Below are 128,043 nucleotides of genomic sequence, written 5' to 3'. Positions count from 1 at the left end.
GTTAAAAATGCTTAACCTGAATCTAAACAAGATTTAGACATAAATTCTGGTTTCCAGGACATAGAAAGGGCAGAGAAAAAAGCTAAAAAATATCAATAGGAAAAATTGAGCAAATCTAGAAGTGGGATATCCTACAAGTGTCTTCAGTGTTTTAATGACATGAAAAAAGTTATAGGAGGGATTAATTAAAATTAAAGGGACTGAAGAGACAAAAGAACCAAATGAAATGCAATGTGTGGTCTTTGATTAGATCTTGGTTTGAACAAGACGGCTGTAAAAGACATGCTGGAGACAAGTGGGAAAATTTTAATATTAAAAAGATATTATATGGCATTAAGGGAGTTGCTGTTAATTTTATTAAGGATAATAATTGCATTGTAATTATATAGGAAAACTATTTGGGGTGAAACATTATGATGTTTCCATTTTACTTTAAAATACCTGTACATCCCACTCTCCTCCTTGGAAAGAAAAAAAATTGTTCAGATTTATTTCCTACAGGATAAAATCCAAACTCCTTCCTGTGGCATAAAAAAATGCTTCAAACCTGGTCTAATTTACATCTCTAGTCACTTGCTCTCCTATAGCTTATGCTCTGGCCTCACTAAATTTCTCACTGGTTTTTGGCCTATACCATAAGCTATGTTTTTTCCTACTCAAAATGCCCTTTTCTACCTGATCCATATAACTGTTAAAATTGACGCCCATGTGTATGCATACACTTGCACATGCATACTCACCCAAACCAATATTACACATATTTTTGTCCCTTTTTTCTGGCTGAGGAAGATTTCCCTGAGCTAACACCCGCTGCCAATCTTCCTCTTTTTGTATGTAAGCCTCCGCCACACCATGGCCACTAACAGACTAGTAGTAGATGTCGGCAATGAGGAACTGAACGTGGGCTTCTGAAGCGGAGTGCACCGAACTTAACCACTAGGCCATTAGGGCTGGTCCCAATATTATCCATTTTAATGGTGGCAAGTATAGCCATTATAAATGTATAAAATATACACTGGAAGGATACATATCTATCATGGAGAGAAGGTGTTGGAATCAAACTGTGAGTGATTGATAAAGAGGACGTAACTCTAAGTTTTCAATTTCTTTCAGACATAAGGAAAAGACTAGAAGAAATATGACCAAATAGCAAAACTGATTAATTCAGGGTGTTGAGAATGTGTGCCTGTGTGTATCTTTTAAATTTTTCTCTCTAAGAAAAGAAAAGTGCCTGTCTGTAGACTGCAATCGTTTGAACCCCTGGTTTCAAAGCCCGGGGAATTTTCTTAATTTCTTTTAGCCTGAGCTTCCTCATCTTTAAGACAGGGATAATAATAGTAACTGCTTGAGTAGGGTTGTTGTGAGGATTCAACAGGTTGATACATGTGAAGCGTGAAAGCATTTAGTCAGAGCTTGGCACAAAGTAAGCACCTAATAAATATAAGCTATTACATGTTTAGACCTGCCTTGTGGCCTAGTTCATTGTCAGTTTTGATAAACTGTGTGCCCCAAAAGAATGATTCTTCCATAATTATTGGGTGCAAGGTTCTTTCTCTTTCTGTGTATACGTACATTTAATCAAGCTTGTTAACTGTGTTCAAATCTTCCACATTCTTAGTAATTTTTCATTTGCTTAATCTCTCAACAGAAAGATGTGCTACGACCTAAGCAATTGTGGATTTGTCAATGTATCCTTATAATTCTGTTAATTTTTGATATATATATTTGAGGCTATATTACTAGGTGCATAAATTTTTTTTTTTTTTGAGGAAGATTAACCCTGAGCTAACATCTGCTGCCAATCCTCCTCTAACATCTGTGCCCATCTTCCTGTACTCTATACGTGAGATGCCTACTACAGCATGGCTTGACAAGCAGTGCCATGTCCGCACCCAGGATCCGAACTGGCGAACCTCGGGCCGCTGAAGTGGAACATGTGAACTTAACCACTGCACCACCTGGCCGGCCCTAAAAATTTTAATTATTATATTTTCCTGGTTATTTGTTCCCTTAATTACTGGATAGCTACTTTCTTTTAAATTTTATAGCATTCTTTTAGGGACTTATTTTAATATGGCTTCTCCAGTTTTCTTTTGGTAGATATTTGCATAATATATCTTTTTTTCATTCTTTTACTTTCAAATTTTTTAAGTCCTTAGTTTTAATGTCTTATAGTCTGGTAAAAAATATGGCTGGATTTTTTTTCTTTTTGTCCGATCTGATTCTTTCTGTATTTTAATAAGTAGGTTCAGTTACAGTTACTATGCTTTCTGGTATATTTGCATAAATTTCTATAATCTTTGTGTGTGTGTGTGTATGATTTCTATTTATTCTGATTTTCTCTGGTTCTCTTTTCTCCTTTTATTTTTTTAAACTTCCTAGTGCCTTTAGCAAGTATTTGCTCTTCTATTTTATTTCCCTTGACTGATTTGGATGGTAAAAATTCCATTTCTATTGCTTTAGAGGTTTACTTTGAAATTTTGATGTGCGTTACTCAAATTAACAAAAACTGAAGTGAGTCATAATCTCTACTCTCCTTTTGAAAATAACAAAGTCTTTAGTATGCCTTAACTCCAGTTCTTCTCTACCAATTTGTTGTTATTTTCCAGTATTTTACTTCTCCTTAATTAGCAATTATTATTATTGTTGGTTTTTAAACTCCCGTTTCTCATCATTATTATTATTTTATATTTATATAGTCAGTACTTTTTAAAGTATATCCACTTCCTTCCAAATTTCTTTGCTCACTGTTCTTTCTTGTATCTTTCTCCTACTAGAAGATCATCTAGAAATTCTTTCAGCTGGACTCTGTTAGTGGTAACATATTCGTCTTAAAATGTCTTTATTTTAGTCTTATTCTTGAATAGTAGCATAGTGGTACATAGAATCCCAGTAAGTTATTTTCTCTTAGGAGTTTGATGTTATTATTGTCTTATCTTCTGGATTTTATTGTTGCTATTAAGAAATCTGTTAACACTTTAATTGTAGGTAATTGTCCTTTGTAGGTAACCCCTATTTTCTCTTTTCTATCTGGTTTTATATAAGATTATTTATATTTTTTTGCACTTCTTCTTCAGAATGCTTACCAGTATGTGTTTGAATTTCTCTTGGTACAGCTTTATTTTTATTTGTCCTATACCATTCTCATTTTACCTCCTGAATATGACCATTCATATCTTCTATCAATTCTAGAAAGTTTTCAGCCATTATCACTTCGAATATTGCCTCTCCATTCTTCTCTTTGTCCTGAAATTCCTGAATAACTATTAGCTGTATGTTGGACCTTATTATTCTATTCTCTAAGTCTCTTATTTGCTCCTATATCTCTGTATGTCTTTGTATTGCATTCTAATTTCCTCAGATCTATCTTTTACTTTGCTAATTCTCTCTGCAGCTGTGTCCAATTTGCTAATGAATCTACTCCTTGTGGGTTTTAAAACTGAATCACTTAATAAAATGAAAAACTGCTCAGGTGGCAGTTCACTTGTTCCTAACTGAAAGAAGACAATGCTAACAGAATAAGAACAATGATCAGATAAGTCTCTCCCATGTTAGTGGTTAGAACAAGACAGAAAGAAGGACACTCTGCAGCCACAAAAATGACTAAACATTAGTGACTAACATGAGTGACTACTGCTTCTCTGTCAGTGATAAAGTCTAGCCCTACTTTAACATTCCTGCTTCTTAGATAAAAATTATCAAGATACTCAATCCCAAATTTCTCCACTTCTTGACAACTTCTAATCCAGAACTGACCCCTGCTTTCTTAAACCGTGCTTAGATTCAAGCACAAAACTTAGGATAAATCCCTCCCACAACTCCTCTGGGGTGCATTCTCCTTTGTTGCAGCAAGCTAAATAAAACTAGCTTTTTTGACTTTAGTGTGTTCCTGGTCTCTGGTTAATAGGCTTCAGCCTACTATATTTTTAAGCTCTAGATGTTCTATTTGTGTTTTGGTTTGTTTTTTTTTTTGTAATTCTGTCTTCAATTCTGACTGTGTTTTTCTCTCTTATGCTTTCTAGTCCTACTTTTATGGCTCTAGCTATTTCAAACATACTTCATTTTATCCAATCCAACTCTATCCAACACTTGTCCTAACGGAAGTTGTAGGGTTACCATCCTGCTCTAAATTGTCTTCTAATTTTCATTCGAAATGGATTATTTCTTTGTGTGTTTTATAAATTTCAATTGTTACCTCATCTTCATTTTGAGACTGCTTCCGGAGTGAATTTGTGCTTGCTTCTACCAGGGGCACTAGGGATATTTCCATGCCCGCATCCACTATTTTGTGTTAGTTTATTGTTTTGGTTGGATTTTACATAGAGTACAATGACCCTTTTTAAGTATGTTTGATGAGATTTGACAAATGTATACATGTGTATAACCATACCTACAGTCAAGACATAGAACATTTCTATCGCCCAAAGAGTTCCCATGCCAGCCCAAGTTTGTTTGTTTTTTTTCTTCTTCTCCCCAAAGCCCCCCAGTACATTGTTGTTATTCTAGTTGCTGGTCCTTCTGGTTATTCTATGTGGGACGTGGCCCCAGCATGGCCTGACGAGCAGTGCCATGTCCGCGCCCAGGATCTGAACCAGCAAAACCCCAGGCCACTGCAGTGGAGCACACAAACTTAACCATTTGGCTATGGGGCTGGCCCCCAGCCCAAGTTTTAAGATATGATGTCATTTTGGGGTTTCTGGATCCTATAGGTAGTATGATGTATATATGTGAAGCTCTTAGCTCCGTGAAGCTTAGGTCTAGGTTACAACTTTTCCAAAGAAACTGTTTAAAAAAAAATTTGGAATAAAGTTTAAGGCAAACAAGCTTCCCTGTTGTTTTTCTGTTTGCTGGTAGAGAGACTTTTCCCACTAGTCCAGCCTTTCAGTGTGCATGTAACTCTTTGATGGTTTGTAGGTGTCTTAGTCACACATTCCTGCCTTGTATGGCCCCTAGGCCTCAACTCTTGTCCCTGATGGGTGTTAAACTCAAACGTCATGGTTAACAAGACCCATAGTGCTACTGCCCCAGTTTCAGCTGCCAGATTACTACTTTGGTTTACAGTGCCCCACCCCTCCTATTTTTTGATTCATACCTTTTATTGAAGCATAATATACATATAGAAAAGCACACTGATCATAAACATATAGGTCAATACCTTTTCACAAGTGAACATACCTATGTAACAAGTACCCAGATAAAGAGAAAGAACACTGCTAGAAATCTCCTAGAGTCCTTTCCAAACACCATCTCCTCCCAAGCAGAATCATTCTGACTTTTAACATAATAGATTAATTTTGCCTATTTTTAAACTTTATAGAAATACAATCATGCAACATATAGTCTTTTGTATCTGGCTTCCTTTGTTTATCACTATGTTTGTGAGGCTCACTCCTTTTGCTTTCTGTAGTTGTGGTTTGTTCATTCTCATTCCTGTGTAGTATTCCATTGCATGAATATGACAGGATTATATTGTAGGTGGATATTTAGGTTGTTTCTAGTTTTCCTCTTAGCTTTTGGAGTCTGGGATTTCCTTTTACTCTTTCAAGCTCTGCTGTGTATTTAGTAGGATTTAAAAAAGCACTTCCTGGCCAGCAATTCTGTATGATCTGTGTCAAGACAAGTTTTAGGTTTTGTAGGCCGCCAAATTTCCAGACCTATAAGTCACATGTTTCATTTTTTCTTCAAATTCTGACTTGATTCTCATCTGATTTACTTTAGCTGGTGACTTGTTTCTTTAGACTGCCATTTGTGAAAATGGTTTTGATTCTGGTGAACCAATAATGAGTGAACGCAAACAGGAGGGTAGAGATGAGACACATAATCCATCTTGTAATCATGGTCTCTTGCTTGGGTGGGACATTGCATATGCAAGGCTACTTTAATGTTAAGTATACAATATTGAAAAAGCATGTTAAAGAAATGGAGTCATTGAAGAAAAGCAATAGTAGGAAGTGTGGATATGGTTGTTTGGGTTCAGGATCTCCTGGCTAGTTGACACATGGAATGTGAAATGAGAAGGAGACTCTCTTGATGGTTTAGGGGTATGTATGTAATCAATGTGTTGCCAGAAAAGCCACTCCAAAGTACACCTGCTTTCGCCCTGCAAAAGTAATTGTTCTAGGAGACCAGTAGCTCTCAACTGGGGGTAATTTTGCCCTAAGGGAATATTTGGCAATATCTGGAGACATTTTTAGTTGGCATGCTCTTGGCATTTCGAGGGAGAGGCTAGAGATGCTGCCTAATATCTCACCAAGCGCAGGACAGTCCCCTCCCCACCAGGCCAATGAGGAATTTTCCAGCTCCAAGTGTCAATAATGTCAAGGTTGAGAAACCCTGTACTTCCTAGGACTAGTCATAGCTTCTAAATAAAAAGTGTATTTAAGTAAACACCATCAAGTACCTTTCAAGAAATGATAGCACCATCGTGCACATTCTTCTATGATTCTATCCAAATGCTGACATTTTATGATAGCCAGCTCATACTTGGCTCACTCCAATCTTTTTCAAAACTGTAACGGTAGCTCCTGTAACCACCAAATCCACTCAGAGTTTGAATAACATCACTCATATCTGACATTAAAGTAACTAGATATGTACAGCAATTTATTTATAGCCATTAAAAATTAAACAACAAATTTTCTCTATGATTTATGCTATTATTTTAATTTTACTATTGAAAGTTCTAAGGCCATAGAGTAAATCAGCTGCACAAAGGGCATTAGACAAAGATTTTGGTGCTGTGCCTTGCAATTAGACTGAAGATATGTTTTTCCTTTACTGTTACGTTTTCGAATCTGGAATAGGGCAAGGGTAAATTTCATTATTTCTCCAATGGAAGTGATTATCTAAATTTGTCTCTTCTTCCTCCAGGCAGCACACACTGCCATTTATTCTTCTGATTCATTTCCCCTAGAAAGCTGAGAAGGAGTTTTATAATGATATTATTGGTTTTGTAACTAGTGTTTCCATTGTAATGCTATTACTGAACCAATGTTGTGATAAATGGTCTGTTTACAAGGGGAATCACTTTTACAAGAAGTAGAAAATTAGACACGCTTCTGCTTTGCAATAACAATAAAAACCACAGCGAACAAATATTCTCCAGTTTATTCCCATCTGTATCAGCAGGGAAGCTTTAGAAGATGGCTTTCCCCCTAAAGTCTCCTAAACACGATTACTGCCTACAAGTGCCATGGCAAAATGCAGTTTCCCTTCAAATCCTATTCAAGACCAATACATTCTTAAGCTTGCCACAACATGGGTCCTTTAAGAAAGCCAGGCGCTGTAAACCCCACCCCTCTGCTAACTTGAAGCAGAAAGTCGGCCTTTCTGAGGCAGGCAGTTGGTGATAAAGCTGAGAGTGAGCCAGCTTGCCCCCTGCTTTGCCTGGAAGGAATGTTTCTGTTGCAATAAGCTCTAAAAGTGGAATCTTTAAGATACTATGGCATAGGGAACAATAGAAACTTGTGAAGTATGGAAGCCAGACTCTCTTAAGATTTTATCACGGTGCTGAATAAAGTGGAAAGAATGCTGTTAAATGTGAGTTTCCTCCTGTGGTGCTACTCCCTGCTAATGTTCCTCTTCCATTTCACCCAGCAAGTGAGTTTTCCAGAAGCCGTTTCCAATTAAATGAGCTGCTTGTCTCATGTACCCGATCCCCGAAAGGAAAAGTCAGGGAGAGACATAAATTTTAGTGAAAATTAAACTGGATCACTTATAATAGAGCTATTTACATTGGCTATATGTTTCTGAAGAGCAAAGCCAATTCTTTCTTTGTTTTTTCCTGCCACACCAACAATGACTAAGTTCAGAATTCCTCTAGCACTAAACTAAAAAATAACCAAGAGAAATTAGTTTAGCTGCAGCTGGCATTTCTGAGCTGTCTGCTAAAAGCAGCCATCTTGGTAAAAGATGATGTCATTTGGAACACTTGGAGTTTTAGTTTATTCTGTTACCAGTTTCCATTAGCCATTGAATAACAGTTTAATCATTAGATCAAATTTAGCTTTAAAGACAATGGAGGAGCGGGAATAAAAATTGTTCCTTTCCCCACCTCTTTATCCTGCCTAACATCTTATAAAATTTTCTAAAAGTTCAAAGCGATCGAAACATTTTTACACTTATTTTTTCCAATTTCTGTTTCCATATGTTTGCTCTTCCCTTAATTAACCCTGGATAATAAAACTAGTCTGGTCACTTTCACTTTCCAATTTTTATACGTAAGTGAAAGCTGTTTTGTGTCAACAGTGTAAAGTGTTTAGAATCATCTCACCTGCTGGGCCAATTTCCTGCAAGCCTTTCTTTTGGAGGGGAGAGGGGTATACACGTTTTGATTTTGAATTTCTTGTTTCAAAACTAGAACCCTGCATTAGACTACATTAGAGTAATTAATTTGTTTTATTTTTGACCCGTTAAAGTTTTCTAGGAGCGGGCAAGACGACAGTAAGGAAAGACGATGGTTATGTTGTAGTCTCACTTATTTGTATAGCGTAATACTATGTCTGCAGATACTTTGGAAAATTGGCGCTTAAAGAGATGTTTCAATCCACAAAAAGTGTTTATCATTTTTTCTTTTTGGATTAGATAAATGTTAGTGTCTTAATCCTACTGCGTGACATGTCCCGGCACTGTTTGCAAGATGCAAAGAGAAAAAGGAAAAAAAAGTTGCACCTTGTTTAAACAATTGAACGCTGTGTGCTTTGTGAGATTATGAGGAGTACAGAGGGCGGTGTGTCTCTTTGCAAATTCTTTCTTAACGAGGTTAACCTGTGGCTGTTGTTTCAGGCCCCCCTCCCCCACCTCCCCTTCCTTGCAGGGGAACTTTCTGTTCTCTTAGCCCTATCCAAAGCTTCCCAGTCAAACTCACTGAGAAGATAAAACTGAAAGGGCTGCGTGTATGTTTGAAACAGACAGAGGGAGACACGAGCACACACAGTCTGCGGAAGATGGGGCCACGACTCGGCCGGGGCTAGATGCCGGAGCCGGGCTGACCTTTCCACGTGTGCCTAGCACCTGCGAGGCCAGGGGGCCATTGGGTTCCTTTTTCCAAGAGCGGGCGCGAGCCCGGAAGAGGCTGGGCGGCCGTGGGTTTAGGACAGGGGGCTCGGAGGCCCTCCCTCGGAACACGTGCGGCCGGAGAGCGGCGGGTGCTGAGACCGGCCTGGTTTTCCCGCACCGGCAGTGCCCGGGCGTCCCTGGCCCGCCGGCCGACGCCGGGAGGCGGGCCGCGGCGGCCGCGGGCGGGTCCCGGAGCTTTCGGCAAGCTTTGCAGGATGGCCTAGTGAGCGCGCCAGGCCCGGCTGGAGCTAGCCCCAGTGCAATACTGCCCGAGCCCGGGCGGGGTCTCTGTTCTCTGGCAGAGGAGGTCCCTTGGCAGCGGGAAGCTCCCTCTCTTTCTCTCGCCGCCGCTTCGAGTCTGCGCCCTGGTGCCAGTCGCCCAGCTCGGCGCTCCCCTGTGCTCGGCCGGCGCCCACTCATTCGCAGCCCAGCCTTCGCCGCCGCCGCCTCCCTGCTCCTCCTCCTCCTCCTTTCCCTAGCCCGCCGCGGCCATGGCGGACAGCGCCAGCGAGAGCGACACGGACGGGGCGGGGGGCAACAGCAGCAGCTCGGCCGCCATGCAGTCGTCCTGCTCGTCGACCTCGGGCGGCGGCGGCGGCGGTGGCGGCGGGGGAAGCGGCGGCGGTGGGAAGTCGGGGGGCATTGTCATCTCGCCGTTCCGCCTGGAGGAGCTCACCAACCGCCTGGCCTCGCTGCAGCAGGAGAACAAGGTGCTGAAGATCGAGCTGGAGACCTACAAACTCAAGTGCAAGGCTCTGCAGGAGGAGAACCGCGACCTGCGCAAAGCCAGCGTGACCATCGTGAGTGCCCCCGGGGGGCGCGCCGCAGCGCCGACCTCCGCCCGCCCCCGGGAGAGGCTGCACCCCGACCCAGGCAGCCCCCGGGCTCCCCGAGGCTCCCGAGGAGCCGCAGCGAGCACAATCCCAGTCGAGACCTGCGGGCTCCCGGAGGGTGGGGGAGAGGGAGGCGCCCCTTCGGGGCCATGCGGGTCTGTCCTCCCCGGGGGTCTCGGCCCCTCATGGGGTGCGGGAGAAGGCTGCTGGGACAACCAGGCACGGAACGCCTCTGGGGAGGAGGCCGCTCCCGGGCAGAACTAGAGGCTGGCGGTGTGACTGGGGGGCGGGGTGGGACTTTTTTCAGCCCTAGTACGCCTGAGGGGTGCGCCCAGAATCTGGGGAGCCGTAGGCTCAGGGAGAGTGAGGAAGCTGGGGCCAGTTCCGGGGGCACGGCTTGGGTGCGGGGGGTGCGCAGCTGGGCTGGGCACTTCGCTGGCATCAGGACAGCGCTAGCTGGATCACTCGGGGAGGGGGCGGGAGAGAGTGGCCGGGAATCCGGGAAGTGGAGTTTTCTGGCCAGGATCGAGAGGGAAGGGCGGGTACCGTAGCTGATGCTCCCACCTCCGTTGGAAGTCCTTTCCTTGGTTGGGGATGGGGGGTGTTGGCGGCGACGGCGACGGTGTACAGCCAGGAGAATGCAGCATCCTATACTGGCCTGGACAGAGTGAAGGGTGTGCTGAAACCAGGGTGAAGGGTAGCGACTGACTCCCTTGCTAAGCCAGATGTACGTGTGTTTGCTTCATTGGTGGTGGAATGTCTAGGGGTATTTTGCCTCTGAGCCCAGAGACTTGACGGGAGAGGAGGCTGGCTGTTCTGTTTCCACCTGGCCCCTGGAGGCTTTCCCGAAGCGGGTAAGATTAGATGCATAGGTCTCCTTCCTAGTGTAGCAGGCATTTAGAAAGGCCACTATAGCCGTGATGAGGCTAAACTAACTGGAAAAAGTACACTGTGTGCTCTCACCTAACTTCCCTGCCAGCTAGCCACATCATTAACATGCAGAATCCCCATACAGACAACTCTATTCAGATCAAAACGGTTTCCGAGCCAGGAGCAGAGAAGAAAATGTCCAGAAGTCAAGGGGATAAATTCCCATAGCTGCCGCACAATAACTGATTAGACTGAACCTTCAGATGGAGAAAAAGACATAAATTTGGGGACGGATCAAAGATCCCACTCTGGAAGTGGAATGGGGCAGGTTTAGGATGCACCTGTCCCAAGAAAAAATCTTTAGTGGAGGAGTGAGTGTGTAGGTGTGAGTTGATGTGGATGCTCCCTCAGTGCTAGCGCATACGTGGGAACTGGATGACATTGTGAATTTGCTTAAAAAGCAGGTTTCCGCCCAAGTGTCAGTGTGATTGGCACCCTAAACAAATTGATTATAGACAGACAGTTTGCTCGAATTTAGTCCTGGTGAATCGAATTGGAGCAACATTCACGTATGTCCAGACTGTAAAGTTCTTGAAATGTCCTTTTGGTAGGAAGGGGGAGGAATTTGCAGAGGCAGTCACTTCCAAGCCTCCTCTATTGCTTTCTTGGCTGAGAGAGATCTCTCTGCTGAGTCCGGGTTTGAGAAGAGGGGGAAGCTGGTGGAAGCAGTTTATTTAAGGTTTGAGTTAGTAAATGAGAGGGTTAGTTTCTTGGAGAATGTGAACCATGGAAAGCAGTAAAACTGAGATGAAACAATCTCTAGCCTCTTGGGTACAGTGAGCACTTCAGGCTGTTTTTGTTTGTTTGGGAGGGAGGATAAGGGGGTGGAGATACTAAGAAAGGGTTATCTGTTTGACACTTTAACCATAATAAAAGTAGGTCTGTAAATTGTACACAAACATATTGGCTTTGCACAGACACATTCATTCCTGGTGTAGAAGATCAGAGGCCTTCTGAATACTTGGTTTGAAGAGTGTGTAAAGTGGTGGCTTTATTTCTTAGCACTTAACTCTCACCTGAAACTGACATCCAATCAAATATACTTTGTAAATATTCTGTCGCCCTCCTGAGTAGTTTTAAAATTGTTTTGGATGACAGTTTACAAGTACTAGGAACTTCTCAGTTCGGCTTTAATCTCTGATTAATGTATGCAAGGAGCCAAATAAAAGTGCTTGTGGTTTACCTGGTTCCTTAGTACTTGGCAGGTGTTATTAAGGAGCCGTATGACAAATGCAGAGAAGAGATGCCTTTAAGGTTTTGAGAGTTTTAACTGACCAAGGACCCAGATTGTGTTGGGGTGGGTTCGACTTTAGGTATGTAATTTGGGAGGAGAAATGTGTATGACTCCATGAAATGGGTCTGTGAATGTAAGGAGTCCATTGAATAACACTGTGTGGTAGTTTATGTTAAGGTTAAGCTGCACAGCCCCTGACAACTCTAAGTTAAACATAGCCCTTGCTGGTAGCTGCCTAGGAAGTTTGTGACAAGTCCTAGATACTCAGTTAAGTGAAGGCCTTCCTAGATTTTTCACTATTTTAGTTAATTTGAAGGGAAGATGGTACCATAATCCTATTACTTGCCTTCCTGGCTCTTATTAGTTCCTCTGTTACAATGTTAACTTTGATGTTCTTGACCACTAAAGGTGATTATGGCTGTCTTTTGTTTTCTCTGAACATATTCAGGAAGGTATACTGCTAATCAGCCACACTCTGAAGAAGAGAGAGGTGCCAGTGTTGTTTGCTTTTGTTTAAACAGACTTTATTTTTTAGAGCAGTTTTAGGTTTGCAGCGAAATTGATCAGAAGGTACAGAGATTTCCTATACTCCCCGCTCTCCCCCATAACAACCTCCCCCACCAGAGAGGTACGTTTGTTACAACTGGTGAACTGACACTGACACATCATGATCATGCAAGGTCCATAGTTTACATTAGGGTTCACTCTTGGTTTTGTACAATCTATGGGTCTGGATAAATGTATAATGACACGTATCCACCATTATAGTATCATACAGAATAGATCCAGTGCCCTAAAAATCCTCTGTGCTCTGCCTTTTCATCCCTCCCTAACCCTTGGCTCTTTTTACTGTCTCTATAGTTTCGCTTTTTGCAGAATGTCATGTAGTTGGAATCATACAGTATGTAGCCTTTTCAGATTGTCTTCTTTCACTCAGTAATATGCATTTAAGGCTCCTCCATGTCTTTACATGGCTTCATAGATCATTTCTTTTTAGGGCTGAATAATATTCCATTGTCTGGGTGTTTATCTGTTTACCTGCTGAATGACTCGGTTGCTTCCAAGTTTTGGCAATTATGAATAAAGCTGCAATAAACATCCATGTGCAGGCTTTTGTGTGTACAGAAGATTGAGCTCATTTGGGTAAATACCAAGGAGCGCAATTGCTGGGTTCTATGGTAAGAATATTTTTAGTTTTGTTGAGAAACTGCCAAGCTGTCTTCCAGAGTGGCTGTGCCATTTTGCATTCCCACCAGCAGTGAATGAGAGTTCCCGTTGCTCCACATACTTATCAGCATTTGGTGTTGTCAGTATTCTGGATGTTGGCCGTTCTAATAGGTGTGTAGTGGGATCTCATTGTTGTGCCCTCTTTTTTTAAGCCGAGTCCAAAAGCCGATAGAAGCTCTTAACCAGTGATCATTTTGCTCTCTTTTGGTTTATAAGTGTTTTTTCATGGTCTGTGTTCTCAGCATCTGCATGGTAGAGGTAAACATCATCGATGGGGAAGCATCAACTGGACAAGGCCCTTCATCCATGTCTGCAGGTGTCCAGAGCATCTGGGGGTCATGGCTTGTCCCTAGTGTATTTTACTTGGGGCTTAGAGGTAGAATGGAATGTTTTGAGCGATTATCCAGTTTCTCCTAGTAAATCAGCAGTTGATCCAGGCTGATGATTACAGATCATAATTTCTACTTTGGAGTGGAGAAAAACAAAAAACAAATGTTCACTCACCCTATTTGAGTAGCTTTTAGGTGTTAGCCTAGATTTTAGCTTAGATCTATCTGGCTTGCACTATCTCTCTGGCTTTTGGGTGAAAATGTAATTGGAGATTATCTGTTTCAGTGTATTGAGAGGTGTCCAGAGCTGCTGGTCTCTGAGAAGGTGAGGAAATGCAATTGTGGGCAGTAACTGGATGGCTTCAACGTTCTGCACTAGTTTCTGGTGTTCTCAGAGCATAAGCAGGGCTTCACCCCGGTGTGGCTACTTCTCTAAGGTGGATGCCTTTTCTAGACCAGTTCAGACCTTCAGCATGTATTTAGTTTGAAAATAAAGGCCTGTAATAAACTTCTAGTATTTAAGTGTCTTTTTCTAACTACAAAATTAGTCCTTCATTATAGAAGTTTAGGGAAGTAAAGAAGTACCAAGGCATTTTGAAGTTCTAGTAGAAAAACATGTTGCTATAGCATGATCAGAAAACCTGGCTATTTTAAACATCAACAGGGTAATGGTTTCATTAACCGATAAAAGCTACTATATAGTTAATGTTGTGGATTTTGGATTATTTACTCTGGAAGCGTAATACACTATTTTCCATTTTTAAGACTTCGTTTTGGCAGACTCTCTGAAGCTATCAGATCAACATTGCCCTTGTAAAGAGGTACAGTGTGTCTTTTTTTTTTCCTGGTTAAAAAAAAAAAAATCCTAGATTCTTATGGAAACACCCAGCTGTAGACACAACTTTGAGAAAAGTATGACCTCACTGTTAGGACTAACTGTACATAGGTCCAGTCTTAAAGACGCTATTCTTAGATTTCTTTTGCAGTTCAAATCTTCACATTTGTTCCTTCTGTGTGTTTCATGTAATTTATTTGTATTGGTTAAAAAAACACAAAACCATACAGAAGGTTGTGAGAGGCTTTTACAGTGTTCTCCTTATTTATTTTGCTGGGTTTGGGGAAGAGTTCAGAGAATGACCAGTATCTGGTTTGTGGTGACTCTTGTTCAAGGCCAGAGAGACTGGTCTAAAGCAAAAAGCTAAAGTAGTCATTGCTTGCTTAAAAACTTTCAGTGGCTCCCCATTGCCCTCTGGGTCCAGGTAAACTTTCTAGTGGTTTACCAGGCTTTGCATGATTTGGCTCCTGCTTGCTTCAGAGACACAACCCTTACATTCTTGAAGCTCTCTGCTGAATTGCTAGTTCTTGGAATTTCGGTAGGTTTCTCTGGCTCCTTTAGCATGTACCTCCTGCCCTTAAATGTTTTTCCCTACTCCTCCTCTCCCTTCTGCCTTGTAAATCCAAGTAGACTGTACTGCCTCCACCACCCCCACCCCAGTGTGCACTGGCACGGCCTCGTTGCCAGCCACATACTGGGTTATGTGCCCATTCATGTCCCACAGGACCCATCTATCACTCTCCTGCCCCCTTCATATAGGTCTCCCCCAGTAGATGTGTAAATTCCTTTGGGGACAGAATTTGCCTTGTTCATTCCCATTCGTCAGTGCTGGCATGCGGTAGACTCTCAGGGGAATGTTGGGTTGACTCCAGAGGCATTGGATGATGAGGTATTTTTGGTTTTTTACTGGGTTGAGGGTGCTCATCCTGTCTCCTGACCTTGTGCTCATAGAGCCACTCTCCTGCCTGTGTCCTGAACCACAGCAAACACCATCTTTGCCAGAGTTGGTTTAACAGGCTGGATGGATGAATGGATACACTGTATATTTGGGGGTCCACTGCACTCAGGGTGTGCCCCAAGCCCTTGCCTTCTAACCATGGGTGATGTTGAAGGCTACCTTGTAGCATATACCTAGACCATTGTGATACATTTCACCTCTGGAAGGGGACGAAGTGTCCTCAGGTTCACCTTTTTGAGAGTTTTTGTGCAAGGCTTAGGGGAAAAAGTGACTGTGTTGGAAGTTTTCTGATTGCCACTTCGGGTTTGGTGATGGTGACAGATCACTTCAGGCGTTGCTTCTGACTTTCTTTATTGTTAAAATGCCCCACAGCCACCTCTGGGAAACAGCAAGTACCAGAGGCCTGAAGCTCTGACTAGGGAAATACCTGCAGAAAGACTCATGACACTCACTGAATCCTCGTACATGTCCACGTGTGGCCTGCAGAGTGGAGTGTGGGGGGTTGATACAGTGTCACACATGGTGTACTTGTGTTGTTTTTTTTTTCTTCCTTAAATCACGCCTTGCAGAGATAATTGTGTTGACACACAAAAATGCTAATCTGAGCTTTTAAACTACAGCCAGGCTGAGCAAGGGTAACAGTTTTCTTCCTTGTTCCCTCTGCATGCTTTTCCCCTCTGTGGGTAGGTGTTGCTTTTTGTTTTCAATCACAATGCAGTTGCTTTTAGATAGGTTGAATTATTGTCAAAGCTGGTGAAGTAAATGTTCACAGGTTCAGTGTGTTCCCGCTTGGTGGTGGTTGAAATTTTCTTGACAGGGAAACTAATGCTCTGGAAAACATTTCTAATCGTCAGGATCTTGGAGTGGTGTTAACTTGCAGACTCTTCCTACTTCTCTAAGACTGTCAGATTTTCTTGTCTTTTATGGCTGTCAAGCCCACAGCTGTGAATTTTATCCCACTGTTCAAACCAGTAAATGGCAAACGTCACTGTTTTGTAGGCGTTCTCTTTTAGGGAGAAGAATGTTAAAGGAAGAGTTAATAGTTGGATTGATGGTTGTTTAGGATTAACTCACCCCCTTACTTATTATTAGTTTCGAGATCTGATGTATGAGGTGCAGTTCAGTGATTAAAATTCATCGTAATACTCATTTGTTTAATGCTGGGAAATTTTCTGTGATTCCCCCCGCCCCCTTTGCTTCCTCAGTAAAGCACAAAATGGCATGTGATAAATACAGCCTGAAATGGGCAGGATTCATCCTACAAGTGCTTATGAACAGCCTACTGTGTGCCAGATAGTCTGAAATATCTGGAAGGAATGTAAGGGCTTCTCCAGCAGCCTACCAGGGGTTGCACTTGACTTTCATTCAGCTTGGCCCTGGCTGCGTGCTGGAGGGAATTCAGAGCAGAGGGACGGGCTTTCCCTCTCCAGTACTTTCCAGCCCAGAGAGTTGTGAAGCCCAGAAATAACCAACGTGCAAGTGGAAGCAAGAAAGGCAGTTCAGGCCAGCTCCTGTAGGGGTTCCCAGGGAGGGCCACATTACCTTTCAGGATCTGAAATGAAGTCCATCTATCTCAGAGAATACCTCGAGGGGAAACAGTGTGTCATATTCGCTCAGTTTAATTAGCCTGTAGTTGATTTTGTAAGGCAGAGATGGGGAGAGCTGTTGTTCAATTTGTCTATGTCAAGGTGGCACAGGGAGGCCTTTGTTTGTTTTTAATTTTCTTGTTTATGTGGTGATGATTGAAAAGAAATGTCATTGATGTTTTAATTTCATAATTTGCGTCTGTCAGTAGATGGAAATCATCTAGGTGGTTTTTCCTCTATTCCTGTTACACTCTGGGGCCCACCCACATTCCCTTCATGGAATATTGTTGGGTCGACCAAATTTCCTAAGTTTTTCATCCCAAACTGTGTGAAAGCAAAGAGTTCTTGCTTTAAAATTCGTTAGAGATACTATTTTACGGGCAATTTCAAATTCCAGTTTGTTAAAAAAACAGCGTTGATTGACGGGATAATCTTGCTCGCATCTGTTCCAGATCAGCCCAGCCTGTGTGGGTGCCAGGTGTGTGTCCAAAGTGATCTGGTTAATACCCTCCGGGGCATCTCAGGGCGCTGAGGATCAAGTGAGGCCGCCCGTCGCTCAGGAGCAGCGTCGGGGCTACTCAGCCAGACGTAGGCCATAATTCAAACGAGTTTTCCATAGAAGGAAAGAAGAAAGTGAAAGAATGAAAACAACATGGAGTATGGGTGGGCTAAAGAAAGTTCTTAGAAATCTAGTACCTGCGTGAAACCCTTTGTGTGTTACTTTCATGAGTGAATAGTTTGAGTCTTTTGTGCTGTCAGCTTTTTGAAATTGAATTAGAAGGACTGATGTAGACCTGAGAGAAAAATAATTCTATTTAGTGTTTAATTATAGAAAGAGTTTCTCAACGGATGAAATTATTTGCATGTAAGCGGTGATTTTTTTCCCCCGCTTAGCCTAATATACCAACTCAAATAATAACTTTTATTCTATTTAGATTTTGGTGGGTTTTTTTTGGTTCTTCACCAGACAAGCCTTAATTTATCTAAACAAACACATTTGCTAAGAGTCAAAACGTTGTGTCTCTGCTTCATTTAGTAGCTCCTGATTATAGGAACACTAAAATTTGAGGAAAAAAATCTACTAGATGATTTTAATGTCTTTGTTAACCAAAGAGTACAATTTTAAGTATATACACCATCAAGTAGAGGTTTAGACTTCCTCAGGTCCAGATCACTGGCTGATCCATGTCTTTTGGAAAGTGTGTTAACTACTGCACGTCATTTTGAACCTTGAATGCATGTAGTTTATTACTGAGAAATAGCTTAGGTGCCCAGAGAAGAGGGCCACTGACTTTTTTGATTTTCTTTTTATTGTGGTAAAATATACACAACATGAAAGTAACCATTTTAACCATTTTTAAGTGTACAATTCAGTGGCATTAAGTGCATTCACAATGTTATGCAACCATCACCACTATCCGTTTCCAGAAGTTTTTAGTCATCTCAAACCAAAACTCTGTCTCCACTAAACAATAATGCTCCATTTCCCCCCTACCACCAGCCCCTGGTAACTTCTATTCTTAGTGACTTAAATTTTTTATTTTTAAAAGAAATACTTAGCTCTGTAATAGCAGATAGCTGCTTTTTATTGTCCTGGCATTGAAGTTCTGAATTTGGACCTAAAACATTTTAATTAAAATGCTGTGGATGTTTTTCTCCAACTTAAATTTTTATTGCCTATTGGCTAATCCACATCTGGTTCTTTTCCGTCATTCAACAGACACGTAGGGCACCCCAGCCCTATGCCCTGCCCTGCGCTTGGCACCATTTGTCCTAATTTGTGCTTAGAGTAAACATTCGGATGTGGAGAACCTTGGGAGGGAATGACCCACAGTGAGGGCTTGTCCTCCAGGAAAGAGAAACGACTTTGCTCTAACACCTCATAAATGATGATGATGATGGCTTTTTTTTCTTTTTTGTGAGGAAGACTGGCCCTGAGCTAACATCTGTTGCTAATCTTCCTCTTTTTTGCTTGAGGGAGATTGTCACTGAGCTAACGTCTGTCTCAATCTTCCTCTATTTTATGTGGGATGCTGCCACAGGATGGCTTGACAAGCAGTGCCATGTCTGTGCCCGGGATCCGAACCTGTGAACCCCAGGCTGCCAAAGCAGTGTTCGAACTTAACTGCTACACCCACCGGGATGGCCCCAATTGCTTTTTTTTTCAGTCAAATCTCTTGTAAGCATTCAATTTTCTTGACAACATTTTGAAGAAACCATAGTTTAAGAAAGTTTGAAGAAAAAAAAGCTTGAAGAAATGAATAACAATTCTTATTTGCCAGCATTGCCCCACTTCCAAATCATTTGTGTTTCTGTGGTAACAACTAACGTTCACCCAGTGATTACTATGGGATAGGTACTATGGGTGGATTTGCATATATCCTCTTCTTTAATCCTCACCCCCACCCTGTGTGATCTATACTACTGTTATCCATAGATACAGACTTGCAAATTTAGGCCCAGAGAGGTTATGTAACTTGTCTGAGGTCCCGGGGCTGTCAGGTGGGGCCGGAATTTGAACCCAGGTCTGGCCTCCCAGCTTAAGCAGAAGGCTACACAGCCTGTGGGAGGATGGAATATAAATTAATTCATGAACAGTTTCATCGTCATCCTGTTGTGGGCATTTTCCGCTGGGTTGTTCCTGCGTTGTTCTATTCGTTCAGTTAGAGCAGTGAGGGCTGCCCCATTACCACAGCAAATTCCCAGGATGCCAGGCCGCAGGGAGTGTTTCCAGGGTAGCAAACTCCCTACCTTGGAAGAGAAACAACGATGGAGAGGGGGCCTTTGGTGCATGGGGGGCATTCTGTGCATCCCTTTCTGGCTCTGTCGCCCTCCGGCCATAGTCTATTCCACCCTGGTACCCTGTCCCAGATACCTGAGTAAGTGGCCACCTGTGCTTACATCACAGCCATCTGGGCTCCCTGCCGCTGCCCCTCGCCCCATCCCAGTCTGGAATCAGTCTCTTTGTACTTATGTTATAACCTCGACTTAAAAATAGTCTGACTAGCACAGTCATGATGGAGTTTTTTCAACAAATGCATTGATCGCCTGCTGTATGCCAGGCAGTGTGCCATGCATAAGGACCGGGATGAGACTGCACGTGGGGTGTTGGTGGAGGGCCCCTCATGCCATCTGGGAGTGGGGACCGGAGTCAAGGAGGGCTCTCCCTCTCTGGAGGTTATCTTTAAGCTAAGACCTGAAGGATAAGGTGAAGTTAATCTAGAGAAAGGTGGGGGTGGGGTGGTGGCAGGAGGCAGCATTCCTCACAACCAGGACAGAACCTGAATGTCAAGATGGAATGAAAACTGAGGCGGAGAGCTGAGCCCAGGTGAGCAAGTCTGGTGGGCTCTCTTCCTGGTTCCATCCGGGGGGGGGGCTACTGCAGAAGAGGGGAGGGAGGGGCGGGAGACAACAGGAGCCTTTCTGCCTGGTAATAATCTGCTCTGGCTGCTTAGTGCAGGCATTTATTTGTGTTTTCCTTCTGTACTATTTGAGGACAGGTACTTTGTCACTTATCACCTATAAGATGATCTGTCTTATTCCATGATAATAGTAAATACGTATCACAGTCTTACTGTGTGCCTGGGACAGTTCTGTTTCATTCTCACAGCAGCCGTTTGCTTTCTCCACGTCACGGATGCAGAAATGAGGCAGGGGAGTCTCTGCAGCCTCTCCAAGGTCACAGTAATGGGTAGAACAGGGATTGAACCAGGCAGTGGCATGGGACCTTGCGTGGTGACTGGCACCTAAAAGCCCTGCCATTTGAAGGCTCACTTGCATTTTCCCACAGCCTTCACCCAGTAGCTGCTCAATAGAGTCTGTGGCATTTATTTTGGGAGGTGCCCAGGTTTACTTTTTATAAACTCTCTAATGGAGTACAGTGTACAGTAAAATGTACAAGCTTTGAGTGCACAAATTTATTGAAAAGTGCTTAGTGAATTTACAAATGAATTCACCAGTGTAATCACATCGTCCCTCTCAAGGTCCATGCTACTATCAGCACACCCCCCCCCCCCCCCCCGCCCCACCTCAAGCTCCCTTGCACTCTGTTCCAGTCATTCCCCCCCAAAATAGCTTTGTTGTGACTTCTATCACTATAGATTTGGTTATTTTTTAACTTCATATAAGGGGCTTTATACAGAATGTACTTTTTGTGTCTAGATTCTTTCACTTATTGTCTTAGTTCATACCTTTACTAGTGTGTAGTAAACAGCATCCATGCTGTTGCTGGGTAGCCCCACCCCTTCCCTCAGTGTTGAACACTGGGCATTGGGACAGTGTGAAAGGAATGTGGCACAGCAGAGGACACAAGGCCCTGTAGAATGTGGGCTCCAGTTAATTGAGGTTCTAGCTACCTCACTAGCTAGTCACATTGCATTCAGAGCCTTTGAGCCTCGGTGGACTTGCCCATTGAACACTGTAGTCTAAAGGGTTAATACCGGTGTTGCTTCCATCCCACTGTTCTTATGAGGATTAAATGAGACAATACAGATCAAAGTGTTTGGGTAATTTGTAAATTATTATTCCTCTAGAAAATGATGTTAAAGATTATTAGTAAGCCACCCCTCCCCCACTTTCTATTCTCCAAACTGTATTTCAAAATCAGAACTGTTCTTAATAGTCCTCTGAGATGATGTTAGCAAAATAGTGTCTGGAAACCTGAGAGGGGCAGCTGAGGCAGCAAGCACCAGACTCTGTGGAGACCTCAGGCTGGGGAGCTCTGCAGCCCGGCTTCTCAGAGCCTGTGTTTCTTTGGCATTTGGGGATGCCTGGGAGCTTGGCCAATTTCCTAGGGTTTGGTGAGTCAGGATTAAACCAGCCTGGGTGGCCATGTAAAAGTAACAGGACAGCAGAAGGCAAACACATTTCCTAAAAGATCCGTTTTTCCCTTGTAGGTCAGTTGTAGGGCTCTTTCCATTATTTCTTGAAAACAGCCAGCGAGAGTCTTTTCCCAGTTTTCTGTCTTTAGTACTGTGGACAGCAGACAGTTAAAGCCGTGTGACTTTTGACCCTGTTTCGTGGGGGTATGGATTCCAGAGGGTGGACTTTGATGGCCCGAATGTGAGCGCCACTCCTACTGAGCTGCTGGTCTAAAGAACAGAAACCAAAACATGGATATCTTTCAAATTGACCGACTTTGCAGGCTCGCAGTACCCAAAGGATGGAAGGACAGCCCTGCTCATGAGCCAGGGGCAGGTCTGTGGGAGGCCAGAAGTGTTCTCTTTTTGCAGGGGACTCCGCAAGTGACCTGTTTTCTCTGTGTTGCCTCTGGATCTTCTCTGGCGATAGAAATGGTAGCCTGGGGACTTTTTGAAGGTTGAAGGAACATGCTTTTCACTAGGGCACTGTCATGGTTTTATTGTCCTGGTGTGAAGGCTTTTGGTGTGAAGAGGGGGCAAGGAAGACAGTTTGTGTAATTCAGTGACTCAGTTGGCATTGTAAATAAACAAGTTAAGGTAAGCTATCTTGAACTCTCTTTTTTTTTTTTTTAAAGATTGGCACCTGAGCTAACATCTGTTGCCAGTCTTTTAATTTTTTAAAATTTCTTCTTCTCCTCAAAGCCCCCCAGGACACAGCTGTATATTCTAGCTGTGAGTGCCTCTGGTTGTGCTATGTCATGTGGGACGCTGCCTCAGCATGGCCTGATGAGTGGTGCCATGTCCGCACCCAGGATCCAAACCGGCGAAACCCTGGGCCTCCGAAGCAGAGTACGCGAACCCAACCGCTCAGCCACGGGGCCGGCCCCTTGAACTTTTACCTCTTTTGCTGTCATCTGTCCACCGGGAGGTGGGGCTCTAGCCACGACTATTGGAATCTTTTAGGTTTTTCTCTGCCTCCCTCCCATGCCTCTTTAATGCCTTCCCATTGAACTCTGTCAGGTAAGGGAGATTAGCACTAATGACTTTAATCCCTTATTTGATTGGTTCTTATTTGGCCCAGAGCCTTGCAGCTGTGGGTCACTGGTACCTCATGGATGGTGTCAAAAGGCAGTGGGAGTTCACTTTTAGCCCCCAAATGGAAACCAGTAGGCTCTGCTGCTTTTCTTAAGCACAGTGTATTCTTCTCTAGTTCTCAAGTTCCTCTAGGTTCCACTGCTCACTTTTTTTTGTTTTTATCCTTTGAATGTATGTGTTGCTGATTAGCATTCTCCGTTACGCCATCTGTGTGAATTATCCCTCCTTCCAGTTTTATTCATTAACTCCTTTCTGTTTTCCACCCCAGGGTTCTTGAGAGAAGTTGGTATAATCGAGAGAGACTTGGAAACCAGATAGGGTTGCCAGATTTAGCAAATAAAAACACAGAATGAGGAGCGTATTTGAATTTCAGATAAACAATGAATAATTTTTGAGTATACGAATGTCCCCATTGTTGCATGGAACATACGTCTACTAAAAAATTATTCGCTGTTTATTGCAAGTGCAGATTTAACTGTGCATTCTGTATTTTATCTGGCAATCCTAAAACCCATAGGACTTTTTACAAAAATCTCAGTTCTGCTGCTTCCTAGCTCTGTGATCATATGACAACTCACCTTGACCCCTAAGCCACCGTGCCTTCTTCTCTAAAAGGAAATCAATGATATCTTAGCTCTCAGGTTTGGGGGATAAAAGATGTGACTTATGCAAGCCCTCTGGACTCATTCAGTACACATTTTCTTTTTCTCCGTTTATCCAAGGATTAAGGATTTACTTCTTGTCTGTCTTCCTTTTCCTTTTCTCCTTTGTGAAGCCCACCCACTGTCCTCTATTTACTGTGGCTCTTTGGGGTCTTCTCAGGACGTCACCTCCTCTCCTTCCTCAAGCTGCTCTCAGTTTGCTTTCCCTTTTTCTGTCCTTCCACCACCAACTTCCTTATTTCTTCCTCGCTGGAGGCCATCTTGTCTGTATGTCTCAGGTGTCTCCCTTTATTTGGCCACACGTTACCAACCCTTTTGTTTCGTTTCTCCTTTCCTTGAGCCTGAAATGGCACAGGGAGAACAAGGCCTCTTGGCCTCTCACTGTTTGTAGGGCCAGGCAACCATCACACAGCCTTTCGGGGCCTCCATTTTCTCCTCAGTTCACTGAGGAAGCTTGTTTAGAATTGAGGGATTGCAAACTGGCAGCCTGCGTTTGGCCTACGGGCGAGTGATTGGGCTTCAGAGTTTTGAAAGACCTTTGAAAGAAAATGTCTCAGGAAAGGCACGGTCGCTCCCGTCTGTCTGGGGCATTGCCTCTCTGTTGCTTCTCACCCCCGCAGCTTCCCGTGCTTATTACTTCCCGCTCTAATGGCAGTTGATTTGAGACCCCTGGAGCTAGGCTGCAGATAATGACTAATGCAGCCAATGTGCACTGTTTGGTTTAGCTCTTGAAACAAAACCGCAGGGCACCATTATTGCAACTTTACAGATTGAGAGAGCCGAGGTATAGAGAAGTGAACTGGCCAGGGTCATTCAGCTGTGAGGTGGTGGGGCCAGGATTTGGGAGCCTGGCTCTGTAGGCCCGGTTCTTAACCCGTGTTGTATTTCTGTGACAATTTGCAGCTGTGAGGTTCTATGAAATCCCTTGTAGGAATTCAGAATATAGCATAGTTTTGTTTTTTAAATTCATAATCTAAGTCCTTGCCCTGTCTTCTGAGCACTTGCTCTAATTCTTGAGTAGTGAATCCTTATAATCAGTTTCCCCTGGAAAGGCTCTGTCTTCTGTCCCTTAAAGGTGTTTCCGAGAGTTTTTTCTCCTTTGGCCTTTCTCTAACTTTTATAGGTTATGAGGTATCCTTGGCGTTCATTTAACTCAACAGTTTGGACAACTACTAAGTGCCAGCTGTATGCTTGAGCTGTCCTTTTCAGGAGCAAGGTGGGGTATAAATAACAGCCGAGTGCCCTGCCCTGGGCTAAAGCCATCTGAAGCCCAAGAAGACCCTGGGCCTGCCGTGAAGGAGCTCAGAGGCTGGTAGGAGAGGCAGGTGAGAAAGCAGTGACCACACTGTGGTTGAAGGAAGATGGTAAGTTGACCATTCAGGGTTCACACAGGAAAACAGAACCATGAGGAGTGACAGGAAGAAAATTTAACCCAGGAAATTGGTTATCCCTGTGGTAGAGTTGCCAAGAATACAACTCACTGGGAGGTGCAGTGAGACAGCCCAGGAGTGTGAAACAGCAGGATGTCACTCCCACACCTCCTCTGGAGGACAGAGGGAGGAGGTGGTCTTATCAGAGCCCAGGGGCAGGGGGTACCCAGAGAAAGCTGGAACCACATGGGCCTTGAGACATGAATGCTGCCCCAAGGTGGGGAAGAAAGAGGAGAAACACCCTGATTCTCCCTTCTTCCCACCCTCCAGTCTCTTGCCAGTGCCTCTCATTGGCTGAATCCAGTTGAAAGTTAGTTGACAGGGACCTGGGAGATGCAGGCTGCAGAGGTCACCCCTACCTTTGCAGAGCAAGAGAAGGGCAAAGGAGGGCTCTTGGGCCAGAAAGACCCAGGACTGGCGCAGGAGGAAATGAAGATGAAATGACTCTCATGGCCTGGTCAGTCGTTGAACACTTCACAAATGACAGACAGACTGTTGGAGGACTTGAGGTTTTTGTTCCCCCAAAAGGATGTGAGTGAAGGGCGTTCCAGGAAGAAGGAAGTGCATGGACAAAGGCATGGCAGCTTGAAACAGCAGGCTCCTCTTCTGGCATCACATGCAGCTCCGAATGCTGAATGGACGCTTGAGCTCTTTCCCGTCCCTCTTTCTTCTGCCTCAGAAGCCCCTTTGATAGAATGTGTCCATGTTGTCATTTTATGGTTGATAGGAATTTTCTCACAGGGGAAAGCCAGGTGGGGAGCTCTGTACCCCGAATAGCCTCAAGACCAGCTGCTTCTCACACACAGCGTGTGTCAGTTAACAGTGGTGAACAGCTTGGGAAGCCTCGCCAGCACCAGAAAGGAGTTCACGGCCAGTGCCAGTTATAGTTGGGGCCTGCGTCCCATCATGCCCCAGGGCTCTGCTGAGGATGCTGATGCCTTGAGAGGAGAAATAGCTGCTCAAGTTAGTGGCTTACTGGCCCTGTCTCCTAGCCCCGAACGTCTGGCTCTCGATCATGCTGTTAGAATACATTTCTCACATTCCCCTGCTGTGAAATTTGTTTTTATGATGATGGAGGATTTTGTTTAAACTTTTTTTTTATTACGGAAATTTTCGAGCATACACAAAAGTACCGTGAATGTACAAACCACCCAGCTTCACCAACTCTCAACACACGGTCAGTCTTGAAATGGTTTCACCCATAAATAGTTCAGTTTGCATCTCTAAGGAGTTTATAACCACCATGCCATTCTCTCATCTAAAGAAAATAGTAATATTACCCCTAGTAAATTCATATTTGAAAGGTGAACAGCAGAGGCGTTTCTGGAGTCAAATGTGTTATCCTTGCTTCCCCACTGCTGTAAGCCTGTGCCCTGAGGCTGCTGGCCCTGGATCTAAATCGCCTCTTTCCCCCTAGTGTGCTGACAGCAGGCTGGGCGACCTTTTACCCGCTGCCCTGTTTCTTGGTCCTAGTCCCCCAAGCATCCCAGTCATGCTGGTTCTGCCCTTAGGAAGGTATGCAGACTGGCTTCCCAGCCCCCGTGGCACACAGCCGGATGACTCTCAGGTCACCACCCCGTGCACGTGGGGCAAGAACCTTGGCTTGTGCAGGCTCTGCTGCAAGGAACTCTGAAGTTCCTTTGCAGTCTTCCCCGGAAGCTTTTAGCTGCGAAATGTCTGATGAACATCCTGGAGGAATCATGCCGTAGGAAGATGGGCTGGCATCTGGGGCTTCTAGAAAGTCTGGTACGGTGTTGTGTGTGAAGCCACACAGGCCTGGAGAGCACCAGACAGGAAGCTGTGGGCAGGGTGTGCAGACAGATGTCTTCTGGACAGGTAGAAAAATGAGCCTTTTTGCCCAGAATCTTCAGCTCTGAAATCTGCAGCTTGTGCAGCATCTATAGAATGGTTTCAACTCAGTTATTTTATCTGAGTCGTGCAGCAAGTGTATGGGGTAGGTAGTGGGAGCCTCACCTTGAAAACAAAGGATCTGGGGCACAGGTGAAATGTTAGTAAGTTATTGGCCAGGGAACAGTGCTGGTAAATGGGATAGGTGGGACTGCAAGGCAGATGACCTGACTCCCAGGTGGGGATTCTTTCCTCTCTGTCAGCTCCTTGGCAGAGGAAAAAAAAGGGATCTGGTAGTTCAACACTTAGAAACAAAGGGGACTGAACGGAGCTTTAATGTTAATGCATGAACGAGAATGAGGTGAAGGGTAGCAAGTCTCCTTTTACCAGAAGTTATCCAAATACTTGCTGAACCTCTGTGAAATGGGGCCAGTACACGTGGGTAATGAGGCCTCAGTGGGGGCTGGGGCAGGAAGGCCAAGCCCTTCACTTACATGAGTCTAGGAAAAGAAACGTGGACAGTCCTAGCTGTTGGAATTACCTCCTAGGGACAGTCCAGATTATTTTACTTTGCTCTCATTTGCCTCTGTCAACTGGTGTTTAAAGTGGGCCACTGACATGGGGGTTTGGGACTTTGGTTATTTTCAGAGCCGTTGTTCTTTGTAGGAATAATTTGACCTCTGTAGCCAATAGCCTTTCACCTTTCAGCATATGGTTCCCAGGCTTTGCTGTCCCTCAAAATAACCTGGAGAACTTAAAAAGTCATGATACCTGGGGTCACATCCTTCAGTGTCTGGGGATAGGAGCCAGGCATTAGTATTTTTTAAAGATTCCCAGGTAATTCCAAAATTGCTTTTGACCCAGCAGCAAACTTTGGGAATCACTGGTCTATACGTTTGTGAGTATGTATTAATTTCACCTGAAGCTTGAAAAAAATGCTGCTCTTTTAAAATATTTTTTCCCCACTAATTTTTCCAGCTTTCTTGAGATATTTGTGTAAGTTTAAGGTGTACAGTGTGTTGATTTGATGGATGTATATTTCAAAATGATTACCATCATAGCTTTAGCTAACACCTGCATCACGTCACATAATTACTTAAAATGTTCTTTTATTTTTTAATTGCATTTCTTGAATAGGAAAGTCATCTCATGACATGCTATTCCCTTCCTTTTTACACAAAAGGTGGTATAGATGATTCTTTGTTCTGTGCCCTTTTTCTCTCCTACTTAATTATACTTTGGAGATTTTTCCATAATAGTATATTGATTACTTCCTCATTTTTTTTTACAGTTGTGTAGTAATCCATTGTGTGGCTGTCTCTTACCCTTGGGCATCTGATTTGTTTTCAGTCTTTGGTCTCACAAACAATGTAACAGTAACCTTGAACAGGGATGATTTTGTATGTGGACGAGTATATCTAAGGGGATGTAATATCCGCTAATGCTTACCTAGTGCGTATTATGTACCGGCCACTCTCTTTAATTTTTTTTATTGAGCTCATAGTAGTTTACATCAATGTGAGATTTCAGTTGTACATTATTTCTGGACTGTCACCACATAAGTGCTCCCCTTCACCCCTGTGCCCACTCCCCACCCCCCTTCCCCTGGTAACCATTGAACTGTTTTCTTTGTCCATGTGTTTGTTTATATTCCACGTATGAGTGAAATTATCTGGTGTTTGTCTTTCTCAGACTGCCTTATTTCTCTTAGCATAATTCCCTCCAGGTCCTTCCATGTTATTGCAAATGGGATGAATTTGTCTTTTTTTCTGGCTGAGTAGTATTCCATGTATACACACACACACACACACACACCACATCTTCTTTATCCAATTTTCAGTCCATGGGCACTTGGATTGTTTCTATGTCTTGGCTACCGTGAATAGTGCTGCAGTGAACATAGGGGTGCATACGTTACTTTGGATTGTTGATTTCAAATTGTTTGGGTAGATACCCAGTAGTGGGGTAGCTGGGTCATATGGTAGGTCTATTTTTAGGTTTTTTTTTTTTTTTTTTAAAGATTTTATTTTTTCCTTTTTCTCCCCAAAGCCCCCCAGTACATAGTTGTATATTCTTCATGGTGGGTCCTTCTAGTTGTGGCATGTGGGACGCCGCCTCAGCATGGTTTCGATGAGCAGTGACATGTCCGCGCCCAGGATTCGAACCAACGAAACACTGGGCCAGCTGCAGCGGAGCACGCAAACTTAACCACTCGGCCACGGGGCCAGCCCCTATTTTTAGTTTTTTGAGGACTCTCCGTGCTGTTTTTCTTATTGGCTGCACCAGTTTGCATTCCCACCAGCACTGTATGAGGGTTCCCTTCTTTCCACAACCTCTCCAACATTTGTTATTTTTAGTCTTAGTGATTATAGCCATTATAACAGGCGTAAGGTGGTATCTTAGTGTAGTTTTGATTTGCATTTTCCTGATGATTAGTGATGTTGAACAACTTTTCATGTGTTTATTGGCCATCTGTATATCTTCTTTGGAAAAATGTCTGTTCATCTCCTCTGCCTCTTTTTTGATCGAATTGTTTGCTTTTTTTATTGTTCAGTTCTGTGAGTTCCCTATAAATTCTGGAGATTAATCCCTTGTCAGGTATATGATTTGCAAATATTTTCTCCCAATTGGTGGATTGTCTCTTTGTTTGATTCTAGTTTCTTTTGCTTTGCAGAAGCTCTTTAGTCTGATGAATTCCCATTTGTTTGTTTTTTCTTTTGTTTTGGACATGTGTACTGGCCTCTCTCTTAAACCATTTCCTTATATTGGCTCAATCCTCACATCAGTCCTGTGAGGTAGACAATATTATCATCTCCATTTTACACATGGGGAAAGTGAGGCTCAGAGAGGATTGGGTGATTTGCCCAAAGTCTCACCTCAGAGAGTGGCAGAGCCAGAATTCACACCCAGGCAAGTTGACTCCAGAGGAATTCCTTCACTTGGAGATACTGCCTTTCTGGGTAAATTCCCAGAAGTGACATTGCTGGGTGGGATGCAGTACATATGTGTAATTTGAATAGATATTGCCAAATTTCTCTCAACAGGACTTGTTCTAATTTGCACTTCCATTAGCAGGGTATGAGAGAGAGTACGTGTGGCCCCTTACCACACTTTTATCCAACTTGCATTTTGCCAATCTGGTAGGTGAAAAATGGCATCTTAGTGTAGACTGCATTTCTCTCAAGGGGATGGGTAGGCATCTCTTCATATGTCTGTGAGAGCGTTTGTATTTCCTTTTCTGTACATGGCTAATTCATAGTCTTTGTCATTTGTCTGTTGGGACATTGGTCCTAATCTTAGCCATTTTTCTCAGTAATTTTATATATTACAGAGACTTGCCCTTTTTTCTAATTTTGAGTTGCAAAAAAATTTCCCGCTTGTCATTTATCTTTTGACTTGGCTTTTGGAGTTTTTTTTTTTTAGCCACACGAAATTTCTTTATGCTTTCTTAATGTCATTTATGATCTACAGGAAATATTGTTACCATGTTATGGTAAAACCTTACTGTGTATATACTCTTTTGAAAAAAATATATGACAGAAGAGAGATTCAGAAGAAATAATAAAAGTAATGATGCTAGATATCCTTTTAAATTGTCTTAAACTACTTGAATTCATAGCTGCATGTTAGAAGCACATCTCCTGGTGTCTTTTTCCCCCTCATCTCTCTCTGCAGTATCACTGTATATTTCATATAAGATCCTGAATTAGGATAAATCTCCTGTGATGAATTGATCAGTTACAGAATTGTTTGCATTTTGGATACTATGATGGTAGCCTTTTCCTCTCTCTAGAACCTTCTTAAATGGACTTAAGTTTAATTGGCATTATTTCTCTCTCTGTTCAGTTTCAGACTCTGTTTATCTGGTGGTTTTATTTTACTCTGCAGTATTTTCCATTTCCCCTGCTTAAAGATAAGTTTAAAGCTCTGGACCTTAAATTTAATCTTTTTTCCGTACTGACCAATTAGCCAGTCATCTTTGTTCATCTCACAAATATTTCTGAGGGTATTCTGTGTGCCAGGGACTGTGCTAGGGTCTGGGGGACAGTGTCTGCCTCTTGGAGCTTATATTCTAGTGGGGGGAAGTAGACATCAGACAACTAATTTCAAGTTACAGAATTAAAATTGTGGTAGACGCTTCAGAAGATATGCATATGGTTCTCAGAGGATGTGATAAAAGGGGAACTGAACTAGTTTGGGGCAGCCAAGGAGAACTTCCCTGAGGTGACGTGTAGGCTGCTCTTGTCTGAATGATGAATAAAAGTTAACCATGCAGAAGACTGGTAAAAGCGTGTTCTGGGCCAAGGGAACAGGCCATGCAAAAACCCTGAAAGCAGCAGAAGCACAGCAGGTTTGAGGAACTGAAAGACAGTGTGGTCAGAGTAGATCTGGATGTGGCCTGAGGAAGGATCTGGAAGTAGGTGGGGTCTGTTTATAGTCTATCCTCTGATGCTACTGAGTTTAACTGTGAATAGACCTTGAACCATTAGTAAAATATATGACATCCATTTGAAGGGAAGAGAACTACTCTTTAGCTTTCTCCCTTGCTGTCTTCATATTTCTGAGCTGAGAATACCTTAACTGTCACTTATTGCTAGTCTAATGCTCGTTTTCACAAATGACAGACCAGGGAAATCAAATGACTTACCGAAGTCCGTGATAGTAGTCAGTAATAGTGTCAGAACTTGAACCCAGGTCTCCTGGCTTGTAGACTATATTCTTTGTACTCTGCACGTGCTCTTCCCTCAGAAAACATGTGTTCTGACTAAAAATTGAAATGTGTTGTGATGCGTGTTTTGTCCTGATTTACGTGAGAAATCTTACGAAAGTATTAAAGTTAAAATTTTTAAGAATTCTGTTGAGTAACATTTATTAAAAAATATCACACTAAAGTGGAGACTGTCTTCTCGAATGTGGGGTCTGCTGAGACCACCGTCCATGCTGCTAATCCTGCAGCTTCTGCACACCCTGTAGTATCTAGGGCAAGGAGCGGTGCTGGCAAATGTGCCTTTTAAATTAGGAATAGGTTTTTATTCTAGTGACTATGCCAATCTAGAACTTTCTTCAGATGAATAAATTTGGCCTGCAAAAATGGCATTTTAATCCTTTCTTTTTTAGTTTTTCACTAGGATGTGTTTTTGCCAATAGTCTTCATGTTTTAAAATCCAAATGTGACAAAAAGATTTACCACTTGTTAAGCAAACTTCCTGACTTGGCTCGGGAATTGAAGGAGTGAAGATAGAAGGACTGTAGATATATAGTAAATGTATCCGAAATAGCTTTCTCCCTTCCTTCCCTGGGTCGCATTTTATTCTGTGCCCATTCTAAGTTGAAAGGTAAGCAGCCCATTCTGTGCTTTCTTTGTACAAGGGAATTAAAAAGGGGGAGATGGTAAAGGGTATGTTCTTCTCACATCTGTTGGAGTCTTAGTACCTTACCTGGTAGACTGTTACTGTCCTCAGTGGGATTTCTTGGCCTCTTACTAATGTGTCGAGGAGTCCTTTAACCTGTACCTTGAGTGAGTCAGAGACTCCAGACCTTTCCTTACTGGAGCCTGTGCGTTTTTCTGTCGTAGTTGTCTCTGACATGTCTTACGTGCACATTTCAGATCTTAGCTACTTCTATCAGGGATGGAAAAGGAGCCTGGAATAAAAGGTGGATTCACTGGTACTGCCAGTAAGGTGGGCCAGAGGGGAGGTTAAGATGAGCGGGGAGGAAAAATTAATTAGTGTCTTACAGGGGGCAGCCCCGTGGCTGAGTGGTTAAGTCCACGCGTTCCACTTTGGCCGCCCGGGTTTCTTTGGTTTGGATCCTGGGCGCGGACATGGCACTGCTCATCAAGCCATGCTGAGGCAGCATCCCACATAGCACAACCAGAAGGACTCACAACTAGAATATACAACTATGTACTGGGAGGGCTTTGGAGAGAAGTAGAAGGAAAAAAAAAGAAGATTGGCCACAGATGTTAGCTCAGGTGCCAATCTTTAAAAAAAAAATTAGAGTCTTATAGGCAGGGGTCAGATGTAGGAAAGCTCCCTCATGCATAGATCAACTACCTGGAGAGGTGAATGGGGAAAGATCAGGTTGTCCAGGGTGTGGTCTTGATCTGCAGAGGGCAGCAGGAGCCCCAAGTAGGGCTTGCTTACTTAGCAAGTTTGTAAAGTAGAGCGCTCTTCTGTGTTTCCTGCCCAAGGCTCTTACATCTTTTTGAACGTTGGTGGATTTAAGTCTGTAGTTGAAGACCAGGAGGAATATCCAACTGACATTTCCCCCAAAATGTATCCTGTGTTCTTTCTTTATCCCATTCCATCATTTTTTTTTTTTTTTTTGAGGAAGATTAGCCCTGAGCTAACTACTGCCAATCCTCCTCTTTTTTGCTGAGGAAGACTGGCCCTGAGCTAACATCCATGCCTATCTTCCTCTACTTTATACGTGGGACGCTTACCACAGGATGGCTTTTCAAGCGGTGCCATAGTCCGCACCCGGGATCTGAACTGGTGAACCCTGGGCCGCTGAGAAGCAGAACGTGTGAACTTAACCACTGCGCCGCTGGGCTGGCCCCTGTCGTTATGTATTATTAACTGCACGTCTCTTGTCCCCAGCACTGGGGCCCCTACTGTTATCCTCTTTGCGAAGACTTATATTTCGTGAATACAAAATGCACAGTTCAAACTGAGAAACATAAATAGTTTTATATTTTTAGGAAATGTAGGTTTTAAAAATTATGTAATTGGTGCATTTGGAGTTCAAGCCATATACAGGTGAAGTTCAGTCTCCCTTATCCTTGACCCTGGCTTGTCTTCGTAGACATTAACTGCTGTTATTAGTTTCTCAGACATTTTCATAAACGTTTTTCTGAGTACATTTTATGCAGATACAAATGTGGGCTATATTGTCCTCCTTAAAAATACACAGAAATGGGAGCACATTGTACATGCTGTTCTGTATGTTGCTTTTTTCACTTAACAACATATCTCATAAATTTGTCCCTATCAATGGGTATAGAACTGCCTCATTCTTTTTGAAGGGCTCCCTATAAAGTATCCCATGAAATGGGAGCACTCTCTTTACTTAACTCTTCCCCTTTGATTGTTTCCAGTATTGTTCTTACTACAAATAAAGTCACAGTAAACATTCTTTAAAAAATTTCTTTTTTTCCTGAGAAAGATTAGCCTTGAGCTAACATCTATTGCCAATCTTCCTCTTTTTTTTTTTTTTGCTTGCAGAAGATTTGCCCTGAGCTAGCATCTGTGCCAGTCTTCCTCCACTTTATATGTGGGTCCCTGCCACAGCATGGCTGATGAGTGGTGTAAGTCCATGCCTGGGATCTGAACCCATGAACCTGGGCCGCCAAAGCGGAGTGTGCCAAACTTAACTAGCATGCCACAGGGCTGGTCCCTAAAATTTCTTTTTAACATATATCTTAGCAATAGTTTGAGTATTTTCTGTAGGATAAGTATCCAGGAGTGGAATTACTGGTTCAAAGAGTATATATTTTAAAATGTTCTTGTTTATATTCATTTGGACAGTATTAAATCATTTTTTGCTTGTTGTCATCTCTTTCTTCACTTGTAATCCTTTGTTCTTTTTACCCTCTTGTCTGTTTTGGCCTTTTCTTTGTGCTTTAGGTGGAGACATCTTTTATTCTTTATTGAGCTTTGAAGGGATTGGTTATCCTTAGAAATAACTGCCATGTTGCTTCCTTTTTTTTTTTCCTGGAACTTAGTCAACTTTCTCAGCATTGAAAACTCTTCTTTTGCCTAAATAACTTACCAGTAAGTGAGAGAACAAAGATATATGGCTTTTGCCAAATTCTCCTTTTAGTAAGAATCTACAAATTGGTAGATATTAGGGATTCAAGACTATTTTTTGGAGGACCACGAAAGCCGTCTTTCGCTGGCATGGATCACCCCCTCGAGTCATATAAGAAAGTGATAGTCTTTGTAAAATGCTAGGAAATGTTAGGAAACTTGTTCAAAGTTGGGGGCTCTCTCTTGAGGGTTTTGAACTCTGACGACAACACATTAAACTTTATCTGGTGTTTACTGTGTACAAAGTCTATAGATTGAGTTTTTTTTTTTTTTAAGATTTTTTATTTTTCCTTTTTCTCCCAAAGCCCCCCGGGTACATAGTTGTGTATTTTTAGTTGTGGGTCCTAGTTGAGGCATGTGGGACGCTGCCTTAGCATGGCTTATTGAGCGGCGCCATGTCTGTGCCCAGGATTCGAACTGGTGAAACCCTGGGTCGCTGAAGCAGAGCCTGCGAACTTAACCACTTGGCCACGGGGCCGGCCCCTAGATTGAGTTTCTTAAAACTGGCTCTACCCCGATCACCATCAGTTCACGTGATAGGAATTTTAGCCCCATGTTCTCAAATATATTTTAGGGAGTTTTAGAGTAGAGTGGGGGCCGTCCCCATAGCCAAGTGGTTAAGCTTGGGTGCTCTGCTCCGGTGGCCCGGGGTTTCGCCAGTTAGGATTGTGGGCTTGGACTTGGCACTGCTCGTCAGGCCATGCTGAGGCAGCGTTCCACATGCTACAACTAGAAGGACCTACAACTAGAATATACAACTGTGTCTTGGGGAGCTTTGGGGAGAAGAAGAATGGGGGGAAAAAAAAGATTGGCAGCAGATGTTATCTCAGGTGCCAATCGTAAAAAAAAAAGAGTAAAGTGGATTTCCTCATTAAGTATATCATCAATTGAATTCACTCCAATTTATGTAAGTTGAACCAGTAAAGGGAATGCAAGCTTTTAATATTATGGTCCAGTTGGACAGGATTTGTAATTTGAGCGAACCTGCAATAAAACGTACTAATTTGTTAGTTTTTTTCCTGTCATTAACCCTTGCTTACATAGGTTCAGTTGATGGAATAGGAAAGAGCAAAGAGAAGAAAGCAAGCCTGGATTTCTAAATGCAGAGCCTCAGGAGGAAGGTGATGGCTCCCACGAAAAATTCGAGCACTGCTTCCAGTATCATTTGTGCTGATTTGGTTTCTGCTACATCCGAGTCCATTTTAGTTTTTGACCCTGTCATCCTTTGCGAGGTCTTGATGCCGTCATCTCACTTGGAAGTCACAAAAGGGAGAGTTTATTTCCCTTCCTGGTTTCCTGCTCCCATCTTCCGATATCACGTTTCATTCATCGCTCTACTTTAGTCTTTTGCAGAACTGATATGTTGTATGGTTGTTACAAAGACACATGGTGTTTAACTCGACTGGGATTCTGGGGGCCATTGCTAGTACAGAGAAATGGAGATGAGAGATCACAGTGGGCAGTGGACCCAGCTGATTACTTAACTTGATAGGACCCTTCAGAATCCCTCTTACTCACTGTGCTTTGGGGGTTACATATGTCTTTTTTAAAATTTTTGCTACTGAATTAAAATGTACACAGATCAGTACCCTTATACTCTTCACCTAAATTTACCAATTTTATTTTTTGAGGAAGATTAGCCTTGAGCTAATATCTGCTGCCAATCCTCCTCTTTTTGCTGAGGAAGACTGGCCCTGAGCTAACATCTGTGCCCATCTTCCTCTATTTTATGTGTGGGACGCCTACCACAGCATGGCTTGACAAGCGATACATAGGTCTGTACCTGGGAGCTGAACTGGTGAGCCCCGGGCCACTGAAGTCGAACATGTGAACCCAACCACTGCGCCACTGGGCTGGCCCCTAATAATTTACCAATTTTTAACATCACAGCACTCCCACATCACACACACCTCTCCCTCCCTCTCTTCCTTTCTCTCTCTGTCTCTCTCTGTTCCCTTTTGCCCAGCCATCTGAAAGTGGATTTTAGATATCAGATCACTTCATCCTAAGTGTTCAGTGTGCCTCTCCCAGGGCAGGGACGTGGGAGTGAGAAGAGTTTTGAGGCTGCCATCCACCCTGTCATCCACTGTACCCTTTATGGGTACCCATAGAGGAAACTGTTTTCTTAGGTCTTAATACCAGGTAAAGCTCCTCAGTTTTGGGGCAACAAAAACTGCTAGGCTGTTAGGACACTCAGAACTAAATTTTCAAAATGCGTAGGACCTAGTCATTAGCATCTGTGTATTTTAGCTTTATTTGGCTATTATACTTTTTCTCCTTCTCACCGTTTATGCCTCCTCCCCTTTAAAAATCTTACAGATTTCTGCAAAGAACCCCAATGAATTTTAGAATGAATTGGTCTATAAAATTTAGCTCAAAGTGAATCTGAAATTTGCAGTTGGCCCTCAGCTGGCCCCTAGGAAAGGAGTGGGTCATAATTGTCTCACCTCATTATGCCCCTTCTGGGTCACCAACACAAAGCAAGTGGAATTTCCCGCACCTCAAGCCCCAATACTTTCTTTTTTCTTTTGAATATGCTGCCTTGATATTCATCTTAAATGCGTTTTCATCTGACGTCTTACAGGACGTGTCACACTCCAGCTCACACCCACTTCTCAGGGAGTGCCCTGCGCCTCACATTCTCTTAGGGATAGCTCTGCCTACTCTGACCTGGTGTGACTTTCAGTGCCAGGGGCCCGTGACATTGGTGGGAAGTGAGCACCCCTTAAATGGTTATGTCTGTGAGAACAAAGGGAAGACAGTAGAAAGCGTATTGATTGAGCAGTACAGACAGCGCTGTTGGAGTTTAGAGAATGGAAATGGGTGTTATCTGAAGTAGTAGATGTTACGAAGATGGTCAGAAGGCATGTGAGGCTGGAGGAGCCCGGTGAGACCTGCTGAACAGGACTTACAGGGCCCAGGTTGCGGAAGGAGGAGATAAAGGGAGCGTGGAAGCAGTCAGATGTTGGCCTGCTCTTCGCCATCTTGGGTTGTGTCAGAGATGACCACCCCTCCCTGAGCTATGTAGAGGAGACGCTGGGCTGGTTGAATTACCGTGTTCTGGGCACCAGGCTAGGTACAGACATTGTCTCATGTAACTCTCAAAAGAACCGCATGAAGTATAAAAGCAGTTATCCTCATTTACAGATGGAAATGCGGCTCAAAGAGGTTAAGAAACTGGCTTCAATTGTGGACACGTGCTACCTCCAGAGTCTCAGTTAAGTGGATGCTGCTCTGTGACATGCTACTACCTCATCCTTCCCTTTCTTTTTTTAAACTTTTTTTGAAGTATATAACATATGCGTATGCTAAGTGTACGGCTCAATGAATTTTAGCAGCCTGAAGGCACTTTACACCCGGCACCCAGATCAGGAAACAGAGCCTTACTACCACGCTGCACGCTGCCTTGCCCCCTTCCCATCATCATCCCTCCAAGAGGGATCCTGGGTTTGAACTCTATTTAACTAGAATCCTACAGTGTGTACTCTTTAGTGTTTAGCTTCTTTCTCCCAACATTATGACTGTGAGATTCATCTGTGTTGTTCTCTTCCTTTTTGAGATTGGGTTTCAGGACCTAGAGTGTCTAAAATAACCCATTTATACTCTTGGGCTATAAAATCCCCTTAAGGTACAGTTGATATTTTCAAAACTTGTAAATTTGGAAAATGTAGTCTATTAGGTGTCATCACAGTTTGCCATGCTTTGAACTTTCAAAGAGAAAAAGCTATCTGGATTTTCAAAGTCCTTAATATAAAGGATTCTTTTCTTTTTCTGGGAAAGATTCGCTCTGAGCTAACATCTGTTGCCAATCTTCCTCTTTCTTTTTTTCCCCCTCCCCAAAGCCCCAGTACAAAGTTGTATATTCTAGTTGTAAGTCCTTCTAATTCTGCTCTATGAGCTGCCGCCACAGCATGGCAGCTGACAGAAGAGTGCTGTGGTTCCATGCCTGGGAATCGAACCCAGGCCGCTGAAGGGGAGTGTGCCGAACTTTGACTGTTAGGCCATCAAAGCTGGCTCAAAAGGATTCTTTATGTTAATGAGAAAGGCCTTTTGGTATTTTTAAAAGAAGGGAATAAAAACCTTGATCCACTCAGTCTCTGCCAGAGGCGTTTTGTCTTATAGGTGTAACGTGCTTTTATGCAATAGCTAGGATGCTGAAAAGTTTGTTTGCATATAAAGTTAGATTTGGTTTTATCAAAATGCAAACATAGGGGCTCCCCACATGCTGAGTGGTTAAGTTCATGGTGCTGTGCGCTGGCAGCCCCGGGTTTTGCTGGTTCACATCCTGGGCACCACTCATCAGGCCATGCTGAGACGGTGTCCCACATAGCAGAACCAGAAGGACCTACAGCTAGGATATACAGCTATGTACTGGGGGGCGCTTTGGGGAGAAGAAGAAGAAAAAAAAGATTGGCCCTGAGCTAACATCTGTTGCCAATCTTTAAAAAAAAAAAGAAGGAAGCGTATGTGGAATCTTTGTGGGAAGAAATTGGAAATTTGCAAAGTGAAATTTGTGCCTTTTAGCCAAAGGCCAACCAGGAACACACCTATCATTGAACAGGTTGAGTATTATTACTCATGGCAGCAAGGGAGAATACTCCCTGGAGAGTAAGTGGGTGTTAGACAGAACCTAGTATAGGGTTTGGGTTTTGGTTGGGTGATCTTGGGAGGGTCTAGAAAAGCACATGTTCTCTCTAGATTGGGTGTTTTCCAAAAAGGAGAGGCAGTTCTCTGATTGGGTTATCTCAATAAATCTTAGCTATAGAGAGAGCAGATTAGAGTCAGATGAAAGCTGTAATTGTTCAAGAAGCAGCAGTCACTCATTTTAGCCAAGAGAGGGAGAGAGGGGGATGTTTGGTATTTTGTGGGTTTCACAGTGATCTTGTTTTGTCTCACTTTGTCGTGGTCTTAGAGTGACCTTGTTTGATGTGGATGTTCTGTGATGTTGTTTATGTCCTGCAGGAGAACGACATGACCTAGCTGTAAGTATCAGATCAGTTTGTAATAATATTGAGGTTTAGCTGTAAGCATCAGATCAGCTCCTGAATATCAAGGGGTGCTGCTGCTATTTTTTTTTTTTTCCCTTTCTCAAGGAAAATTTCTAGGCTTTTGTTTTTCATAAATCTATACTTCGTAATATGGGTGTTCTTAAAATAGGATTGACCTTTAGTTGATTCTTATTCCTTGAGATACTAAATAAGAATTCTGAACAGAAAGTATATTTAGAACATTACCCTTGTGTTGAGGCTTAAATGACTGGGGTTGCCCTGTGTGGACTGGTTTTTAGAGGTTGTAGGTAATCCTTGTGAAGTCACCTGGCCCTTTGGCAATTGCTTAATCACACTCGACCCTTCTCTCCTTACCTGTTGAGTGAAGATAATTATAACAATGACCCAAATTTCTTAAGGGCCCCTTGTGATGTAATGGTTTGATCTCACAATGAGATGATATCTACTAATTTATACCGCACCTGCTTCCTAAAAGGATTCGAGGTGGCCAAGATAATGTCTTCTCTCTGAGCACTCCAACCACGTCTTTTCCTTCCCTCTCCCTCAGGGCTTGGCCAAAATGAGCAGATACGGTTGTGAAACAACTCCTTGCCCACAAAGAAAAACATTTTCTGAAAGCGGGGGGGTCTTCTTCTAAGAAAATTTCTTCTAGGGTTACCCCATGGAGATACTGAAATATCTCATTGTGATTGCTTTTTAAAGCAGGGTTTCAGGAGAAGACCTGTGCTTTGGCAGGCCCAGTGTTCTGGTTGGGTGTAAAGAGTTAGGGGCTTGTGTGTCACGTTCTGAGTTACCTTAGACTTCTGGCCCTTTCACATGGACTAGGAATGGGACTGGAGCAGCTCACGCTTTTCTCATTTTCTTGTCTAACAGAGCATTTAACCTTCTGATTTCTGGCACCTCCTTTTTGCTGCTTGAATGCTTGTAAATGTAGCCTTATCTGTGAGCTGCAGCTGTGTATGAATTCTTATCCGGTTTCATGGAACAGAATGTGAAACTGGCTAATGAGAACGGGGAGTTTTACCTTGCAACATCCAGCCTGACGATATGCAAGAAAAGGAAGGGAAAAAGATGAAGTGGAGTGTTTAAATCAATTGAATAAGAACTTCAAACCAGTGCAAGTGGGTGAAAAAAACCGAGAGGATTGGGAAGTAGATAGTTTTGCCTTCAATTGTGGCACTTCTTGTGCATGTTTTGAGGTACTGTCTGATTTTATTTTTGTCTAAATACATAGCCATTTATCCCATGAAATGCTTTGGAATGGCATCTGAATTTCGTAAATACCCAGATTTGGTTATCTGCACTCTTTTCGGATTCCTTAATCTCTGTATTCCTGTGTTAACAACTCTATTTTGATTATTATAACTGTGTCGTAGGCTTTACTATGCCATATGGCAAGTGGTGACACATCATTTTCAATATTGTCATGGCTGTTCTAACCCCCATGCCCCATGTCACATCCCTTAAATCCTGTGGGGATTTTAGTTTGGGAAAAATTTATGTCTTAAAAATCTCCTGTTTATCCATTTGTTAAGGTTCATATTTCTTTATTTTAACCCTCTAATGAGACTTCTAAAAATGCTTTCCTTCTTATAGGATTTGCAGGCTCTCATTTTTTTTTCCTTAGGTACCTTCTTCTTGCCATTGTGAGTAGGATTTTTTTGTCTTACTTTCTCATATTTAGGAATTTTGTTTTGTGTTTTTAATATGTTGCTTGACTTCTGGTTATCTTGCTGAACAATTATTGGTTAGTTCTCTTGCACTTTCTAGGTGGATGACATCTAGAAGGACAGATTTGTGTCGCTTCCTTTCTAGCATCTTCCAATCTCTTGCCATAGAATCAGCTCATACTCACATTTAACTTAACATGTTCAGCTATTTATACCTAGTAAACAGAAGGGAGTACTAATTTAAACAGTGTTGGCTCCTCCGCTCTCTTACTCCACGAGCGTTTGCAGGCTCTGGGTCTGTCTCTCCTTCCCTCAGTTGGCTACAGACCTTTCTGTGTACCTTTCCCCTGGTGCATGTTTTTTTGATAGAACAGGATTGCCTGGCTCTACCCCAACCATATCATAATCAAAGGGAAACTGACTTTATGCCATTGCCCGCTTATGTGCTCACCTTGGAAGCTAACCCCAACGTAAGCAGCACTTCCACTGTATTTCCTTTCTGTTTGTTGCATTAGCTAGGACGTTCTGTACAGTGTTGAATAATATTGATTATAGCAGATGTTCTTCTCTCGTTCCCCACTTTAATGGGAGTGCTTCTAGTGCTTTTATTCTTAAACATGTCTCCTGGCGAAGGCTTTTGGTAGAAGCTTGGACATAGGACGTTTGCTTGGTTTCGTTTGTTGTCATGACTGAGCAGAGTTTTGTCAAATGTTTTGCATCTGTTGAGGTGATGTTTAAAAACTCTTTTTTTTAAAAAAAGATTTTATTTTTCCTTTTTCTCCCCAAAGTGCCCTTGGTACATAGTTGTGTATTTTTAGTTGTGGGTCCTTCTAGTTGTGGCATGTGGGATGCTGCCTCAGCATGGCCTGACAAGCGGTGCCATGTCTACTCCCAGGATCCGAACCTGTGAAACCCTGGGCTGTGGAAGCAGAGCCTGCGAACTTAACCACTCGGCCATGGGGCTGGCCCTTAAAAAATCTTAATGTAAGGAAATACAATAAAACATCATCTAGTGTTGAACTGTCCACTTATTCCTGAGATAAACTCTACTAAGTAATATTTTTATTTTACTTTAATACATTGCTGTATTCATATTCATTCTGCTAATATTTTATTCAAGGTTTCTATACATCTATTACGTAAAAGGGGTCTTTGGCTTTTTTGTTATACAGTTTTAGAAGCAGGGTCACTTTTGGGTAGCTTTCCTTGATTTTGTTTTTTAAATTAACAGGTATAGTGTATATAACATGGCAGTTATCTTTCCCCCAAATATTTGGTGGAACTTGCCTGTAAAAAAATCATCTGGGGCTGGTATCATTTCTAGGTAGAGCAGGCTTTTAAAGAATGTCAGAAGCATTCATGATGGGAGAACAGTGTTGGCAAGTAACCTGTTTAATGAGGCAGCTGGGCATGTCACACCTCAGTGTTGATGCTTCAAAAAAAAAATGAAAGATGTGTACACGCATTTGTGTCTGTGTGTGCATGTTGCTCACACACATGCTTGGGATTGTGAAATTGCTCCGTAAGATTTTTTAGCAACTATTATTTTTCCCGGATTGCTGAATTTAGTGTTTTAGTGGGAGTAGATAGTACCAAATTATGTCCAGCTATCAGTGTTCTTTGCATGATATTAGCAAACGCATTCAGAATGCCATGTGGCAGGCTTGGACCATTTCAGCCAGTTTGGTGCCCATGTAGGTCTTAAAACATCAAACTGAGTTACAGGGGTTTCTGCCCTAACACAATAGATGTATTCCTGAGAAACCACGTTCTGCAAAATCACACATAAAATATTAGGGCTTGAAGGGATCAAGAGTGTCAGGGCAGACCACTCACTCAAACTACGTGATGTTGTAACTAGAGAACTAACGAAACTGTTTTTGGTACCTTGGGAGATGCAGCTTGGACGAGTGGAGTAGTTTTCAACAGATCAGCAGCCTTCAAATGAACTGCCGATGCTTAAAGAGCTCGCTGTGTCCCCAGGACTCGGCCTTTGGAGACAGAAAGATGAAAAAAGATCTTTGTCCTTGAAGTTCACCTGGGGGTGAATCTTTGAACTGCAATGCTCTTCTAACATCTTTTTTCCTCTGCATCTTCCTCCTCATCCCTCAGAAGGAGTATGTTCATTCTGGGCCTTACCTGGCTCAGTCACTGAGGAACCTGTCACAGCCACCCTACATGAGCAGATCTCTGCCAGACTTTAAATATTTTTTTTTTCTGATCATAAACAACTGTTTATTTTAGAAACTTTGAAAAAACAGATTCACTATACAAAGACTCTCATCGGTGCCATTCCCCAGAATCACCTCTGTTGCTCTGGTTTATGTGCTTCTAGTTATTTCTAAGGCATCTGAGAGTTGGTGTAAATCTTTTAAGCAAGCAAAATTGGGGTCATATTCTGGCTTCCAGCCTGTTCCTTCCTTTTGAACATGTATCATGACAATTGTCACTTGTTCTGAATTATAGCCACGTAATTATTTCATTGTTAGGATAAACTAACATTTATCAGTGCCTGTATTTTCTGTTTTTGCTGTAACAAATTACCACACATACAGTGGCTTGAAATGACACAAATTTATTATCTTTTAGTTCTGTAGGTTAGAATGTCCAACACAAGTCTCATTGGGCTTAAAATCAAGGTGTGGCAGGGCTCTGGAGGAGAATCCATTTCCTTGCCTTGTCCACCTTCTAGAGGCCACCTGTGTTCCTTGGCTGGTGGTCCCTTCCTCCATCTTCAAAGCCTTCTCATATGGCATCACTCTGAGCTCCTCTCAGCCTCCATTTTCATTTTAAAGCACCTCTGGTGCTTACATTGAGCCCACCCAGACACCCCAGGATAATCTCCTTATTTGAAGGTCCCTTGATTAGCAATCTGAATTCCATCTCTTCCCTTAATTCCCCTTTGCCCTGGAAGTAATATATTCACAGGAAGGGCGCTGTTATCCTGTCCACACTAGCCTCTTATTGTTGATGAATTGGTTGTTTGCACTTGTATGGAAGACAATTCAGTGAACACCTTCATACATGGATCTCTGTGTGTCTTTGGTTAATCCATACACCACCTTTCTGTAGTGGAACATTTCAAAGTGGTAATTTTTGTCAAACATTAAAATTATAAGATCACTGAAACTCCAGTCTTGGTTGGGTAGGATAACAGAAGGCAAGTTTACTGCCAAAGAGAAACTTCCTGAACTGAGAAGAGACCAGTTTGTTGCTTTGTTGCGTTCCTGTTGGGGTGTGAGGTTCTGTCTCTCCTTATTCCTTATTATATTCCTGTGCCTTCTGACAGATGTTAGACAGGTTCCTTGGTATATATTTGCTGGGTAAATGCATAAGGAAATGAGGGTATACGCTTATTACGCACAGACTCTTCACCACTAAACACCTTCTTTCACTTTGCTTCCTTTCCAATATTAAGCATCAAGAGCTATTCTGTCTGAATTGCTAACCATGGTTAATTTTGCAGCATGTTGGATGTTGACAGCTGTTTTATGTTTAAATGTAATAAACTGCCTCAACATCATTGACATGGAGGACGTTTATTCTTGTATAAAGCCTTTAAGATGGACTTGGATGGTTTTAACTATTCTGTCTTGCTACTCTTAAGGGCTACATGTGTGTCCTGTGTTCTCTCTTTTTCTCCCTCCTTCCCTTTTTTTAAATACAAAAACAGTTTATTACAAAATCTTCACAAATTTATATAAACATCAGTTGCCAGAAACAGCGAATGAAACTTAGAGCTGCTTTGAAACAGGCAGAGTAAAATGATGCATTAAAATACAGTTCCACAGTCCCTTGTCCGTGGGGCCAGATGTGTTTTAGAATTAAGGTGTTTGGCGGTGAGGATGGGGGCGTGTTGGTTTCCTAGGGCTGTAACAAAGTGCCACAAATTTAGTGACTGAAAACAACAGAAATTTATTCTCTCACAGTCCTGGAGGCTAGAGTCTGAAATGAAGGTGTCTGCGGAGCTGTGCTCCCTCAGAAGCCTTTGGGGGAGGATCCTTCTCTGCCTCTGCCAGCTTCTGGGAGTCCCTGGCGTCCCCTGGCTTGCAGCCGCAGCACTGCAGCCTCTGCCTCCGCAGTCACATGGCGTTCTCCCTGTGTGTCTCTGTTTTCCCTTCGTAGAAGGGCACCAGTCATTGGATTAGTGATGACCTAATGTCCTCATGTTAATTTGGTTACATCTCCTAAGATGCTGTTTCCTAATAAGGTCACATGCACAGGTGCTTGGGGTTAGGACTTCCCTATCTTTGGGGGGTACACAATTCAATCCATAACGAGGTGGGGTATGGAGAGGTAATACCAAGCACATGCCCCACATAACATAACACCTCCAGTGGGTTGGGACAGCAGTCCATCATCAAACACATCAGCAAAACATGTGAACAGTCACACTGAGTGTGGTAATAAGGCTGCAAACAGCCACATGTCATTTCAGATCAGACTTTGCTACCAAATGAATGCAGATCAAGCTGCTTGGCTTCCTGCCAAGTGGTTGCAGCTTTTGATTTTCACAAACTTTTGGATGTGGAGTTGTGTCTAAAGGATTGCGGATCTGTGCTAGGTTTTCACCTTAATTCCTAACAGTGGATTAGTGAGCTTTCTTGGAAGTTCTATCAGGAGCGTTACTACTCATGCACTATCTAATGTTGTTATATCTTCTTTTTGTTTTTTCCCCTCTCTGGGAAGTTATCCTCTTTGACTAGATGCACAGACTCAGCCCCAGGTATCAAGGACGTGATGTAGTTTGACCAGTGTATCCTCATGTCCAATCAGAAGAGAAACTTTATGCTGAAAGTTAAACCCTTGCTGGAAGTTAAACCTCTCCTTCCTCCTCACAGAAAAATGGAGAATCTCCATACATCACCAACCCCCAAATCACAAAGCCAAGCTTCCAGTTTAAACAAAGCATTGTGCCTTTTCCCTCTTCAGAGGAGTTGGCTTCCTAAGAAAGTCAGTGTAGAAGCCAAACCCCTGGGCACCTTTCAATGAGCAAGCAGCCGATGAACAGGAAGTAAATTGGCTACCACTTTCTCACCTGCAGCGGCCCAGGAAACAGACCCAGCTGTCTAGCTGCGAATGTAGGAAGAGGTTTGCTTAAATCTGCATATCTTAACTGCATACCAAAACCCAAGGTTGAGGAATCTGCTGGAAGGATCATCTAACTAGTACAGTGTCAGACATTGTTCAAACATGTTCATTGTAACAGTTCTTATGGCAGAAGTATTGGAAACATCTGGAATGTCAGGGAGATGGTTTGGGCACATCAGTGAGATAGGACATTTGCGACATCAAAAATCGGAGGAACATTTAATGGCAGAGAATACTTACCATATAATAAGTAGAGTGAAGGGATACAGTGTGCCTGTATGTGAACAAGTTTGTCAAATGCATAAGCATAGAATCTAGAAGGGATGGATAACAATGTTAGCAGTGCATTTCATAATAGACTACTTAACTTTCCTTGTAATTGGGAGTTTTCTCTTTTCTGCATTCCCTCCCCACCCCCACACCCACCCTAGTCCCTTGATCCAGAGGCCTTATGCTTTTCAGGGAAGAATTGTGTTCCCTTCTGTTTAATCAGAGCACTGTCCTCTTTTGCTGCCAGTTATCAGCTGAGTTTGGGGGACACTTCACAGGAGTTGCTGTTCAAAGCAGAGTAAGATCCCTTGTGCCTCCCAGGGCAAGAAGATGATGTGGAAAGAGCACTGAATGGGGATACATGAGTTCTAGTTCCCACTTTCTGCTCAACAGACATCTTCCTTGGCCTCAGTGTCCTTTGATGATAACAGGTTTTCCCTAGAGTTCCTCTTGAGTATGTGACTGATTTTTCTCAGCTGCTGTGTCGTGAAGAACTTCAGATTATCTCACATTTTACAGATGGGGAAATGCAGATTTAGGGAAGAAGGAAGCTTGCCGAGGTTAATTAGGGGTTAACAGCAAAGCCAGGACCAGAGCCAAGGTTCCCAATTGCGAGTGCCGTGGCCTTTCATCTGCTTCTGGTTTGCCAGCCGAACTGCTCATCAGAACCGCTGGGCCCTCTCCGTCAGAGCTGGCCCAAAATGAATATCCAGTGATGCTAATGCAATCTTGATACTGGGCTTTGGGAATCTTTGCATACAAGGCAGTCCCTCCCAGATGTGTGTGTGTGTGTGTGTGTGAACACACATATAAATGCAAGGTGAATATTCATTTTTACAGTACTTGAGTGCTTAGTATGTACAAAGCAATGTTCTCAGTCCTGAGGATGTTGTATGACAAATTATTTGCTTAACAGAGGCACTGTTAACTTTTCTTGGGTACAGTTCTATTAGTTTTTAATGTATTACAATGATTTATATACATGATGTTTATATACATTTCTATAGTATAATAAACTTTTATAATTTATTATTAAATGAGTGCATTTTATATATCCTTGTTAAATAAAACTGTACTCATGAAATCATACTACACATGCTCTAGCGTTTTGCCTTTTTGATTTACTGTATCTGCGGGAGCTTTTAATTTCTAAACTTAGATCTGCCTCTCCTCTCATACTCATGAGTTTTCATTTTAGAAATTGTGTTAGTTAGGGTAGAAGGTAAACTGCTGAAAGGGAGACCCCAAAATACAGTGGTTCCGAGTTTCCTTTGCTCTCAACTTAGCAGCTCCATGAGGTTGTTGACTCGCCTGGGGTCTTCCTATCCTATAGCTCTGCCATCTCCTGGGGGGTTCTCCTTGCCTGTGTGGTAGGAGCTGGCTCATAACTGTCGGGTCTGATTCCAGCCTGTGGGAAAGAGGAACAAGCATGGATGACAGCTGCTTCTTTTTAAAGATGTGACCCCAAAGTTACATGCCACTTCCACGCACCTCCTGTTGACCAGAAATTAGTCTCATGGTCTTGCCTAGTGGACAGGCAGGCTAGGGAATGTAGTCCAGCTGGTCATTTGTCCAACTAGAACATGAGAGGGTCCCGTTATTAAAAGGAGGAGGAAGAAAGTTAGTGCCAGGGGTCGATCACTTACCATCTGCTACAGCTCGAACATTATCCAGCGGTGGCGATCGGATGGAAGAATGGAAGTTAGAGCTGCTGAGCACAGGGCTATGGTTTGGTATTGACAGCATCTGGGAAGTGTTGTGGGGGTGTGAAAGTCTGAAGGATCTGGAATGAGTAGACTGAGTTCCTCCAAGAGCAGTCATAGACCTTAATCATTTTTCTGTCACAAGAACCTGACCCAGCGCTTTGACCATTAGCTAACCAGCGGAGGAGGAGACGGAGAAAAGGTTCAAGATTGAGAAGGCTTTGCCTGCATCTTAGTGAGTGCCTGTTTATCCAGTATTTGAGTGCTTGCCATGCACTAGGTGCACTTCTAAGCTCTGAAGCTTCACTAGTTACCGGGAGACCCAGCTCTGCCTCATAAACCCACATTCTGGTGAAGAGTGACAGGGAGACTGAGAAGTAAAATATAAGTAAATAAGATAAATTGCAGTGCCAGTGGATACTCTGACGGAAAGAAAGTGATGTAATGGGATGGCAAGTGACTGAAGGCTCGCTGTAGGTTTGGTGGCAGGGATATGAAATGACAGGTAGCCAGCCTGCCATGTGGCAGAGGGTCTGGCCAGTGCCCAAGTCCTATGGCAGGAATCATGAGTTCGCACGTGTGGGAATAGATATGCTGGGGTGGCTGGAGTGTATGAGCGTGGATGGGAGAGGCAGGCAAGGGCTCGGGCATGGGAGGGGCTGGTGGATTATGGGAGGGAGTTGCTGTTTCTGAATGGGATGGGAAGCCGTTGGAGGGCTTGACGCAGGGCAGTGAAGTGATCAGTGTTCTGCCTCTGAAATGCTTTGGATGCAGAATGGAGTATAGACTGTATTAGAGCGAGAGTGGAAGTATCAGCAGGGCCAGTTACGTGGCTGTTGTAAAGCCTGAGGAGGGATGATGGTGGCTGGAACAGAGGCAGTGAGAGGAACAGAAAGAACCATTCTGGATCTTTTTCAGTTAGAAATGGGTTTTTTTTTTGGTGGATTGAAGGAGCATGAGGCAGAGAGGGAAAGGAAAACCAAGTTTCACTCAAGGGATGTGTTTGGGATTGGTTGTGTGTGAGGTGCCTTTATATCTCCAGTTGGAACTGGTAAGTAGGCAGTTGGTTAAGAGTCTGGAGATCTGGGAGATTTTCCTGGTTAAGTGGTCTCATGTCTCTCTCAGTGAGGTTGCGCTTAAATTCAGGACTTTGGGTTACAGCTTATACTGTTCCACCGAGATCATTAGGGCATAGTCGATGCGAAGTGTGCTCTTTTCTGTGACTTTCTGGGTTTAGGATTGAATTGTAGCCCTGATACTTAGTAGCTTGGGTCCTCGGGCAAGTTGCTTGACCTGTCTCAGCCCGTTTCCCTGTGTAGGATGTGGGGCTGAAATGTGTGGAGCCAATGTGTGGGTTAAATGAGATAATGTATGGAAGAACATACTACAGTGCCAGAAGTACAATCAGTACTTAAACATTGACTGCCATTATCATTTATTACAGGAATGGAGTCCATAGAGTTAAATATTCACCTATAGATATATATATACACACAAACACATCACAGATATATGTATATACAGATATGTATATATACACACATAAATGTATATACAGGTGTATGTATATATATACACACACACATAAATGCATGTAATATACAGTTTGTATATTTGTGTACATTTGTGCTCCTCATTATTCAGCAGGTGTTTGAGTGCTTATGTGCTGGACCATTTCTGTTACTGTAATGGATAAAATACTTAGCTTTTTCTTCTGTGCAGCTTAATCTCATTTTAGATCCCTTGATTCTTCAGGCTATTTCATGCAGCCAAGATCATTTCAAGGCCAATTGCTAAATGTATGGGTTAATGATGTTACTTTCCTTTAATTGCTAGGAGGATTATATACCCCTTCAGGGCAGGGACAATGTCTGTGGTATTCACTGCCATATCCACACAGTGCTTGCTGTGTCGGAGATGCTCCGTGATGTGTGTGGAATTAAATTTTAAAAATCTAATGACTGTAGGGGCTGGCCCCGTGGTTGATCGGTTAGGTTCGCGCTCTCCGCTGCAGGCGGCCCAGTGTTTCGTTGGTTCGAATCCTGGGCGCGGACATGGCACTGCTCGTCGGACCACGCTGAGGCGGCGTCCCACATGCCACGGCTGGAAGGACCCACAACGAAGAATGTACAGCTATGTACCGGGGGGCTTTGGGGAGAAAAAGGAAATAATAAAATCTTAAAAAAAAAAAAAATCTAATGACTGTAGTTGCTGCTTCTACTTGTCAGCTGTTCTGGTTGGGAACTTACTGAGGGGGAAGCAGATGGGGGATACCTCCTGGAGTAGTGTTGAGGCTCACCCCTGCCCGTGTCAGAAATAGTGGGGACGTGTTTAGAAGTGCAGGGTTCCTGGTATAGGGGAGCTTCGAGTTAGGCACATGTGAATGGTGGATGGCCAGTGTTCAATCTGGAATCCTAGTCATTTGCAGTCAGCTTTACCTCCAGTGTGAAATTGACTGCCAATGAGCTTATTCTTTGCTCAAATTTTTGTTTTGTCATTTTTAATTTCCTAACGATTTCTCCATCTTTGGGAAGGTACCTTGTCAGGGAAAGAACGGGAGGAGAGGAAGATTCCTCAGTCTTTTTGCCTGTAATTGGCCTGCCTTCCTGTTCCCAAGAGGTCACTTTACTACAGCTCCCCCTGTTGATTCTTTGGAGTAGAGTGACTCGCCTGACTCCTTTTCTCTGCCCTGGTGGCGACTGAGTAGAACACTTGGTTTCTATGCATGTAGAGCTGTAGACATTTCACTTCCCTACTCTCCAGGCCTCAGTCACTACCCTAGCACCAAATTTGGGAACCTCTGGGTTTTTAGGGATAGGTAGAGGTATGGAGGGTGTGGCATTGGTGGTTTTCTTGTGAAAAAAGGATAGAGACCCCAGTTTGAAGAACACGGGTTCCAAGAGCCATGGATAACTTCCCCCAAGGCTTCTGAGCCAAGACCCTGGAGGTAGCAATTTCATCAATGCAGAGATCATAGATTTAAGTTAATCAGGGATGTGAATCACCAACACAGAGCACTGATGTGGTCATTTCCCCCTTGGTGTTTCTATCTGTGTATCTCCATGTCTGTCTGTCTAGTTTGTGGCACTCATTCTTACAAACGTGTCTGGTTTGAGACTCTGTTAGCCCTGAGCTAACATCCGCTGCCAGTTCTCCTCTTTTTGCTGAGGAAGACTGGCCCTGAGCTAACATCGTGCCCATCTTCCTATCCTTTATCTGTGGGATGCCTGCCACAGCATGGTGTGATAAGCGGTGTATAGATCCATGCCTGGGATCTGAACTAGCCAACCCCAGGTCGCTGAAGCAGAGCATACGAACTTAACCACTGCGCCACCAGGCCAGCCCCTGTCTGATCTTTTTATATGTTGTTTATAGATCTGAGATCACCCATCATGACGCTGCATGACCAGTTCCTGTGTTTATAACTGGGGGGATGGGTTGTTACTCCACTGTGAGACTACATTCTCTAGTGCTGTCAACAAGGGAGGAAATAAGTTTAGCAGTGCGAATATATCATGTAAGATTAAAAAGAGAAAAGCTTCTGACTTTGCTTAATATTTGGTCATTTCCCCTGTAGGTGGTCCTGCTGCTTACACCTGACCTAAAGCACTAACCAAATTCTAGAGTTGTTCCTCGCCCATGCTGATCAGTTATGGAAAAAGTTTCCGAGATTTTAGGAAATCTGTGCCCTTAAGAAGAGAAGAAGCTTTGAAAAAGGGAAGTGTCCTGGTTGAGTGTGGTCAATTAAAAGTCACAGGCACAGTATTTTGCTGCCTCTTCTATTAAGAGATGGAGTCTATTTGAATCTTACCCTCTTGATCTTGGATCATCCAGCTCAGATGAACCTCCAGCTGAATGCAGCTGCATGAGTGAGCTCAGTGAAACCAGCCAAGGAGCCACCCGTTGACCCATAGAATGATGACAAATAGTATATTTTTATTGTTCATAAGCCTTACGTTTTGGGATGGTTTGTTACATAGCAATAGATAACTGATAGAATGAACTTCTTCTGGATGAAAATACTCAGACAGGGATCCTGTTATGTCCTCTTAGCCTGTCCAAAAAAAGTCATTAGGATTAGGAAAAAAGTCTTTCACATTTTAGTATAATTTAGATCAATCTGGTTGCTTTCTTCTCAGTTGCTAGCTGAAAGGGCTGTTAGTTGCTCACAACTTTGTTTTGGTAAGGGAGGAAAAGTAGCTGATTTGGAGGCATGACTGATTTTGGGGAAAGGAGTGTTTGTGGAGTTATGCTGTACTGGGCTAGGGACTTAGAGCAGTTTGAGTGTGTTATCGGTCTAGTGAGTGTAGCAATAGGAAATAAAGAATTCTGAGAGGAAAAATGAAAATATACTAGAGAAACTTTTGAAAACTGTGCCTTGAATTGGCTCCATACTTAAAGAGGGGAGAAAATACCTTCCTTTATCCTACTTGTGTTGTATCGGATCTCTTTGCTTTTAGAATCCAGATTCAGGCTACTTCTTTTCAGTTGCATGATGGCATGAATGAGTTTTTGAAAGCTGGCTTTGGGAATTTAACCACAATTTATGTTGTTGCAACAGAAAATGTTATTCTAACAACCAACTTGTAAGTTAGAACATTTATGGCTTTAGAGCATTGGTAAGTTGGGGCCTGCCCAGAACCATAGTAGAGCTGATATTTGAAGAATGGGCTGCTATTTTTCTAAATTTATCAAAATGATAAATATTGGATATGCCTAATAATTATTTTTCAAGTCAGTGAATTGTTATAGTGCTGTAAAGTTAGAGCTTTTTCATATTTAATTATATAGTTATATATGATATATATTAGTTATAGCTTTGTTTCCAAGTCTGCTTCTCTTTTGTTTCTATCCTTCTAAGGTCATTTAGCATTCTTATATTTCATTGATATTTCTGCTATAAATGAAAAACGTGCTTGTTAGAATGCTTTTTTTAAAAACAGCTTTTTTGATATATAATTTATATACCATAAAGTTCATCCACCTAAAGTGTACAATTCATTGGTTTTAGTATATTTTCAGAGTTGTACAATCTTTAGTATAATCTCATTGTAGAACATTTTCTCTACCCCAAAAAGAAACTTTGTACCCATTGTCGTCACTCCTCGTTCTTCTCTCCCCTTACCTGCTGCCTCCCGCCACCCCCCACCCCCGGCCTTATGCAACCACAAATCTTTCTGTCTCTATAAATTTGCCTACTCTGGACATTTCATATAAATGAGATCATATAATATGTGATCTTTTGCATGGGGCTTCTATCACTTAGCAGAATGTTTTGGAAGTTTATTATCCGTGTTGTAGCATGTATCAGTACTAAGAAGGAAGATGATTTATCCACCATGGATCTATAACCATTGTTTAATGTTTTTATTGCATAATATTTTATTCAAACAAAAATAGTAAACGGACCACGTGACACATGTAAGTTATAAAACGTGACAAAATGAACACCTGGATTCTCACCACTCGACTTAAGAACAAGAATGGTCCTGGTACTATGGCTTCTCCCAGGAATTTCATTCCTATCCTGTTCCCTCACCTCTTATCTTGCAAGTGTATCCCTATCCAATATATCATTTATTCTGCTTGTTTTTTTAGTTTAATAAAAATGTGTATTTTTCTGCTGCTTTTTTCCCCCACAGAATGTTATGTTTCTCAGATTCCTTCCTGTTGTGTTTAGCTTGTACTTCTTTTGATTTCACTGCTTTTTAGTTTTCCGTGTGAATGTATTTCTCTTCTGAATAGATATTTGGGGTGTTTCCAGTATTTTACTTATTAAGAATAAGAATGCAATGAATATTTTTGAACTGCCTCCTGCACATGTGGAAGGGTTTCTCTAGGGCCTATACCCTAGTGGTAGAATTGCTACATAGGAAAGTATAAGAATATTTAATCTTTCAAAATACGTTACCAGTTCACACTTCCATCTGCATTATATGAGAATTCTCACTGATCCACATCCTGAACACTTGATATTATCAGACTTCTTAATTATTGCCAATCTAGGGTGTAGAAATGATGATCTTAATTTGCACCTTCTTGATTACTTATGAGGTTGGTTATGAAATTTTTTTAATTGCCATTCAAATCTTGATTTTTCTACAATTCCTACTTAGGTCATTTTTCTATTGGAGGTTATATTTCTTTATAATAGTTTATTCTGGTACTATTTATTTGTTACATGTGTTGCAAGTATCCTTAGGTTTGAGAGCTGCCTTTTCATTCTTTTTCTGGAGTCCTTTTCTCTGGCTGCCTTCAAGATTTTCTTTTTCTCTTTGATTTTTCAGCAGTTTGATTATGATTATTAGAGGTATGTGTTTGTTTTCTGTTTGTTGTTTTGTATTTATCCTAATTGGGGTTCTCTGAGCTTCTTGGATTTATGGTTTGTTGTCTGGTTAATTTTGGAAAATTCTTTGCCATTATCTTTTCAAATAATTCTTCTGCCTTGTTCTCTTTCTCTTCTTCTGGGACTCCAATTACACAATGAGATCATGTGATATTATTCCATGGATGATCTCTCTGTCTGTCTCTTCCTCTCCCTCTTTTTTTTCAATTTTTGTTTCAGGTTGGATAATTTCTGTTGATTTATCTTTCAGTTAATGAGTCTTTCCTAAGCCACACCAAGTCTACTGATTATCTCATTGAAGGGGTTCTTCATTTCTGTTAACATATTTCTTTTATTCCCAACATTTCCATTTAACTCATCTAGTTTCCGTCTCCAGTGAAATTCCCGAAATATTCATGCATGTTGTCCATCTTTTCCATGAAATCCTTTGACATTTTAATCATAGTTATTTTAAAATAATTGTATGGTAATTCCCACATCTAGGTCAACTCTGAATCAATTCTGTTGATTACTTTGTCTATTGAATAACAGATTTTTCTGTTCATGCATTTTTATGATTTTTGTAATTTTTGATTGACTGCAGACATTGTATGTGGAAGACTGAGATAAATAGTATTTATGCCCAGAAATGAGCATGTGTCTTTTTCTGTTAGGCCATTAGTGTGGATTGAGTCAATTTAGTCAGTAATTGAGCTGAGTTTGTGTTTTGTTGTTGGTGTTATTTCTCTCATTGTACCACAAACTTTAAAGTCCTCCCATGGTGGGCTGCTACTACCTTATTCTTAGCGTGGGGCCTGTGGTACCCCACTTTCCTCAGTGTTCTGGCTCCACTTTCTCAGCTTTTAGCAGTGCCTGAATGCTTGGGCCATGGTATCATCTTCATGCTCTTGCCCCTTCGTCAGCAACAGACCACTGTTGGCTGTTGCTCATTGCTGCCGTAATATTCACCCTTTTAAGATGTACGTGTTAGTAGTTTTTAATAAAGTTATGCAGCTGTCACCACTATTTAACTGCAGAACATTTTCATCACCCCAGAAGGAAACCCTATATCCTATATCCTTTAGTGATCACTTCTCATTTCCCCCCTACCTACAGCCCTAGTCAACCAGTAATCTACTTTCTGTCCCTTTGGATTTGCCTCTTCTAGACAGTTCATATAAATGGAATCATAGAATATGTGACCTTTTTAGTCTGGTTTCTTTTCCTTAGTGTAAAGTTTTCAAGCTTCTCCCGTGTTGTCGTATCAGTACTTCATTCATTTTTATGGCCGTAACACATTTTCCCTATCCGTTCATCAATTGATGGACATTTGGGTTCTTTCCATTTTTTCACTATTATGAATAATGCTCTCTAAATACTTGTAAATAAGTTTTTGCATGAAAATAGGTTTTCAGTGTTCTTGGATATATACCTAGGAGTGGAATTGAGTCATAAGGTAACTCTGGGTTTAACTTTGAGAAATGCCAGACTGTTTTCAGAGTGGTTGCAGCATTTTACATTCTTACCAGCAGTGTCTGAAGTGATGGCTATAGTTGTATAATGAGTCTTAATCTGTGCTACGGCAAGTTTCTTCCTGATACCCATTCTTGGGAGTTTTGCCTCTCTTTGGTCCTTGCGCTTTAACATGAATTTTAGAACCAGCTTGTCAGGTTTCTCCAAAAAACATGTTGATATTTTGATTAAATTACATTGAATTCATAGACTGTTTGGGGAAGAATTGACATCATTACAGTAGTAAGTTTTTTATATCTGTTCATGTTTATATATTTTTGTTTATTAAGTATATTTCAGTCAAGACTTATTTTCTTCATATAGATCTTTGACATCTTTTGATTAATTTATTCTTAGGTGCCTTAAAGTTTTTGTGGCTGTTATGTACAAAATGCTACAGTCTTTGTTTTTTTCCTAATTATTTAAATTTTCGATAGAGCTTTACGTAAGTTTTCAAATAATGCTGCCAATAATGATAGTTTCTTCCCTGCCAAGTTTTACACTCCTTATTTTGTTTTCTTTCTGTGCTGGCTAGAACTTCCTAAAAATGTGTTACATTAATATAACTACCCCCTTTTGCAGTGTGTGAAGTTGTTTGCATGGTGTATCTGTTTTTTTTTTACTTTCAACTCTTATATCCATATGTTTTAGTTGTTGCTTTTTTTTCCTTCAATCTCACAATCTGGCTAGCTTAGTCTACTTGTGTTTATTGTGATTACTGATAGGTTTTTCTTGTTTCTGTCATCTTTTTTCTTTCTTTTTGTACCTTTTTAAGTTAAGTTTCTTTACTGGATTAGAAGTTGTCCATTTATGTTCTTTTACTAGTAGTTCTTGAAATTTTACCATGCATATTTAAAAGTAATATGTTAGATCTTTGCTTTAGACAATATAAGGACCTTAAAATATTTTAATTCTCATTATTTCCTTTGACTTACACTATTATTATTCAGTATTTCAGTTCTAACCTCCCAAATTAGATGTTATCTTTGTTAGATTTTCCTACATTTTTACCATTTTATTTGCTCACTATTCCTTGTGCATTGTAGCTATATCTTCGGGGATAAGCCCATCCTGTAGAAGCTCTCTTAGTCTGTAGGTCTGTTGGTGACACACTCTCAATTTTGGTTTATACTGACAATGTGGGTTTTGCCTCTTTCCTTTTTTTTTTCTTTTTTGGTGAGGAAGATTGTTGCTGAGCTAACATCTCTGTCACTCTTCCTCTATTTTGTATGTGGGATGCCACCACAGCATGGCTTGATGAGCAGTATGTATGTCTCTGCCCAGGATCTGAACCCGTGAACCCTGGGCCACCGAAGAGAAGCGTGCGAACTTAACCACTACACCACTGGGCTGGCCCCACATCTTTCTCAAAAGACAGTTTTTCCTGATATCTTAGTATAGTTTGCCTGTTGTTTTCTCTCAGCATTTTGAGAATATTCTACCATCTCCTTTCCCTGTTGATGTTGTGGAGTGATTGTCAGTCTGCTTGTTTCTTTGTGGATCATCTGTCTTTTCTTTTAGGATGTTTTTAAGATTTTGTCTTAATGTTGTGCAGTTTGATTAAAATATATCAACACGTGGTCCCCCCACTCCCCCCATACCTCCCCCATTCTTTGTACTTCCTGTATCTGTAGACTCATGTCTTTCATTAGTTCGGGGGTATTCTCAGACTGTGTATGTTTGCAGAGATGAAGGTTGGATATGTTCAGCCATCATCTCCTCACACGCTCTCCCCCTCTTATTCTCTTTACTGTCCTTCTTAGTCTTTAGTTAGATGTGTGTTAAATCTTTTTGTTTTCCTTCCTGTATCTATTGATATCTTTCACATTTTCCATCTTACTGTTTCTTGGTGCTACACTTTGGATTAATTCTTAGGTCTTCTTTCAGTCTTTACCTTGCTATTCAGCTGTGTCAGATTTGCTGTTGAAATACAAAATGCAAGATGAATTTAAACATTTATTTCAAGAAGTTCTGTTGTCTTTTTTAAACCTGCCTGATCTGTTAGTCTCTTGCCACTCATTTCCCATATTTTATTTCTTTCTAATGTTTTAGATAAAATTATTTTATAATTTGTGAGAATTTGAGTATCTGAAGCCTTTGCGGATCGTGAGGGTAGGGTGTAGTTAGTACATGTGTGTGGAATCCTAAATAGATTGTTTCTGCTAACCTCCTTTCAGAGTGGTTTTGTGTCCTTGATGGGTTTTTGTTTGGGAGCTCAACATGGGATCCTTCCACCTTCTATATATATGTACATTCAACTTCAGTATTTCACTTAACCATTTGTTGGTGGACATCTTTTCATGGCAGTACATACAAACTGTATATTTTCTTTCAAGATTTATTTTTTTGAGGAAGGTTAGCCCTGAGCTAACGACTGCCAATCCTCCTCTTTTTGCTGAGGAAGACTGGCCCTGAGCTCATCTTCCTCTACTTTATATGTGGGATGCCTACCACAGCATGGCATGCCAAGTGGTGCCATGTCTGCACCTGGGATCCGAACTGGCGAACCCCGGGCCGTTGAAGTGGAATGTGTGAACTTAACCACTGCACCACCAGGCTAGCCCCACAAACCATATATTTTTTAATGGTCCTACTATATCTTTTTCTATGGATTCACCATAATTCTGTCCATTTTCCCTTTTAGTTAAATAAAAGGGAAACTCCAGAAGTGTTGACTGTTTTCTCAATATTCCTCCTGAATATGCTCCCTCCCCAAGCCTTTCTGTAAGTATCTTTTGAGTGTTTACTGATGCAAGGTACTCTGATAAACTCTTTATGTGAATTATTTGAGTTTATTTTCACAACCAACCCAGAGGGAGGTACCATTCTTGTCACTCTACAGAGGAGAAAGCAGTGGCCCGGAGAGGGCACATGGCTCACCTGGAGTCACACAGCTGGAGGAGGGTACAGCCACCTGTAAACTAGGCAGTCTGTCTCTAGAGTCTGATGGTGTATAAGAACTTCTCCCAAAACCCATGCTACTCAAAGCTTGGTCTATGGACCAGTTCTCTCTCTGTCACTGGCCCACGAGGAGATAAGTTCGTAATCTAGTGTAAACATTTAGCAACTTCTCTAGCAATTCCTCATTGCTCTTTATCCAAGCAAAGGACCAGTGAACTCATCTCCTTGAACTGAGTATGGGCCAGTTTGGGTGGTGTTGAATGTAGTGAGGCGTTTATGTGGAGCTGTGTTCTGGACATGGGTAATAGGACATGTGCAGAGGAATATGTGTTGGTCTACTGTAGATTGGTGGTGAGGGCCACTAAAGCTGGTTTGAGAGGCACTATTAGGATCCTTGTTAACATCAGGATTCTCTAAGTTCTTACCCTGAAAGTCACCCTTTGGTGCTGTTTTCTCTCTTGCCCTGCATTCCTGTAACAATGACCTATGTATAGTATCTGGGGCAGAATAGCACAGTAGCAAAGCCTAATAATGACCAGATCCCTGTGTGCTTAGTGATTTGCAGGCAATACTGGAATGGAATAAATAATATAAGTGCTTTCATTTATTGACTATTAATTGCTCTTACTATAAGCTAGTGTGCAATATGTGGAGGAAGCATAGTGTAACTTAGTGCTTCCACAGACTAAACAGAGAATTGTAATGCTTAGGCAAGTAATTGAAATCATCTCCCTACTTCTTCTAACAGAAGAAATGAAGGCGTGGACTTTGGGCTCTTGCATGCATCACCAGACGCCCACCCTTGCGTTGCTAGCACTTAAATGTTAGACAGTGCAGGACCACTGCAGGATAGTGGTTGGTGTTGATAAACCCATTGCTATGACCGATATTTGAGCTAATCCTATAAGAGGTGCCAGCCATCAGTCATGAGTTCTGTTGCACTCTGAACCTCCCTCAGAACAATAGATATGTGCGGTGGTGCACCTAGTAAATGACAATGGAGAAAGAGCAAGGTTTGTTCAGTTTGCCTGGCTTTGTGTTGGGTGGTTCCTGCTATAACAATTTGGTTTCAGATGCTGTTTCAAACTTAGATGTTAAGATCATTAAAATCTGAATTTTAATTGACTAGGCAACTGAATAATAAATTTAAATAATTAGAATAATACATTTAAATAGATTCCTAGTTTAAATAATTTAAATAATAAATAGAGCCTGCTTGGATTCTTAAGCGTTAGAGCTTCAAAGTATTTTAGTTTTATGATTTTTTGTTATTAAAACAAGTCAGCAATCAACTTAAAAAGTAATTTTTTAAAACAAATGCAAGTGTGTTGTCTTGGTGGTCACTTGAAGTTTCTCTTAATTATATCCTTTACCTACAGCTGCTATCCAATAGATATTGCCTGAATTTCTTGCTTTGGAAAACTGTCCTTTTTCTTATGCTTGTCAGATGGTGAATTGCAGCATCCTACATGATTTTGGTTTTAGCACTTGGATTTTTCTCGTTGGCGGTGAGTGCTACTGTTGAGAGTTTTTGAACTCTCCTTTCTGTACTGTCCCTTGATCTCTGAAATGCCACTAAAAGAGCACAAACACTAAACAGTCACATTGGAATCTCCTATTCATATTTGTGCCCTGGTCACGATAGCAGTGGGTCAGAACGAACTTGTTTTCCTTATCTGCAAAGAATTGCTCTCACTTAGAGTATGGTTGCCTAAATATGTGGTGACTCAGGAGAAAAGGATTTTTTCTAAGAATTTTTTTGGTGTTTATTTTTCCCAGAGGAATTGGCAAATTTCTCCTGTCCCTTGACCCCGCCCCATTTCTTTTTTGTTTCCCTTTTTATTCTGTTGGACTTTGGTAGGATGGGGAAAGAATCGATGGAGAGAGGCTTTATATTCTAGTCCTCACGTTAGTGGACATTGAGTGATGGCTGCTGGGTGAGGGGCAAAATAGCAGACATGAATAAGAGAATATGGTTGTACTAAGTTCATTCTGTTTCTTTTTTTTTTTTTTAAATAGTGAGACATTTTATTTATTTGTTGATTTATATTATTATTATTTAAAAAAAAAACCTTCTTCTTTCTTCTCCCCCAAAGCCACGCCCACCCCTCTACTTAGTTGTGTATTCTAGTTGCAGGTCCCTTTGGTTGTGCTATGTGGGGCCCCCCTCAGCGTGGCCTGATGAGTGGTGCCATGTCCATGCCCAGGATCTGAACCGGTGAAACCCTGGGCCGCCAAAGTGGAACGCGCAAACTTAACCACTCAACCATGAGGTGGGCCCCTCATTCTATTTCTAAACATAGCAACTAGAACCATATTGAAGAGGAAAATAGAATCACAGATTTTTTTGATTTTCCCAATCTTCAACTCTACAAACATATGCAAAACGCTAGGAAAGGTTTCCTCCTTCAAAGAGTTTCTAATTTTTCTGTTAACATTTTCTTTTGAGAGTTTATGGAGTTATAGGTAAACCTTGATTGATTTATTTAGCTTTTGAAATACAATTTTATTTTGAATTCGAATGTGTTCAGGTTCTGCTGAGATTTTTTAAGCATTTCATATAAAAAAGGGAAATGTATTGATAAAACTGATGAGATTTCATAAGGTACCCTGTCTTATCTTTAATCTCTGCTCTGTGCATCTTTGTCTGTCTGGCCCCCAGTGCCTTCCAAGTGGTGCCTGGGGCTTACTTCTTTGCTCCTAGGCCACTGTCTACCTGGCTCCTGGCTTTGGGGGGAGAAAATTGCAAAGGTAATTTGTTTTATAGCTTAAACAAAAGGCCTGTTTTTGAGTTAGGGGAAGAAAAAGCCAGGACTAAGACTAAGCCTGAGACGATAATGCACATAGAATGGGGAGAAGGCTGTAGGGAGAAATCAAAATGGATCCTTATTGCTCTTCTGTGATGCATGGCTCATGTCTGATAATCCAGTTTACTCGTGGTTGTTAGTACTGCTATATCTGATCTTTTTACACAATTTTCTCTGAGGCAATATTGGATACAGCATCTTGTCTTTTCTCCTCATTTATGGCTTAATTCCTGAAATGATCTGTGACCAAGTAGAAAAAGGGTGACCTAGGGTTTTCCATTTTGGGGACCTGGAGTCTTGTCCTCCCGAGATGCATGGTTTTTCTCTGCGTGTTCAGGTGCTGTGGGAGGCAGAATAACAGCCCCCAGTTAGAATTGAGAAGTGGCAAAAACTTAGCTAAAGGAGGCCTTTAATGAAATGTGTGTTGGGTCCTGTTAGCCCCTTGTTAAGTCAGATAGGCTCTGACAAGCTTCCACAGAATGTTTCCGCAGGGATTCTGAGAGTGGTATTTTCTATTAATGGACTTTGCCTAGAAATAAATGGCTATTCTAAAATAGTAAATAATTTTGTTTGCTAAAGCCTCAGCCTCTCTCAACCCGCGACATGTCGGTTATTTGGAAGGCACTTTTAGAGCAAGTCTAGAGACGTCAACATCTCCCTCCCCCATCCTTTTAAAATTTTGCTACATTCTCTGGGAAGAATTGCAAAGGAAACCAGGTGCTCTGTGAAATACAGGCCCTGCTAATTATCGGAGTTCTTTTTCTTAATTGGGATATAATTCACATACTATAAAATTCAGCCTTGAAAAGTATACAGTTCAGTGGTTTTTAGTATATTCATGTGGTTGTGTAAACTGTTAGCACTAATTCTAGAACATTTTCGTCACCCCAAAAAGAAACCCTGTTCTTATTAGCAGTCATTCCCCATTCCGCCTCCCTACCAGCCCCTGGCAACCACTAATCTACTTTCTATCTCAAAATTCTGTTTTATATTATACTGAAGCCTATTGTCCCTATAACTTACTGGTTCGATGGAATGGGGTTGGGGAGGGGAATGGGGGCAGAAGCTACATGAATAAACTTTTACGGCCTAGCCTCTTTTTCCAACGTCTCTCTTCTAGGCCCCTGTGCAAAGGGGAGGAGGTCTGCTGAGCCCCTGAGTCTGGTCCTCTTTAACTGTTTGTGATTAAATTTACCAGTTGTCTAAAATATTGAATGTCTGATAACATGTGAGAAGTTGAGGCTGACCTGCTGATGAAATTAGTTTATGGCCAACACCCTTTTGAATCCTGAGTGCAGAATAACCAGCAGAAGCATTGTAGTTCCTCTCTGCCTTTTTGTTCTGTACCTTTTAAAATAATCAGAATTTAAATCATATAGGACTTTGTCAGTCAAAACCAGAAAAACAGGTAGCTTAAACAGATGGCGGGCTTGGGATATATGTGTAAAATATGCCTTCAATAAATACTTTGGATTTCTGCCCACTGCGCTCGTATGAGATCTTGAAGTAGGTGAGTTTTGAAGATGAGTGGGGATTGCTTTGAAGATGGAGGGGATGTACCAATCCTCGGCAGTTTTCCTTGACCATAGCGCGAAGAGTAAGGCATTGAGAAGTGCTAACGAGGACGAAGTGCTTAAGGAAACCACTGGAGACCTGGCGCTGCTCACTGGGTGCTCTTGGCTGGTAATAAAAATTTATTAGCTGAGCGATCTGTTCTCTGTTGCTCAACTCTCCTGGCCAATCCCAAATGGTGTCTTGAAGAACTTGAGTGCTGGACCTTCTCCCTAAGTTTCCACTTTTTGTGTAGCTCTGTTTTTCTGTCTGAGTCCTCCACGTGGCTCTCTTTTGTAGAATTACTTGGCAAAGGGTTCCCAGGGCTGGTACTTCCTCTGGGCCACTGTGATGGAGAGCAGGGAAGATGGACTCTGTAGAAACCGTGGCTATCAGGGTGTGGGTGTCAGGGACGCTAGTGAATATGTACAGAATTCTAAACAACCGGTCAGGAGTGGTTGTTGGACCTTTCACAATAAAAGGTGATAATTGTTTAGTGCTGGTGCCCTTTGTCTCCTGCCCTCTGGCTCTCTTGTAGTATTGTAAGTGACAGGTGCTGAAGGCGTGGACTTGATGCAGCTCTTCCTCCTCCTGACTTGGCAGATGAAACAGGAATGCATTCTTGGGATTAACGCATCAAAATGTTGCGGTTTAAAAACTGCTTTGAATAGAGTTGAGTCCATTCGAAACACTTACCCTCTTTCTGACAAGATTCATTTCTTTCAAGGAGGGTTAGGTTTTTCCGTTTATTCTGTTAAAACATAGGTGGGGGGAGGGATCTACAGAAGAGTATTTTCATCTCCATTGAATTATGCCTGGGCTCCTTTTCTTCTGTTTTTAAAATTCAGTAATGCCTGTCCTTGCCTTCACCGCCAAAAATTTCCCAGTATGGAAATAAAGTAAAAAATGAAACTTCTTTCATTGACCCTTACCTCCTGGGTTCCCTCTACTCTGTAATAACTACTTTTTAGCCGTTTGGTGTGTATTCTTCCACTAAATATTCAATGAACATGTAAATGAATCCATGTGTATCTGTATTGCTTTTTATTTTTTTATTTTTAATTTTTTCTTTTGCTTTTTCTCTCCAAAGCCGCCCAATACATAGTTGTATGTTTTAGCTGTGGGTCCTTCTAGTTGTGGCGTGTGGGACACCACCTCAACGTGGCCCGATGAACGGTGCTGTGTCCACCCCAGGATCCATACAAGCGAAACCCTGTGCCACCCAAGTGGAGCAGGTGCACTTAACTGCCGGGCCATGGGGCTGGCCCCATGTATCGCCTTTTAAATTGCCAGCCAAAGCCTTTCAGTAACATCCTGAAGAGGTGACATAATTTTACTTTTAAGTGAGTTGAACTTCTCTGCTCCAGAAAAAAATGTTGCCTAGATATTTTAACTATAAACCATTGAGATGTAGCGACCTGCAGAGAGTTATCATGAATTGATGCACATATGCCAGAATTGGACCCGTCTGCCGTAGGAGAAGGAGTTTTCTGTGTTCTGGTGATTGACATTGGATTGGGAAACAGTCTTTGTTAATTTCTTTGAACTATCACTTTAAGAAGAAGGGCCATGTATATAGTACAGGGAGGCCCTTTGCAGTAATAGTCAGACTTTTATGGTGGCTAGTGAGTTCCTCTGTTTTGCGCTTCTTGGGCTGTGTTGGAATTCTAATTATAAGTTCTAAGAATTCTAATTAAAATGGGCACCCTCTCTGGAAATAAGAACTATATTTCAATTAGTAAATTTCCTTAACATGTGTTTTTTTTTCTTTTTTAATTTTTTTTTTTTTAACAGCAAGCCAGGGCTGAGCAGGAAGAAGAATTCATCAGTAACACCTTATTCAAGAAAATTCAGGCTTTGCAGAAGGAGAAAGAAACCCTTGCTGTAAACTATGAGAAAGAAGAAGAGTTCCTCACTAATGAGCTCTCCAGAAAGTTGATGCAGGTAAATGATCTTTTCTGTCCTCTCACCTTCCCTGCGTGTTTTTCTCTCTAGGAAAAAACGACTTTGATAGAGCACTTTGCTGGAAACATTTGCTGATGAGGTTGTAGCTAAAGTTCTTTGGAGATAAAAAATGCCAGGTAAAGATGGCAGCAGTGTGATACTCAAGACTGGTTTGTAGCTCATCTGCTTAGGTGAGATAAGACATTTTATACCCCGAGCATTTCAAAGAATTGCTGGTGAGCCTGAGGCCTTAGCATGAGAGTAAATGCTGGATGTAGTATTTTGGAAATATGAGGATTAACACCAAATGTAAGATTTCGTTCTCCTTTTATGTCGAATCTGTAATGAATACATAAACATTTTTGGCAGCTGGAAGCGGCTCTTTTGCACTAAAATATGAAGTGTCAATTTGGGGGGGAAAATAAAAGGTATCCGTGACAGTTAAAATTACACACATCAACTGTGTTCAGATTAGTGAGTAATAGTTACTGAACAAATATCAGACTATTCAAACTTAACATTAATCACTAATAAGTTTTAGAAGGCACCGCACAAAACCTATAGGAAGGCTTGATCTGCTAGTTCAGAGGTTCTCCCCCCTCCCTCCTCCTTTTTTTCTTTTTTCTCAAAGCTTACTAGTAAAGTACAAAAGTAAAATTTGTTTAGGGCAAATATTTTGTGGGTTACTTAATATAAACTTAAGAATAAGTAGGGTAATACATTTTCATTATTTAACACAGTATTTGTCCAAAATACCGAGCAGGTATAAAATTCTCCCAGGAGGACCATTATTGCTGTTTTATCAGATGGCTGTGAAAGGTGGAAACACTCCTTTGTATTTTCTTTTCCCTGGCATCGCTAACGATTTCATTTGTTAATTTGGTTAAAGTATGCATTTTTATGAGGTTATAATAAAAGGATATTTGAGACTTTTAATAAACTTCCTAAATTCTTTTCTTATCGTCCAACATAGATAATACTGTAAGAAAAGACCAGAAGCTTTGGTGTAGAAACTTGAATGTTAAGACCATACAATGGTCCAGGCAACTTGTGCTCCATCTTTCTTTTATTCTCATTTTTATATCTAATTACTAAATAAAGATACTGTTTACAGTCTTGCACAAAATTTGATTTATATTAGCTGTTGAGAGGTGAAGAATACAGGTACCCAGGCATTATTGTCTAGCAGAGATTTATGGCAGAATTTCTGCACTGGAACTTTTTGTTTATTTGTGCATTCTGATTTGAGAAAGAACCAGGGAGGTTAGTTTGACCTTTGACTATATCCACCTTGGCAGCATTAGATGGCTGATTCTGCATGTAGTTTCTAAAATTATAGGGATGCAATTATGGTTTGTTTTTCTGTTTAGTGTATAATCAGGTGCCCTAATTTTTAATGCTGCAAGAAGCATTTTTTGTTTTCAACTTAAACATGGTTGTTAGTATTTGGAGTCTTTGACCAAAGTACATTATGTGGCAATGAAAACCGAGCCAGATCACATTCCTTTTCTCCGTAAAGACTCATCTTCTTTGTGAGTGGCTCTGTAGTGTATAATTTATCAACAGCCTCTCATCCACTTATCATCAAACCCACTTACTTTCCAGGGACACTGGTGTCCCTTAAAATAAGGTACTGAATAAGAGTGAAAACATAAGAGCCACATGTGACAGAAAAGGAAGTTATAGTAATACATGTGGCATAAGAAGGTTTGAACTTCAAATTTAAGCTCTGAACATCCTATAAATAAAGCTATAACCTGGAGAAGTATAGTGATTCTTGTTTTCATAATTCTTTATTTAAAAAAAAAAGTTTTACTTGTCAGGAGAAAAAAATTTTCGTATATTAAAAACTTGTTTTTTTGAGGGGCATGTCTCTTTCTAAAGAGACTGAATGATACACAAACTGAACAACACAATAAACTGTTTTTGCCAAAAGTAGTATATGATGTGTAGCACTAGTCTTCATGTGGCCAAGTTTTACGTTTACCCTCAGTCAAAATAAAGCATATAGGGCGAAGGTGTCATCCCATTGCTTGGGTAGCTCTGGGTGGGTCTGTAGCTTGTTAGGGATGTAACTTGTAGAATCTGGACAAACAGATGGTCAGCTTGTCTCTGAGATAATCTCACATGAATCCCAGCTGGGTTCTTAGGCTTTTTATATATATTTTGTAGTAAAATTTAAGACATAAGATAAAATTTGCCATTTTACCTGTTTTTGGGTGTATAATTCAGTGGCATTAAGGACATTCACATTGTTGTGCAGTCACCACTGTCCATCCCCAGAATTTTTTCAAACTGGAATTCTGTACTCATTAAACAATAACTCCTCATTCCCCTCATCCCAGTTCTTAGATTTTTGAGAGGAGTCGGACGGTAGGTAGTTTGAGGTTGAGGTCTCTGGCAAGTTCTAGCTATGTCTACTCTGTGGCAGGATAGGTGATCTCTCACTTTAGACACTTGGCAAATACCCAAGAAGTCCTCTGGTGTTAGCCAGTTGGAGGGAACAAGGGTTGTAGGCCCATGTTACCCATCCGCCAGGCTTTCCTTAAGGATTTAAACCAGTCCTTTCTTGAAGGCTCACATTTTCTGCCACCCAGTGTGGAGAACTGATCTCCATCTGGAACATTTTTCGAGTAATTGGTACCAATAGACTTTCCCAACTGTGTAATTACTTTAACATGACTCTGTAGGATGTTTGCTTCTGGATAGGACCTTGTTATGAAAAGCCTGCTCAGAGAAACTGAACTGCAGACGTCACTGATAGACAGATGAGTGAATTGACCTGTTCACCCTGAAAGCCTTTAGCATTTTTCACCCAAAGGCCACCGAGAGGCTATTTATAGAACAGTTTTGGTTTTGTCACTGTGCTTTGGCTGTCGTCTCTGGTATAGTGATTGAACAATGCTTTTATGTGCATTTCAAAGGAATTCTTTGGTCCTCAGAACAAAATGAGATTATTGCTGTGGAGGAGACACGTCCCTTCCCATCCGCTGGTATTTTGGATCTTTAAAAACAGAATCAAGTTTATTTAAGTACAGATGAGAAGGAATCCCTTGCCCTTTCAGAAGATCGAGTTCTGGAGATAGCTTAAACACTTCCAAATATGTTAATCCTCACTGTGAAACAAACAAAAACACACCCCAAAAAGAGCATGCAGCTTTTCTCCCTTGTTTTTGTATATATCCACTGGATTGACAGAAAATTATGTCTTCCTTTTGTGAAAACTCTTGTCTGAAAAATCTGCATCCTTCTGAGCCTAGACCATGGGATTCATTACCTGACTGGTGAGAATTGTCCTAAAAAGAACCCTCTAGTACTTTCACTAAGTCCAACACAGGCCTGCATCAGAACCACATTCAGCTCTGGAATGCCTTGAAGACAGTTTGTAGTTTAATCATAATTATAATTAAAATTTATAAGAAGTATTTTGTGAGCCGACTCTTCATCAGGATTTGATATATAACGTGCACGTTAGAAAAACAATCTGAAAGACTATTCTCCAAAACGTTAGCTTGGCTGCTGAGCTTACAGGTATGTTAATTTTCTTGTGTCCCTTATCTTCTCATTTTGTAAAAGCAACGTGCATTGCTTTTGTAATTAGAGAAGATCTTATTTCCTAAAAAGGAAATTTAAACTTTCTGATGCCTGTTTGGCTCTTACCTTTTGAAACCTCCTTCTCTGTCACTGAGTTTGAGAGCTCAGGGTCCTACTGTCATAGTTGCATCTGTTTGTCATGGACAGCAATGCCCCCACTGAAGTCCGATGCAGAGTCGGACTTATTTGCAGGTGATAGAAGATTCTGGACTGCCCAAATCATTAAGAGCTAGTATAATCAGAATTCTCTCATGATTAGCTTAACTGTCTTGTCAGTCTCCATATGATTCATTCCACTGGCCCTCAGTCTTAACACTTTTTTAAAAAAAATCCCTACTTCCCCTGGCTAACTCTCACCCACCAATCACCAGTGCCAACTGGAAGACCTGTCCTTGCTGAGACTGATAATAGATTTAGCAATTGTGGATTTTTTTTCTTGCTTTTATGAAGCATCCTGCTCTTTGAGAAGCCCTGTTCAGTTGTTGCCTGTACACTTCTCAACCAATGCCACTGCCAAAACTTAATGAATACTTCTTGTGTTTTTTTTAAACCCTGGAAGAGGACTAAGGTAAGAAGAGTACCAGGTATTACATATGTCACTCAATCTTTTCAAGCTAATCCAATTTCCAAATTTTAGACCTAAAATAACAAATAGGTTTATAGTTTTGTACTTTTGATTCACATTTGAAATTGGATCTGGTCCTTAGAAAATAATGCCACTATAGCTATCATAGAAATTATTATACTCGTGTCCTTATGAGAGGGGGCACATCCTTATGGATGATTGAAAGTGCTTAAGAGCACAAGTTTTCTGGATCTCTTGTTAAGTGGCATGGTTTATTTTTATAATTATTGACTTGGTCCCTGAGATTAGAATGACTCCTAGAATTAAAATAGTTGAAGTTTCCTAGTATCTCTGGAAAGATGATATATGGAGGAAAGGAAGGAAGTTGTGGGCAAAAACCACAGCTGAGGCTGCCACTACCAAATGATTTATAGCTGAGCAGTTCAGAAGGCTATCACGCAACAGAGTTATTCTTCCATCTCGTGGCACAGGAATAAAACCGAGAGGAACAGTTTCAATAAGCCCCTGAATCTGCCTATTCATCTAGACGAAGGCTTACCACTTCATTTACCTTCTCCCTCTGCTCCCCTCAATTCTGAAGAAGGAGTTTCTTCTTCCAATACTATCTCGATGGATTCAGTGTTTTAGAGTGTACGCTTCCCTAACCACAGAAAGGCTATGTCTCTGGGTAGCAGGCGTTTCTGCGGGTGTTAGAAATGAGTATAGACTCCCAGTTCCCTTCTCCTCAAGCGTGTACACCAGAATCTGAGGCTGCCTTTTTTACCCAAAGTTTTCCATGTTGCTGGGATGGCCATGAAGTCGTTTCATCTGTGCAGGCAGCAAAATCACGTGCCAGGGTGATAAATATGTATGAAGCTCTGTTTGGTTGACTTTAAAGGCAACTAGGCTAAGACTGCCACTACATCCATTCAGATGAAAACCTGTTTCTCCCCACGGCAGGGGAGAAGAGACCTTGCAATATGTTCTGTATGAAAGTGGCTAGACCAGTAGCCCTCTTGCCTCTTAGTTTGTCAGAGCTCTTAATGCTGGCCAGAAAAATTTGCTATCCCCTAATAGTTTACAAAACAGTTGGAGCAGGGATTTTTTTTTTTTTTTAATGTTGTTTTTCATTCCAAGTTATCTAAACCTCAGCTTTGTCTGTTCTTTGTTTCTTTTTATGGAGCAAGAGGCTTACACATTGTGTTCACGATACATCTGCAAACGGCTCCTGGGATGTTTTTAATGCATTTTAGATGCTGCAACCACCAGGGACCAAATTATGAGCCAGAATTTTCCTGTTAGTAGAATGCCAAAAACCTCTCATTCCAACAGAATTTGCATTATGATTAGAAAATACAATAAACTTGACGCAGTTCTTTAGTCTTAAGAAGTCTCTGAGTTTCTTTCAAAGTGTGTGTATGTGTGTTGATTATGGCTAGATTTGATGTACCAGCATAGACTGCCAAAAATGTAAGGGCCTAGAACCTTCCCATTCTGACTTCTTTGACAAAATGTGGGAAAATGCAGGTAGAGAGAAAAGAAAAGTAGAAGGAACATGAAATGAAAAATAATTAGATGAGGCTGGAGTGAGAGGTTGCTTATTCACCAGAGTAGGGCTAAGCGTTGTTATTTCTAGTTGAAAAGGTGAATCTTGGTTATCGAAGGATACTTGGCTCCACTGTAGATGGACTTTAGCCATCCCTGGAAATGCTTTTCAAAAGATTTTAAAACTGCAGTTAAAAATGTTGCAACGTTTGCATTTCTCGGGTGGGTTCTTTTTCATTTTCCAAACGGGGCACAGTCAGCCCAGTCTGTAGTTCCCTTGACACGCAGAGGTGTGTCCTGCTGGTGACTTCACCTCCCTTTGTCCTCTTCTTCATAAGCCAGATGAGAAAGATGAGGCTTTTCATTTTAATTTGCGATCATGACTCAGCTTAGAATGAATTCTTGGGCGAAACACTCTATTCTTCAGAAGAAACTGCTGGCTTTTGCATGATGGATGTTCAACAGGGAAGGCTGACTCCAGAGCCTAAAGGACTTTTTAATTTTATTTTTGGAGCATCTTTCTTTAACCTTTCTCCTAACCAGATTTCTTTTTTTTTCTTTTTTTTTTAAATTTTATTTTTCCTTTTTCTCCCCAAAGCCCCCTGGTCCATAGTTGTATATTTTACTCGTGGGTCCCTCTAGTTGTGGCATGTGAGATGCCGCCTCAGCATGGCTTGACGAGTGGTGCCATGTCTGCGCCCAGGATCTGAACTGGTGAACCCTGGGCTGCCGCAGCGGAGCGCGCAAACTTAACAACAGGGATTTCTTTAAAGGTGGTGATGCTTTCAGCAGCAGCATGAGATTGAAATTCGTAAACTCAAACGTAGCCCTTTAGGTGTTCTCAGTGGAGGGATGCCTGATGTTGTTCTAGAGCCGTCTGCTCAGAAGTGGCTGCTCGACTCTAGTCCTTGGTGTTGAGAATGTTGACAAGGAAATAAAATCTTAAAAATAATTAATTTTCTAGAAGGATTTACCTATTTTTTTCCTTTGTAAAAGTTGTATGTGCCTTCCACTCTAGAAAGTGATAGAGTCAATAATTTAGACAAGCTTCACTGAGCATAAGTAAAAGCTAGACAAAATCCTTTTAAATTTTTGTTAAAAGCATTAAAGAACAAAGAAGACAGTGAAGAACTGTTGGGCTGAGCTCAGGGGGAAGATGGGAATCGAGAGAAGACCCCAGCACCCAAGGCCGCTTTTGTCCTGAGAGCATTTGCTCTTCATTTTAAGAAACAGCTGAGAAACTGAGTTGTGTTTTTGGTAGCTGTGTGGAGCTGGGGTTCCAGAAGTCAAAGCTCAGGGCTGGCCAAAGGTGAGGACAATGATAAGTCACCCCCACTTTAAGTTGGAATCATGAAGAGCTACACCCTCAGGATAAGAATGAACCAGTTTTGGGGCCGGCCCCGTGGCTGAGTGGTTAAGTTCGCGCACTCCGCTGCAGGCGGCCCAGTGTTTCGTTGGTTCGAATCCTGGGCACGGACATGGCACTGCTCATCAGACCACGCTGAGGCAGCATCCCACATGCCACAACTAGAAGGACCCACAACGAAATATACAACTATGTACCGGGGAGCTTTGGGGAGAAAAATAAAATCTTTAAAAAAAAAAAAAAAGAATGAACCAGTTTTGCATCATCTGGGAGAACCAGAGAACATAAAGCTTTGGTTTTGGATTAAGGTGGACCCAGACTTATGGTGCCTAGAAGAAGAAAATGGAATTTTCTGGAGGAAGATACCATCACTCACCTAGGCCGCAAGTTTCTCCTACAAATAAAATTTCGAGTACGTTGTCCATCATATGAGAGAACCAGGGACATGGAGATAGGAGATTTCATGAATGTAAACCAGCAGAAAGAAAAGAATAGAAAGGGACTTCACAGATATTTTAGATATTGGAATTATCAGACATAGACTACAAAGCAACCATATTTACTACAGTCAAAGAAATAAATGACAAGTTTGAAATCTTTGTTAGGAAATTGAAGCATATCCCCGCTTTTCTTGCAGACATGCAAAGGATAAATGAGTAACTACATGGCAATGCATTTGAAATTTTAGATGAAGTAGACAAATTCTAACTTTCTACAACCGAATGAGGAAGAAATAGAAAAGCTGTGCTTTCTAACCATTAGAGAAATTGAATCAGTGATCAACAGCCTTCCTAGAAAAAGAATTCCAGGTCAAGTGGTTTCGCCAAGAGTTGTAGCAAACATTTAAGGATGAAATAATTCTAATCTTCTATTAACTCTAAAGTTTAAAAAAAAAAAAAAAGACGCTTCCCAGCTTATTTTAAGGCTAATATAACCTTAATGCTCAAACTTAAGTACTAGAAAGGTAAATTATAGTGAAATATCAATTGTGAACAAAAATTTTATAAGGAAAATGAAGCCAAAAATATATTAAAAGGATAATGCTTCATGACCATGTTGGATTTACGCAAGGTTAATTTAACAATGGAAAATCAGTATGTGTAATTTGCCACATTCACAGAATAAAAAGAAAAAACCGTGATCATATTAATAGATGGAGAAAAAGGACTTGTTAAAATGTAACAATTTATTACTAAATCATAGTGAACCAAGAATAGAACTTAAGGGGCTGGCCCTGTGGCTGAGAGGTTAAAGTTCTACATGCTCCACTTTGGTTGTCCGGGTTGACATTCTAGGTGGGAACTTGCTCCACTCATCACTCATGCTGTGGAGGCATGCCACATAGAAAATAGAGGAAGATAGGCACGGACGTTAGCTCAGGGCTAATCTTCCTCAAGCAAAAAAAGAGCAAGATTGGTGATGGATGTTAGCTCAGGGCAAATCTTCCTCACCAAAAAAAAAGAAGAAGAAAGAAAAAGAGAGAACTTAAAGCTGACAAAAAGTGTCTACCAAAAGCCTACCCAAACATGACGTTATTAGACAAGTTAACAACTTTCCCTTTAAAATCAATAACAAGAAAAGGATGTCTGCTGTATTTTCTTCTGTTCAGCATTGTTGTAGATTCCTAGCCAGTAGAGAAAGGCAAAAAAAAAAAAAAGAGAGAAAATATACAAGGATTAGAAAGGGGAACTAAGATTGCCACTTATTTATGGTCTTATAATTGGAAAATCTTAAAAAACTTACAGTAAATAACTAGAATTGCGTTTTTTCACATAAAAAATGTATTTCTGTATACCAGCAACAACCAGTTAAGTATGAAAATGTAGAAGATAGCTTCATAAACCGTGAGAAGGTATTAAGTGCTACAGAACAAAATAGATCTATGTAAAGGTTATGGGGGCTGTTGAAATATTAAATGAGTTAATCATTGAGATGATATTAGAACACATCTTGGAGAAAAGAAAGCTAGCCATGTGGATCTCTGAGAGAAGAGCATTGATGCCAGAGAGAAAAGGGAAGTACTAAGGCGTGAGGTGGGCTTGTGCCTGCCATGTTGGAGGAGCAGCAGAGAGGCCAGTGTGGTTGCAGTGGAGCCTTATGGGGAGAGGAGGAAGAGATGAGATTGGGAAGGCAGTGGGTCTGGGGTTTGATGGCCAGCATGCAGATCGTGTAGAGCCTTTCGAGCCACAGTCAGGACTTAGGCTTTCACTCTGAGATGGGAGCCACTGGGGGTTTTGAGCAAGGTAATGAAATGATCTTGTTTTGATTGCTTTGATTGCTGTGTTGAGAAGAGATTATGGAGTGGGGGCCAAGGTGAGAGCAAGAAGATCTATTAGAAGGATGTTCTATAATCCACGCCAAGAGATGAGGTGGACTGTTCTAGGATAGTAGCAGTGAAGATGGTGACCACTGGGTTCTGGATGAATTTTGAAGGAATATCTTATAGGATTTGAGGATGGATTAGAAGTGGACGTGAACAAAAGACGGAGTCAAGGAAGACTTAGAGGTTTTGGCTTCAATGGGTGGAAGAATGGAGTTACCATCGTTTAAGTTGGAAAAGACAGCAAGTGGAGCAGACTTGGAGTGAGACGGTCAAAATTCAGTTAAAATGTCTAGACGTCCAAATGGAGATAACAGATAAGCAGCTGGACAGAGGTTCTCTCAACAGAGAAGTCTGGGCTAGAATATAAATTTGGGAGTGTTGTCATTAATTAATGCCTAGAGAGTAGAACCAAAGACATATCATAGGACATCATGGAAAGAGGATGCAAGGACAGACCACAGAGTGAGAGAAGACATGTGCGACATATATAACCAACATAAAGCTGCAAATTTGTAGGAAAAACAGACAACCCAGAAGGAAAATGCCAAGAGACTTTCATAGACTCTTCACATAAGCAGCTAGCCAGATGGCCAGTAAGCAAATGAAAAAGTATGCAACCCCAGTAGTAATCAGGAAAGGTGAAATAAACCACAAGATGTTACTAGAGAATTCTGCACTGCTCTCAGAGAATGGAAAGGGTTTCAACCATTTTGAAAACAATTTGACATTACCTAACGAAGTTGGGAATATTCATTATCTATAACCCAGCAGTTCCACTCCTGACTATATTTCATAATGGGTGCACATATGTGCTAGATGTGTAGAAGAATATTCTTTATGGCAAGTGGAAAACTAGAAATGACCCAAATACCCATCATCCCTGGAGTGGATAAATGGTGATATACTCATCCAATGGGATATCATAAGGTAATAAAAATACAAACCACAATTAGACTCAATAATAGAAGTGAATGAGATCACAAGGTCATTTAGCAGAGGAAACTAGACAAAAAAGAATACGAAACCAAGCAAAACTAATGTTTAGAAATAAATACATAGACTAAATTTTTTTTTAAGGAAAAAGATGCAAGGAAGTGAATACCATAAGAATCAGGAGAGCGATTACCTCTAGCAGGTGGGGGGGCTATGATTATGAAGGGGCTTTGGGGGAGCTGGTGATGTTAATATTTCTTAATTGGGTGAGGTCACCTGAGAGCACTATATATATGTGTGTACACACATACGCTAATGGTATCCTTTATATTTGCCCAGTTGTTTTGCTCATCCTGAGGCTTCGTCTAGGAGGGAAACAGTTCTTAGGAAGTGAGGATATTATCATTTATCCAATCAGTCTTTGCTTAGATAAGGCTTTTCTAGATGCTCTGGAGTAGAACTGGGTAAGTCCTGCTCACTGTTCTTTGTAGAGCTTGAAGTCCTGTAAGGGTGATTGAGAATATATCCTGGGTGCTTGAGGGTGGCAGCACCATCAGGGATAAGGGCAAAGGCTTAGAGGCCAGAGACCTAGGTTTTAACCCTGGGTCTGCCCCTCGCCAGCTTTGTGACTTTGGGCAGGTTACCTTACCTCTCTCAGCTGTGGCTAAATCCATTGTAAAATGCACATAATAGTATCTACCATAGAGTTATGGCGATTGAGTGCATTGATGCCCATAAAGTGCTCGGTACATAGTAAGTGCCTTGAAGTGTTAGCTGCTTTTAAAAGTATCTAATAGTAGAAAGGAAATGAAAAACACCATGAACTAGACATTAAAGTGTGCATGAAGCACAGTGTGCTCATCACAGCTTCGAGGAGGGGGAGTATACATCATGCTGAGGCTGTGTGGGAAGGCACTGTGGAAGATGTCTTCTCAGCCCTACCCCAGTTTCAGTAAGTTGGAGGGAGGGATTCAGGCGCTCTAGGTGGGGGGCGCAGTGTGACTAGGGGTAGGGGGCAGGAAGTGTGCAGCAGCTTGTGTTAGAGTGGTCCAGTGTGACCAGCAGGGCTTGCAGTCTGTAAGACCCTGATCAGAGTTGCCTCCAGAAGTGTTTACTCAGCATGTTGAGTTTGATTTTTTAAAATTTAATTTTTTTGGAAAAGATACCAACTTTCCCTTTAACTGCAATTGCTACCATTCTCTGTGCTTAGATCCATCCATTCTTTGTTTGCTAGAAGCCTGAACCCTGAAGGCATTTATGTTTGCAAAACTTAGACTGTTACTTGGGCTAAGTGTGAAAATAGCATAAGGAAAGCATGGGAAGCTTGCATAAGGACTGGATTGTGGATTTGCACCAACATCATGCAGATGAGTTTGGACTTAATCTGCAGGTAGTACGGAGCCCTTGAAGAGTTTTGAGCAGGGTGTTGAAATAATAGGGTTTGTCTGCTAGGATGGCCTACGGTGGATCCAGGGAGATCCATTAGGAGCTTTGGCAGTGTCCCAGTGAAGAGAAATAAAAGACCTGCACTAGACTGGGGCCATGAGCATAGAAGGAGGGTATGTTTGACAGCTGATATGGAGGCTGACTTATGCCATTTGGTAACTGATGAGATATGAGGTGTTGGCTGAGAATAATGGTACCAGTAACAGAAGAGGGGAAGGAGGTGGGAATAAGTGTGGGCCCAAGAGGCGTTTAGTCGTGATGTTCTAAGTTTGAGGTGGGAAGGCTGACTTTGTGCTCAGGCTGCTCAGTCGAGCAGTCTTGGGAAACTCAATGTTCTGAGTGATAGTTTTGAACTTTTTTTTCAAAGTTCAGGTTAATAACATGATAATTGCTTTTGACAGTCCAATGACTTAATGAAGTTATTGTCCTCCGGTAGCCTTTACTTGGTCCAATACAGATAGCTCTAGTCCTTGGTAGTTGTCAATAGACCAGGGATGTTGGGTTGCGAGACTGTATGTAGTACAGAGAGAAATATTAGTGTTGACTAGTGAAAACAGAGGTGGGGGCATCTTGGGTTTATTCTCAAGTTGCGTTGAGAAAGCTGGGTCCTGGGGCTGGTGGCCAGAAGGCTTGCCTCCCTTGGCATGGGCTGGATTGACAGCAAGCCCAGACTTGTAAACACACTTCACCCAGCCTGGGATTTGGCAAACCAGCTGCATGCTCGGTGAGCGAACTGGCTCAACAGCCAACCTACATGTGCACCTATGGTGGTTCTCTCAGGTGAACGATTTCCAATGCCTCTACCTGCTAGAGAGAATTCTGCCCAGCATAAAAAGTTATTCAATGAAGAGTTCTTGAGTCTCTTGTCTAAGAGGCCTGGTTCACTGAAGTGATTCCAGAAAGCCTTTGTGAATTATAAGAAAGACAATAATTATTGGTAATTGAACGATGCTTAAGGCTAGCCTGTTTTCGATGAAATTAATGCTGCACTTGTATTTTTTAATGGGCTGGAATTTTGCTTTGGGCCTCCATATATAATGAGTGGGTACAATAAGAAAATGCTCAAGTTTTAGTACTTAGAATTTTATAAGTTTATAATTGTATCATTGCTTATGGCTTTTTCAGTTATGTTAATATATTTTTCATGCTAAATCCTAAGAGAACAAACCTTTATTTGTATAACCCTAATTCCATTGAAAATGTGCTGCTGGTGAATCATCTGTTACATAATGTGATTTTAGCTCTACAGGGTTTTTTTTTTTTATGTTAACAATATATTGCACAAATAACAGTTATAAAGCTATTCTATAACCTTTGAGATTGACTTTATAAAAAGTATATTTACAGAAAATTCTAATTTTGAAAAAAACTTAATCGATGTAGGTATTTTGCTTTAGGTATATTTAAGATGCACATGAGTTTATTTCAAACACATTAATAGAATTTGCTTGACTGTTCACTTCTTAGTTTGAATTTTTTTTGTTCTTGTTCAGGATCTCTGACCTTATTGGAAGATTTAAAATTGCTTGTACAGCATTAAGACCTGTGATTAGAAATTTAAAACCATGCCTTGAATTTTATGCCCATGTTGAAGATGTCACTCAGACGGAGATGCAACTGGAGTTTATGTCTGGTAGCTAGTCTTGGGTCAGCCTGCCCCAGGCTTCCTTTTAGGCTTTTTGTTTGTGGTGTCTTGAGCTACAGCTTTAAAATAGGCAGGTAGATTCAGGGTGTTAGTTCAAGCCCTTTTGGGGCCACATGGCTTGAATTTACATGGTATCTGTTTAAAACAGAAACATTTCTGAATTTTTCTCAGGCAAACTGTTATGAGGCCAACTCTATGGTTGGTTGTTTCTCGAGATCCCTTCCCCTGTCCTGCCTCCTTCTCTTGGTCATCTTAACTCTCGTCTCGTGATTTTTTGGGGAGATTTCTGAATTTCTCTTGTGTTTCTCTTTTTATGCTGGTTTCTTTGTTCCAAGGAAGAACCATATTTTCTATTTCTAGTGTTTTGTTCAGAAACTCCGTTCCCAGCTCCTAAATTGTGTGTCGCCTGAGAGATGCCTGAACAAAGCAGGCAGCAGCTCTGTCTTTGGGGGATGATGAAAATTGTGAATCTTTGGCAAACAGAGTTACATCTCAGAATGGCTTGATATTTTCCAATGGGTTAGTGTAACCCAGGGACCTTCCTTGAGTTCTGGTAATGACAACTTTACCATCACATTTTCCTCAGGGCATAGCTCTTGAAAGGAAAAAGCCTCTTAAAATTGAGAGCTTTTATAGATTTCATTACTAGTTTAATCTGTATTCTTAAAGGAAGTAACCTCATCAGATATCGACAGTGTTAACCCATCAGATATTGACAATGTTAACCCATCTGTCTAAATAGGAATATTTTCCTGTAAGCCAATGAGACCTTACCTTTTCTCAGATTAGCAGTCTGTGACAAACGTTCCTTGATGGGCAAGAGATTTTTCGTTGTTAGATTGCATCCTTTATTGTTTTAATTTACCTCAAGGCAGAAGCATAATGCTAAAAAAAGGAGGGGGAGGGTCTTTCAAATAAAAATGGCAGTAATTGAAAACATATTGCCGGAAGACACAGCTACTGAAAAAAAAAACTTTATGCAAATAGCTTACAAGTTTTAAGACTAAAGTTTATTTTTCTAAAACCAATAGATATCATTTAAGTCTAGTGTTCATTAACTATTTTAGGGCAAAGATAATAACTATAGATTTCACCCACCATTAACACAGTACCTGCAAATGGAAGATATACAGCAAATGTTTATAGAATAAAAGTGTTAGATAAATATGTCCATATTTTGCTGTTTTTTCCTCATAAGTAATATTTGTCCCATTGGGGTCTTTTGTGTCTGAAATGCTAGGAACTCTTCTTGTTCTCTGTCCATTTCTCTTAGTTCTTTTAATTACTGCTTGGTCTTGCAGAACCTGAGTTTTAAAGAGCTAGCTAAAAATAGATTTGTCAGTGTAAGCACCTCCTTACATCTGCTTTTTTCTGGGTCCCTGCAAGGTTGATCAACTTTTTTTTGGAGTTGCACATCAAAAACAGTTGGAGGAAAAACAGCATCTGTTCAGTCAACATTTCCAGTATTAGAAGACTGTATCAGATTTTAAACTTTTTTTTTTTTTTTTTTTTTTTTTACTAAGTATGTGCTTTGAGAGTGGTGGAAATTGTATCAAACGTGGAGTGGGTTAGGTGTAGCCATTTTGAGGTTCATCAGGCCCAGCTGAGCCTTCTCCATTGTCCATTACATCCTATGCAGGGTTTTCAGAGAGACAGAGCATCCCTGGGTGAGCATGCATGGCTTATTGTTTTCTGTGTTTAATCATTTCACTTTCCAAATGTCAAGGCTGCATTAGGCACTATGGGTGGAGGAATTTGAAGTTGCCCCCTCCTAGGTTTGATCAGGATCCAGCTGGAGAACACTGGTTTGTGATTCAGAGCACGGCATGGGTCCCAAGCCCTGCCACTTTCCAGCTCAGTTACGTTGGTCCAGTAACCTATTTTGTCACATATGAAAGGGGAGTTATCATGCCTGCCTAACACATGAAGAACATGGTATACAGTGTCTACCCAAAGAAATGGTTTTGAGGGTAAAACTAGGGAGCAGTATCATCTTAGACCCCAAAATAAAACCATGTGCTTAATTGTTTTTAATAGCTTTTACTTAATCTTTCCTTGGTTCTGAAAATATCAGGCCAGGTGGCTGTCATTCCCTCCAACCCCTACTATGGAGCAACAAAACCCCCCAATTGAGAATGTTGGAAATAATGCATAGTTATTAATGGGAACCCTGGTTGTTGTGTATCCACTGGATTTCTTTTATTCTCTTATGGTTTTGAAGATTGGAGTAAATTTTTAAGAAGTTTTCTCTTGCAATGGCAACATAACTTTATCTTTTAATTGTATAAATCAGAACCTTTCCTCCTTGGTTTTTAGGAAGGAGATGAGATGTATGATCTCATTATAGAAAGATAATTAATTGTGCTGATTTTTGCCAAAGCATGCTTACTAGTACATTGGAAAATAGCATTTGGAATAATTTACCAAGTATGTTTTGTGATTGTAACATCTTACCCCTCTCTACGTACATTAATGTAAATCTGAGTAAACAAATTCATTTAGTAAAAACTGTCAGTACGAAATTTCTTTTTTAATTTATTATTTTTTATGCCCATGGTATAAAACTTAAAAAGTACCGAAGGGTATATTTATGTTAAAAAGTAAGTTTCCTTCCTTTGCTCATTCCTTAGTCTCCCAATTCCTCCCTACAGAGGCAACCACATATATGTTTTTTAAAATTGAAATCTGTGTTTAATCATAGTTTGATGCTCATGTGTGTTTGCCCTCTCAGTTCTTGGCCTCCTGGCTAAGATCCAGTGCGAATGTATTTGCACTATAATTTCAGGTTATAAGTTAGAGGAACCACTGAGGAACTGGTTACTAGGTGTGCATTTGGGTATAGGAGCAGGAATGAGTAGTGTAACTTTTGTGATGCTGTCTCTTACTCAGTGTAACCAGCTTTTGGAGCCCTTGTTTCTATGGCTTTTGAGTGTCTTCTTCTCCACATCTGTGGTTCTTTTGTTTTCCAGTTGCAGCATGAGAAAGCTGAACTAGAACAACATCTCGAACAGGAGCAGGAATTCCAGGTGAACAAACTGATGAAGAAAATTAAAAAACTGGAGAACGATACCATTTCTAAGCAGCTTACATTAGAGCAGGTAAGAATTTATAGCGCTCTCTCTGCATTTTTTTCCCCTCATGTCATCAACTGTTCTTTCAGGCTTTAGGATGCCAGAGGAATAGAAGTGAAAAATATTTTTCAGCTTTTTTTTTCCCACAGTGGAGACTTCATTTCTGAAGTAAGCATTGACAAGTGTGCATAGCACCTGCTTGCTCTCTCACACGCTTTCTCTTTTTTTAACCACAATTAATAAAGTTTCAGGAGATATGTTGTAATGTACTGATTTATAGGCAGGAAATGTTAGGTTCCTTTTGCAAAGGGGGAAGAATATGTTTTTAACCACAGGATAGTTTCTGTGAAAGTTCCTGAGATGGTGTTGCTGTGGAACTAAAACTTTTCTTTCAAGGTTCTTCAGAACAAACAATTCGCACTTCTTTTCTTTGAATTATTAGCAGCCTTATATGTACCTTATCTTCTCCCAACTAAATTCGTTGACACAGATATGGAGTCTTGACGTGGTTGTGCATTCTGTTTCCTCCACTGACTGGTTGTATCACCTTGAATTAACTTCATTAACTTTTTAACTTTTCTGGGCCTAATTTTGCATTTGTAGAAAGTGAAGGACAAACTAAAATCAAGAATGGCAATCTTAACAAGGTACAAAAGGTGGAAAGTAATAGGGCACAATCCCCTTGTCCCTTGCCCTTGGCAGACATTGGTATTTGATCAGTCCTTGCTTTGGGAGTGCAGACTGGTCCTTATACTCCTCTGACACAGAGGACTGTGAACAGCTATTATCAGTCCATCCAAGTTGGTGTGTCAAGAGAAAAGTACCTGTTATCCCTGGCCTAGAGACTTCCAGATGCTTTTTTCTCATTCTAGTGTCCTGCAATTTTATTATCCCTAAGATAAGTTAAGAGGCTGAGCTGATCGTAGTGCACTTTTGTCTGGTTTCCATGTAAAATTCAATACATTGATTAATATCTTCCAACTCTTTGTACTTTGGATCTTGATTGCTATTTTGATGATTTGGCTAAGCCTTTCGTGCAAAGTTGTTTGATTTATGCCAACTTTAGGATCTTTCTTTGTGCCCTAGTCCATAGTGACGCGTTCCTAACTCACCCTCCGGACTGCTCTAGTTTCATCATTGTACCTGAGAAGGAAACAGTGATGGGAATGTGAGGTTTGAGAGGAAATCAGGGTTTGTTTTAAGCTAATCTAACTGATTTGTTTTTTGTGTTATTCTTGTATCTACATATATCAAAGGGAAGAATGTCACTGGATTTGCCAAGACTATGAATAATGGCCCTACAAAATTTTCTCCATCTCTTCCAAGTGAAAGAAAAAGAAGATTCTATTTCCAAGGGTTGGCTCTTTTATAAGTATCCGAGTAATCTCTTCTTACCCTTCATCTTCAGAGTTCAGGTGCCTCATCTAAATTTAGAAGAATCCCCTACCGCCCCCCCCAGTTTAAAAACATTTTGTTCTGAAGTTCACCTGTTTAATTCCCAGGATAGGCAATAGCCAGTTCTGTTCAAGTTAAAGCTTTGAAGATTCTTGCTTAAGTCCTGACACACCAAGTACTTGCTGTTGGTACTTGTTAATCAAGAGTTAACCAAGTGACCAAGTGAAATTCTCACAGTGGTTGGTATTGTGAGAACTTCACTTGCCTTCGCGATGATGACAGTCAATAATTTAGCAGTCTCTGTCTTGTATTTGTTCACCGGCTCCTAAGGAGGCTTTGTGACTGGGGCTGACCCCCAGGGTTTAGCTGTAGCCACAAGGTGGTGGTAGTGGCCTAGCGTCAGAAAGAGAAGGGCAGTCTGATCGTACTGTCCCTGGAGAGAGGATGGATTGCTGCACTGTCTGAATTTAAGACTCTGGAGACATTAATAACTGAACCCTTTAAAGTGAGGTCCAAGACATACATTTTCTCCAACTTAATGGCTTATTGCACTTCTAGGCTTATTTCAGACCTCAACAGGAAAGAAATTGGATTCCCGCAGTGGAATATGTCCATTGCAAAGCCCTATACTAGCAATAAACCTCAGATCCAATATCAAGTCCCTATTTTAATTGCGGTGAAGAAACTTAACATCATCATAAACCACCCCCCCCCCCCACCTTTGTTTTGGGTATGTCCAGGATGATTAAATGCTGGTGGTTTTACTCTCTATTTTGTTTAGCTACAAATAATTTTAGTCAGTGTTTAGGGGGGAATGTTTGCTTTCTTCCTCCAGTAGATAGAAATCTCTTCTGTGTTTTCGTGGGTGTGATCTGATTGTCTCTTGTGGTCATCTCTTGGGATTATCATCTGTGTTGTATACTGTATGTCATCATCTATATGATGTATCCTGTACTGTAGCTTATTATGAGAAGAGTAAAGGCAGGTACTATAGTCTGCACTATGATGATATAGATGTAGTACCTCCCTTTACTCTCCTGTCTGACAGTAAACATATTTTTTAAACTATAAGCTATTTGAAGGCAGTTATCTTTGTGTTTTGTGCGCTACTACTGCTTTGTTGGAAGAGTTTGTGCGGATTTGGACAAGTGACTGGAGAGTGATCGTATCTCGGAAGACGGAATACGAGTGAAGTGTTCGGGCCTGGGCACAAGACTTGGAAGGAAGCAGATGTGAACCTGTTTCCTCTGCTTAATATCTTAGTTCACTTTTTTTTTGGTAGCAGCTCTATTGAAATATAATTCACATACCATATAAATCACCCATTTAAAACGTACATTTCAGCGGTTTTTAGTGTATTCAGAGTTGTGTAACTATGACCACAATCAACTTTAGAACATTTTCGTCACCTCAAAAAGAAACTGTACCCTTCGGCTAGCACTCAATCCCCTGGTCCCTTTAAGCAACTGCTACTCTACTTTCTGTCTCTGTATTTATGCCCACTCTGGACACTTCATATAAACGGAATCACATAGTATGTGGTCTGTTGTGACTGGCTTCTTTCACTTAGCATAATCTTTTTATCCATATTGTAGCATGTATCAGTACCTCGTTCCTGTTCCTGGCCAAATAATAATCTGTTGTCTGGATATGCCATTTTGTTTATCCACTCCTCATTTGTTGGACATTTTGGTTGTTTCAGCCTTTTGGTTATTATGAATAATGCTGCTATGAACATTTATGTACGGTTTTTTTATGCAGACATGTGTTTTAGTTTTTCTTGGGCATATACCTAGGAGTGGCATTGCTGAGTCACATGCTAACTCTGTTTACCTTTTGGAGGAAATGCCACACTGTTTTCCAAAGTGGCTGCACCATATTGATCATAGCCATCCTGGTGGATGTGAAGTCGTGTGTCATTGTCGCTTATATTTCCTTGATGGCTAAAGATGTCAAGCATCTTTCAGGTGCTTATTGGCCACTTATATATCTTCTTTGGAGAATGTCTGTTCAAGGTCTTCTTTATTGAATTGTAAGAGTTCCTTATATAGTCTAGATACAAGTACTTTATCAGATATATCCTTTGCGAGTATTTTCTCCTATTCTGTGGGTGTTCTTTTCACTTTCTTGATAGTGTCCTTTGAAGCATAGATGTTTTTAATTCTGGTGAAGACCAATTTATTTTTTTCTTTTGTTGCTTATACTTTGGTGTCATATCTTAGAATTCATTGCCAAATCTAAGGTCATGAAAATTTACGCGTTTTCATCTAAGAGTTTTATGCTTTGGCTCTTACATTTAGGTCTTTGATCCATTTTGAGCCAATTTTGTGTATCTAGTGTGAGATAGAGGTCTAAATTCATTCTTTCGCATGTGGCTATCCAGTTGTCCCAACCAGTTCACTTTTGAGCCTCAGTTGCCTTATCTGTAAAATGATAATAATAGCAAACTTACATTAGGTACAGCGAATGGGAGAGAGTATAAGGTGATTCGCACAGTGCCTCCTACATAAGTACTCAACATGAGGTAGCTGCTGCTATTAAGTTAAAAATAGTCCATATTTTGAACCTAACAGATTGAACCTGCAGAAGAGATGTTGGAAGGCCTTCTGCCAGGGATTTGTATTGGCCCTAACATGTTTGTTTTGAAGGTGTAGCTTGGGGTATAAAGGTTTTTAAGAAGGCATCTGCCTATTCTCTGTAAAGTAGAACTTACCTGGGTTTGACACTGAGGCTCCTTTGACAGTGGGCCCCAATTAACTCACGTGCCCGAGGTCCTCACTCTAAGATTACGTCACCAAGGGTCAGGACTTCAGCATGGACACTTTAATTTGTCACGTAACATTCATTCTTCTCTTAGACCCAGAATCTGGGATCCTTTCATTCTTTAAATAGGAAATGGTAACAGCTTGATCATCAAGGTCTCTGCGCTATAAATGGGTCTGTTGGTGTTTTACAGTATGTGAATTCGTGGCATTTTAGAGCTAAAAGGCTGTTTTGGGGAAGACTACCTTTGTCCCCAGACCCTAGTGGGAACGTGAGGCAGTGGGGAAACCATGAGGAAATCCAGGGGCAGAGGCATGACATCTAGCTCCCGGGATTTCGGACAACAGCCCCCTCTTCTCATTTCCTCTCCTTCCAGAACTTGCTGTAGAGAGGGTAGGGCTTGGTGCGACTTGCTGCTTGATGATAGACCAGTTTGGCCTGTAGGTGGCCCAACCTGCTCACACTGCTTCTTCAGAAATAGAAACCCAGAGAGAGATCAAGAGGATTTTCTCAAGTCAATGAGAAAATTTCTCAAGTCAGCTAATGAGTTCTTAATCATTTATTTTAGTTACCCTTTTGGCATTTATTTAGCATTTCTAATGCTTAACTCCAAAAGACACTTTGTTACTATCCAGGGTGGGGTCGTCTGCCCACGGCAAAACATGCCAGTCATCAAGGGGCAAAGTGGTAGGAGAGAAAGCCCATTTTGTTATAGCTTACTAGCACGGGGGAAGATGGCTGACTAATGTCTGAAAGAACCATCTTACAGAACAAAAACTACAGGACAGTTATATAGGGGCTGGTCTCTGGGTGGGGACAGACATCTGGTCCCAGTTCCTGATAGTCTTTTGTTTTATTGGATATGCATCAGCAACCGGAGCAACGCCCTATATCCTGATCTTTCAGTTGTCATTGATGATGGCTGCCAGCATAGGCTCTCTGTCTGGGCTCATCACATTCCTAGGGAACTCAAAAGAACAAAGCTATCAACTTACAGCAGCTAGGAGTGGCCCTAAAATCTACAGAGCATGTCTGGGTTACTTAATCAGAGGTCATTCAAAGTTACAATGTGGTTTCTTTTCTACAATATGGCGTACCTTATGTCAACCTTGTGTTGAGCTGATATCAACTTTATAAGCAGCTGTAAAAAAGCACGTTCAGAATAATGTAAAATTGTGAGGTCTTTGCAGCACTAGTAATTAGTATTAGTCTAATAAACCGAATTAGTCTAGTCAACGTGGCTTTAGTGCTCTTAGGGGCTCTTGTTAACAAACAGCGGTTGGTGCTGCCTATAAACCCTTACTTGAAGATTTTTGTTCAAATGTAGTCACTGTTAGTCTCTTATTTGTTATTCACATTTCTTAGGTGATGGTAAAAACATACAGAATTTGGAATATTCTCTGAGTGTCAAGATCTCTTGATCTGAATGTTTTCTGCCAACGAGGACTGATTTTCCTTACTTCTTTGGAGAAGGAAAACTAGCATTAAAAGGGACACATTAACTTCTTTATTAAGTGAAGTTCAATTCAGCAGATATGAGAACCTCCTGTGCACTTGGCTCAGAAGATTATCTCTATGGGAAGGAAGAAAACAGCAGCCATAAGCAGGTGGACTAAATGCTTAACCATAACAACTACTATTCATATTTTTTCTTCATCTAACCCTTCCTTCCTCTTTTTTTTGAGGAAGATTAGCCCTGAGCTAACATCTGCTGCCAATCCTCCTCTTTTTGCTGAGGAGACTGGCCCTGAGCTAACATCCGTGCCCATCTTCCTCTATTTTATATGTGGGATGCCTACCACAGCATGGCTTGATATGAGGTGTGTGGGTCCGCACCCAGGATCCGAACTGGCGAACCCCAGGCCGCCGAAGTAGAACATGTGAACTTAACTGCCGCAGCACTGGACTGGCCCTTCTTTTGTTTTTTAACAATAGTATATTATAATTTGCTGCCTTGCTTTAAAATTTTTTTTGTAAAACATCATAACTTACGTCTTCACATTTAGACAAGCTGCTTGGGGCACAGCCAGACATAATCATAGTAAACCGTGAAGTCGGCTTGAGTAGGAATTTGATTGTAGCAAATCCTTGTGGATGTTTGGGTCCCTTGAGAAGCTTGGGGACAAGCATCCTACCTACTGCTTATTGGGGAAAGGTAAGTAAAGGTCTCAGAGCCTAACTAAAAAATAAATGGGATTTTGTGCCTTGGAAGTAGTCACACTAGGGGCCATATGCGTTACCCCAAAGAAGCCTCAGCAGGCTCTTTTTTCAGTTGATCTGTTTTGTAATTCAGGAGCTGTCAGGATGTCATGAAGCCAACGGAGAGGTCCCAACTCCGACCTGTGAAAGTAACTGAGCTCTGTCAGGGACACACATAAGTCTGCAGGATATGAAAAAGAAAAAAAGAAATCCCCCAGAACTCCTTCCCTAGACCCCATTTCAATTAAGTACAAAAACTCACTGTGTTCCGTCTTGTCAGACTTTATTTTGAAGCATCAGATAACACATGTGGATCAGTTTGTACAGATGATGTTACATGATAGCAGGGAAAAAATTCAAAATGTGTTTCCTATGTAAAGAAGGAGATACCTCATCATGATCCAACAGTGCACGTTTCTGATCATGCACTGGGGGGTAAAGAGTTTGCCTGTTAAATTGAAGGATATTGGTGTACAGTAAAGGCAATAAAATCCAGAGATACTGTACCGAGACTTTCCAGTTGCTTGTAATTTTGAAATGCACAGAGTCTGTTTGTTTATCACCAGAACGAGAATTTGGTTGATGACTTAGAAAAGGTGTTCTCCTGGAATGTACATGGCAAATGAATGAATGGCTCAGTAAATCCAAAATCTCTATGTAAGGAAGTGGATGGATGTGGTAATGACTAGAAAGAAATGATTTCTTTTATTAAGGAAACTTCCGTTTTGGTTAAAGTACATCAAGAGAAGTATCCGTAATGTTATTTTCTTAAAGAAGCTTATTTTAGGTTATAGACTGGGATAGCATATTTGCAACATACACTATGATATGAGTTCTTTCCCAAGGACTTCTTCCATGTACTCTTCATGGAGCAAAAGAATACACACTCAGTACCTCGAAACCTGCTTTCCATTAATGGTAATTATTTGATAAATGAGTCCCCTAGAATTATGAACCCAGTACGCAAATTTGTATAATACTGTGCTGATGTCAAAGTGATGGAAACTTAAGTGCAGAAACTGTATAAATCTGAGTAATTATATGTGTGTCTATTTCATGAAAGGCCTTCATTTCTCAACATCATTGAACAAAAGAAAATTTATTGAGCTGGTAAACTATGAAATAGTGTCATTTTCACATATTAATATTAAGGGGATATTAATATTGTCCTGAAGTTATGTCCATTTCAAAGAACAAATAGGAACCCGATTTTTGAGATGAAAAAAGTCGTAAGCATTGGTAAAGAAGGTTAACCCTGGGCTATCTGGAAAATTCTGAATCTTCCGGATAGCTAAGCCTTGACTGTCATTTATCCTCTGAGAGTTTATTGGCTCATTCTGTATTTTATATTCATAAATTAACACCATAAATTAATGGATGAACCATTAAGTTATATTAGAAAATTGTCAATTTTTAGCATTAGGTGTCTTTAAATTTTTTCTGTTATAAAAATAGTAAATGTTATGCCACAACTAGAAGGACCCACAACTAAAATATACAACTGTGTACTGGAGGGTTTTGGGGAGAAGAAGCAGGAAAAAAAAAGATTGGCAACAGTTGTTAGCTCAGGTGCCAATCTTTAAAAAAAAGAAAAAAGGAAAATGTTTATTAAAAAATTGGATAGGGGCAGGAACAGTAAGGAAGATAAATTTTCACCAGTATTACTTTCACCCAAAGGACAGCCCTGTATATTATTTATTTTATTTTTTTTTGGAGGAAGATTAGCCCTGAGCTAACATCTGCTGCCAATCCTCCTCTTTTTGCTGAGGAAGACTGGCCCTGAGCGAACATCTGTGCCCATCTTCCTCCATTTTGTATGTGGGAAGCCTGCCACAGCATGGCTTGATAAGCTGGGATCCGAACTGGTGAACTCCAGGCCGCTGAAGCGGACTGCGCGAACTTAACTGCTGCACTGCCGGGTCTTGCTCTTCCCTGACGTACTTCCGTTGGCTCTTTCTGTGTTCAGCATTGCACGAGCCAGGGTGATGACCTAGAACTTGTTTTTAATTCTGAAACCAGCTGCAGCTTGATTAATCAAATGAGTACCTTGGGGGCTCTGTGGTCTATGAACACCTGTCTTAACTCATTTGTAACACAAATTGGCTGCTTGATTTCTTTAAAATTTTTTTCTTCCAGAAGGCAAGGGTCGGATGTCTTCCAGTCTAGGAGGAGAATTGCCAGGGCTGAGCAAAATTCCAATTTTCTGAACAGACACCAAGAGAGTCAGTGTTTAAGTTTTACTTTACTTGTCTCTGCTGCTTTGATTTGTGAAGGCTTTGCCATGGAACAAGGAGTATTGTGCATTTTTCTCAGCTCTTTTCATGTCACTTGCACGTGATATATTTTAGTAGCCCCCTCATGAATCCTATTAGTCACTTCTTTCTATGTATATGTGAAACCTGGATTAGCTCAGATGTATTGGCAAAGTAGGATGGAATGAGGTAAGATCTTTTATTGTCTCTACTCTTGCGGTGGAAACAAAACTGTCTAGGCACATTTGGGCTACTATAAATAGCATATTGCAAATAGCATAGACTGGCTTATAAACAGCAGAAATTTGTTTCTCATAAGTCTGGAGGCTGGAAGTCCAAGATGAGGCTGCCAGCTTGAGGAAGTTCTGAGTGAGTGCCCTCCTGTGAGTTGCAGACTGTTGGCTTCTTGGTCTTCTCATATGGCGGAGAGCAGAGAGCAGCAAGCTGCAAGGTCCCTCATGACTCTTAGAAAGGACACGAATCCCATCATAGGGGTCCTGCCCTCATGACATCCATTGGATCTAATTACTTCCCAAAGGCGCCCCCTCCAAATACCATCACACTGGGGATTTAGGCTTCAGCCAAGGTGAACTTTGGAAGGGAGACGAACTTTCAGTCCATTGCAAAAACTGTGTTCATTTTTCTGACTTTGATTGTCATTTTTCTGAATATTATACTTTTTATTTTCCCAGATGATTCTGATGTACCTCTAGGGTCACCAGTTTGAACATCTATAGGATTATGTAATAAATTGATAGGAAATTGGGCTGAACTGTTAATGGCCTTCAGATACTACCTAACTTGGAAGGTTTTGGGAGATTGTTATATTAATCCCTAGCACCCCCTTTTTTTTTAGGATTTGCCTGTTTCTCTTTAGAAAAAAAAATCTAGCCACTAGGAGTTTGGTTAATGTAGATCTTAGAGTACTCTGCTATTTCTTTTTTTAAACATCAGGTACACCCCTTATATCATCATCATTCTAAGTGCTTTTTACTATATGTCGTAACAAACTTTGTGTCTGTGGACAGGCTTTATTTCATGGGCGTTTCTCTCTTTATTATCTTGGATTAGTTGAAATGGGCTGCCTTCCAAAACTTATTTCTTTCTTTTTGGTGAGGAAGATTGGCCCTAAGCTAACATCTGTTGCCAGTCTTCCTCTTTTTAGCTGGAGGACGATTGTCACTGAGCTAACGTCTGTGCCCATCTTCCTCTATTTTGTATGTGGGAAGCCACTACAGCATGGCTTGATGAGCGGTGTGTGTAGGTCTGCACCTGGGATCTGAACCCTTGAGGCCCAGGCAGACAAAGCGAAGCACACAAACTTCACCACTACGCCACCCAGCTGGCTCCCCAAAATTTACTTTTTAAAGTCAGATGTTTGAGGTTCAAAATATATTTTCCCATATGATAATCTGATGCTTAGACTAAAGCTTTTCCAAGTAGATTGAAAAGATCCACTAAAACCTTTCAGAATTCTCTAGTTGAGCACAATGGTTAGGCTAAAGTTCTCATCAGGCTTTTTTGCCGAGCATTCCTTTCTCCCACCTCTACCTCCACCCCAGCATCACAGTTCTCCTTAAAAGGGAAAATGCTACAGTGAGAAAGAAATGTGGTAGTGGTGGGAGCCATTTCTCTGCTGCCTCCTACCTTCTCTGCTTTTTTGGTGGTGGTCAGTACCTGCCGACTGTGAAACACAGCTAGGACGGGTTGTGAATTCAAATGAGCCAGTTATATTTTTATACACTAAGTTTATCCATTGAGGAAGTTCTTTATTTTGGGAACATAATAAGCACTCTTGGTCTGATGTTAATTAACCTGCAATGAGAAGGAGAGCTACTGAAGAGAAGTAAAGAATTTGGTAGTCCATTGAACTGACTTGATTACAGAGCAGCCTTTCACGTGAATTCTACAAATTGGCTGTATCCGTTGGTGCTGGGTGCTTGCAGGATAAGCAGTCGGGAGCTTGCGTTAGCCTGAGAATTTGATGTTCAGCAATAGATGAGTGGGTGCCTCTTGCATGAACACTGAGTAAAAAAAGGGATCAGATACTATTAAGAGGGAGGTAGGGGGAGAGTATTACAGATAGAGACCAGCATAATGAGAGCCATGCATTACTGGGCTGTTTCCATTCAAGCAAGAATTTCTGACTTACTACCCTGTAAACTTAACATACTGTCAGATTTGAGGATTGTTCGATATCAGGATGGTGCAAGCACTGAAAATCTACTTCTGTCTGAATTGGAAGAACTCGTACCTACGCTTTGGCTCTAAATATACAGGTTGTAGAATTAGGTGGGCAGGAGGTGGAGGGGCAACTCTGATAAAGAACTTAAGGGAGAATTCATCATAATTAATCGTAATCATAATCGTAATAAGATTTCCTCCAACTTCTCTGCCCTTTAACGTTAGTGAGAGCTCCCCAGTGATGCTGAAAAGTTGAGATTTTTACAACTGAAAAAACCAGACAGGAAACCCTGCTCTTTCTAAGGCTGAAGATACATGGACTCCTCTAGCACTGCCAGCCTATGTAATGAAACATCCAAATCTAAGCTGCTGAGCTGGGTCTCTTGTGTTGTCTGCTTCTTAGAAATAAATTAGTAGAGCAGGTTGGTACGGCAAACCCCAGTTTCACCCCGGGAAGCCTTGGTTCACTGAAGTGGGCAGTAAATTGATAGCTGGTAGCTCTACCAGCAGGTGCCAAGAAGGAGCTGAGATTCATGGAAGTTTTCAACCCCTGTGTTTCCTGTTCTCTTGTCTGGATCTGCATACTCTCAGACTCACTAAGCTACCCTCTACTCTGCTACTCCCAAGAGTTCTTGGCAAAGGGACAGGCTCACAAACACAGCGTCATTTACCCCAATCCTACTTTCTCCTCAAGATCCTCTGTCCTTGCCGGTTGGACAGGACCCAGCTCTTTTGGCCACCATGGCGACGGATATCCATTCCTATCCTGGCCTTGCTGCTTGGCCTGGGTCACAGCATCTCCCAGGGTAAGGGTTTGCTCAGCTGTAAAATGAAAGGATGGATTTAGATAATTTCTCTTGCTCTAAACTAGCTCAGCCTGAAGACTGCTGACATCTTGAGACTGAAAGAGAATGATAGAATGGGTGGCCTGGGAAGGGATCTCAGAAGTCGTCGAGGCCAGCCTTCTCATCTCACAGATGAGGGCGTTGCAGCTCAGGGCAGGTGAGTACCTGCTCAAAGCCACACGCCCAGCAACTTAAACCTGGGTAAGGACGGCTTTGTCTTGATTTTGCTTTTCAGAGTCACTGATTAGCATTATGCATAATTACTCTAAAATTAAACGTAACTGGGCATAAGTTTCTCTACTAGGCATCTCTATTAGAAAATGATGCCTCACTTTAATTTTTTCTTGGCTGACAAGTACTCCCTATTAGTTAACCCTCTTTTAGTTAAACATGGGAACAGGGTCCTGAAAGGGTAAATGCCTTGGAAGTTTGTTTCTTAAAAAAATGGCTGTGAATGGTACTTCAAAGCTTGGCCAAAAACGTGGTCAGCACAGAGAATCAGAAAATAGTAGGAGTTCTAAGGGGTATTCTGGCATTTCTCCTCATTGCTGCAGGTAGCAGCTGTTTAGCATTCTGCTAAACATTAGCCTGCTCCCAACTTCATAGCACAAAAGGCTTTTGACTCATTCTGATTCTCCTCCGCATGGCACCTGCCCATAGCCCCTCCCCGCCGAAAATATTTTGAAGCTGTATTTTGAGTTGACTGTGATTTTGGCTCATTCACTTGTTGACTAAGGTCTGCTTTGGTTGCTTTATAAGACTGCGTTTCATACATGATGTTGGGCTCACTTTACTGTATGCGCAAGGATCTTTGATCAACGAGGAGCATGCCTCTGACCTGCTAAGGAAAGTAATATCTGCCGCTTTGATGTCTTTGCAGTTGTGCAAATCAAAAATAATTTGTTGACTCAATGATTTTTTAAAAGGTGAATTGATATCAGTTGAAGAAACAGCATAGGGGCAGTAACAGCCCCTCTCTCTTTTAAAAATAAAATCCTGATAAAATTGTTTCATACCTCAAGCGTGTAGGCAAGTAGAAGGAGTAATATAACACATTCCCTCTGCACATTGCTATGAAATCTGATTATCAGTGCACTTTATGTCCTTCTTGCCAGCCCTCTTTCTTCATGTCTCTTTCACCTTCTACCAAAGCATATAATTTACTTATTTCATTTACTCTCTTGACCCCACTAAAATGTAAGTTCCACGAGGGCAGAAATTTCTGATTCCTTGGTTCCCTGCTACATCCCTATTATCTAGTATCTGCCATTGTTCTTAGCGTTTATTGCAAATTGCTCAATATTGATTGATTAAATGAATTTTTGCTTTTTATGAAATAGAATGCAATTTGGGATTCCCTCTGCAACTGCATACCTTCCCCGAAATCAAATTTCCCTTCTTCCCTACCTCCCCAGAGGCAACCAGTATGGTGAATTGGGTATTATCATTTTCATGCATGTTTTTATATTTTAGGACATATTTGTGTGCATCCATTAACTGGTATGTGGAATTGTCTTCAGGTGTTTGAGTTATTTATATAAGTGGTAACATAAGCTTTCTGGTTTAATGTTGAACTACTGGGGACTAGGGGGGCACAAACCCAGATAAGTCCTGGTACGACTAGTAAACAGAACTCCCCCAAACCCTCTTTAAGGAAGACTTTCCATGTGCCTTGAATAAACGCCGAAACAATGTGATTCACGTACAGACAACAATTAAGCTTTAACATCAAAGAATGAACCTGTCTCAGTTTTCTCTATTATAAAGTTTAAGAACTAGGGGCTGGGGGCTGGCCAGGTGGTGCAGCGGTTAAGTTGGCACATTCTGCTTCTCGGTGGCCCAGGGTTCGCCGGTTCAAATCCCAGGTGCAGACATGGCACCACTTGGCAAAAGCCGTGCTGTGGTAGGTGTCCCATGTAGAAAGTAGAGGAAGATGGGCATGGATGTTAGCTCAGGGCCAGTCTTCCTCAGCAAAAAGAGGAGGATTGGTAGTAGTTAGCACAGGGCTAATCGTCCTCAAAAAAAAAAAAAAAAAGAGAGAACTAGGAGCTGGCCCGGTGGTGTAGTAGTTAAGTTTGTGCATTTCATTTCAGTGGCCTGGTGTTTGTGAGTTTGGATCCTGGGTGCAGACCTACACACTGCTCGTCAAGCCATGCTATAGCGGCATCCCACATACAAAATAGAGGAAAGTTGGCACAGATGTTAGCTCAGGGCCAATCTTCTTCACCAAAAAAATAAATAAAATTTAAGAACGAGATGCACTTAATGTGTCTCTGTCAGAAAATTGGCCATTTCTTTTCAGCTTTCTCCAAGTAATGGGATCCTAATGGTCCAATCAAAAAAACCTAATTAACAAACTTTAAGTGGCCTGCTATTCTCAGTAAAACTTTTTTCCTTCCTTTAGCTGAGACGAGAGAAGATCGACCTTGAAAATACTTTGGAACAAGAACAAGAAGCACTAGTTAATCGTCTCTGGAAAAGGATGGATAAACTTGAAGCTGAAAAGCGGTTTGTTTAATCTTGCTGCTCAGTATGGGGGAGCGGGTGTATGTGTCAGGGTGCCGTTCTGGAGGTGGCTGAGGAATAGCAATGGGACAATTTAATTCCTTGATTGATGCAGGTCATTTTGAGTTGCCAAAGGAAAAATTTGTTGAAAGCCTTCTGAACTAGTCTCATATTGGTCTCTCTTGATTCTTCTCTATCTTCCTGTCCCCGTAGAATTTCTTTTCATTTGGCATTACAAGGCTATGATGAAATCAGTCAAGATGCTATTGTTCATCTTTAAATTGTTCTGAAGGATGGTTGCAATTTGGACTTTTTACCTTATTGATCTGGCTTCCCCAGTTGTCTTCTAAAGTGCTTAGGATATGTACTGTGTACTGTTATTATTACACATCTCCGGAATGTATTTCATTAGGAGAGCTGAGATTTTAATAGAAAAATTATTATTTGCTTTAAAACACTGTAAAGAAATACTTAGATATATTTAAGGTTAGGATTCTTTGAATTAAATACATGTACATGGATGTGAAATGTCATTCATCAGCAAACATTTCTTGAACCCCTCTGCAAGATACTGTCAGGCCCTTGTTTTTCAGTCCTGTGTACATCGGGGTGGGTGGAGCAGGGCTTTAAGAGTGGGAGGGAGTGCTGTGTTCGGGGTGTGTGTATGGATGTAGAAAGGGAGTTTCTTGAAAGTGCTCATTAACGACTTCACCAGGATGTTTTGTTGGCTAACCACTCCGTTTGCCATAAGTATTTGGTTTGGATGAACATCTATAAATTACTTTGAGTTCATCTCAGGATTTGCAAAATATAGTCATACCACAGGCTTTAAGAAAAGTGAAAATTCGAGGTTTATCTATGGGGAAATATTCAAGCTGTATGTGAAATCAGCTATATTTTGCATTTATGGTAATGGTCCTAATAAATTGAATTATGACAAGTTATTTAATATAGTAAATGTAGGGCCCATTACAATACTTAACATACTAGTTTTCTCCACAAGGGCAGGCTTGAAGGTAATTCATGGTTTGCACTTGAGTAAACTCAATGGTAAAAAAGTGAAAAACAAAACCAAACTAAAAACTCCAGCAACTTATGAACGGGGACGTAGACATCTGTTGCCAGTCTGTCTTCCTGTGCAGAATGCAATCGGAGGTTTTATTTATATGAGTACTGAATTACTGCATTGGACAGTATGAAATTGTCATTTTGCAGGTCAGAAGCTGTTGAAGATTAGCATTTTGTGTGGTTTGAACTACTGATAATCAGTAGAGAAGGTGGCACCACCAGTTATTAACCCAATAATTTTTTTTTAAAAAATCTTTTTACGTTTGCTATGGCCAGAAGTAAAGGGCCTTCAGTCCGGTTTGCCACACCCTTGGGATTGGTGTCTCAGGAAGGAATTTTGTAAGCTGAGTCTCTTTATGTGATGCTCCCCTCCACGTTCATAGTTCATAAATTTCAACTGATGGCATTGAGAGAGGCAAATTCCTTTAGTTACCTCCATGCCCTCAAACCAACATGCTGGACATTTAGTCAGCAGATAGTTCCGAGTGCCTGCTATATGCCAGGTACAATAAACAGAAGCAAATATTAGAAATATTTTTTCAGTAATGCTTAATTGCTAGTGGTCATTTAAAAGAAAAAACAGTGATTGGCTCCTTCAGCTCTGCCCTTTGACCTGCATACCAGGGATGGACGACCAGAAGCTGATGTAAAACGAACCGCAGAGGAGTTAAGTCACCCTGTGAATTCTGGCGATTAATAGGAGCTTACTAGTAAAACGACCCTCAGCTAGAATGTTGTTTTGTCTTTTAAAGGCAAACTGTTTCTCATTGTTGGAATTTTTCTTTTTAATGAAGAATCCTGCAGGAGAAATTAGACCAGCCGGTCTCCGCTCCCCCATCACCTAGAGACATCTCCATGGAGATCGACTCTCCAGAAAACATGATGCGCCACATCAGGTTTTTAAAGAACGAGGTGGAGAGGCTGAAGAAGCAACTGAGAGCTGCTCAGTTACAGCGTATGTAGCCTCCGGTTTCACTGGTCTTCTGTCTGTAGAATTAATATGTTTACCAAATACAGGGTTTTACCGGTATTTACCACTGAGTTTGTGTAAATCAAATCCTATTGTATTTCAATGACAATACATGAGTCTGTCCTTCTGGAATAGATAATTTTTTAAAAAATATTATGGTAGGGCAGGGCAAATAGTTCAGAATACGTCTAGAAAATAATTCAAATAATTTCAGAAGGGTCCAGAATCACAGGTAATATTTTAAATCTTCTCCATGTGTTCATCTCTAGGATTGTGCAGGAGACCTCAACATACTTTTGGGGCATGAAGACAGAGAATAGAGTGTTTAACTTCCCTACTACTAAATTTTAGCTTCAGCTAACATTTGTTCATGGTACTTGAAGACTAGATGCTTTTGGAATTTATACTTATTATTTTGGAAAAGGTCAAGATGTTGAGTTGGAGATCAAAGGGAGTAGATTTCTGAACAGTCGATTAGGTCACCGTGCCTTTGCTCAGGTCTCTGATCAATTTACTTGAATAGATAATATAGTGAAAGATGTGTAGGGAAAAAATAAGTCTCCCTCTCTCTCCTGACCCCCAGGCTCCCAGGTCTCACGATTATATTTCTTATATATTCCTCCAGGTATATGTGTCTGTGTGTATAAACTTCTTTTATTCAAGTAGTGGCAAAATGAATATATACTCTTTTGCGTTTTTATGCTTTCACTTAGTGTATGTTTTAATTTTTTGCCTTGCCAGTACGTGTAGAGCTGCCTTACTCTCTTTATTAAAGACTGTGTAGTATTCGATTATATGGATATGCCATAATTTATTTAATTTATTTAATGGACCCTTTTTGTTTGTGATGCTGCAACCACAGTGAACATCTCTGTACACACGTTTGATACCTGTGCAAAAACACCTTCAGGATAAATTCCAGGAGGTGGATTTGCTGAGTCGAATGGAATGTGCGTTTAAAATTTCAGTGATTCTTATCTTTATGTTTTCTTCTCTAAAGTTCATTGCAAGTTCTAGTCCGGTGGTGCATCTGGGATGGTGCATCAAGATCATTCTTGGAACCTTTAAAAAATACAGTGGGTTAGCTTCCTGTGGCTGCTGTAACAAATGACCACAAACTTAGTAGCTTAAAACAATGCAAATTTATTTATTTATTTTTAACACAAATTTATTATATTATAGTCCTGGAGGTCTGAATTCCAAAACAGGTCTCAGTTGGCTAAAATCAAGGTGTCCGCAGGGCCGGTTACCTTTACAAGGCTCTAAGGGAGAATCTGTTTCCTGGCTTTTTCTAGCACCTGGAGGCCGCCTGCATTCTTTGGCTCATGGCCCCTTCTTTGCATTGGCATTACTGCCACCCCTGCTTCCATTGTCACATCTCCTTTTTACTCTGACTCTCCTGTCTCTCCCTTATAAGGATCCTGTGATTACAATGAGTCCAGCCAGATAGTCCAAGATAAATCCCCTTCTCAGGGCCCTTAACTTAATCACATCTGCAAAGTCCCTTCTGCCATTTAAGGTCCCATATTTACAGGCTTCAGGGATTAGGATGTGAACCTCTTTGGGAGGCCATTATTCTCACACAGGTGTCTGGGCTTACTCTAGGGGTGGAACCTGGTCTTCTGTTTTTTGTTTTTGTTTTTTTTTTTATATAGTTAATTCTGATGTGTCTCCCAGGTTGGGAATCACTACATATATTCCATGAAAACAAATCAAGGAGTTCTCAAGTATTGTTTTTTTAGGATGTTTTTTGAGTTTTTGCTGTGTTGGGCAGACAAGTGTCTTTTACATCTTTCTGTGCTCTTTCCAGTACTGTTAGTTTGCAGTTTTCTTTCTCATGTATACTTGCCTTCTGCCCCAGACAAAATTTTTAGAAGAAATTTGGAAAGAATTTTCCATTCTCACTAGCTCCTTCCTACTGCACTATTTGGTCTTTGAAGAGCCAACAGATATTTGCAGATACCAACAGAGGCATCCATAATTGTCGTTTTGATTTTATGAGGACAGAGAAATCTGAACTAAAGAAGCAGCAACTGGCACTTAGCTGTTCACAGTGGGCTTGGGTCCGGTTTAGAGGCTGTTCCTCATCCATATGCCTCATCCTCACCCTCGCAGTCCAACTGTTTCTGGACTTGAACCTCTCTTCGAATAGTTCTTAACTCTGGTTGAACATTGGAACCCCCTGGGGAGTTTTTAATATGGATAGCCCTTATCCTCTGGGATTCCGATTTCATTAGGTAGGAATGGAGTCCAGGCATTAGTGTTTTCTAACCATAAACTTGAAAGGGAGCACAAAATGTACGGGCCACCTTTGGATCATTTGGGACTCACCTCTTTGGAGTCTGTCTGGAAGTTACCCTCAGTTGATGGTGTCTTTGACTAAATATTGCGAGATGGCCGAAGATAGGGGTGACATAAGCTGTAGCCCCTAAATCCTAGAGAGCTCTGTGTGAGAAAAGGTAAGAGAATGATTCATGGGAATAATCCAGTCTCTTGAAATCAGTGTGGCAGTGTGCCAGCAGAGGGCACCCAAGGAATGTCATGGTGTCGGATGTCTGTACCTGGGTCTGGAACACCAGAGGTGCTGGGCCTGGTGCCTTCTCTATGCCTCTGGCTTTCTGGGCTAATTTAATTGCTGAACTGCCAGGAAGTCTTCCAGCCATCACCCGTGTCTATAGATTATTGTTTAAGGATCCCCCTGCTTGGCTTCCCCAAATGCTAAAGGATTGCCATTTTCTTTGAAAGACGATGTTTCTTTTTAAATGATTATTCTTGAAGCCTCATGAGTCCTCAATTCTGTGAAGCTTTCCTATTTATGGAAAAGAATGGCAACTTGCTCTGACAGCCGCCCTTCTAGTTCTAGAAACAGTAAGTACTCCAAGGGGCCAATCTAGTGTAACCTGTAGAGCTAGTGAAAAATTCTGCACGCTTGCACATTTGAGATGAAATAATTTAAATCATTTCTATTAAAAGTGTCTTTGTAAATATTTTCCCAGCATGCCTTCAATTAAAGAGATTTTTGCATCTGGATTAGACAGCAGGGTTTCTGGTTATGTGGAAAACAACCAAGGGGATTTAGTGTTTAGTGCATGTAATATTGTTTAATAATTTGGCTATTTTTATTTGAATTTCTAAAATAAGGATATTGAAGAGCTTTTTTATATTCTGTGATTATGCTGTCTAGGAAATCATTGAGGACTTATCATCAAAAGTCGTTATTTGCTGAAATGTCAGATCTTCATAGAATTGCTTAAAACTGAAACTGATTTGATGAATTTGGGAGTTGAAATAGGGTCAGTTTGTGGGAGAGAAATGGTCAATGTGGCATTCAGCTCTTTCCTTCTTTCTTAAATTTGGGCGGGCCTAATAATATGGAGCAGGAAGCTGTGGGACTCTCTCTTAGATGTGATCTTAGCCACTCTGAATTTGTAGCTATTTTTTAGAAAAAAGAAGTAGATAGAGATTTTACTTTTCCGAAAATTCCTTGGCTGAGATAGGGAAAAAGAAGGAAGTAAGAAGATGGATAGACACTGAGTTTTGTATTAAGGTTGTTTTGGTTACTTAGTAACAACAGATTCTGTCTAAGGTAAACCAGAAAAGGAGGAGGGGGTGTCATGTTTTGCCAGTTATTGGAATAGTGCTCGAGTCTGCCACAGAATAACCTCAGAAGGGCGGGAGTTATGATAGGGAACTCAGCAGAAGGAGATTCTAGAGCCCCATGAGGATGTCAGTTCCACATTTCAGATTCCTGGGAGAGAGAATCTGACTGGCTCAGCCTGGGTCCAGCATCTAGCCGTGGGCTAGTCAGTTCTGGCCTGGGAGACCCGTGCTGTGGCAGGGACGGCTCCTGAGGAAGGGGTGTTTGTCATAAGCAAGATGCTATCCCAAGAGCCTAGTATGCATATAGGTTTTTACCTGCTGTCTGACTCAGAAAGGCTGTGCATGAGTCAGAGAAACAGTCACACACGCACACACGCATGCACCCACCCACCCACCCATGCCCACGCACCAAAAATGAGACTTATTTGAGATATTCATCTAAAGTTGTTTACTGTGTTAATTTCTATTTCTATGAAAAGAATTATAACTCTTACTGAGCGTGTTCTAGTTCACTGGTTCTCAGTGTGCCTTCACCACAGTGCACTGTGAGTGTGTTAATAAGTGTGACAGGCTCCTGTAGGTGACTTGCCATGTGGTGTCTGGAGTTGAGGGGCAGCAGAATTGGTGTCTAGAGAGGAGCCCATGGTTGAATCTGTTTCTCCGCTGGGCCCCCTCCCCTCTCGGCTCCAGCAATATAGAGAGAGCTCTCGTACCTGCTAAGTGCAGACTTAGCTACAACTCCACCATTTCCTCCTCCTCATAAGGCACTCTGGAAGGAAGGAAGTGGGAGTGAAGATGCCTAACTTCTCAGCATGGCTTTTTTTTTTTTCCTTAAGTGCAAATCGTTGGTAAACTTTGGTAATTGGGGTAAACTTTAAACTCAGATCTCATCGTGTATGGAAGAGTGACAATTCCTGTCTTGCAAGAGTTCCCATTGTGATATAGGAGCTGGACTGTAGTCTGTTTTTAAAATTTGAATATGAAACTTGGTTTAATTGAGAACTCTGGTTTTTCAGATTCAGAGAAAATGGCCCAGTATCTGGAGGAGGAACGTCACATGAGGGAAGAGAACTTGAGGCTGCAGAGAAAGCTGCAGAGGGAGATGGAGAGAAGAGAAGCCCTCTGTCGACAGCTCTCTGAGAGCGAGTCCAGCTTGGAAATGGATGATGAAAGGTGTGTGCAGTCTTACAAGCCTCAGAACAACAACCACCACCACAACAGGTTCTCTAAGAGGCCTCTCTTCACATTCTGTTAGATATGGAAGGTGATGCTTAAACAGTTATTTATCGTGATGATAAATACCACTGCATCAAAGTAGATGCTGAGAATGGGATAAATGAAGAAGTTGATTGTTTTCTTTCAACACAAAAAAGGTGAAAAAGTTGCCTATCCAAAATTATTTGGTGGGGAGAGAGATGGAGGGGGGGCTACGTGTAAAGAGGCAGAGTTTGCATTTGTTGTTGTATTAGTCTAATACTGTGTTAGGTCTGTTTAAAGGATGGCAGCATCTTAATTCATAGATACAAATAAGCAAGCCATAGTACAGCCTAAGGGAACAAATGCGTGTAGAGGTTGAAAGAATCAGCAGGAGACACTTGGAGGGTGTTGAAAGCCAGAAGCCTGGCCTTAACATGCTTGGTAACTTGTGAGCCTTTCTACAGCCACTTTTTAAAAAACAAAATGAATGCAGGGCATTTATCTGCTCAAGCCTCCACACCAAACCCCCTCGTTGTCACGTTGAGCAGTGGGCTGGAAAAGGACAGTTATCTTTTGGTTAACTAGAGGAAACGGTCTCAGTATTTCTCTCATCCAAATTTTCCTCCCCCTCCTCCTCTTCCTCCTTCCTCTCCCCCATTTCCCCATACTTGGGAGTAAGGTAGTTAAGATATGCAACAAATCCAAATTGAAAAGATTGTTCCATTAGTAGAGAAACCCAGCAGTTAGGGAATTAGCCTTCTCTGAACCAGATCATTTCTGCTGGGAAGTTCCCTGTTCTGGATCAAGGTTGCCCTGGCCTTACACGTTCAGTCTCAGTGTGAGGTGAGACAGAGCTTCCTCAGGAGCCCCCCCGAGAGGACCAGGCGGCCACTGTCTGAGACCGGGGTCTCCTAGGGGCTGTGACGAGTAGTACTGGCTATTGATGCCAAAACATGCGTTTTAGAAACATGTGGGCAACATTAGCAGATCAGCACTTTGTTTCTGTTGCTGAATAGATCCAGTGGGCTAACAAGGCTTTTGATCGATTTGCTCTGGAAAGTGGTATTATCGTTTCAAGAAAAGTGAGATTTTCTATAATGAAGGTCTTTTTATAATTTGAAAGACTTTATAAAATAGGAAAATGGGTCATCCTATTTAAAATATCTGTATATGTGTGTCCTCATTTGAAAAGAATAACTATTATGCTTTCTCAAAAGTTTGTACTATAAAATTGTCATCCTTAACTCTGAATTTCACTTATATCTTTCTGACAGTGTCCCACTCTCTTTGAAATCCTTAACCTCTGAAAACCGTTTGACTAAAAACGTCAGCTAGAATACTAAATAACTTATTAACTACTCTATTAACTACCTAAGACGTGGAGCAGATGGTGTATTAACACACACAGCACCCTGTACTTGATTTTGGGTAAGACACGCTCTGAGGGACAATTTCTTCTGACCGTGGTGACAATACCAAAACTACTTCAGGCTTCTAGACTTCTTCTATTTTTTAACAGAACTCGTAGTTACTTGAGGTTTGCCTTACCTTTCGTAGGTCAGATTATCCCAGTAGGGTACAGCCACCCAATAAAGACTTTTCTCCCTCCTGGGAATGATGTCACATTTGAAAGAAAGAAAATAGTCAGACACTTGAGATGTCTGTAAGTGTGTTTATTCCTTAAAGACCAAGAGGTGGTCTTAGCTGCCTACCTGGATGTGTGGAACACAAGGAGAGGTCCCACCTGGTACCACCATGGTGGGCTGCTCTAAAGACAGGAGGAAGAATCAGTGGTGGGGTATCTAGATGAGAGATGCACGTCAAATTTGGGAGCCTGGTTTCCTTCGAGTCGAATAAACCAGCGTCAAAATGGCTGTGTTGTGTAAACTGACTGGCTGTCAGAGCCAAGGGCTTCGCTGGGACAAACGTGTTTGCGTGTGTGGACGTTCTTCCTTTGGCCATAAGGCCTGCGAAGGACAGCTTTTATTAGGAAGTCTTTCAAGGCGATTTTTCTCCTCGTCAGCGCTGTGTGCTTGTTCCCAAGGTGAGAGTTGGTGTTCCTGATGATCACACTTGAGCATTCTCAGGTGTGATGTGACTTCCGAAGTCAGGACCCAGCATGGTGTGGCTAAGTGTGACCTGCAGTAGATGCTCAGTGCTCATGTCTTTTATGATTTTCCAACGTGTGACTATTTATTAAGCAAGGCTTGTCTTGTAAACCAGTGACATCCAGTGTACAGCAATACCTATTTTTAAGCTTTAATGTGATGACATAAATCTCACAGGGCTTGTTTGGGTTTGAGTTTCAAATAACAATTGAAATGTAGCCATTAAAATGTGGCTGTGTCTGTAGTTCTTGGGACAGTGGAGGTGAATTTCTGCACAGCTGTTGCATGATGGAGGAAAGCTCAGTCTTCTCTATTGTGTGGCACAGCTCTGTCACTAGGCCTCCATCCTGAGCTAGAACATCCCATATTCCCTGATCTATACCCTCTGGGGAGAGGAGTTTGCCGAGCACTGGAGCAGGGTAACTCCAGAGTCCATTTTGTATGTGTCTCCTAGCAACCGCATCACGCTCTAAACATTCGGGAGTTTGACCTTAAAGGGTGAACCCCAAACATTTTCTCAAAGGAGCTCTCTTAAGAATTGTTGACAGTCTTCCTCAGCAAAAAGAGGAGGATTGGCAGCAGATGTTAGCTCAGGGCTAATCTTCCTCAAAAAAATAAATAAATAATTTTAAAAAATTAAAAAAAAAAGAACTGTTGATGTGCAGGCGGTTCTGATCCTTTCCCCTGTCTCTCTTAGGTATTTTAACGAGATGTCTGCACAAGGATTAAGACCTCGCACTGTGTCTAGCCCGATCCCTTACACGCCTTCTCCGAGTTCAAGCAGGCCTATATCACCCGGTGAGTACATGCTTTCTGCTACTTCTGCAACGCGTTTCTGATGCATTTAGTAGGCATCCACAAATGTGTTCCCTGCTAGCATGTAAGAATCTTGTAAACAGAGAGAAGGCAGTCATGTGTTTTTCAGAAACATCAAAAACACAAAAACAAATCACTACGAAGACTGTCTGAGCTTGAAAATTTTAAGCATAAATGTTATAGTGCCAGCTGGTGTTTTTCGTTAAATGTTTTTTAACCTGAAAGAAATTTAACTCTGAAAAACCTTTTTAAAAAGACTGTCTTTGGGGCTGGTCCAGTGGCCTAGTGGTTAAGTTCAGCATGCTCCACTTGGCGGCTCAGGTTCAGTTCTGGGACACGGACCTGCACCACTCATTGGCGGCCATGATGTGGTGGTGACCCACATACAAAATATAGGAAGACTGGCACAGTTGTTAGCTCAGGGCAAATCTTCCTCAACCAAGAAAAAGAGAGAGAGAGACTGTCTTTGCCAATGATTTTAAGTGCCAATTGATTGACAACAACCTTGGGTAGATTGGTTATTTAAGATGCATCACAGCACATCTCTTATGCTTCTTTTATTATGTTGTATGTACATTATCTCATTTTTATCCTCAGAATAATTAACGTATTATTACGTTATGATATGTATATAAATATAATAATTAATAATTTTCCCATGTTAAAATTGAGGAAGCAGTGATTCAGAGGTTCAGTAGCTACTGGTCACATGGCCAGGAAGTGGCAAGGCAGGGCGTGTCTTGTTTCTAAAACTTGTGTTCTTTCGAGCACCAGCTGCCTCTTCATCCTTCCAGTGATTGGTGAGTGGCACTCAGCCCCGATAGGCAGTCCGGGCAAGAAGGAACTGGCTTTGCTTCTGCTCCTGGCTTCGCTCCTTAGAAACCTTTCCCTCAAAGGCATGCTTGTCTTCATCTGACCCCGAAAACTCTCTCCCTGGGGTCTCTGGCTCAGCAGCAGCACAGCGTGGGGCTCCCAGGCCAGGAGGGCAAGTAAATGATCCAGCGAGGAATAAGGAGGAAGCCGGGGGCAGGGGCTTGGCAAGTGGAGTGGAGGGAGGAAAGAAAAGGTAGCAGGCCAAGGATTGCGTCTTGTGACCGAAGGGATGAGACTGATGTTCTTGTGCTCGCTGGTAAACAGATTTGAAACAGAGTTGGGAAAAAAGTGTGTGGGGGAGGGGGTGGAGGAGCGTTTCACAGCACAATGAAGTGAAGGGATTGCTTGGAAGGGTGGCAGCAATAAAGGCTTTGTGGTTTTGGAAAGTAAAATAGCTTCATGTTAGGGACATCTCATTTTGTCTGTTATAATAATTAAAAACGAGGGGTGCCCTTCAGGTTGACTAAGAAAAATGCTGCAGTAATGCAGGTTGCCATAGAGTAAGTGTGAGGTAGAAGTGACTTGAGTTTGTGAGGTCAGGATCCACCCCAGGACTACGCTGCTGTGACTGTTTTTTTGTTTTTTGTTTTTTGTTTTTTTTTAAGAGGAGAAATCAAAAGAAAGTCCAACACAAAGCGTGGCAGCTTTTGTGCGCTTTGGGCCAACTTAAGGAAAAACAACAATTAGTCAGACGGTCTCTGGCCTCTAATTGCTTATCAACAATAGGACCTGGGGAAGTGGGGAAAAAAGTACAAGAATCAAGAAACTCTTAATACAGGGCCAAATATAATGAATTTTCTGTATGTTAAATCCCTTGCAAAGTTAAGTAGTTAAACCACAGTGCATCCACTCATCTACTGCTGGAATACTACTCAGCAATAAAAAGGAGTTAATGTGATACATGCAACACCTTGGATGGATTGCAGGAGCATTATGATGAATTTAAAAGCTGATTTCGATGGGTCATATTCTGTATGATTTCGTTTCTAGAACGTTCTCAAAGTGACAAAATTAGAGTGATGGAGTGCAGGTCAGTCATTGCCAGGGGTTAAGATTAGAGGGAAAGTGTGACTGTTCAAGGGACTAATGTGAGGGAGTCTCTTTGTGGCGCTGGAACAGTTCTGTATCCTGATTGTGGTGACAGTTTCGTGAATCTTCAGATGTGATAAAATTGCATTGAGCTGTATGCAGTGATACACACATAAAGAGTACAGGAAAAACTGATGAAATCCGGATGAAGTCTGTACCTCAGGCCCTGGTATTGGACTGCTGTCAGCTTCCTCGTTTTGACAAGGTGCCATGGTTATTTAAGATATCATTGGGGGAATTTGCGTGAAGGGTACATACATGGAAACACTATAGTATTTTTGTAACTTCTTGTGAATCATAAACTATTTCAAAATAAAAAGTTGTAATTTTTAAATTATTATAATTTAAAGAACTATTTAAAAAATGGGTTAAATTGAGATTCAAAGGAGAGCTGGCAGCCTAGAGAGTTTTGAGATGGGCCTTGAAGGAGGAGTTAATGAACTGAAACTTTCTGAGCCCTTACTTGTGCCAGGCACTCTCGGAGCACTTTGTGATATGAACTCATTTCATTCTCACAACAGTCTTGTGACGTCGCTATGGTAATCCCGTTTACACTTGGGATCTAAAGTCCACTGTCACTCAGTGCCAAGTGGCAGAACTGAGTCCGAGATAAGATGGCAGTCGGCTCTAGAGTCTGGGCTGTTTGCCGCCTCAAAGGCTGAGTGAGGTCCTGACTGACACGCGGGTGGGGGAAGGAAGAAGCAAGCCCTGTGGTAAAGAGACGGCATCCCAGGCAAAGGGCACGGCATGAACTAGGACTTGGAGGTCAGAGTCAAGAGTGATAAGGTCACTGTGGTTCTTACCACTGGCTGCCCTGGGGCCCTGCTCCCCATAGATTCTGATTCATTTGATTTGGGGTTGGGTGAGGGCTTTAACACTGAGTGTTGAGAACCACTGACTTGGAACATCAGCAGGCAGTTTGGAGCCAAATGCAGAAGGCCTTTATAATAGCCAGGGAAGGGATTTTTTTTTTTCTATTAGGTAGGCAGTAAGGAGCCTGAAGATTCTTGATCAGCAGTTTAACATACTAATAATTAACCTTGTAATATTAGAAAGTAGGCTAGATCTTATTATTTATTTATCTTTATTATGAATTGAACTCCCTGAGGTTCTCTATCTGGGGATAAGGATCCACTTTCATAGCCTTTCTGTTAAGTTTCATCGCTTTCATAAGAAATAGGATTAGGGTTGTATTCCCCAAAGCTGTTTAAAGAAAACCCTTTCTTGCTTCCCCAGGTGAACGAAGTCCTTGTGAGATAAACATCAAGTAAATAACCGCTTAGCTCTCAAAGCTAAGACCTCCATTTTGTAAATGTGCACCAAAAATCCACAATTGGAAATGGAAATATGTCAAATCGAAAAGCAGCCCTAACAGCTGATCTTAGATACAAAGTGATTGACAAGAGAGAGTTCTATCCAAACTCTCCAAGTTGCTCGTTTGTTTCCATTTTCACTCCGTTCATTCAAGTGGAATTTAGTGCGTGCTAGATACCCTGGTAGAACCCAGGAACTCAAAGATGGTAAGATAGCCACATTTACGCAGTGATAAATAAGCAATGCCCCAGACCGCTGGACCATCAGCACTGAACTGGCAGAGACCAAGGCTGCTTAGGCTACGCGTGGGTGATGTCCGCTTTTGGAATGTTTGAAAAATATGGCTGTTTGGACCCCAACCCAGACCTGTCTAATAGTCGGGAGAGGCTAGGCATGTATACTTTTAAAATTCTTTGGAGGTGATCCTAGGGTCTTAGAACTTTTTAGTGGGCTGGGGCTTGTTTCTTAACTATCAGTTTCTTTTGGGGAACATCGGCATACATAGGGATTTTATTTTCTTCATTGAATATCCTGAAGTTGCAGAGTTTTCCCTTGTGGTTTTTGTTTGTCTTTATGGCTCCTACACACACACACACAGTAGTTTTGTCTCGTGATTGTTGGTGTATCTTTTGACACTTCTTTTCTTGGATCTGATTTTTATCCCTTTGCTCTGTTTTTTTCATTTATTCTCATTTCTTCTCATGTCTTCCTGCTGCTTTCCTACATCTCAGTTGGACTCCTGGCAGGGCTTGACTTTGTTTTTTAAATTGGGATAAGAACGCTTAATAGGAGATCTACCCTCTTAACAAATTTTTCACTGTTCAGTACAGTGTTGTTAACTGTAGGCACAATGTTGTATAGCAGAGCTCTAAAACTTATTCTTCTTGTATAGTTGATCCTTTATGCCTATTGAACAACAATTCCCCATTTCTTCCTACCCCCAACTCCTGGCAGCCACCATTCTACTCTCTGCTTCTATGAGCTTGACTTAGACATTCATATAAATGGTATCATGCAGTATTTGTCATTCTGTGACTGGTTTATATTAGTTAGGATAATGTCCTCCAGGTTCATCCATGTTCTCTTTAAAAAGAATTTCCGTCTTTTTAAAGGCTAAAGAATATTCCATTGGATGTATATACCATCTTTTCTTTATCTGCTCCTCTTGTGATGGACATTTAGGTTGTTTCTACATGTTGGCTATTGTGAATAATGTTGCAGTGAATATGGGAGTGCAAATTTTCAAGATCCTGCTTTCAATTCTTTTGGATAAATACTCAGCAGTGGGATTGATGGATCGCATGGTAGTTCTATTTTTAATTTTTTGAGGAACATCCATACTGTTTTCCATAGTGGCTGTACCAATTTACATTCCTACCAACAGTGCACAAAGGTTCCAATTTCTCCACATCCTTGCCAATGCTTATCTTTTTTTTTCCTTAATAATAGCTGTCCTAACAGGTGCAAGGTGATATCTCATCATGGTTTTGAATTGCGTTTCCCTGATGATTAGTGATATTGAGTATCTTTACATGTACCTATTGGCCATTTGTATGTCTTCTTTGGAGAAATGTCTTTTCAAGTCCTTTGCCCATTTTTTAATCTGGTTATTTGTTTATTTGCTATCAAGTTGTAGGAGTTCCTTATATATTTTGGATGCTAATCCCTTATCTGATATACAGTTTGTAAATAATTTTTCCCATTCCATAGGTTACTTTTCTGTTGATTGTTTCCTTTGTTGAGCAGAAGCTTTTTAGTTTGATATCATCATCCCTCTTGTCTATTTTTGCTTTTGTGGCTGTGCTTTTGGTGTCATATCTGAGAAATCATGGCAAGACCAGTATTGTGAAGCTTTTCCCCTGTGTTTTCTTCAACAATTTCTTTTACGGTTTCAGGTCTCATGTGCAAGTCTTTGATCCATTTCAAGTTGATTTTTGCGTATGGTGTGAGAAAGAGGTCCAGTTTCATTCTTTTACATGTGGATATCCAGTTGTCCCAACACTGTTTGTTGAAGAGACTATCCTTTCCTGATTGTGTATTCTTGGCACCTTTGTTGAAGATCATTTGACCATTTATGCGTGGATGTATTTCTGGGCTCTCTTTTCTGTTCCAGGGCTTGACATTTTTATCCCGTGTTATCCAGCAGGTCATTTGGTGAGCCCGCTACTCTTCTCATCTGTTTTCATTTTTGTGGGTAACTGAGAACTTCTGCATTTTAAAGCCGCCTAGATGGTTGAAGACACCAGATAAATGAATTTGGAATAATACTTACAAGTTGCTGTTCTATTTCAGGTCTATCGTATGCAAGTCACACAGTTGGTTTCACACCACCAACTTCACTGACTAGAGCCGGAATGTCTTATTACAATTCCCCAGGTCTTCATGTGCAGCATATGGGAGCATCCCATGGTATCACAGTAAGTATCCATGGTGCGGGAAGCAGCACTTGACTCCTGATGATGGCAGCAACTGGTCCTTGGGAGACTAAGATTGATGCCCTTAGACATTAACCTGTCTTCCCTCCCTCCATCAGTTCACCTTAAAACTACAGACTTCCCAAGAGTTTGCTATTGAATTCTGCTGTTGAAACTAAAATCCTTCCCAGGAGGTGAAACTTCAACTTCAGTTTCTGAGAAAAATTGCCCTTTGTGAAATGTAATTTGAACCCTGGCCAATGCCTCTCTTGAACTCTGGCCAGCTCTTTGCCATAACAAATTATTGTTGGTTGCCATAATGTCTAAAGTATTTATTGTCTGCACCTTCACAGTTCACTGGCCCTTGATATTCTTCCTGAAATTAGCCTTGTTGCTAGTTCTACTCAGGACTTTCTCTCCTGGAATTAGAAGGAAGCTTAAGTGCATCTGGTTCAAACTCCACTCAGTGGGAGGTTTTTCTTTAGAGCTGGTTATTTAGTTGGCTAATAGAGCGATTGGAAATGTAGCTAAAAGAGGTTTGAGAATAGGTGAGAATTGAGGGTATTCCCAATAAGGGAATCTTTAAAAGAGAAGATGTAAGATGTTTCTGAAGCTGTTTTGCTGGTTTAATGGGCTTAGTGTAAAAGCAGGAGTGTTTTCAGGTGAGCTGTAGCTTTCAGAATATTGAAAACTTGTTTGAGTGATAGAAGGAACAGGGGAACATACAATGGATGGAAAAGATTTCAGGGGAGGATGTGACAGCTGTTTTTAAATTTTAGTGCTGTCTCATTGAAGGGCCCAAGTCCAGCAGTTTGGTCAATGCAAGTTTCACAGTAATGTTGCCTGGCTTTTGCGTCGGTGCGGGTGTAAACTCTACCTTGTCTAAGCTTTCATGACTAGTTCAGAATCTTGTAGGAATGGACAAGGAAATCACTTGCTTCTTGTCTTTGTTGGTCAGCTTCCCACTAGCCTCAGCTCTAGGTCAGGGCTGTGTTAGAAAGGCGCTATCTGTACCTAGACTGACCTGCTGTTTCTGTCCTCTCTCCAGAGGCCTTCACCACGGAGAAGCAACAGTCCTGACAAATTCAAGCGGCCCACGCCGCCTCCATCTCCCAACACACAGACCCCAGTCCAGCCGCCTCCGCCTCCGCCTCCGCCACCCATGCAGCCTGCGGTCCCCTCAGCAGCCACTTCGCAGCCCGCCCCCTCGCAACATTCGGTGCACCCCTCCTCCCAGCCTTAATGCATGTGCTTAGTCTGAATCTCACGTTGGGACTCGTACAGTGGAGCCGTCTACTCAATGCCAAAGGCTTCCTTCCCTGGCATATTTGGATCTGACTTATTTGCACTGAGGTTATCTAAGCTTCACTATTAATTGTGCTGTAAATGTTTGTCGGAAACGCAGCCAGTGTTGTGGGTCAACAACACTAAACAGACGACTTTTTCCATCAGTGTTTTACTTGAATCTACACGTACGTCCATTCCCTGGCTGGAACATTCGCTATTCAATATTTGGTAATTCAGCAGCAGTGTGCAATTTTTGCTTGGCCCCAGAGCTTCATTTTCCTGGCTTTTAGGTTTGTAAAATAAAAAGGGATATCTTTTTTATATTTTTTTCCATGAATTTGCAGAAAATTACTGAGCTGTTATTGCCCCTCCCCCCATTATAATGGTGTTTACCAAACATACCAATAATTTAGCACTACAATTCAGACCTTTGAAAATCTAGCTTTCAGTGTAGAATGGAAAGTTAGATGGATCAGTGCCCAACACAGTATACTGTTTAATAGAGCTTTCTACAGATACACTTTTTATAGGTTATTTTCAGTATATATCAACATCCGTGTCTCTTGTAAAACAGCCTAAAGTAACGGATCATATGGCTGTCTCTATTCCGCATACGTAGGATGGATAATTATTGTATATTGAAGTGTGATTCTTTCTTTATCCTTAATGTTAATCTTCCCAAACTGACCCTTTCTAACATGAGTCGATAAATGTTGTCCTACCCACCAGTGGTTGCGATGGCTGATTAGAACGTGCTATTTGATTTCTGCTGCAGAAGGCAATGTGATTGTAACAAAAACAGCTATTTTCCCTTTGCATTCTTTATTTGTGTTCCCCTCGAATAGAGTTCGAACAAATATTTTAAAGGTGCAAAATACTATTAGCAAATACTATTTGAAATGAGCATTATAGGAATATCTTGGCATAATGACCACAAAATACTTTATTGCTTGGCAGAAAAGAAAAGAGGCGTAGAGGAAAGTAGCACATTAGGTTGATGACTGCTTATTTCGCCCAGTATAAGCAATTGCAGTGTACAAAGAAGTATATTCTGAATACGTTATTTCCATTCATTTAGCACAAATAAATCGTTTGGTTTCACTTTGAAGTGGAACACTGTGAGTCACTCTTTTCTTAATACTTGCAACACCTTTATTTTTGCTTTTTAGCAGTTCCTGCTTTGTACTTTGGTAGTAAAGTGATTTTTACCACCTGTGTTTGCATATTTATATATGCTGTGGACGAAAATAACTTCCTAGAGAATGTATATTTTATGATGAGAATGTGTATCTGTTGGATATAATCAGAGAACTGAAAATTAATTTATCGGTAATTTTTAAGAGACCATGTTTTGTGACAACCATCTCTACTAGCTAGCTCTTTATTGAACACACTCCTAAAAATAAGGAACCACGACATTGTAGATATTTAATATTGTACAGTCTAGAAACCTCCATTTTTGCCTTCGAATGCATATTTAAGAGTTACAGAATGAAAAAAAGTCTTGTTGGATAATAGTGTTTGACTAGCATTTTAAGAACTTGAGAGTAAAAGCAACAATAGGGTTTTTCACCTCTTCCTGCTTCCAGCCCCAAACTGAGAACGTCACTCCTCCATTGTTTGGAAGAAATCATGTCTATATAAATCTTATTTATAATGTGTGTATAATATACATAATCATAGTACAGTTCTCAACTATGAGGAAGAAGTTTGGCACGTAATTATTGAGGCTTTAGGTTTTCAATTCGACCAGATGGGGTCGTATCAAACCCGGGGATTTCACCCACAGCTCACTGTCCCTCCTGGTCCATTGCCCTTCCAAGTAATGCTGAGAGTAGGCAAACGCATTCTGCCTTCATGGTACAGTTCTTGGTTTTTCTAATAGGAGAAATATGGTATATGTTTACAAGACTCTCTTACGAGATTATAGATTTCAGTGCTGTTGGACAGTGTCTTGCATTCAAACAAGGAAGTCTGTAATGTAATGATCTTCCCTCCGCTTCCTGTCAATTTAGTTACCTCCTGAAAGCACAAAAGTTGAAACATCACCATTTGGTGAATCCAAAAGCACTTGCAGTGAGCAAACAGTCCCTGGTAAAAGCCTTTTAGAGACAGGTTCTTGACATCCAGACTTCTGCAGAATGTAGTGCTCATTCCCCTAGACTCGTCATTTCATTTCAAAATAAAACCCAGCTCCTCCAAACAGCACTTTTTCAACATAGATCTACTTGCTCCCTGCGGACATTCAGAATCGATAGACCAAACACTACTATTTTGAAGTTATGCTGTTTCATGTCCTTTTCAAGTGTTTTATAACCCCGTCCCACTTGGGCTGTACCTGCTAGGGCAATTCTTCGGCCACCAGGGACCCGTAAGATTCAGACCCTGAGCCCATAGAGGCAAAAGCCCCCTCACCTAGGGGAAGCTGACTTACCTCTGGCACGTCTCATGGGGACTGAATGCGGTTACTGCTGTTCCTGTTGCCCACTCGCCCAGGGTAACTACCCTGGACTGACTCCCAGAAGGCCTTTGTAAAGTCAGTAGCCATCCCGAAGGCAGGCGGGAGCAACAGTACCTTCAGTAGCTTCATTTTCCTGTCTTGCTGACAGAGACCCTTGGGTACCACTGTGCTGCTAATAGGATAAGTACTCCATTGCCAGATGACCATGCCTTTTGTACAGAACCAAATTAACTCACCTAATACCTGACACCTCTCTGGGCTCTGAACTGCTTTCTCTCATCAAGCATGCTGGCATTCTAGACAGAATTGTAGAGATTTGGCAGATGATGGAAGTATTTAAGATTGAATTTATTTCACTCATTGTGGGTTGAAAGGAGTTTTCCATTCTGAACTCCTGAGATACTGACCACAACCATGGAATGAATGTGTGACCAGAAAGTGGCTTTGACACCAAATGCTGCTGTTGGTTATAATTGGCTTCTAACTGATTTGACCAGAAATAATTAATAATGTGAATTTTTGTTAACCGTTCAATTGTAGGAAAATAGAATATGTACCACCTTATGTTAGATAGACATGAACTTTTCCTGCACAAAGCCTTGCTTGTAGAGGATGCCCAATAAGGCAAGAAAAAGCATACTAACTTGTGCTTTGAGAGCTCAATATTTTTATCTTATCAGCACAGAAGAAATATTTCCATGTAACTTGATCTTCTGTCTAGTACTTGTCTTATAGGTAACCAACACTGAAAACTCTGTAGTGATGACTACCAAAGAAATACATAGTAAAACAACCTTTTATTTCCAAATTATTAAAGAGCCAGCCATTGACGCTGCTACATGAGTTCCATGCTCAAGAGCCATTGTAAGAGATTAAGGGGTTTTTAGGTTTTTGTTTTGTTTTTTTTTCTTTTTTCCTCTTTAATTTTTTTTTGATAAAACATACACACACAGCTGTTAGTGTTAGATTATAGGGAGCATTTTCCAGAATGCTCCGGGGTTGTGGTAACTGCCAAGCCCTGGTTGCCTTTTGTTAGGCAATGGAAGGAATCCTATGTTCATGATAGCGTGGGTGCTGTGTGTGTGCATTTGTGTGTGTGTGCATTCATGCCTTAACTCGGGTTACTACTCAACTTTAGTTCTTGACTTAGTCTGCACCGTCATCTAGATTGTATTGTACATCTCGATCTAAACTTCATCCTGGCAAAAACAAAGTTGCAGGCATAACAGTCTAAGAATGCATTCCTCCGGAAGAGTCTATGATCAGGTTGACCTTGAGCCTTCTTTGGACTTTATTTGGAACTTAGCATGGAAAGCAAAAGTGGACTGTCAAACAGAAAGACATCAACAAGGAAGAGAGGAGAGCCAAGGGCGAGCATGTCTTTTGCCTCTGCATATCCGTGCACACTGTATGTTGTTCATGGTAGCTTGTCTACAACTTGACTAGGTTGGAGTTCTGGTAATAGTGGCAATCTTGACATTCTTGGTCAGAGTTTAGAGAGATGTAAGACTTCCAGTTAATGTCTTATTTACTTCTTTATGTTGATTAGTCTTTGATACATGTGCTGAATCAGAAACCTAAATAAAGATAATTTTTTAAAATGTACCTCTTGAGTCTTAAACCCCATCTCTTTCTTTCTGGTCTTTGAGTTGGACAATGAATGTTGTTTCCCTGTTGCTTCTGATAGACATCTGACTTAGACTCTGATTACTAAAGACTGCCTTAGAAGAAAAACTTAAGAAAAGGACACAAAAGGAGCTGGTACTGTTCTGTTTCTTAGAATGCTGGTTATCTGGATGTATTCAGTTTTTGAAAATTCATTGAGCTGTATGCTTATGATTTGTGCACTGTTTCATATCTGTATTGTATTTCAATTTAAAATCATAAACCTAGGAGATTATCAGAAGGAAAGGAAAGCCACACTCATTCCCAAAATGTTACATAAAAGCAAATATGTATAGACACACATCTATATATATATTCAGGTTTTGGATATTACATTTCAAAACATTTTTTATTTTTATTTTTGAGGAAGATTAGCCCTGAGCTAACATCTACCCCCAATCCTTCTCTTTTTGCTGAGGAAGACTGCCTCTGAGCCAACATCCACGCCCCTCTTCCTCTATGTTATATGTCGGACGCCTGCCACAGCATGGCTTGACAAGAGGTATGTAGGTCCGCACCCGGGACCCAAACTGGCGAACCCCCAGCCACCAAAGCAGAAGGTGCAAACTTACCCACTGCTTCACCGGGCCAGCCCCCCTGGATATTACATTTGTTGTATTAGTGAGCTTACTCTTCAATTTTTAAATTCATCTGTATGGTTTTCTCTTCCTACCTTGTAGGAAGCAAGGCTTTAGAATCAGTTCTAGGTTCGAGTACCAGTTTTTTCACTGGGCCAGTTACTTAATCTCTCTGCAACCCAAGTTCCTTACCTGTAAAATAGCAATATTATATGCCTTGCTAAAGTGAGAAAGTTGAGATGAAAGCCTCTAGGACAGTCCTTCACACACACAGTAGGACACAGACTAGTGCCTTCCACATCCATTTATTTAGGAAGAAAGTTAGAATGAATGTTTGGAGTGATGTTTTTTACTTTTTTGGGAGGTATATGCTTCGTCGCTTGCGTTATAGTAAGACCCTAGCAATTAAGAGTCCACATTCTGAGAGGAAAGAGCACAGTACTTACAGGATCCTGTCTTAGGAGTAGTCTTCGAGAACCCAGTTGTGACACTATCTTAAGAGTGCAAACTCAATCTGGACCCTTTTCTCTATAAAAGGGCTAAATAAACCTGGAATGAGTCTAGACTCGTCTGACTTAAGCAAGATTCCATGTTAACTATTAGTTGAAGAGTTTTTGATTTGATTAATCATTTGGTGAAAGGACCAAATTGGAAAATGCTTCTCTCCTCATGGCAGGTAGGTTTCAGTTGTAACTTGGTGAAAATCTTGACTAAGAAATTACCCAGGCCCTCTGAGTTCAAGTCTTGGCTTCATCTGTCAGCTTCCATTTTCTAATCTGTGTAATGGGGATAGCCATTTTTATTTCAGGTAGAGTTGAAAGAAAACAGTTTAAACAAAGTACTTTAACAAGAAGTAAAGTTTAAGCTGCATATGCGTTTCTTTTTTTTTCTTTTAATACCTTTTAGAGGCTCTGTGTGTCCCCATGGTGCTTCTAAAATTGAAACAGTTGGTTTAGAAAATTTTTTGTGTTTAGGTAAAATTCTACGTGTAAGTCTGGGTCCTTGTTTTAATGTATAGGCTGTTTAAATTTAAAACATACTTGTGAAAATGCAGTAGTATTCAATCACTAATGTCTAATCCAAGCCCAAACTTTTTGACATCCTCTGAAGGAGAGGAAGAAGTCAGTGCGTGGTAAATTATAGTTTGTGTGTGATGTTTATGTGGACACAAGAGATTGAGTTCCTGTCCCTTCAGGTTTTCTGTTCTGTCTGGCATACCATGCCTAATTTCATAATACACTGAATGCTATTGAACTAAGTATATTTAGATCTTGCCTAAAGATCTTATTTTCTGTACCCTACTAATGATTTAGTGCAACTTTCAAGGTTACTAAATTATCCCAAAAAGAGATCTTAGTAATTCATCTTAAAAAAGGAAAAGCCAGACTCAGAAATGAAATAGATGATAGAAGTAATAGATGAGGATGTGAAAACAGCTGTTATAAACATTCTCTGTGTGTTCAAGAAGTCAGAAGGAAGCGTGAGAAAAATGGCAACTATGACCCAAATTGAACTTCCAGAGGTAAATAATACCATTTCTGAAATTTAAAACAACAAAAAGCTGGCTTTAAGTCTTTTGTGGATTTATATCTGTGCTCTTTAATTGTGCCTTTAAAAGCCAGCTCCTGAGATTCGAGTTAAACCTAGCTGAGGTACTTCTCGCCCTCCCCTGCCCCCCTGGGGACAGCTTTGCCTGGGTTCTGCTGAACCACTGTTGGGAAATTATTAACCCTGGGAACTGAGGGACTACTCCTATTAGTCTCTTTATTGTTGGGCATGAAGCCTCAGGTTTAAGGCAGCCAGGTACAGTAGGAAGTCGTGTGAGTTAGACTCTGGTCTAAGGCCAGTTTTCTGAGCTTTTATTTCCTCACCTATAAAATAGGAATGAGACTAGGGTCATTAGGATCCAATGAACATAATGTAAAAACTTCAGGGAGTATAAGTTCTTTGTATTGTAACTTAACTATTTCTAATATCATTTCATTGATTCTACAAATATTTATATATTTTTTTCCTTCTCCCCAAAGCCCCCCATACATAGCTGTATATTCTAATTGTGGATCCCTCTGGTTGTGCTATGTGGGATGCCGCGTCAGCATGGTCTGATGAGCGGTGCCATGTCTGCGCCCAGGATCCCAACCGGTGAAACCCTGGGCAGAGCGTGAAAACTTAACCACTCGGCCACAGGCTGGCCCCTACAAATATTTTTAAAATACAAATTATGCCAGCCACTGTGTACGGTACTGAGAATGCTGTCGGGGCAAGAATACGGCAGTTCGTTCTCTTTGGGTGCTGACAGTTTACAAGGGTGGTTACGTGTTGTGATGGGGGAAAGCTGCACAGGGGACCCCACAGCGTTAGAAGAGAGGAACGGGCAGAGAAGACTTCCAGAGGAACTGCCCTTTAAGCAGATTCTTGAAGAACAGGTGAGAATTAGGTGAAGAGTGTTTGGAACAGAGGGAACAGCACAGGAGAAAACCTGGAGGTAAGTAAGAGCATCGATCCAGGAGGTGACTGGGTTCCCTGAAGGCAAACAGACAAGGACTTGGGTACAGGAAGTTTACTTGGGAGGTGACTCCAGGAGTAGAAGGAGGACGTGGAGAAAGTGAGACCAGGGAAGGGTGTGTTGATGAGCCTGTTAGCATTGAGGGCAATTGAAGCTCAATCCCATGGGGTCTCCCCAAGGAATAATCTAGAACGTGCCTCAGAATTGTCCCAGCAGAGGACAGGAATGCGAGGACTTGGATTCACCAGCTCCATTCACCTGTTGGTTGAAGGTGCCCCTGGGGAGAAGGACTCCCACATTCAGATCTTCTGGGCTGTGTGTGAGGCTTCCTCGAAGACCTGAGGCAGCAAAGCCAAGAGTGGCCACCCCATGTTTGATGAGGGATGCTGGCAAGGTGTGTGAGTGTTCATAGTGAAATCAGGTGGGCCAGAGGGGTGGGATGCATTGCATCAGGGCTGCTACAAGTGACCTGGGGGCTAAATCACCATCATTTGGTTTCACCTGAAGTATTCATGAAAAATTTTTTTTTTCCCAAGGGTGGAAAAATATAATGTTTTATTTTTTCCTTTTTTCTTTTTCTCCTGGCTTTATTGAGAAATAATTGATGTATAACATTTGTAAGTTTAAGGTGTGCAACTTAATGATTTGATATATGTATATAGTGAGATGATTACCACGCTAAAGTTAGTTAACACATCCATCACCTCGCATAGTTAGAATTTATGAAAATCTGAAATACTTTTTAATTTAAAATGGAGATTTTTATTTTAAAAAATCCGGATTCCTAATTTCTCTTGAAAAAGAAGGTCACAGCAGGGCCTCCTGCCTCCATTGCAGCATCAGCTGGGGCTGAACAGGAGCTGTGCTGGGAGAGCAGAAAACACCTGCCCCTCTGAGAGCCTGCTGCTCACTCTGCCCACCACTCAGGCTTTTGCAGTGTGATCCCTGCAGCCTTTTGAGTTTGTCAACCCCTGCCATAGGGTATTTGAGGAGTGGAGGAGGTTTGATCTAAGCTAATGTGTATGTGTGAAAAAGAGAGGGGGGAAAGAGTAGAGGAGCCAGAGGTGAAAATCGAAGCCCCGTTTGGAGAGAGGCCTACAGTAGAAGTTCCTAGCACAAGTCCAGCTAAGAAGAAGAAAGTGGTATGTCAACATGCAAGGGACTGTGGTAAATCCGTCTTTCTTATGAGCCTCATATGGAAAATTGGCCAAGATTTGAGATAGGATTAAAGTGCCCCTGGATTCCCCTAGCTCTGTTACTGTCTGATTTGCCCCTGGCTCTCCCCAAATTCAACATACAGCATGGTTTCAGCAGGCTGAGAGGAGGATGTGTCCCTGGGTCTAGAATTATAGAGGAGATGAGTCAGACAGGGGTGTGTTGCTTAGTGTTTATCCATCTCCTCTGTGGGAGAATAAGCCCTGATTTGTATTGTTTGCCAGTTTTCGTGGTATAAGTACGCCCCACCATGATTGATTTCAAGCCACCAAGATGAAGTCCCTTGGAGAGAGATGGGCAGTAGCACATCGTTATATAGGATTTCTACCACACAGATACATTCCATGTAAATAACCTTGAAAGCATAATCATAGTAAAATAGGAAGTGCGGTGGTTTCAGTATTTGTTACCTTTGTTTTTAATAGAATCTTTTAAATTACAAGTTTATATCATTTAGTTTTTAGTAGTGTCCGTGTTTAACAACCAGCTCACAAAATTCCTGGAAATTGAAAAATCAGCTCTCGTGAGCCTTTTGACCCAGTTCAAGGATGCTTCTGCGCGGGGGGTCAGCGGAGGCTCCTATATCAGAGGCCTCTGGTGTTTATATCTCCCATTGCAAGGGCAGTGGTGACAGTGAGGAAAGTGATTTATTTCTGGGCCCTCAGACCCCAAGCACAGCTGCAGGCTCAGAGCAAGGTTGGATCTGGACTTGGCAGAGGGCAAGAGGTCAGGTGAGACTCCCTTAGGAATCTCAAGGCAGCCGTTCTCGTGGGAAGGATTGCGTGAGTCAAGTGCAAGACTGCTGTTTGGAGCTGGGCCCGCTCCCCTCCGGAGCTCGAGCATGCAGTCTCTCAGGCACGCTCAGGCGGCACAGTTTTTGCAACCACAGTTTTTCCACCCACTCTGCGTTTACTTTCCTTCTTCATCAGCCTGGTTTTCAGCCGGGACAAGAGGCCAGAACTTCATTCCGCAGAAGTATCAGCATTGCAAGGGGGGGCTGAGGAGCTCTCCCGGGTGATTGTTTTTCCCTCGACTGTACTTGCTGGGAAGGAGTCTAGACTAGACTGGCTGCCCGTCATCCTGTTCCTCTTTGTCTTGGTTGGACTATAAACTGAGTTAGGCTCATAAAGTTTAACTAACTTGTCCAGAATCACGTCGTAAGTGGCATGGCCAGATCATCTGGCTCCAGAACATGTGATCTTAACCCCTTTGTGGGAAAGAAGTGTGGTAACAAGGCAGGCCTCATAGACTTCAGGAACTCCAGACCAGTGGTCATTGGCACTGCCACAAAATCCTTGGGAAGTGGTTGGGGATATAGGAGCAAAGAAGTGCAGGCAGGTTGGTTCAGATGGGAGGGAAAGGAAGCCTGTGAATTTTGTTTGGAGAGCCACCCAACTTGCTCGTGTGTATATGTTGTGTTGGTGTGTGGTGCCCTCAAAGGAGAGGTCTGCCTCTCTCCACGCTCAGCCCATCACCTGAGAGAGCCAGGACACCTAGATCAAAGGCGAAGTGGATTGAACACTCCCTGGATAGTTGGTATTAGAGAATTATTGTTAATTTTTTTTTTAAGTGTTTTATCCTAGTCAATGGCTGTTTCCCTGAGAACCCGGGCCCCAGATCTATGAGAAATGTCAGGACCCTGGAATGAAGGCACTGGGGAAGGCCACAGAGACAGAAATCCACGATTACCATGAAACCTTTCTCCAGGGTTTTAGGCAGACTATCTATCTGGGGGAGCTTTGTCCTTAAACGTGAGTTCAAAGTCTTACTTAGCAGAGCCATCAGGGAGATGACAGGGTTGCCTGAGGGGTCACAGAGTATGGCTGGAAAAGGCAGAACTCCAAGCATCAGCAGACGAGGGTTTGAGGTGGATTAACTCTTGCCCGACTCATGGCTTTATGGGAGTTCCTAAATCTCTCTAACCCTCTTTAACTAATTTTTTCTACTTTTTATTGATGTATAAGGTGCATTCAGCCTACTTCTTATCTGTAAATAAAAATGATATTTCTAAAAGATCTGGGCTTTTTAGAATTTTATAAATAAATTATTTACAGGTGCAATGATATGATATTTTGGGTTTGCTTTGAAATAATTCACGAGGGGATGGGGAGGTAGATGTGGGTATAGAGATAACAAAACAGGCAGTATGTCGATTGCCTAAATTAGGTGATGGATACCTGAGAGTTTGTTATACTGTTTTCTGCTTTTGTATATTGAAGATTTTCACAGTAGAATTTTCAGAAATGGAGGGGAGGGGATGAACAGATTTTAAGGAAAAAAGGAGTCGTGGGAAAGGTAGTGTTAGAGATGCCACCATAGAAAATTCTAATTTTTGCAAGGAGGCAGGAGTATTTTATACATCACCCTCCAAAATGAGAAGCATGATGCGAATTTGCTCTGAACTGAGCATACGTTTATGGGTTTGTGAGTTGTGGACCCTGGGCATCTGGATTGGAGTGATTGATATCCTGGTAAAGTTAAACAGAAGAGAATGTTCTCTCTTTTTTGTTCCCATACACAGATTTTAACAGACAACAGGGCTGGCATGGTGGGGGCTTCCCTTTTGCTTGGGAAAGGCTGCTCTTTGCATTTGTCCCATGGGGTTCTAATTTTTTTGTCGAGATGTGACGTTGCTGGCATTACATTTTGGAATGACTTTATGGAACTTTGGGACCATAGAAGGCTTGAGAGTCCTGAAGAAGGTCCATCAGTAATGAGGCTTCTACAGAAATAGTCTATCCTTAACCAAGTGTTGAGTGAGACCGCCATCGGTATGCCTGAGTTTAAGAATGAGACGAGGGAGAGGAGGTCACTGGGCTTTATTTTGCTTTACCTGTTCAATCTCTCTGTGCAAATATACGGTTCAACTTTTGGGTGCTTTTAAATTGCTGGCCTTTCTCTATGGTAGAGGTTCATGGCTCATTGTATAAGCCTTTCAGGTGATACAATGTATAACCCCAGGGTGGGAAGCACAACTGGGCATAAATCAAGGTGAAATGCAGAATAAGGGGTCAGTCCTCTGAGGTGTGCTTAATGTCCTGTTGACCAATTTCAGACCTTTGGAGCGGCTTCTAACTTGCTTCTCTCACTAGCACTAGGTCAGTACTTAGGAATAGTAATTAATTGTTTTTTGAATGGCCACATGGGTATGGGCAGCACATTTCAGATACTCTGAGCTCCCTCTCCAAGGGGACCTCATATCTTTAGTCTCGGCTGTTAAACCAAATGGTTTAATAGAACTAAATGTAAAGAAATGTAGGGTGGAGGAGGACTCCAACTTCTCTATTTTCCTCCTAACTTCCCCACAAAGGTAGAATTTGTTAATCTGATTGGGTTAGAGTCCAGGATGGTGACAACTGAGCTATGGAACCACCAAAGGTTTGGTTAGATTCAACTGGTACCCAGATTTCCAGCCACTTTCCTAATCGGAGGAACCCAGTCTTGAAGTTTCAACCCCTCGTCAGAAAAGAGGTCCTTGGTTTCCTTGGCCCTAAAGAAAATACTTCAGAGACCCGTTCAGCTCAGCGATCTTGGAGGGAGAAAGGAGTGATTTTGTTTGTAAAGCAATTAGAATCCAAGTGTTTTTCAATCTTACGTGCTCTCTGCATGCTTCAGGAAAACAAACGCCTTAAACTAGCCTTAAGATCCTCAGTTGTTAAATCAGCTTTATCACCATTCAGACCAAGTGCAGATTATTCATGTTCTTGGCCTTTTTTCTTCACTGAGTCCCTCCAAAGGTGGGGGGAAATACGCACATTTCAAACTCCGAAGTATCTACGAACCCATACCCTGAGCTGCATTTTTGTTTGTTTTTGCATGATAAGTGGAATTGTCTGTAAGCTTGGATCAGCCCCTGTGTCTCTGAAAGAAAGTTAGCCTATATATAAAGAGGACGCTAGCACTTATCCATCTAGAGTTCTCCAAGTTAATCAGTTTCTGAGAATTTTACTTCACCAAGATTTACTCTCTTGTCAAATCTGGCTACAGAGAGACCAGAGTAAATGGTTCAGTTGATATCGGGTGTAGCTCCCCCTTTTTTTTTCCACATCAAAACACGCTTTTGAGGGCCGGACCTGTGTCCGAGTGGTTAAGTTCGCGTGCTCCTCTTGGGCAGCCCAGGGTTTCGCCAGTTCAGATCCTGGGCGCTGACATGGCACCGCTTGTGAGGCCACGCTGAGGCGGTGTCCCACATGCCACAACTAGGAGGACCCACAACTAAAAATACACAACTATGTGCTGGGGGGATTTGGGGAGGAAAAAAAAGCAGAAAAAAAAAGGAAGATTGGCAACAGTTGTTAGCTCAGGTGCCAATCTTAAAAAAAAACAAAAAACCCCCACACTTTTGTTGTAGCTACTTGTGTATGTTTTGAGAGCATGGGTGAGAGGATGGGCACTGGGACCTAAGCGCCTGACTTCAGGTACTGGCTCTGACACTTAGATCCCGGGAGAAATTGCATAACCAGTCGGAGTCCGTTTTCTCATCTTCCTCACAGAGTTGTGTGGAGTAAATGTGTTACTATATGTAAATCTCTTAGAACAGGGACTTAGAACTTAGGACAAGTTAAGCTCTCAATACATGAGAGCTATTATTATATATTCCTGTGTTTGTTGGCTTTACCGCACCAGGAGTGTTATAATATTAAGCTTGATGATGATAGACATCACCTTAGCTTGTCATATCTCTAAGTTTTTCTTTTCCAATATTCACTTTCTGAAAATTCAATTAAAAAAGGAAGAAAATTGCATTCTTCAAAACCGAGTTATTTTACTTTTCTTGGCAGTGGTGCGTGAATGCCACATCTAAAATATACAAGGTTACCTTTCAGAATTTTTCTGAGTTTTGCATAATCTCCTTCGGAACGCTGTGATTTCCTAAGAATTACTTACGTGCTTGATTCTTATCAAGCTCCCACCTTGAAAATGTGATGACATATCTGTCAGGCTGGAAAACTGAGCGGAACTCTCCACCTCTTGCCTGCATCAGCTACACAGCTTTCCCCAACTTGCCCAGAAATGGAAACTGGGCCAAAATTGAGCCGGACGGGGCAGAGACACTGGGCAACAGCTTTTGAGTCCTGCTCTTTGTCACTTCCACCCTACTGTCCCCTTCCATGCCCAAATCATTCTCATCCCTTAAAAAAATACTGGGCTGATTAGGACAGGAAGTTAATTTCCTGGTAAATATCATCAGGGAGTGAAGGGCAGGGCTTTACGTGCGTGTGGCCGGTTACCTCCACTTTGGATGACCCTTTCTGCAAGAAGCCAGTCTCTCTTCCTCAAACCAAGCTGCACTGACATGGGACCCTGTGCATTGCGCTAAGTAAAAACACCAACAGGCTCTCTCGGACTCTGACAGTATGTCAAGGGATGTTCAGAGCCGGAGTTCAGTGAACACTTCCGCTGCTCTGAGGGCGATTGGAGGGGCCGTGGGCTTGTGAGAAAGGAATGTGCTGGTTCTTGAATTTTACTGTTTGAGGATTTGCTTAGTTTACTTACTAGCTTTGCTGACTCCTTCATTCAACACACATTTATTAAGCCAGGTTCTACTTAATAACAAAACCCCAAACCAGTTTCTTGAAATGAAATTGGGGAAAAAACATTTGAAAACCAGTTTGAATACATAATTCCATATGATTTTTTTTTTTTTTGGAAGACTAGCCCTGAGCTAACATCTGCTGCCAATCCTCCTCTTTTTTTTTTTTTTTTTTTTTTTTTGCTGAGGAAGACTGGCCCTGAGCTAACATCCATGCCCATCTTCCTCTGCTTCATTTGTGGGATGCCTGCCATAGCATGGCTTGACAAACCATGTGTAGATCCATACCCAAGATCCGAACTGGCAAACCCTGGGCCACCGAAGTAGAACATGTGAACTTAACTGCTGCGCCACCAGGCTGGCCCCCATAGGATGTTTTTTCATTTCTTATACTCAGTGACACTTTTTACCTACAACCCTTTTTGAAATTTAAGAAATAAACATGAGAGATCCGCCTCCAGCAATAAAAATGGATGTTAGAAGCAAAGTATTTAAGTTTGTATAACACAGATTACATCAAAATGAATGGAATAAGAGGAATTTGCCATGGGAGGTGGCTTGAGGTAAAACACTTTTATTTGATTATTTTTGGTGTGGAATGCCAATGCCCCAGCAGCTCAAAAGTCCCAGCTCCCACCTCCCTTGGTGCCTGCATTTTCCTTGTTGGTCCTCTTTAAAGGTTAAGAGCTGTGATGTGAGAGGCAGAAAGCCTCTCCCTGGGAAGGACCCAATTCTCGGATTGCAGTGGGGTGTGTTGGAAAGGGCATCAACTGGGCATTGGGAGACAGAGTGTCAAGTCTCCTTGGGCCACTCACTTGCGACCAGTTGCTCAGCATTTCTTGGCATCAGGTGTCTAGCTCTGTGCCTGGCACATAGGAAGCGCTCACAAACCCCTTGTGTTTCTCTATCTTACCCACCCAAATTGCCTAAACCAGGAATCTGGGTGGTGTCCTGGACTTCTTGCAGTCTCTCCTCATCCAGTTCTAGCCAGGCACTAAATCTTGCCAATTTTACCTGCTAAGTGCTGCTTACTCCTGCTCGTCCTCTCTATTCCTGCTTCAGGTCAGTTCAGTCCTTACGGCGCATTGGACTGTTGTAGGAAATGGTTTCCTAGTTGCTTTCGTGGCCTCAGGGCCTTTTCCACCAACACCTCTTACACAAATCTTTCTAAACCAAAGCTGACCATATCTGGGCCCTACTTAGAACAGAATCATTAGCCACCTCTTGCCTTTAGGATGAAG

At 41.5% G+C, this 128,043-nt stretch overlaps 1 protein-coding gene across 1 annotated transcript; it reads left to right on the top strand.

Moving 5' to 3' along the window:
• The first annotated feature begins 8,582 nt into the window (after nucleotides 1-8,582).
• Nucleotides 8,583-116,910, top strand: CCDC6 (coiled-coil domain containing 6). The gene is made up of 9 exons (XM_001503415.6): nucleotides 8,583-9,857; nucleotides 65,328-65,477; nucleotides 81,864-81,992; nucleotides 96,008-96,111; nucleotides 97,971-98,131; nucleotides 102,763-102,919; nucleotides 105,749-105,849; nucleotides 111,436-111,560; nucleotides 112,606-116,910. Exons 1-9 carry the CDS (start codon nucleotides 9,549-9,551, stop codon nucleotides 112,798-112,800), a joined length of 1,431 nt encoding a protein of 476 aa, XP_001503465.1. The 5' UTR covers nucleotides 8,583-9,548; the 3' UTR covers nucleotides 112,801-116,910.
• The last annotated feature ends 11,133 nt before the right edge of the window (nucleotides 116,911-128,043 follow it).

The sequence above is a fragment of the Equus caballus genome, chromosome 1, assembly GCF_041296265.1.
Source record: "Equus caballus isolate H_3958 breed thoroughbred chromosome 1, TB-T2T, whole genome shotgun sequence".
Classification (NCBI taxonomy): Eukaryota; Metazoa; Chordata; class Mammalia; order Perissodactyla; family Equidae; genus Equus; species Equus caballus.
Note: the sequence above shows the minus strand (reverse complement) of the source record. Positions and strands in the feature narration are given on the sequence as shown.

Bases quoted from the DNA above. Each gene is read 5' to 3' on its own strand.
- CCDC6 (XM_001503415.6), top strand. From the start codon at position 9,549: ATGGCGGACAGCGCCAGCGAGAGCGACACGGACGGGGCGGGGGGCAAC. The intron at 102,920-105,748 runs GTGTGTGCAGTC...TGTCTCTCTTAG, and splicing joins TTGGAAATGGATGATGAAAG to GTATTTTAACGAGATGTCTG. The intron at 105,850-111,435 runs GTGAGTACATGC...GTTCTATTTCAG, and splicing joins AAGCAGGCCTATATCACCCG to GTCTATCGTATGCAAGTCAC.